This window comes from Haliotis rufescens, unplaced genomic scaffold (assembly GCF_023055435.1).
Source record: "Haliotis rufescens isolate VD_foot unplaced genomic scaffold, xgHalRufe1.0.p SCAF_13, whole genome shotgun sequence".
Taxonomy (NCBI): Eukaryota; Metazoa; Mollusca; class Gastropoda; order Lepetellida; family Haliotidae; genus Haliotis; species Haliotis rufescens.
In genome coordinates, this window is record NW_025963813.1 from 9,624,104 (window position 1) to 9,754,526 (window position 130,423).

General features: G+C 42.6%; 2 protein-coding genes across 9 annotated transcripts; one reads left to right on the forward strand and one right to left on the reverse strand.

Moving 5' to 3' along the window:
* The first annotated feature begins 6,036 nt into the window (after positions 1 to 6,036).
* LOC124115177 (transmembrane protein 163-like) lies at positions 6,037 to 45,766 on the forward strand. Of its 7 annotated transcripts, XM_046476078.2 has the most exons (9): positions 6,037 to 6,227; positions 8,536 to 8,667; positions 38,312 to 38,393; positions 39,683 to 39,808; positions 40,083 to 40,126; positions 41,044 to 41,138; positions 41,838 to 42,046; positions 42,691 to 42,832; positions 45,128 to 45,766. In XM_046476078.2, exons 2-9 carry the CDS (start codon positions 8,644 to 8,646, stop codon positions 45,177 to 45,179), a joined length of 774 nt encoding a protein of 257 aa, XP_046332034.2. In that variant the 5' UTR covers positions 6,037 to 6,227; positions 8,536 to 8,643; the 3' UTR covers positions 45,180 to 45,766. The 7 variants fall into 7 exon arrangements, with proteins under 7 accessions (XP_046332034.2, XP_046332038.2, XP_046332033.2 ...); XM_046476082.2 differs by lacking the exon at positions 8,536 to 8,667 and having other exon boundaries at positions 6,038 to 6,227; XM_046476077.2 differs by lacking the exons at positions 6,037 to 6,227; positions 8,536 to 8,667 and adding an exon at positions 10,239 to 10,347.
* A 2,738-nt stretch (positions 45,767 to 48,504) lies between these two features.
* LOC124115178 (adipolin-like) lies at positions 48,505 to 119,449 on the reverse strand. Of its 2 annotated transcripts, none has more exons than XM_046476084.2 (8): positions 119,017 to 119,449; positions 70,994 to 71,170; positions 68,714 to 68,825; positions 64,626 to 64,666; positions 60,998 to 61,159; positions 51,099 to 51,301; positions 49,968 to 50,046; positions 48,505 to 49,789 (listed from the first exon to the last, which is right to left on the reverse strand). In XM_046476084.2, the coding sequence occupies exons 1-8, from the start codon at positions 119,179 to 119,181 to the stop codon at positions 49,691 to 49,693; spliced, it is 1,038 nt and encodes a 345-aa protein (XP_046332040.1). In that variant the 5' UTR covers positions 119,182 to 119,449; the 3' UTR covers positions 48,505 to 49,690. The 2 variants fall into 2 exon arrangements, with proteins under 2 accessions (XP_046332040.1, XP_046332041.1); XM_046476085.2 differs by having other exon boundaries at positions 48,655 to 49,789; positions 71,048 to 71,170.
* Between the last annotated feature and the right edge of the window lie 10,974 nt (positions 119,450 to 130,423).

Here is a 130,423-nt window from a genome sequence, read left to right on the forward strand (position 1 = left end):
CAGAACCTACATGATATGATAGAAAATGTTGAAACCATAGGTGAGTATGCTTTTCACTTCTATCGTGACGTGTCACATCAATACGTGACATCTCAAAGAGACATGTTAACATTTTGCTCTCAAGTATATGTATCGAGTTTCGTTTGTTGTCTGCTTCGTGAACATAAGGTGAACTAAACTTATTTCATTTACATAATCATACAATTTACAAACAAACGAGACATGGATTTCAACTTTACTATCAACATTATTTTACCTTTAAAATTCTTGTCAGATATGGTATGCGTATATCTAAGTCTTACAGGCTATGTGTAAGTCCAATTTACTGCATCTGAATCTAGCTATCAATGGTTTCAAATACGTTTGGATAAAGATAGATCACTCTCTATATTTGAAAGTATCTTATCATAAATGGGACTGTAAGTATTTAAGAGGCTGTCAATTGATGCATACCTTGTTCGCATTAGATTGTATAAAAGGCTAAGTGTGATATTGCATATATAGTTGGGAATCGTCTCCATTTGGGGCCAAACACACATACCCAAATCTGCCTGCCGTAAAAGGCGACTAACGGGATAGGGTGGTCAGGCTCGCTGACCTGGTTGATGCATGTCATCGTATCCCTAATAGCATGGATCGATGCTCATAATGTCAATCATTGGATTCTGGTCCAGACTCGATTATTTACAGACCGCCGTCATATAAGGAAGATAGCTGGAACATTGCTGAGTGTGGCGTTAAACAACACGCAAACAAACAAACAAAACAATTAAAAAAGAACTACCCAAACGTCAAACTACTGATCATATGAATCATATCATAGTAGCTTCAAGCGAAATGATTTTTTGCTCAGTTTGGTCATAAGATTATTTGATCAGAAAAAAATGCGTTATAATACCACAACATTATTCAATTCAATTCCGAGAATGAGTTGAATTCGTTTGAAATTGATGCATGTATATGACAGTTAGACTTAGAGCGTCTTTAATGGCAGAATAATGACAGTAGCGGGTGACCTCGCCTTGGTAAACACTACCAAGTTGACTGTCGTTCATTTCTCGATAAACGTCAGTATGTCACGGGATTACGTTGTCAATCGAGCGGAGACATACAAAACTACTTCAGGCGGATTCCTCAATGTCTAAAAATAACATTAAAAATCATTTGGGAAAACTGAGAGCGACATCGATTCAGGCTCAATGATGCAGGCTGACATATCATGTATATGTAGGGTCACCGAAGTGAAGCGTCCATTCGAAGCTATAACAGAGAATGTTCGATTTACCGAAAGAAATCTCTGAGCTCCACACTGTCGTGTATTGCTTCGGAAAATCCAGCCGCGCGGACTCAAGCGGTAATCCCCGCCATCAGCAGCAGTCGTATTACTCAAACACACACCCAAAATTCACAGAACGTTAATAGCAATGATCCATTTTCAGCATCAGCTTTCCAACGCAAACTTTACTGGGTGCAACTTTTATTTCAAGCGAATAAGATTGCCGTAGCCGCCATTTTCGGTCGTTTGTAAAACCAAGGGATGTCACTCCAAATGGAATGGTTGGACGGATGTTCGTTATCCATGCATTGTTGTCTTCTCAGTCGCGATTTTGAAAAAACGAAATAATTTTAGAGTAATTGTGCTTAGCGTTGTATTTTGGACAGCACGGCACCGAACAGAACAATAGGCTGCGCATCCTAGAAGATATTACTGGTGAGGTTGTCTACCGTAAGAGGAGGGATCATTGTGAAACTGGTGAGGTTGTCTACCTTTACAGGAGGGATCATTGTGAAACTGGTGAGGTTGTCTACCTTTACAGGAGGGATCATTGTGAAACTGGTGAGGTTGTCTACCTTTACAGGAGGGATCATTGTGATACTGGCGAGGGGGTCAACCTTTACAGGAGGGATCATTGTGAAACTAGTGAGGGGGTTTACCTTTACAGGAGGGATCATTGTGATACTGGCGAGGGGGTCAACCTTTACAGGAGGGATCATTGTGAAACTGGTGAGGTGGGTTACCTTTACAGGAGGGATCATTGTGAAACTGATTAGGGCGTCTACCTTTACAGGAGGGATCATTGTGATACTGGTGAGGGGGCCTACCTTTACAGGAGGGATCATTGTGATACTGGTGAGGGGGTCTACCTTTACAGGAGGGATCATTGTGAAACTGGTGAGGTGGGTTACCTTTACAGGAGGGATCATTGTGATACTGGTGAGGGGGTTTACCTTTACAGGAGGGATCATTGTGAAACTGGTGAGGGGGTCTACCGTTAGAGGAGGGGGGATCATTGTGAAACTGGTGAGGGGGCCTACCTTAAGAGGAGGGATCATTGTGAAACTGGTGAGGTTGTCTACCTTTACAGGAGGGATCATTGTGATACTGGTGAGGGGGCCTACCTTTACAGGAGGGATCATTGTGATACTGGTGAGGAGGTCTACCTTTACAGGAGGGATCATTGTGAAACTGGTGAGGTTGTCTACCTTTACAGGAGGGATCATTGTGAAACTGGTGAGGTTGTCTACCTTTACAGGAGGGATCATTGTGAAACTGGTGAGGTTGTCTACCTTTACAGGAGGGATCATTGTGGAACTGGTGAGGGGGTCTACCTTTACAGGAGGGATCATTGTGAAACTGGTGAGGGGGTCTACCTTTACAGGAGGGATCATTGTGAAACTGGTGAGGTTGTCTACCTTTACAGGAGGGATCATTGTGGAACTGGTGAGGGGGTCTACCTTTACAGGAGGGATCATTGTGAAACTGGTGAGGTTGTCTACCTTTACAGGAGGGATCATTGTGAAACTGGTGAGGTTGTCTACCTTTACAGGAGGGATCATTGTGGAACTGGTGAGGGGGTCTACCTTTACAGGAGGGATCATTGTGAAACTGGTGAGGGGGTCTACCTTTACAGGAGGGATCATTGTGAAACTGTTGAGGGGGTTTACCTTTACAGGAGGGATCATTGTGATACTGGTGAGGGGGTCTACCTTTACAGGAGCGATCATTTTGAAACTGGTGAGGCGGGTTACCTTTACAGGAAGGATCATTGTGAAACTGGTGAGGGGGTTTACCTTTACAGGAGGGATCATTGTGAAACTGGTGAGGGGGTCTAACTTTACAGGAGGGATCATTGTGAAACTGGTGAGGGGGTCTACCTTTACAGGAGGGATCATTGTGAAACTGGTGAGGGGGTCTAACTTTACAGGAGGGATCATTGTGAAACTGGTGAGGGGGTCTAACTTTACATGAGGGATCATTGTGAAACTGGTGAGGTTGTCTACCTTTACAGGAGGGATCACTGTGAAACTGGTGAGGTTGTCTACCTTTACAGGAGGGATCATTGTGAAACTGGTGAGGTTGTCTACCTTTACAGGAGGGATCATTGTGAAACTGGTGAGGGGGTCTACCTTTACAGGAGGGATGATTGTGAAACTGGTGAGGGGGTCTAACTTTGCATGAGGGATCATTGTGAAACTGGTGAGGGGGGTCTAACTTTACATGAGAGATCATTGTGAAACTGGTGAGGTTGTCTACCTTTACAGGAGGGATCACTGTGAAACTGGTGAGGTTGTCTACCTTTACAGGAGGGATCATTGTGAAACTGGTGAGGGGGTCTACCTTTACAGGAGGGATCATTGTGAAACTGGTGAGGGGGTCTAACTTTGCATGAGGGATCATTGTGAAACTGGTGAGGGGGGTCTAACTTTACCGGAGGGATCATTGTGAAACTGGTGAGGGGGTTTACCTTTACAGGAGGGATCATTGTGAAACTGGTGAGGGGGTCTACCTTTACAGGAGAGACGGGAAAGGAATCCTGTCAAAACTGGATGTGCCTCTTTTGGGAGGTTCAAGTCTCATTGTTTGTACATTGTGTAACGCCGCACTCAGCAAAAATCAAGCTGTGTGACGGCGGTCTGTAAAAAATCGAGTGATTGACATGATGTGCATCGATCCACGCAATTGAGATACGTTGGCATGCATCAACTAAGACAGCGAGCCTGACCACCCGATCCCGTTAGTCGCTTCTTACGACGAGCAAAGTCGCCTTTTACGTCATGCATGGGTTGCTGATGACCTATTCTACTCCTGATCTTCGCGAGTATCCGGTCCCTGTGGATGAGGTCAGGGGAAATGGGGGCGACGCGTCCAAGATTATTGCATTTAAATAGCGTGCGGGCGTGCGTGCATGTGTGTGTGTGTGTGTGTGTGTGTGTGTGTGTGTGTGCGGTTGCTTGTACTAGTCCGGATAAATGTAGATGTATTGTGCTAGCCCACTAAGGTTACCATATCGCACTTTAACACAATTTACTCACTACGAGTCCTTGTTTTAGCCCTTAAAGCCGAGCGCCAGGCACGGTAACAACAAGTATCGTCTTTTAACGTCTTTTGGTATGGCGCAGCTGGGGACCTTCCGCCCTTCTGTGGGACACTCTACCATTAGACTACGGATGACGTCGGTACCAGTGGGACTTTCCGGCGGTGAACTGTGCTGGTCGGGATTACGGAAAGGCCGCCATTATATCGCTGGAACATTTACTCTCCATTAACGCAAAAGCACATTGAAGTCAATTCTTGTAAATAAATAACTCAACAGTCATAACTCTACGGCCTGCATATTGATGATTAACACAAGAAATGTAGATATAACGAAATCGGAGACTTCGTTCAGCGGGTATGCTGCTCTTGTTTCAGCAAATCAGGACATTGTTGCCTAATTCTTTTTCCGTTTGTGGAAACGGGATTCTCCGTCATGTGTTATTGCCACTCAACCAAGTAAAAATACAAGCACATATTTCCGTTTATCAAGCAACCGTAGCTAAAATACTAATATCGGGAAACAAAATATGTGACTGAAATCACTCTTGAAACAAAATATTATCACAACAATGGGGTCGTGATGGAGAAGGGCTAATTTTATACAGACAGAATATAATTTTCTGTTACAATTAAATCAAATCATTCACAATGTTGTATGCAAGATCGTACAACATGGTAGAAATATAATGAGCATAGATATAGATAGCGAAATAAACAGCTGGTCTGTGGAAATCAATATATTGTCAGCGGGGCCAGTTTGTGAAATCATATTGATGTTCGACATGGTGTATGTTTGGTGTTTTCGGTTGGATCGCTTGACGTAGCGGTTCACAAAACGTGATTGCGGGAAGCAGCGAGAGAATGACTTCAACAACCCAAATCATCATCACACGATTCAAGGATTTGCATTTCGATGAGCAGAGTTACGTCCCTTAGACGTACCAGAAACTGGTGAATGGTTTTGCTTGATTGTTTCTTATTTTGTTAGCACTAAAAGTTTGTGCTCGTGTGTTTCGCGTAAGTTGGAAACGTCGAAGGCATCTACAAAGTCACCCGCCGTGATATAACGGAAACACTATTGAAAGTGGCGTTATTTCCCTCCCTCAGTCAAGTCAAGAACTACACAGAACACGCACCCCTTAATATGATGTGAGAGTCATTTTGTGATACAGAAGATTTATGAGTACAGTATTTGCCAAGGTTCTCTGTGTGTGTAGAAGTCTTCAAATAACATCAGGCATCATTCCACATAAGGACCCCGTGAAGATTAAGGGGTAGAATAGGTCTTCAGCAACCCATGACTTGCCGTGGTAAGAGGCCACTAAAGGGATCGGATGGTCAGGCTCGTGGACTTGGTTGATGCATGTCATCGTATCAGAACTGCGTAGATCGATGCTCATGATGTAAGTCACTGGATTGTCTGGTCCAGACTCGATTATTTACAGATTGCCGTCAAATAGCTGGAATATTGCTGAGTGCGGCGCTAAACAACAAACAAACAAACAAACATTCTAAAAAAGGAAGCAAATAAGGAGGCAATTAACTTTTTAGAAATACAATACATAATTTAACATTTCAACAGTTGATTGATTCAACGTCAAAACTTCAAGCTATATTTTTCATTGACAATATTAACGATACATGTTTCATTGTGTATCCAATCGAATATGCCGCTGAAGGTATGTTGATGGGACGCAGATGAACACCTATGCTTCGAACACACGACAAACATGGAAGTCAGTAGATCGGACAACTGTTTAGTGTACCACAGGAAAATGTAACACTCAGAAGAAGCTCCACGCTCAATAGCAACGGACATTTTAAGTTGTTGATGCATTTGTGACGGTGATCTCCAGTGAGTGAGTTAAATTTAAAGTCACATCCGAAGGATTTCTGCTATTTTAAGACGGTAAGTGACCAATTGCTAATGCCATCATTCCTATTTATGTTGATGAGAATAGGTTTTTGTCTTAATTGACGGCTTTTCGCAAACTTCCGCGGTAGAATTGGTCTTCAGCAACCCATGCTTGTCCTGAGAGGCGACTAACGGGATCGGATGGTGAGACTCGCTGACTTGGTTGGTGTATCGATAGACTGTCTGGTTCAGGCTCGATAATTTACAGACCGCAGTCATATAGCTGGAATATTGCTGAGTGCTGTATTAAACAACAAACAAATAAACATGCATACACACACTCAAATCATAAGTATTGTATACTGGATACCATATAGATTGTCAAAAACAATCAAACCACTCCTCGATTATTCAAGGTATGACATCTCTTGGCAACAATGATGGACGCATGATGTTATTTAACAATAAAATAAATCCTTCAAGTAATTAAATATTTCTTTAGTTATTGAAATTAAATGTCCAGTGCGTTTAGGAAGCTACTAATATAGCGTTAACATTGATTTCGTTCCCATCATGAAGCAAAATAATCTTCGGGTCTTAGTTTAAAATTTTCATTTTGAAAACATGCACAATTCTTTACTTTTTAATATTTAAAGTTATCTTGCATTTGTTTTAGTGGGTAATGGAGTTAAGAGGAGTTTTCCTCCTAAATATCAAATTTGGCCCTCCCGGGACGACACGCCCGGCCGGATCAGTCCCTTCTGAGGTTAATGGATGCTGACCCGCGATTCCGGGGTAGAATAGGTCTTCAGTAGCCCATGCTTGCCGTAAAAGGCGACTATGCTTGTCCTAAGTGGCGACTAACAGGACCGGGTGGTCAGACTCGCTGACTTGGTTGATGCATATCATCGATTCCAATTGGGTGGATCGATGTCCATGATGTAAATCACTGGATTGTCTGGTCAAGACTAGATTATTTACAGACCACCGTTATATAGCGGGAATATTGCTGAGTGGGGTGCTAAATAACAAACAAACAAAGAAATAATGGATGTGACTGGATACTTTATTTATTATTGCACTGTTACTGTTATATTACCTCTGTTTTTAATTAAACTGTCCAGGGTGTGTGAGTGGGTGCGTAGTTGGTATTGAATAACCTCTGTACCTGATGAATGCGCTGCCAGGTCCGCCCTGCATGGCGCCTCATTACTCGGACATAAGTCATTCAACTTGATTAAACTCTCATAAAGGCTTGCAACACCTGCCACATGACGTATTGGGGCGATCTTGAATTTACAACCTTTTAAAGGTATTTATATAATTACCAACGCATGCTAATTCTGATATATTATAAGAATATCAAATACTTGAAAACTGGAAAAATCGATCCCTTGAAATAAACATGTTCGTGTGTCCCCAGCAATAAACCCCACCAATCCACACAACGTCAATGCACAGTGTCCACACCTGCCACACATTCGGGGTGGCTGCGAGCGTCAACGTGCGTGTGTTTTTTGCCGTGTGTCGGGGAAAGCGTTTTCTGCAGAGCTCGCACCATTTATACCACGTATGTTGTCTTTTGTTGTGGATAAGTGGATCCTTGTTTGGCGATGAGAAAATTATGTTAATCTGCGCTAAAAAGATTCAGTGCTTAAACGTTTCAAGGTAAAGACGAATCGATCAAAGTTATGTTTATGATTTATGTTGCGCGTACAAACGGAGGAGCTTGGGTGATCCATGCAGTCGCGGCCCTTTGTCATGCCAGGATCCGCTGCAATGATCGGTCCTTGTGTTGATTCTTGGTCTGATAGCACTGTCCGTCAACATCCTAAACCTGCATCACTCGGGTTTTCCTCCTACATCAGACTGACACGCCGGAAGATGACTGGAACACTGCTCTATGATGTTCTAAACCCAACTCACTCACTCACCCACTCACTCACGCACTGTTAAACGCAGTGTTAAAAGCTCAAACTTACGCATGAGGGTGGAAACAGGAAACCCGAATGACTGGCGTTCATGTTTATATATAATTACAAGGATTATATATTTTAATGTAAAATGCAAAGTAATCCCTCCGACATGGGAGGGTCCAACTCATAAAAACTGGATTTGTCAAATGAATAGGTTGCTAAGTTACTAATCGTTCATTTTCAGCAGCATACGTATTCTCACTGCGTTTATCTGTGACATTGTAATAGGGAGCAGGTGTTACAAGAACCGTCAGAACGGGTTCAATAAGCACTATATGTTCGTTTCAACTCATTCACGCGACACTCTTTGCGACGGATGACACGATAGATATATAATTTTGTCGTTTGGAACTGTAGCGTACTTTGTGTTTTCTTTTGAACTTCAGCAACGTGACGTCAGCTTACCGTCAAACTGGATATGGACCAATCAAACCGGTGGTCGATAGACCGAAGACTAGCAATCCCTCGCGGGATGCGATGAGACACAATCACACATGCGACAAGTGGCAGTTTCTCTGGTATGAACCCACCCAAATATTCTCAAAGGAGAGGTGGGGAAATAAAAATTGATAATTGGTGGGGTGAAAAGGGGTTTAACGTCACGTTCAGGAGTAAAACACTTGTGTAACGACGTGCGCGTGCGTACGTGGCTTCTTGTAATGATCCGGACCAATACCGATTCAATAGTGCTAGCCTATCGAGATTCCATCCCGAAGTTTAACATTAATATCCAACTTAGACACAGTATACTGACTTTGCGCCAACCAGTCCTTGTTTTATCCCCTCAATGCCGAGGACCAGGCAGGGCAGCAACAAGTACCATCTTTTAACGTCGTTTGGTATCTCGCAAACCGGGAATCGAACAATCGATCTTCCGCTCTGCGGGCAGACACTATCCTCTAGGCCAAGGAAGCGGTCAGTTAGAATGTGTCTCCAGCAGTCTATTGCTTGTCGGAAGAGGCGACTAGAGTGATGTGTGATCAGGCCCGGTCACTTGGTCAACTTCAAGTCATCGGTGTGTCGCGGGACGGTGCTCATGATATCAACCACTGGTTTGTCTGTTTTCTAGACTAAAGTACAGTTGCTGTACTATTTGACCTTGAACAGTCACGCTCAAGCTGACCTTTTTCCGAACATTAAGTGAGTGAGTTTGGTTTAACGCCGCTTTGAACAGTATCCCATCACTGCATGTCAGACTGTGGGAGGGACGTAGGAATTGATACATGTCTTAGACGTACCTCTGTGCCAAGATCTTAGGTAAAAGACGCGTCAAAGGGATGGAACTCTACACAGCAACATGGCCATCAATGCCCCCAATACATTCAAAACATACCCCCATCAGCGGATTGCGTAAAGTCATATTTTACATGTTTCAGAGTAATCACAGCCAAGTTGTATTCAAAATGCAAACTGTACAAATTTGAAAGTTAAATGCATCGTACATCAGTTACTGTCGGAAAGACGGGTATTTGATCATGTTTTTTATACAGGTGTAAATAGCAGATACAGAGATACCACATTTGTTTTGTAGCTGTTTGCAAGGTTTTTTTATATTTTTCGTTTCCATCATGTTGTCCCGCCTCTATGCGATTCCCGACATGGGTACAATGTGTGAAGCCCATTACTGGTGTCCCCCGCCGTGATATTGCTGGAATATTGCTAAAAGCGGCATAAAACCATACTCACTCACTCTTCTCTCTGTGCCATATACGATGACACTCATCCACCAAATCAGCTATCTTGACCACCCGAATTTCGCTAAGTGTAGCGTTAAACAACAAACAAGTTTATAAAACATGTCTCGAGTCTCATTTCTGATTTATTACACATAAATATTGTTAGCAAAATCCCATAATATATACAGACACACGCCCACACAAATATTAAAAAAATTCTCTTGCTTTGTCGGCGAACACATCGTAATTAACAAAAACACACAGCTGTGATGTTAATATCAACACTGTCATGAGTGCAAGCGATTCAAAACACCATATCTGACAGAACATGACAGCGGGACCCATTTCAATTAATATATATTTCAATTGTAAATTTAATACAGGCTAGGTAAATATTGCAGTTTGTTGGTTGTTGTAAGGGTGCGAGTGTGAAACCAACTGGTCATGTTATAACTGCGCATGTCAGTGAATGGTCTTTGGGAGTCTGTCATACAAGGTAAATGTGACGAACACTTGTTAAAGGTAAGATCTCTTGTCAATCCGTGGTTTATATATGTTGCTTGTGAATTGTTTTTCGCCAAATTAAAAATATACTCGCCATATCAGATCAAGTGAAGTCAATTCTGACTATACACACGAGACGGATGTTCGACTTACTTGAGATTCCATAGCGTTTTAAAGGGGTCTGCGGTCCATTGGCGCTAACCTACTGCCTGTAGTTCTAGACATTGCATTTAATAACTTGCGATGAATTTGAATCACAGTTCAATTGTCGAGTACATTTATACATCCATATATCCCTCCACCCTACCCTCGTATTGCGAAATTTATCAATTACCCAATTCTAACATATAATTTCGTCAGAGAAGTGTCATCGATCCCATGGATCCATGCTCATATTAATCACTGGATTGTCTGGTTCAGACTCGATTATTTACAGACCGTCGTCATATAGCTGGAGTACAGCGTTAAACAACAAACCAAACCATATCTGGAAGCACCTAACTGCCATTACTTATAACATGCCTATCTTCATTGTAATGTAGCCATCCATGTAACTTCTCATTGTTACTGATGTTTATATTTTTGACTTAATCAGTGTCAGATCACTTGGATATATAAGTCGGCCCAGCGACGAAAATATGCAAACAAGCAACGCAACATGGTCTCCAACGCATGTGCAGTAAGCCCGTTGCCCGAACAAACATTTCTTGACTGCAGGTTTCGCTGCTCATACGTAACTTCAGTAAGTCGATGTGAAACTATTTCACTGAAGTGTGGAAAGTAAACTCTGCAATACATGCTTACTTACATGATATTTCCCCGACACAATTATCACCGAAATAACACAGACATTGTCACGTGAATGAGAATCTCACAAATAACTAAACATGTAATTAGCTGAGTATCTGGTTATTGCTAAGCTGAAAAGGAGAATCAGTCTTAGTGTAAACCCTAAGTTCTCGAGATAGACCGTCCCATCTCGATTGAGTCGAAACTCTGGGTGGCAAAGATTCCCTGAAGTGTCACGTTTTCTCTCTTCCCTTCTGTGATACTGCTCTCTGTAATGCATATGTCTTTACACTCTATGAAAGAACAGTCTGTGGGTTTATTTAAACATATCTGTCTTATATTCTACACAAACCCCGTACGTTATATACCTGAAGGTGTGAAGTGGTGTCTTCTTGGAGGTCGGAACAACACAAAGTCCTATAATCGTGTTTATGGCAGGTTCAGGGAGTGATTGAGTCGAGTTTAACACCGATTTGGACAGTGTTCCAGTTATATCACGACGTCAGGTTGATGTGGAAGGAAAGCCAGAAGTGATGCAGGTTCAGTCGATAAACAGTAAACAAGCACATGTGATTTCTGACGTATCCGAGCAGAGGTAATTGAAACGGACATAAAATATTCTCAACTCGGTATCCAAATATAAACATGAACAGAACGAATACGCTGAAGTTTGATGGAGGCTAAAATGAAACACACAAGATATGGTTGTTCGAGGTGATGTATTTGATACGGGTATGACAGGCGATATGACGTACATCATATCAATGAGTATCTCACGACGGGAGGTCTACATGACGTCTCAAGGAACATAGAGCTTGCAATTTCACAGCACACAGTAATGAGCAGAGTGAAGCAGGTACTGTCATGATCAGTTGGCTTAGAGATACCAGACATTCTCAGTAGCGACTATGACCACCACTAGCACAAATACACGCCTTAGTCTTCTCTTTACTAGGTGGTCACTAAATGAAAAGATTAAGCAGTAATCAGATATACATTCATTGTCAGCTTCCTGTATGAGAGAAATACTATCAGGCATACAGCAACAACACATCTCTGAACACAAAATTGTTATATTTCGGTGGGATTCGAACCTCTTAATATGTAGTCCGTTACGCTACCACCTGGAGACCACGTGTCAATTTTCCTAGTCGCCATTACCTTGCTTTAGTTGTACAGTTTCATGTTAATATTGTACCAAGTTCTTTGTAAGTCCTGGTGGTATATGTGTTTTGGAAGTGCCGGGGAATTTGATTTGCATATTTGAAGCCTGATAATATGCACTTTATTAAACACGTGAAAAGGTGTTTCAATTCTAAACACGTTTAAAGGTAGAATGTACTTAAATTCTAAACATGTATGGATTATGGGGATGCTGTGTTAAGGTGGTGTTTAAGCTATGAGGCGATAGCTCATTTCATGTGTTTAGACCCTAACGTGTATAGAGGGAACATACCAAAGGTCAAATCCAGTTTTCAAGTGTATACTTTCATTTGCCCGGCAGTTTAGATAAAACAACTGGCGAATATTTCAACCTCATTACAATCAGGTTTCTACTCCGGTACGATACTCCCATTCAGCGACACAGCCAACTGAAGCTGTTGTTTTAGCATACCAACTGAATCACTAACTGAATCCTCATGTGACTGCATGAATTATTCCTTGGACTATAGAGTGTTAATACATGTATGACATCACAACGCCTGAGTCACAGTGTGATGGTGATGCATGTATGTTTCTGCTGTAGTCGACAGTCCACGCCGTTGGGTTCACACGGAAGTGGTCTGTCAGGATGTTATTAGGTGTGAAACGGGGAGTTGACATACATGCTTGACTTGCAATTGTTTTTAATTGACTCCAGGATTTGTAAGAAGATATTTCGTAATCTTCTTTGTAGTGAGTGAGCGAGTATGGTTTTACGCTGCGTTTAGCAATATTCCAGCAATATCACACCAGAAATGGGTACACATTTTACTCATGTCGGGAATCGAACCCGGGTCTTCGGCGTGACGAGCGAACGCTTTCACCACTAGGCTACCCGACCGCCCCTTCTTCTTTGTCACATGTGAGGAAATCAATTATGATATAAATAGTAGAGGTGTGGTCCGAAATACAGGCAGTTGGGCACCAGGAAAGTATAAGGAGTCCCGGATTCTTTGGTCTGAATGACAAGGAATTAAATCGTTTCTCGTGTCCACATTCACTCTGTTATAATTCCTTGTATTGTCAACTTTGTAGAATTGCGTCCCCTTGATGTACCAGAATCCTATGATTCAATTTTCGTATCGTTATGAACCTTGTTTTGTCAGCACCATATTGGCGGCAGCACTTAGGATTTCGCCTGTTAGAGGGTGAGTTGGATTTTATCCCGAAGGCAGCAATATTCACCAATATGACGGCGGGGAGACCAGTTATGGGGGTCACACATTGTCCCTTTGAAAGGAAGCGAACTCGGGCCTTCCGCGTGACGAGCGAACGCGTTAACCACTAGGCTACCCCGCCGCCTCCGTCCTACATCATGATGCTAGGACGTGACATAACTTTCAGTCTACAACCATTTTCTTGAATAATTCTGAAGAAATAATTACAATTCAGTAATTCTATTGACATTATAAAGATTTAATAGCTGATAACTGTCATGTTCATGTGGGACACACGTATCACAATGTCAGACGGGAGCCATTAAAAAGTCACACGCAGCATATATTTAAAATGAAATATTTACACATCTGTCTTTAATTTCCTCCTGCCTTCCCGAATGAAAATAATATTTTCGACATTATCACCATCCATTAATACAGCGCTGTTGTATACATATTGCATAGCCGGATGAAGGGACGTATCACGTTCTGATCCGACTGGCGATATGGAGCTTAATACACCGTGTGTTTCAGTGTCATAAATATATCAATGTATTTGGAAAAAAACCATTGTGTTATGTAGCCTTGGTGAGTTCAGTCGGTTTCTAGAGGATCCTGGCCCCACATCATTCAGACATGGTAACACACTATCAGCCAGATCGGACTGTTTAGCCTCCCGAACCTTGTTAACGTATACGTATTACTGTTATGCTAAAATATATTTTATAACACTTACTCACTGATTCGTCAATGTATCGCCCCTTTGTTAGACACAATTAAAAAAACCAAAACATATCGTTAATTTTCAATATATTTTTAACACATCACGGAGCCATGAACATTACGGGGACCAGGAACATCGGGGAGCCATGAACATTACGGGGACCAGGAACATCACGGGGACCAGGAACATCGCGAAGCCATGAACATTACGGGGACCAGGAACATCACGGGGACCAGGAACATCGCGGAGCCATGAACATTACGGGGACCAGGAACATCACGGGGACCAGGAACATTGCGGAGCCATGAACATTACGGGGACCAGGAACATCACGGGGACCAGGAACATCACAGGGAACAGGAACATCACGGGACCAAGGACACGGAACATTGCGGGGATAAGGAACATCTCACGGACCAGGAACATCATGGAGCCAGGAACAAGGATCATTGCGGGGACCAGGAACATCAAGGGGACCAGGAATGTCATTGGGCCAGGAACACCACGGGGACCTGGAACGTCATGGGGGGCCAGGAACACCACGGGGACAACAGTATTGAAGGGAAAAGATAACTATTCAGAAACATGATTATGAACATCATTGGAATCAGGAACAAGGAACATCACGGGGACCAGGAACATCATGCGGACCAGGAACACCACGGGGACCAGGAACGTCATGGGGGACCAGGAATATCATGGGGACCAGGAACAAGGCACATCACGGGGACCCCGAACATCATGGGGACCAGGAACGTCATGGGGCAAGGAACATCACAGGGATTAGGAACATCGCGTGGACCAGGAACAAGAAACATCGTGAGGGTCAGGAACATCACGGAGCCAGGAACAAGGCACATCACGGGGACCCCGAACATCATGGGGACCAGGAACGTCATGGGGCAAGGAACATCACAGGGATTAGGAACATCGCGTGGACCAGGAACAAGAAACATCGTGAGGGTCAGGAACATCACGGAGCCAGGAACAAGGCACATCACGGGGACCCGGAACATCACGGGAACCAGGAACATCATGGGGGTCAGGAACATCATGGAGCGAGGAACATCACAGGGTCGAGGAACGTCATGGGGGACAAGGAACATCACGGAGACAACAGTATTGAAGTGAAAAGACTTTTCAGAAACATGATTATGTTTCACGTGAACGATAATTTAATTTGGTACTGTAAGAGTTTAAGTAAAAATAGTTTACCAAAATATATATTCAGATTTATGCTCTTCAAAACAAGAAACGCAAGGTCCGCTATTTTTGGCGATAAAAGCCAAAATTAGCGGACCAAGTGGTGCAAAGTGAAGAGGTTTAATGTGTTATAGTGTCACTTTCACATTTCCCGGATCAAAATGACCACAACAAGGACATGCAAACCATTAGTCGGGAAACACGTACGATTCGGAAAAACGCACCCAGTGCATTAACAAAAGGGCTATAAAGCTGCACGTACTGCAGGCGCGGCAGCACTATGAACGGTATTAAAGTGCAGGGGTTTTGATTGCCTGGCATCTACGTCAATCGAACAGTGATAGTTCAACAATATGCCAAGATTAACAGAATGGCAAAGAAACAACGCCATAGGCCGCTTGCAGGCAGGGGAATCCCGATCAGCTGTAGCCAGGGTTTTCAGTGTAGCGCCCAGCACCATATCAAGGCTATGGGACCGGTTTCATGGGTCATCTAAGGTCGGGACGACCAAGAGTAACCACTTCCGCCCAAGATCGCAACATCCGACTGCGTCACCTACCTCAAAGGACGACCATAGCCACCTCAACCGCATCCCAAATACCCGGACTGCGCAGAATCTCCGACCAGACCGCACGAAACCGTTTAAGAGCAGCAGGTCTACGAGCAAGACGTCCTGCTCGACGCGTCATATTGAGTCGACAACATCGTCAACAACGACTGCATTGGTGTCGTCAACACAGGGAATGGTGATGTACTCCAACTGCGTGGGTTTGTCGAAAATAAAGAATGCGCTCACAAAAGGTTAACAACATTCAAGGCCTCATTTAAAGCTTTTAAAACGTTTTAGGTAGACATGTGGAGGATATTTCCAAATTCGACGCATCAGTGACCAATATGATGTCTGATGCAATTCCTTTTTCTGACTTGTACCATATGCTACCTAAATAGATCGGTGGTCGGGCTCGTTGGCGTGCTTGGTTGTAAGAGGTGACTAAATAGATCGGTGGTCAGGCCCGGTGACTTGCTTGGTTGTAAGAGATGACTAAATAGATCGGTGGTCAGACCCGGTGACTTGCTTGGTTGTAAGGGGTGACTAAATAGATCGGTGGTCAGGCCCGGTGACTTGCTTGGTTGTAAGAGGTGACTAAATAGATCGGTGGTCAGGCCCGGTGACTTGCTTGGTTGTAAGAGGTGACTAAATAGATCGGTGGTCAGGCCCGGTGACTTGCTTGGTTGTAAGGGGTGACTAAATAGATCGGTGGTCAGGCCCGGTGACTTGCTTGGTTGTAAGAGGTGACTAAATAGATCGGTGGTCAGGCCCGGTGACTTGCTTGGTTGTAAGAGGTGACTAAATAGATCGGTGGTCAGGCCCGGTGACTTGCTTGGTTGTTAGAGGTGACTAAATAGATCGGTGGTCAGGCCCGGTGACTTGCTTGGTTGTATGGGGTTACTAAATAGATCGTTGGTCAGGCCCGGTGACTTGCTTGGTTGTATGGGGTTACTAAATAGATCGGTGGTCAGGCCCGGTGACTTGCTTGGTTGTAAGAGGTGACTAAATAGATCGGTGGTCGGGCCCGGTGACTTGCTTGGTTGTAAGGGGTGACTAAATAGATCGGTGGTCAGGCCCGGTGATTTGTTTGGTTGTAAGGGGTGACTAAATAGTTCGGTGGTCAGGCCCGGTGACTTGCTTGGTTGTAAGGGGTGACTTAATAGATCTGTGGTCAGACCCAATGACATGCTTGAGTGACTTGGTCATTCATCATATCAATCACTGGTTTGTCGCTTGATCTAGGTCGGAGTCATATAGTTTGAATGTTGTTGAGTGCGACGTTAGACAACACTAAAATGAAAACATCTGAACTCTAGCTGAGAAACATCTCATCTAGTACTTAAATATAAAGAGAGCAAAACACACCTTAAACTTAAAATCATCAAATAACAGAATTTAAGAAAAATAAAGTCCACGATCATGCTTGACTACGTTGAAATATTGCGTTTCACCATAACGTTTGGAAACAATGACAAGCTTATTGCTTTAATTTTATGGCAAAAGACCCGCAGCTGACGTAGATATCGACAATATTCAATATGCAGTGTACAAAAAATATGTTGCTATATTTTGAAGTTGTCTGCATATATAAATTCTCAAAACATAATATAACGTAAAAAATAAATGCGTTTTGGTATAAATGAAACCTAATGACCTGTTTCAGCACTTTTTAACCCTAAATGCCACGCACCTGTAAACATAGGAATTATCTGCATGGTCATTAAGCCGTCGTCATCGACACAGAACACTATATCTCTGTGCTTCCTGCTGCCTTGGTCGAGGAATCGAAATGGTCAGTATGACTTATTACTTATGATCACAATTATTACAATGTGAAGCAAGTGTGTTCATTGCATGTGATTTAGTGGACCAGACTTTTCAATGATCATCGTTCGAATTGAAGTCGGTGAGTAGCCAGCCCGAGACATTTTGTTAATCCGAAATGGCTTATATCTTAGGGCATAATTGGTCGAGAGTAAACAATTTATAGAAAGATAGTGAAATGATATTGTCAGGAGCTATAATAGAAGCAGCAGGTATAGGCGCAGCGGTAGCTGTAAAAGCAGTAGGTATAGGTGCAACAGGAGCTGTACTAGCAGCAGTAGGTATAGGCGCAGCATGAGCTGTAATAGTAGCAGTACGTTTAGGCGCAGCAGCAGCTGTAGTGTGAGGAGAGAAGGATGTGTGGTAGTAGTGGCAGGATTAGCAGCTGTATAGCAGTAGACACAGCTGTAGTGTGAGTGGAGCAGGGTGGGTGATAGAGTGACAAGATTAGCAGCTGTATAGCAGTAGACACAGCTGTAGTGGAGCAGGGTGGGTGATAGAGTGGCAAGATTAGCAGCTGTATAGCAGCAGCAGCTGTAGTGTGAGGAGAGAAGGATGGGTGGTAGTAGTGGCAGGATTAGCAGCTGTATAGCAGTAGACACAGCTGTAGTGTGAGTGGAGCAGGGATGGTGATAGAGAGGCAGGATTAGCAGGTGTATATAGCAGTAGACACAGCTGTAGTGTGAGTGGAGCAGGGTGGGTGATAGAGTGGCAATATAAGCAGCTGTATAGCAGCAGACACAGCTGTAGTGGAGCAGGGGCGGGTGGTAATAGTGGCAGGATTAGCAGCTGTATAGCAGCAGACACAGCTGTAGTGTGAATGGAGCAGGGTGGGTGATAGAGTGGCAAGATTAGCAGCTGTATAGCAGCAGACACAGCTGTAGTGGAGCAGGGTGGGTGATAGAGTGGCAAGATTAGCAGGTGTATAGCAGCAGACACAGCTGTAGTGGAGCAGGGTGGGTGATAGAGTGGCAAGATTAGCAGCTGTATAGCAGCAGACAGCTGAAGTGGAGCAGGGTGGGTGATAGAGTGGCAAGATTAGCAGCTGTATAGCAGCAGACAGCTGTAGTGGAGCAGGGTGGGTGATAGAGAGGCAAGATTAGCAGGTGTATAGCATCAGAAACAGCTGTAGTGTGATTGGAGCAGGGTGGGTGATAGAGTGGCAAGATTAGCAGCTGTACAGCAGCAGACACAGCTGTAGTGGAGCAGGGGCGGGTGGTAATAGTGGCAGGATTAGCAGCTGTATAGCAGCAGACACAGCTGTAGTGTGAATGGAGCAGGGTGGGTGATAGAGTGGCAAGATTAGCAGCTGTACAGCATCAGAAACAGCTGTAGTGGAGCAGGGGCGGGTGATAATAGTGGCAGGATTAGCAGCTGTATAGCAGTAGACACAGCTGTAGCGTGAGTGGTGCACGGTGGGTGATAGTAGCGGCAGGAATAGCAGCTGAAACGCAGCAGACACAGCTGTAGTGGAGCAGGTCTGGATAGTGAGATTTTTATTACACACAAATTGTTTATAAAGAGCAAGCTTTTTATCATCTTGACTGATTTCGGTTCAAATGAAATTGAGACATTCCAGAGGCATGGTGCACTATTAGCAACGTCAAATTTACAGCAACCATGCAGTCGACCATGCAGCTGTCAGATTTTTTACAACGAATGCTTATACATGTAGCTGTGATTGAAACGCTTCAAAAATCGAAGATACGTGGGCTTTTTGTGTATTTAAAAAATATATTAGAAGAACATTCAGTATTTGTTGTTGGAGAAAACGACCAGTCAGTCAGCTGTGACAGATATACAGATATTTTATATTGCATGGTCCACGAATACCACACATAACAGTAGCCGCCATACTGTATTATTATCTATGTTGATGGCTGGGTAGTTTACAGTTTATGTAGGCACGTGAGAACTGAAGACCCTCATCGGGTGAAACTGTGCTTGGGGGTGGGGTTTTGGGTTTTGGGTTTTGGATTTTGGGGTTGGTTGGGGTTGGGGTTGGGCCTGGGGTTGGGGTTGGGGTTGGGGGTTGCGGTTGGCGGTTGGGGTGGGGGTTAGGTTTTGGGTTGAGTTGGGGTTTGGGTTTGGGTTTGGGGTGGGGGTGTTGGGTTGGGGAGTTGGGGTTTGGGTATGGGTTGGGGCTTGGGGGCCCCGTTTGTGTGTAGTAGGCACAGAGTTAGAGGGAACAGAAAGATGGAGAGACAAATTACCATCAGTTACAAAACAAGTTATTATGTATTTGATTTCTTTTATATATTGCAACATGAGTATGCCACTTTATTAACAAAAACAAATGACATCAGATACAAAAATACACAGTCCACAGTTTCAATAAACACATCTTGGACCTGGTCTAGGAGTATAACAGCGCAGGAATCCAAAGTTTCAATCTACACATCTTGGACCTGGTCTAGGAGAATATCAGGGCTGAAGTCCACAGCTTCAATCCACACATCTTGAACCTGGTCTAGGGGCATATCAGGGCAGGAGTCCACAGCTTCATTCTACACATCTTGCATCTGGTCTAGGGGAATATCAGGGCAGGAGTCCACAGCTTCAATCTACACATCTTTGACCTGGTCTAGGAGAATATCAGGGCAGGTGTCCACAGCTTCAATCTACACATCTTGGACCTGGTCTAGGAAAATATCAGGGCAGGAGTCCACAGCGTCAATCTACACATCTTGCATCTGGACTAGGGGAATCTCAGGGCAGGAGTCCACAGCTTCAATCTACACATATTGGACCTGGTCTAGGAGAATATCAGGGCAGGAGTCCACAGCTTCAATCTACACATATTGGACCTGGTCTAGGGGAATATCAGGGCAGGAGTCCACAGCTTCAATCTACACATCTTGGACCTGGTCTAGGAGAATCTCAGGGCAGGAGTCCACAGCTTCAATCCACACATCTTGGACCTGGTCTAGGGGAATATCAGGGCAGGAGTCCACAGCTTCAATCTACACATCTTGGACCTGGTCTAGGAGAATCTCAGGGCAGGAGTCCACAGCTTCAATCCACACATCTTGGACCTGGTCTAGGGGAATATCAGGGCAGGAGTCCACAGCTTCAATCTACACATCTTGGACCTGGTCTAGGAGAATATCAGGGCAGGAGTCCACAGCTTCAATCTACACATCTTGGACCTGGTCTAGGGGCATATCAGGGCAGGAGTCCACAGCTTCAATCCACACATCTCGGACCTGGTCTAGGGGCATATCAGGGCAGGTGTACACAGCTTCAATCTACACATATTGGACCTGGTCTAGGAGAATCTCAGGTCAGGAGTTCACAGCTTCAATAAACACATCTTGGACCTGGTCTAGGAGTATAACAGCGCAGGAATCCAAAGTTTCAATCTACACATCTTGGACCTGGTCTAGGGGAATATCAGGGCTGAAGTCCACAGCTTCAATCCACACATCTTGAACCTGGTCTAGGGGCATATCAGGGCAGGAGTCCACAGCTTCATTCTACACATCTTGCATCTGGTCTAGGGGAATATCAGGGCAGGAGTCCACAGCTTCAATCTACACATCTTTGACCTGGTCTAGGAGAATATCAGGGCAGGTGTCCACAGCTTCAATCTACACATCTTGGACCTGGTCTAGGGGAATATCAGGGCAGGAGTCCACAGCTTCAATCTACACATCTTGGACCTGGTCTAGGAGAATATCAGGGCAGGAGTCCACAGCTTCAATCTACACATCTTGGACCTGGTCTAGGAAAATATCAGGGCAGGAGTCCACAGCGTCAATCTACACATCTTGCATCTGGACTAGGGGAATATCAGGGCAGGAGTCCACAGCTTCAATCTACACATATTGGACCTGGTCTAGGAGAATATCAGGGCAGGAGTCCACAGCTTCAATCTACACACATTGGACCTGGTCTAGGGGAATATCAGGGCAGGAGTCCACAGCTTCAATCTACACATCTTGGACCTGGTCTAGGAGAATCTCAGGGCAGGAGTCCACAGCTTCAATCCACACATCTTGGACCTGGTCTAGGGGAATATCAGGGCAGGAGTCCACAGCTTCAATCTACACATCTTGGACCTGGTCTAGGAGAATCTCAGGGCAGGAGTCCACAGCTTCAATCCACACATCTTGGACCTGGTCTAGGGGAATATCAGGGCAGGAGTCCACAGCTTCAATCTACACATCTTCGACCTGGTCTAGGAGAATATCAGGGCAGGAGTCCACAGCTTCAATCTACACATCTTGGACCTGGTCTAGAGGCATATCAGGGCAGGAGTCCACAGCTTCAATCCACACATCTCGGACCTGGTCTAGGGGCATATCAGGGCAGGTGTACACAGCTTCAATCTACACATATTGGACCTGGTCTAGGAGAATCTCAGGTCAGGAGTTCACAGCTTCAATCCACACATCTTGGACCTGGTCTAGGAGAATATCAGGGCAGGAGTCCACAGCTTCAATCTACACATCTTGGACCTGGTCTAGGGGCATATCAGGGCAGGAGTCCACAGCTTCAATCTACACATCTTCGACCTGGTCTAGGAGAATATCAGGGCAGGAGTGCACAGCTTCAATCTACACATCTTGGACCTGGTCTAGGAAAATATCAGGGCAGGAGTCCACAGCGTCAATCTACACATATTGGACCTGGTCTAGGAGAATATCAGGGCAGGAGATCACAGCTTCAATCTACACATATTGGACCTGGTCTAGGAGAATATCAGGGCAGGAGTCCACAGCTTCAATCCACACATCTCGGACCTGGTCTAGGGGCATATCAGGGCAGGTGTACACAGCTTCAATCTACACATATTGGACCTGGTCTAGGAGAATCTCAGGTCAGGAGTTCACAGCTTCAATCCACACATCTTGGACCTGGTCTAGGAGAATATCAGGGCAGGAGTCCACAGCTTCAATCTACACATCTTGGACCTGGTCTAGGGGCATATCAGGGCAGGAGTCCACAGCTTCAATCTACACATCTTGGACCTGGTCTAGGAGAATCTCAGGGCAGGAGTCCACAGCTTCAATCTAGACATATTGGACCTGGTCTAGGGGCAAAATCAGGGCAGGTGTCCACAGCTTCAATCTACACATCTTGGACCTGGTCTAGGAAAATCTCAGGGCAGGAGTCCACAGCTTCAATCCACACATCTTGGACCTGGTCTAGGGGCATATCAGGGCAGGAGTCCACAGCTTCAATCCACACATCTTGGACCTGGTCTAGGGGCATATCAGGGCAGGTGTCCACAGCTTCAATCTACACATATTGGACCTGTTCCAGGGGCATATCAGGGCAGGAGTCCACAGCTTCAATCTACACATCTTGGACCTGTTCTAGGGGTATACCAGGGCAGGAGTCCACAGCTTTAATCGGCACTTATATACTAAGCAAGAAGAACAGCTTTTTGTCCTTTACACCAAATGGAATAATACGGAAAATCAGGACTGATTGTTCTCTCATTGGCATTTTATATTATAACATCACAACAGTAGATCCTTATAACGCTGGTGTACAACGCTTTTCGGGACCCACCATTTCATATTCAGAGAGGTGGGGGAATGATTAAATTGTGCCCGAAAGTTCGTGAAAGAAATTATTTGGCTGCAGACTTTTGACAAAAATGAAAATGCCTGCTACAAAAAATACATTGCTGCAAGGTGTTTTTGTAAAGAAATTTCAGGCTTAGTTTTTTTAAATTAAAAAAACCCAAACATCTGGTTTTGTAGCTGAACTGTAGCTAAACATTATCTGACCTCGATTCAAAATCCCACCTCTGGTAAAAACAGCTGCGCTAAAGTGAATTTAATACCGAAGCTTGATGTTTTCAATAGAGTGAAAAAGACCCTTTTTGGCCAACTGAAAGTGTTAAATATACGGCTGTGAAATTATTGGACAAGTTTAAATCTCTGACCACGAGAACTAAGAGACAATATATCCATGAGCACGGCCATGACGTAGATGACTTCCCCAGTGGGTATGCCTTTATTACATCATAAAAACAAAATCAGTCAAAGACTTATTCAAGTTCCAATATAAAGAAAAACTGCAACCTGATAACCACAAATAAGCCTTTGGACACGTGACCCGTACCTTTAAACCTGGTGTTGAAGGCACGTGGTTATCACTGTCAGGCTGACTTAACTTTACTCGTGCAGCGTGACTCACATATGCATATCACTTGCAATAGTTCACAATTTATCGGTGTTAACCGTTTGCTTCTGTTTCCGAAATGAGATCGGTTTCAAAGGATATTCTGTTGGAGGTTAGTTTTTCAAATGTACAAATGTTTATATTAACAAAAACACAAAACGGCTGTTGCCAGCTTAAACCATTCGTATCTGACACCTGTCAATCAAAGCGTCAAATATCTCGTGCGTCCTCCGAAACTCATCTCACACCTGTCAATACACGAGGATATGCACTTGTGCACGTAATTTACCGCTACACAATGAAACAATGCCTGCTTTCTTAATTAAAATGAGGTCTATAGAGTTGTGTCACATTAAATGTAGTACTTGTTGTCCCCGAAAATCAATTGTTTCATTGGATATCGTTGTTGGATACAGGTTCGGCCAAACGTGGGGCACGTGAAAGTTATTTCGTGCTTTTAACGGAACTTGATTTTGTTTGAGTTACAGATACAGATACGATAGCCATCTTATCCAGCTTACTCAGCAAATAAGTGTACAGCTTCTCTATGTTGCAGTCAATGTGTAAAATGACTGAAACTTTCACTTCGGCAATTTACAACATGCCAAAATATTTCAGTCATTTTACAGTTATTTTTCCATTTATTATATTTTGATAACAAATTCCAAACATCTTTGTGCTCTATTTCATCACCAAGTGACTGAAAATGATAGAATAAAACGAAAACGAAAGTCAGTCTATATTTTGATTTTTTTGGCGTCTAATCCTAGCATAACTAGTCTTTTATATATATAGGGTTTATTCTCCCTGCAGTCTTTTCTTGTACGACAAACAACGACCACGAACCGTTTGTTTCCTATATGAGATGTCAATATTATGTACAGCCACTTTAAGGATGTGGATAAAATGTACAAGCTTTAAATATGTTAACCCACATTCTGATAATAATGATGATTGCTGTGCAGAGTTGCGTCCCTTGGGACCTATGATCGTGGGTTCGAATCCTGGTTCGCCACGATTATGTTTCTAGGTTTGTCAGCACAATATCCGTGCTCGTGGGTTTCAACGAAGTGGTAAACGTCTGAGACCTGCATCACTTCGGACTTTCCTCCCACATTAAGCTGACACGCCGTGATATGACTGGGATGCTGTTAAAATCGGCGTTAAACCCAACTCACTCAAGTGATTATACAAGTTTGATTAGTCCAAGTCCGACATTATCAGCAAATGACATGAACAATAAATAGACAGATGTGCTCTTTTTGTAGAAGTTATAAGACCAACTTTATGTAGAATCACAACGTTTATTGTACAACAATCAAACTCTGTTTGACAAAGAGTTGTATCATGTATTTACCTATGCAGATTCCCTTTGTTGTTTTAACTGAGTTGTAGGGATATTGGGGTGTAGGGGCATAGGGATGTAGGAGTATTGGGGTGTAGGGGTATTAGGGTATTGGGGTATTGGGGTGTAGGAGTATTGGGGTGTAAGAGTATTGGGATGTAGGGGTATTGGGGTGTAGGAGTATTGAGGTGTAGGGGTATTGGGGTGTAGGGAAATTGGGGTTTAGGAGAATTGGGGTGTAGGGGTATTGGGGTGTAGGGGTATTGGGGTGTAGGAGTATTGGGGTGTAGGGGTATTGGGGTGTAGGGGTATTGGGGTGTAGGGGTATTGGGGAGTAGGGGTATTGGGGTGTAGGAGTATTGGGGTGTAGTGGTATTGGGGTGTAGGAGAATTTGGGTGATGGGGTATTGGGGTGTAGGAGAAATGGGATGTAGGGGTATTGGGGAGTAGGGGTATTGGGGTGTAGGAGTACTGGGGTGTAGGGGTATTGGGGTGTAGGAGAATTGGGGTGTAGGGGTCCTTTGATGTGGATTGCTTCGAAAATTCCAAGAAGCATGTCATATATCTGAATGCCTCTCAAAGAAACTGTTGTAAAATGTCCTAAATAACCCGCGAACTGTCATGGTTGTATTTGCATGAGAACTAATACTCAAACGGGACAAGGTCAATTTGTAGGCCGTCCGCCGCGAGACAATCGTGTGGTAAACTTCGGCTCGGTAGGGGCCAAGTCGTTGCGATCACATGCCCTCAAAGCGAGTTTGCTTTACCTGAGGTATGATTTCAACAGCTCGAGCCAGGAACCAGTCTAACATTTCTTTGCGTACTTTAGTCATAGAATGAAAGATGCGATTTATGTGTTGTCTGGTTTTAAAGGTGCCAGAGATATGATTTCCAAGTTCTAGTATTTTTTCATTTGAATTTTTTTTTGACATATCCGTAATCGGGGATTTGCTACCCTCTGCAACATATTTGTTTAATCATATGTGCGCTAACGAATTCAAATTGTTGTCTAACTATAGGTTCGTCAAACCTAAATAAAAAACAATATATATGAAAACCGGAAATCCTGATTTTGGAATAGTGTCCATAAGTACTGTAAAAACCGGTGTTTACTAAAATAACATATTCATGTAGTACCGAAGGCATTGGTCTGCTACACTGCTTCGTTAATGGGGAAATTGGTTTTCTCGAACGAATTCCCTGGAAAAGGTATCGTCCGGATTACCTAGGTTTGACTGTACCGGATTAACGGGGTTTGATTGTGCCGAATTCACCGGGTTTGACTGTACCGGATTGGATTAACGACGTTGCACTGTACCGGATTAACGATGTGTCCCTTTACCGGATTATCGGGGTTTGATTGTACCGGATAAACTGCGTTGCTCTTTATCGGATTAAGGGGTTCACTGTATCGGATTAACGAGGTTTAACTGTAAAGGGTTAACGAGGTTTATTGTATTGGATTAACGAGGTTTAACTGTAGCGGATTAACGGGGTTAAACTGTACTGGATTAACGAGGTGTACCTGTAGCGGATTATCGAGCTTGCACTGTACCGGATTAACGAGTCATCTTGTCCTTGTCTCGAAAACTGGGGATTGGAATTGATTGATTTTCAGGCTTAAACCTGTATGAACGAGTTACTAGGGGAGAGAGCGCCTTTAATTATACGCGTCCGTCAGGTGTCCCATGAGATGTTTCATTTCTGATGAAACGGTGGAAGTGCGTCCAGGTAGATGTGTTGACAGAGCGTCTCGGTAGGAGGTGTGTTGACAAAGAGCGTCAAGGTAGGAGATGTGTTGACTTTATGTATATTTATATGTAAATAATCACACTTAATATTGACGTAATTGATTAATATTAAGGACTCTCTTTTATTTTACGTGTGATTAAGTTATGATGTAGCAACGTCGAAAACTCATGGTACATACTGGTACTTGGTAAATATTCACGTTGTGATAAATGCCTGTTGACAGATTTGTAGTGATTTTAATGCTGTGTTCACAACCTGCACCATAAAGAGATATGTCAATAGACAGAAATACAGTAAGGGCTTGAGGCTACATTGCAGTGCACTTGCTGCAAATGTTGAGCTGAATAATTTATACACAGCAGATCCTAATTCAGATGACTTGGAATCACAATACAATTTTTGCAACTTTCGGATTCGGATTAGCGAGGTTCAAACAAATGGGGTACAGACTAATGTGATACTGACTAACGGGTTCATACTCACGTGATACTGACTAATGGGGTTCAGACTAACGTGATACTGACTAACAGGGTTCAGACTAACGTGAAACTGACTAACAGGGTTCAGACTAACGTGATACTGACTAACGGGTTCATTCTCACGTGATACTGACTAACAGGGTTCAGACTAACGTGATACTGACTAACAGGGTTCAGACTAACGTGATACTGACTAAACGGGTTCATACTCACGTGATACTGACTAACAGGGTTCAGACTAAAGTGATACTGACTAACGGGGATAAGATTAACGTGAAAATGACTAAGGGCTAAGTTTAAAGTGATGCTGACTAAGGGCTCAGACTAACGTGATACTGACTAACGCGGTTCAGACTAACGTGATACAACGTGATTCTGACTAACGGGGTTCAGACTAACGTGATACTGACTAACGGGGTTCAGACTAACGTGATACTGACTAACGGATCTCAGACTAACGTGATACTGACTAATGGGGTTCAGACTAACGTGATACTGACTAACGGGGTTTAGACTAACGTGATACTGACTAACAGGGTTCAGACTAACATGATACTGACTGAGGGCTCAGACTAACGTGAAACTGACTTACGGGGTTCAGACTAACATGATACTGACTAACGCGGTTCAGCCTAACGTGATACTGACTAACGGGGCTCAGACTAATGTGATACTGACTAACAGGGTTCAGACTAACGTGATACTAAGGGATCAGACTAATGTGATACTGACAAACGGGTTCAGACTAACGTGATACTGACTAACGGGGTTCAGACTAACGTGAAACTGACTAACGGGGTTTAGACTAACGTGATACTGACTAACAGGGTTCAGACTAACGTGATACTGACTAACAGGGTTCAGACTAACGTGAAACTGACTAACGGGGTTTAGACTAATATGATACTGACAAGCGGGGTTCAGACTAACGTGATACTGACTAAGGGCTCAGACTAACGTGATACTGACTAACGTGGTTCAGACTATCGCGATACTGACTAACGGGCTCAGACTAACGTGATACTGACTAAGGGGTCAGACTAACGTGATACCGACTAACGGGGCTCAGACTAACGTGATACTAACTAAGGGCTCAGACTAACGTGAAACTGACTAACGGGGTTCAGACTAACGTGATACTGACTAACGCGGTTCAGACTAACGTGAAACTGACTAACGGGGTTCAGACTAACGTGATACTAAGGGCCCAGACTGACGGGGCTGAAACTAACGTGTTCCAGACGAATATGTTCAGATGATCGGCGTTCAGACATACCATGTTTGATTGACGAGGTTTGGATTAACGGGATTCACCGCTTTCAAACTACCACCAATACAGTAACCATTCTCTTTAGTTCTGTGTGGTCTACATATTACAACACAGTATTGCATTTCCGACCCAGGGCTATACATTTGTAGTTCGTACAATGCAATTATATAGGTGTTACAGAATTCAGTTGAACAGCCACGAATGTAGCATCTCAATATATAGGTTATAGCAAATGGATTGCCGCATAAATAACGCCACACTATGACGACATTGCACAATTTAGAGATGAGTAAACCATATGTTCATTGTCTTCTGGGCGTTTTGTCAATAGTTGATACAGACAAGTTCCATTTCCGTCATATTGCTGGACAGCTGAAAAGAACGACCCAGGTTTATTTACCGCAGCTGTCATTTTCGAGAACACACTTGCCTAACGTAAAAACCACTAGAGTAGCATTAGGTACAACCCAGTTAAATCGAGGTCTGGTCGACTCGATATATCGTCTACTTCGAAGTTAAAGAGAGATTGTGCTACACATTCTGGATCTCAGTTTCAGGTTTCGTCTGGACATTGTGTCATGTGTTAACTGATACAGTGTCTGCGTACTGGGGGTAATACTGATCTGTTAGAGTGATTTATGCATACGACTGGATCAGCTTACGTCACATTACGTCACAGTGCATGACGTCACACATACCGATTTGCGCGTGCTGAGTCCCATTACGTCACAGAACATGACGTCACACACACACACACACACACACACACACCAAGACGACATCACTGCCATGTTGATAGACCGGCTGAGACTCAGGGGCGAGGTGGTACACACACACACACACACACACACACGCACACGCACACGCACTGGCACACCAAGACGACATCACTGTCACTGCCTTGTTGTTAGACCTGCTGAGACGACATAGGGGCGAGGTGTGTACACACACACACACACACACGACATCACTGCCATGTTGTTAGACCGGCTGAGACGACACAGGTGTGAACATTACAAGCAGGCGTGAGCTATAGGGACGCTAGCCCTCACCGGAGGCTGCACTGTCACTTGTTGGATGGACGTGTGCATATTGATCGCTGGCAATTTGCACAACTGGATAGATTTTATGTGAAGATATGAGTTATTATTGAAGACACAATCGAAATCGAGGGTTGGTAGAGCGGAAAGACAGGCCATGCAGTGTGGTACGTAGATTTTAAACGTGTAATTTTCCAACAATTTAAGGTCAAATTCCATACTTTTAAGGTTATAATTGTAGACACAACAACGCGTAAAGGTTATGTTCCCTGTAAGTTATGTGTACGTACATGTTCCTAGAGGAATGTAAACATATTTGTTGCCAGTCCGATATACCAATGCACCTCTGGAAGTTCAGCTGATGTGCCGTTGGAACTTCTTGGTAGACATTACTTAAATGAGGATCCGATATTTACAATGACCGAGTTGTATGTGTGTCATCGTGCCCTACATATAGACCAAGTGACAATTATTATTTAAAGACATTATTATTTCTTATTTGCCCGTTCCCCGTCTACGGAATTACTTTTAAAACTACTACCCATTCGCCATATTGTTCTGTCACACACAATTGGCAAAATTAAAAACATCAACATTATTTGGATTTGGTTACATGAAAAAAACAAATATTTCGCGATTTCAACCCAAACAACGCCGGGATATAACTGGAATACTGTTAAAAGCGGCGTTAAACCCAACTCACCCACCCACCCATCAACCGAAACACAAGTATTGCCACCATCTGTCGCTGGGTCGTTGCTTTACAACAGTCTCGGGACTGAGGTAAAGGGGGAGAGATATATTAAATCCAACATTAATTCAGGCACAAGCACCTTTTGCAGAAATCTAGCTGTGGAATAACAAGGAGGTTTTCACAGTGGGTCGGACCCGTGAAGATCCGAGGTAAAATAGGTCTTCAGCATTTCATGCTTGCCTTAAAAGGCGACTATGCTTGTCGTAAGAGGCGACTAACGGGATCGAGTGGTCAGGTTCGCTGACTTGGTTGATGCATGTCATCGTATCCCAAGTGCGTGGATCGATGCTCCTGATATCAATCACTGGATTGTCTGGTCCAGACTCGATTATTTACAGACCGCCGTCATATAGCTGGAATATGCTGAGTGCGGCGTTAAACAACAAACAAACAAACAGACAAACATCACGGTGGGCCGGGAGAGCTTCGAATTTTTTGTCTTCTCCGCTCGGAGGGGGTCATGTGACCGTCCTTACAATCATGTCCAGTTGGATCAATCAGTCTTATTGACACATAGTAGCCTCTACCCTTTGCAGAGTTGCGTCCCTTGGGCGTTCCAGACACCAGTGAGCGTGGATACGTAATGTGACCTGGTTTCTCACATTCGTGACCATCTTGTGTTATTCCGGGACAAACCGAATAGCGACTCGTGCCCCTCTCGTGGCCATTTTTGCAACCGGGTTCCGTCCTAGCGCAAACGGGCATACCTAAAACAATTGTCAACTCGTTGCGTAATGGTTCACGTATATTCCCCCTTATATTATATATATTTCAGATGCAATTTAAAGCACATCTGGACATGCGGAATTATACAGTATGATTGAACACATTTAACTGTGTCTTGGGTATATTTTTAGATGCAAGACATATGTAAAATCACAATTATTTCTGAGGGATTCTTTGACGAACAACTTGAATTCATACGCGCATTCTGATTGGTTTGTCGTATTTTCGCACATGACATTCATCGATAGGGGGACGAGTCTTCTTGCAGGTTACGGAAAGGGGCGACTCACGGGTTTCTCACTCACAACCCGTTCTCGTGGGTTTCCAAAACAGGAAAATCTAACATCTGCATCACTTCCGGCGTTCCTACAACATCAAACTGCCACGCCGTGATATTATGAAATATTGTTCACAGAGAATAGAACCAAACTCATCACTCACTGTTCTGGGAGGTTTTTTAAAAAAAACTCTATCTTACGTAACAGGAGTTCAGAGTGACTCTGGGATTGACGTTTATCGTTTATAAGTTTGGCCGCCTAACTTTCTGGGTATCACAAATCAAAATATGAAGAGAAAATAACTGCAGAATGTTTAAATTGTTTTAACCGTTGACGGAGACGATCTGAGCGAAGGAGGTGGTGAAAAGACATATCAAAGTCGACCGACCTTTGGTGAATGTGAGCTAAATTGTCCCAATCCTTTTGGAGATAAACATGAGCCGATTTGATGCTCCTATTTATGCACCGCGATAATCCGTGCGATGTATCACACATGAAATAGACTCGAGAACGAACCTTTTGTGCAACTGGGCACGAGCAATCCGTGCAATGTTTGAACCCCCCCCATGAAATCAACACGTGCACGAACAAAAACACGCACTTCTCGCGCAAGCCTTGTCGTTTATCAGACGCAGACGACACAGCCAGCACAAACATGGAGGTTGTTCTTGGGCCCGAAATGATAAAGTTTTACATCAATGAATCTTTAGAATGCACAAGAAAGGTGAGAGCTTTAATTGTCATGTTGATTTTCTAAAGCAGGTGTGTAGGTGCTTGTATCCCCGGGGTTGCATTTATAAGTTACAAATATCAAGTTTTCATTTGTTTGTTGTTTAACGCCGCACTCAGCAAGATTCCTGCTACAGGACGGCGGTCTGTAAATAATCTACGCGATCAACCAAGTCAACGACCCTGATTTATATTATTTACGCTCATAGTTTTTAATTATATAAGATATCTGGTTTTGCAGTAGAGTAACATCTAGTCTCTGAAATGAATATATTTCACACAAAAACAGTTGTTAAATTATAGTTATGAATCTAGACTTGCCAAATATTATAGACTTGCATGGGCTGTATTGGATATATTTGTTTTAGGGTCTGTATGACAGACTAGTTTTGCAGGTGTAGTTGTATTTCCAACAATTAAGTATAGTGAATACCTACATGTGCAATAAAGTAAAATGTTATTAAATAAACACGAAATGCTTTATTACAAAGAGAGATGAACTGGAAAAAACGAAGCCATATACATATTAAATTTTGTGGTGCACATTTAGTGTATCATATATAGAAGGTATTATCTAGAGATTAATATATAGGACACAGGCAGACGCTTTATGTTTATATGTACGTGTAGTGAGACAATACGTTAATTTATATCACAGGGGACATGTTTATGATCTAAAAGAGAGACATATTGTAATATTGTAGGTTTTATTTGACAGGGAGACAATTTTATATAGTTTAGGGCATGTGCTCGAAATTAAGAGGGGATCCTTGTAGACTACTGATTATTCGCTGAAAAGATATTATTAGAACAGAAACAACTCCCTGTAAATTGATGGAGTCTCAGAGAGATGGGAGATCCAGACTTGTTTCATCTAGGGCTATAGCATAACAATGGCAATCATATGGTTTATAGTTTGGGTGGGTGTTGAGGGGTGTGGGGCGGCCCTTGTGGTTTGCACCTATGGTATGTAGAGATCACTATCAGGAAAACTGGATAACCAGAGGTCAATGTCCTAGAATTTGAACCAATCTGAAAGTGATTTCGTATCAATTTTTGACAATTGGGAGCAAAGTAAGTTAAAGGGCTAAGAGAAGTTCGGGTTCATTTTGCCATGTACTTTTTCTGGAATGTGGTGATACGAAGTGTTTGTTGTTTAACGCTGCGCTCAGCAATATTCCAGCTATATGACGGCAGTCTGTAAATAATCGAGTCTGGACCAGACAACCCAGTGATTGACATCATGAGCATCGATCCACGCAAATGGTATAGATGACGTGCATCAACCAAGTCAGCGAGCCTGACCATCCGATCCCGGTTGTCGCCTCTTACGACAAGCATAGTCGCCTTTTACGGCAAGCATCGGTTGCTGAAGACCTATTCTACCCCGGATCTTCACGGGTCTCCTTCCCACTGAACGAACACTTAACCCGGATCGTCACGGGTATTATGCGAAGTGATATCAGTGTTTGCTGTACTCGCGCATAAAGAGCCCACTAGCTACGTAATGCCACCCCGTGTGGAGTACACTACATGGTAGGTCTCAAGTACTCCGGCTTGAAGTTTATATCTGTGTTGCTTAACGCCGCACTCAGCAATATTCCAGCAGTGAGACGGCGCTCTGTAAATAATCGAGTTTGGACCAGACGATCAAGTGATTGACGTCATGATCTTCGCAATTTGGACACGATGAAATGCATCAACCAAGTCATATAGTACTGAGTGTCTGCCTGGATACAGCTTCCGTGATGTAGTGGATAGAGTGTCTGTCCGGAGACCGCCTCCGTGGTGTAGTGGAGAGAGTGTCTACCCGGAGACCGCCTCCGTGGTGTAGTGGATAGAGTGTCTGTCCGGAGACCGCCTCTTCGGTGTAGTGGATAGAGTGTCTACCCGGACACCGCCTCTTCGGTGTAGTGGATAGAGTGTCTACCCGGAGACCGCCTACACGGTGTTGTGGATAGTGTCTGCTCAGAGACCGCCTCCCCGGAGACCGCCTCCCGTGGTGTAGTGGAGAGAGTGTCTACCCGGAAACCGCCTCCGTGGTGTAGTGGATAGAGCGTCTACCCGGAGACCGCCTCCGTGGTGTAGTGGAGAGAGCGTCTGCCCCTCCTTGGTGAAGTGTATAGAGCGTCAGCCCGGAGACGAAAGGTCCATGATTGGCCACGTACGCGTAATACCAGCAAAGGGTAAAACATGGCGCTCGGAATTAAGGGGATAAAACAAAAACTGATCGGCTCGGAATCCATATAATGTGTTTGAGTGGGGTATTCATGTTAAACTGCGGCATGGTATCTCCGTATGCTAGCACCAGCACAATCAGTCACACGCACGCACACACCCGCACGCACGCACACACACACACACACACACACACACGCCCTACAAGTGCAATAATCTTGGTCGCGACGTTAAACTCCATTTCACCTCACCTGTAATTAAGTACATTGTGTTGTATGTGTACGCACCTGCATGTGTTGATGTATACTGACGTCAATAGCTGTAGAGATTGATTTCCTTTATGAATTGTGGGTGCAGGTGGCGTAATTGGCTCTGGATGATAACCGTGATTAAACCTACTGTCTATGACGAGAGCCCCGAGACTGAACTCTGTCACCTAAGATCTAAGATCTTCACTTAACCACCGAGAACTGTATTGATGTCACGTCCTCGGAACCAACATGCCTGCTGTTATTGAGTGGTGTGGTGTGTGGTGTGTGGTGTGTGGTGTGGTGTGGTGTGGTGTGGTGGATGTGGTTCAGTGGTTCAAGCAATGACACCCTGAACTCTGTATGTTTTTGTTTTTTTACCAGAGTGAGTGAATGAGTAAGTATGGTTATTAGGTGTGAAACGGGGAGTTGACATACACGCCCAGTCGTCTAAGGCGCCGCGATTCGCTGTGCAGAGTTGCGTCCCCTGGACACGCCAGAAACCTATGATTGTGGGTTCGAATCCCGGTTCGCCCCGATTATGTTTCTAGGTTTGTCAGCACCATACCCGTGCTCGTGGGTTTCACCGAAGTGGTAAACGTCTAAGACCTGCATCACTTCGGGCTTTCCTCCCACATTAAGCTGACACGCCGTGATATAACTGGAATAATGTTAAAAGCGGCGTTAAACCCAACTCACTCACTCACTCACTCTGAATGTAGTACATGTTATGTTTCAGGCATTATGATAACAGCTCGTCTTCGGCTTACAGTTTACCTTCCATTTAATAAATAGTCATTCATCACTGCCTCACCAGATATAGTCTGTAGAATGACACTCTATCTTCATACAATAGGGGCGGTCGAGAGTGGTTAAACCGTTCGTTCGTCACGCCGAAGACCCGGGTTCAATTCCCGAAATGGGTGCAATGTGTGAAGCCCATTTCTGGTGTCTCCCGCCGTGATATTGCTGAAGCGGCGTAAAATTATTCACTCTTCAACGCAATAAAAACGTGTTTTGCCATGTTCCTGTCTGTGATTTGCCAGTATAATGTTAGGCGGGCGTAGAACCACACGTGCTTTACGAGGAAACTCTTGACTTTAACACTGGCATTGTGTCGTGCTGGCGAGGTAAAGTGGGGTCAATTGAAGCAAGCTGATGTTTCATTTCTGTGTTTTTGTCACATAGTCAATCAAGTTTATTTCGTAATTCAGGACACATGGCCCACAGTACAGTCGTAAGATAATGATATTTTAGGTCACATGTCCAGAGTGTCGATCTCATGTTAAATTAGTTACATAAATATAAAGCTATCAAGCGTAGTACATTAATGTCACAGGATTTAAATAAATTTGCAAAGATCTTACCTTCATAATATTTCACATTCTTTACATGTAGATACTGTATAGGTATATTTAACAATAACCTTTGACAAATAATGTTGACTCAAAAGTTGTGAAGAGATATTCGAAATTTACGCATTGCTCTAACTAATATTTTGTCTCTATACTGTTCCACTATATATAATTTGGGTTGCAGAAGAGATTTTATATTAGTATAACTGCAAAAGCAGGCGACTACAAACTGTGGTTCCATGATTTGAAATATATATCTCTTAAGCGTCTTCTTAAAACATGTTCTTGTCACCAACATCTTGGAATAACCACACACACGCAAAATAGCCATTAAATAATGCCCGATTGACTTTTCAGTTCTCATCTTAGACTTTAAGCATAACATAACTTTAGAAGGGTTATCGACTTGCATTCATTCGCAAAAGCTTAATCCAGTACTTTATTATTTATAAACATACAATGACGTTCAGTTTAACCCAGAATCGATTTGTTTGCTGCAAATTTACCCACTTCAAGAAAACGTTTAAAATAGCAAGTTTGTATCTTTTGCAATTGTATCAGGATAGTTAATACCCCATATTTCCGAACCATACAACAATATATTTTGTGCCAAGTTGAACCACAACACCACTATGTCCCCAAACATTTCTTTCCTCATGTTATGAGGGCTTCACCTATGAAAAAATGACCCATTACATAGGCCAAGTTACGGAGCCATGCATCAGTTCAACTTTTAGCTTAACAAGATATTTTTTTCAAACAAATCCTTCGAGCTAAACAATTATTTGTTGCAGCCTTGAAGAGTATAGAAATTCGAGTCATCGCGTACGTCTGGTTGAAACACGTTAGCATAAAACACAACCTCAAAACTAATATACTTTGTAACATTCTTTGGATTAATTTTGTATGAATGAGTGAGTGACTGAGTTGTGTTTAACGCCGTTTTAACAGTTTTCCAGTCATATCACGGCGTGCCAGCTTAATGTGGGAGGAAAGCCCGAAGTGATGCATGTCTTAGACGCACTGGTATGGTGCTGACAAACCTAGAAACATAATCGGGGCGAACCGGGATTCGAACCCACAATCAAAGGTTTCTGGCGTGCCCAAGGGACGCAACTCTGCACAGAACTTTGTATGAATTAATATTAACATATAAAGGTATGTTGCGTCAATTGTTCTCATCGAAACTTTGTTGAGGAATAATAATCGCGGCTAATGCGCATGACCCAAGCCTAAAGAGAAATAGTTTTTAGGTACCTGCGTCTACATGGACACGCACATCTTCCCGAGGCAAGTGAGTTAACTGACTATAAAAGTCCAGTTTTCACCCTTGCCGAACAAGGCTGGAATTCCTGGGCTCGATCGTAGCGACACCAGTGGCTATTACGAGTTATGTCCCTTTTATGCCTCTCCTATGGACCAATCAGATTCCACCTCTCGTATCACTTCCTTTTATTTCAAACAAAACGGCGGCGCCCAGTCAAGACGATCTGATCGATAATCAAGATCTATATATTGTGACAAAATAAGTCTAAAATCGCGAATTACATCAAATCACGTGAGCACCTTGATTGAAAACATGAAAAGATTTAGAAAATATCTGTTGACAACGAGTTAGCAGTGCACATGCTTTGCAAATCCTGCAATCGACCGAAATCTGCGTGACAGTTTATAAACCAGATTTCGATTTCGTTGCGCGATTTTGTTTGGACTATGCATAGACTCGTTAGGTCAGCCAAAATGTAACTCCATAATACCAGCCTAGTTCGGCAAGGGTGGTAAGTGGACTTTTGTAGTCAGTTAACGCACTTGCCTCGGGAAGATGGGACACGCACAAACAAAAGAGATATCCATCGACTAACTGTGCTGTTTTGAAGTTACGATAACTCAAGTCAAGTCACGGCGGTGAGAATGTGAGTGAGTGAGTTTGGGTTAACGCCACTTTTACCAAAGGGAGTAGCTATTTGGCTCTCAGCAATTTCGGTTTGAGATCAGCATTAAGTAATGTATTGGAGCTCAATTATTTTTAAGTAATAAACAGGTGCTCAATTATATTATTTTAAGTAAATAGAAATAACTAACTTTATCTTCGGACACTTGTCTGCAAGAAACGGTACGTTTTATTTATACCTACAATGGGGGGCATATTTCAATCCAGTGGCGAGCGTACTTCAGGATATACCCACCGTGTTCTATTCTGCAGTGATAATGTGTAATGGTGCACTCTTGTGTTGTTCCAGGCTGACGTTGTCGAACTCCAACCGATGCAGCTAGCATCACCCGCCAGCTCGGCGCGAACACATGGAACATACAGTGAGGAAGGTGAGACATCCGGGTTACAATACGTCTTCAGCAACAGACCGCCGTCATAGAGCAGGGATATTGCTGAATGCGGCGTCAAACAACAGACAAACAAACAATCAAACAAGCTGAACATGCTACATTGTGTAATTACTCACAAAGGTTCTTGTACTAGTATTTAAAAAAAAGAAAAAATTGTCCTGCGTACCTGTACGCAAAGTAATTGGTTTCTGCATATCTTACACAGTGACGCAGCTTATCTGGAGCTGGTTGAAGAGTCAGAATACATGTGACACCTGTAGATCGTTGATGATAGGCTATACCATCCTCATCCACCATCTGCTGGAGTCTATATGGCTTCAGTCGTTGTATCGATTACAAGTAGTCGTGTGTCTTCTACAAATCAATTGTAACTGTGATATAACCATTTTTCTTTGGCTTTGCCCACAAATATTTCCGATTTCATTTATCGACATTTTAAACCACAATAGCAAAGAAGTTGGTACATTTACATTAACAGGGCGATTTTGCTTTGAGATGATGAGGTGGCACTTAAGGTGTCACCAGCAGTTTCCCTTAGGTCGCTTTTATTGTCACGATTCCGATTAAAATTGAGTTTCAATAAAATCAGTTTGTAATAACAATATCCGCACTTGTATGGTGTGAGGATGTATTGCCTTTACCTGGTTTTAACGCAGCCCGCGTGAGGTTCCCAGTAGGGATGTTACAAATTATATCATGTGTTCTGTACTTTTCTAGACCGCCTCCGTGGTCTAATGGTAGAGCGTCCGCCCGGAGAGCGGAAGGTCCGGAGTTCGGTCCCCGGCCGCGTCATACCAAAAGACGTTAAAAGATGGTACTTGTTGTTACCCTGGCGCTCGGCATTAAGGGGCTAAAACAAGGACTGGTCGGCTCGGAGTCAGTATACTGTGTCTGAGTAGGGTATTCATGTTAAACTGCGGCATGGTATCTCAGTGTGCTAGCACTATAAATCGGCATCAGTCCAGACTAGTACAAGCAGCCGAAAACACACACACACACACATACACCTGCATGCACGTCGCTAAATAAGTGCAATAATCTTGGACGCGACGTTAAACTCCATTTCACCTCACCTCACCTGTACTTTTCTTCTCGGAGAATACGAGGACAACCTTATTGTTGTCAATGACTACCGTAATTGATTTCGAAGATTGTGGATTTTAATACTAAGTCTTATCAACTGACGTAATGTCAATAGCAAGATGGTTGCTTGTGTTCTTTTATTGCTTCGTAGCAGAGTTGTATTACCTGTCTCCATCTCTCCACAGATTACCTGACCAAGGACAGCCACCACCGAGTCACCTACAGCACCGCCACCCGACTCCGTGTGGCTGCCATAGCAGTTTCCTGGGCGTCTGTGGTCTTTGCTCTGTCGACGGGCATCGTTGCTATTGGTAGGTGTCTCACTCGTCTCCGTGAAGAGTGAGTTAGTAAACTGTTATTCTCCCTCACGGTCTGATTCCTCCATTTGGTTCTGTTGTGAACACACACATTCTCCCAGGTCACACAGACCCTAATGGACCCAATCTCCTCGAGGTATGTGCCTATTTTAATGAAACAGAAGGAATACACACGTACAGCGATGCAAATAACATTTACAAGAATATTCTTGTCTCTTGTTAACGTTGCTGAAACCATAATATCTCCAAACTTCATCTTCTGTTTCAGTTTTCAGTACTCTCGAAAGGAGCCAATCGCTGTTTGGTTATGGGGTAAGTGGAATGTGATCTATATCTGTGTTTGTATGTCATATTCGAACTCCATTACTCAACGTTTAAACTATTGATATTTAGTATTGATCATTCAGACACAACAGCGCCAACGTAAAACCTTTACTCCTGGCGTTAAATAAAAAAACCCAAACAATTCTCATTATTTTTTCTCATTGATTTATCAGTCTGAATTGTCGCCAAATGATTTTCAGAAGATCGAAGTTAGCTTCTACATTAATCACCTTCACTAAAATGTCTTCCAACTATGTCTGCCACGACAAAGCAGGACACAATACTAATAGTCTATAAATCTATATGTCATACAATGCTAACACCTATATCATAAATCTATATGTCACACAATATTAATACATACAGGTATATTATAAATGTATATGCCATACAATACCGATACCTTTCACAGATCTATATGCCACACAATATTAAAACCGATGTCATAAATCTATATGCCATACCATATTTATGCCTGTATCATAAGTGTATTATACCATACAATATTTATACCTATATCATAAATCTATATGCCATATAATATTTATACCTATATAATAAATCTATATGCCATACAATATTAATACCTATGTTATAAATCTACATGCCATACCATTTTTATACCTATATTATAAGTGTATTATGCAACACAATATTTATACCTATAGCATAAATCTACATGCCATACAATATTTATATCTATAGCATAAATCTATATGCTATACAATATTTATACCTTTATCAAACGTCTATATACCAACACATTATATATGTGATGAGACAGTAAACAGAAGTTGGTGGTTATAAGATAAGATGGCTGCAACTACTGTCTGGCTGAAAATGACACGCGATCTTGTCGGTTTTGTTCATATTGATTAAACATCAATGTTGTTTGCATTGTCCAGTTGGACGCTATTTTGGACGGGATCTCGTCCATGGTCGTCCTGTGGAGATTTTACGGTAGTGACCGATCCGTATACTCAGCTAAACGGGAACGAATGTAAGTATAGCCTACAGATGTATCTTTTCATGGAGCCTTGTCCAAGTCTTCTGAGGCACCGTTATTCCGTGTCGATTTAGTCCCTTAGTCCAGCCAGGATCTGATGGTCATGGGTTCGATGGCAAGATTCGCCCAGATTATGACCCTTGGTTTGTCCGCACCATTCCTTGACAGAATAGTCCCGGTGGTACAGGATGCTCGGATAGTACTTGGAACATAATCGTCATCTTAGGGTTTTGCTGAACTGTTTTACGGAAGTGTTTTTTCTGAACTATTTTTTCTGAACTGTTTTCTGAAGTGTTCTACGGAGGTGTTTTACGGAAGTGTTTTTCTGAACTGTTTTACGGAAGTGTTTTTCTGAACTGTTTTCTGAACTGTTTTACAGAAGTCTTTTACGAAAGTGTTTTTCTAAAGTGGTCTACGGAGGTGTTTTTCTGAAGTGTTTTTCTGAACTGTTCTCTCAAGTGTTTTACGGAAGTGTTTAACGGAAGTGTTTTTCTGAAGTGGGTTACGGAGGTGTTTTACGATTAGCGTGACTGTCACGATGGACTTTCATTCGACGTTCTGGACTATTGTTGTGACAGCCATTGTTAAAAGTGACGTTCAACCAAACACCACTCACTCTGTCAGTGACACACTTGATTGTGTACATCAGGAACCTCTCCCACAAAATAATCCCGTTTCTTGTTTCTCTTCCAGTGCCTGTATCGTCATATCGCTGCTGTTTCTGGTAGCAGCCACGTGTTTGGTCGGCAAATCTGCCAACGCTCTTGCTATGGAAGTGAAGGAGACAGGCAGCGACATCTTGTATGGGCTGGCGATATGTAACGCCCTCGTCTCTCTCGCCCTTGCCATCACCAAGGTCATCCTTGGCTATAAACTGGAAAGCAAAGCTTTAATAACCGACAGTAAGCAATTGGAGAATAGCAAAAAATTTAGAATGTTTTGCTAGATGTGTACATGCATCATTACTGTTTTGTATGTAGTCATTGTAAAAGACGTTCATGTACATTTAGTATATATGTCCGTATGATGTTTTGTTTGTTTGTTTGTTTGTTGTTTAACGCTGCACTCAGCAATATTCTAGCTATATGACGGCGGTCTGTAAATAATCGCGGCTGGACCAGACAATTCAGTGATTGAAATCATAAGCATCAATCCACACAATTGGTATACGATGACAATCATCAACCAAGTCCCGTTTGTCGCTTCTTACGACAAGCATAGTCGCCTTTTACGACAAGCATGGGTTGCTGGAGACCTATTCTATCCGGTCCCGTACAATGTAATGTTTAACTTACATTTAGTCTGGTCATACATTTTGTATATTCCATCTCCGGGTTCCAGGGGCGGTGGGGTAGCCTGGTGGTTAAAGTGCTCGTCAAGCCGAAGCTTCGGGTTCGATTCTCCAAAGGATACAATGTATGAAGCCCATTTCTGGTGCCCCCGTCATATTGCTGGAATATTGCTGAAATGCGGCGTACAATCATATTCACTCACCATGTGATTCAATGACCTGTTCATTTGATTACAAACAATTGTTCGTTTGCAGGCGTGATAACCTTCACGGGCTCTGCTGTGAGTTTCGGCACTCTGTGCAGCCTATTGGCGACGGAGAAGAGTGACGACTTTTGGTACCTGGATCCCGTTGTCGGAATGCTGTGCGGAGCGTTCCTGTTGGCGTGGGGAATCAAGTAAGTGTAGACGTTTGTCCACATAGGATGACAGTGGTGAAATAAAGCTGAAGGGGTTGTTGTCGGCACGGGTACAACAGGTATGTACCCCATGTATCTCGTTGTGCAGAAATGAACCCTAACCAAAATCGGAATACAGAACAAAACCCTAGGAAGAAAAGAGACTTCCGGTATGGAATGTCCGCGATGCCCAGCATGCACTCGTAACCAGCAAGGCGAACCGAACTACTACATGAACCGGTTTCGGTTTGAGTAATATGGACTCATCCGCCGTTTTGGGAACAGAGCACCGTTCTGTATTCTGATTTTGGTTAAGGTACATTTTTCTGTACACCGAAGTACCTCGGGTACATCTCGCCCACATTTAATATTTACGCCATGGAAGTTGGTTTCCTGGCACCAACTGAATAAATGGTTTGAAATTTATAAATAGACTCTCAAAAGCGTACCGTCAGTGATTCAAATGCTCCATCCTTTTGTCAGGAAGGGGCACGCTAACGGGATCGGGTGGTCAGGCTCGGTGATGCATGTCATCGTATCCAAATTGCGTAGATCGATGGTCATGATATCAATTACTGGATTGTCCGGTCCAGACTCGATTATTTACAGACAGCCGTCATGTAGCTGGATTATATTAAATAACAAACAATAAGCTAAACGAACGAGCACTTCACCTTCAGTGTCCAGTCCGATGAGACACAACTCTAAAGACTGCCTTAGAATGGGGCATCTGTTTAAGTGTGTCAGGTATTATTGCTGCTCAAACACGCCAATTGCCACGTCTATAGGCCTATATACATACCCGTGTTGTTACATAAACAAATTAATATCAACAATAAGGCCACATGCCACGGATGACATGTATATCCGAGGCAATTTAGGCCACACCCTTTTTCTACTTGTTTTACGGAGTTTTGACATGACAAAACAAACCCCAAACAATTCAATATATTTTAGTTTAGTTATGAAAAAAATCCAGCGGTTTTGTGTGGGGGAAGAGACTGTTGTCAATTCAAACCTGTTGTTAACTGTTGTGCACCTAAACATCAATTTCAGGAACAACAAACTTAATTTCAACTCCCATGTTTAATTTTTGTCAACTTCAGTGGGTCCTTGTTCAGACAATATTGTTTGGTGTAATATGCTATCAGCTTTTCGGCGGGATAAGAATAGAGCAAATGCCGATTTGTTCCCCCTTCTTTAACACAATGTACAGTTGGCGGGTCAATAACGCAAGGAATCAAATGTATACCTGCGTGGATTACTGAATAGGTCCATTGACGTCATCCAGGTGGCAAGAGCTCACCAAATCGAGTTGGTTGTATTCGAGCGACATCAGGGGCGGTCGGGTAGCCTAGTGGTTAAAGCGTTGGCTCGTCACGCCGAAGACCCGGGTTCAATTCCCGACATGGGTACAATGTGTGAAGCCCATTTCTAGTGTCCCCCGCCGTGATATTGCTGGAATATTGCTAAAAGCGCCGTAAAATCAAACTCACTCACTCGTAACGGGTATAATCCACAGAGGGTTACATGAGGATTGGCTGGCTACAATGTGCGACCTGGTTGATTGTGTATCATCAAACACGGCGGCATTGACAGTTATTCAACGGCGTTAGTCAACCAGTAGTTTGCCTGATTGAAACAACAACTTAAAACTTGAAAACCTGTTAGCATAAACATTGCGGATATAGGTCGGGGTGATCCTCTTTGTACATATTAAAGTAATAAAACAAACAGTTTTATCTCAGGGCCTTTATCAATATTTATATATTTTTCGAATACTCGACAGTTAGCACATAAAGCATAGAAGCATATTCGACAGGACATCGGCTTCACATAAGACTCTGCCGACATCTGGCCTATGCAAACTATCATTGACTTGCATGGGTTTTGTTTTCTGACAAGTCAGGTCGGGTCTGCTCGTCAAGTAGCAATTCTAAGATGGGGCGTGTTTGTAGGAACGTGAAAGTGAATCTATCAGTTTTATCTAAGGGCCCTTATCAATATATATATGTATGTGTGGGAGGAAAGCTCGAAGTGATGCAGGTCTCAGACGTTTACCACGAGCACGGGTATGGCGCTGACAAACCTAGAAACATAATCGGGGCGAACCGGGATTCGAACCCACGCCCTGTCATACAACGTTCTGGACATGTACGTCATTTTCGCATGGGTTTTGTTTTCTCAGGTCGGGTTTGCCCGTCAAGAGCAATTCTAAGATGGGGCGTGTTAGGAGGAAAGTGAAAATAAATCATTTATAAATGTGTCTCATTTTGGTGTGGTCTGTTTTCACAGGTTGTTAACGGAGATGGTTTGCTGCTACAGAGGGGCTGCTGTTGAATCTTGACGCAGTCGGAAATATGTTCTAGGTCCATGCAAATTTCGGATATTTAGCTACATACAAGTCGCAACAGTGGACACGTGCAGTCAGCACAAATCGGTGGAAATGTCAAGATATTTATTTTTTCCCATTCACGGAGTATAGTATGCAGAATGTATTTAGTGAAGACATCTTATATTTATGTAAAATCAAAGTCGACATACAATCCACTCAGGTATACAATAATACCGTATATCAGTCAGTCAGGCGTCACGTTGTGTCGGAAGTACTGTCTGTCCGACGCAGTGACGCCATTATATTCAGAGCTGACTGAGATTAGGTATGCCAACACACAGTGAATGGGGCGTTTGGCTTTTCGTGTCAAACAACATATTTATAGCATCTATATGAAAACAGTTGACATTTCACAATTCCGCCGGAAAGCTCCTATTTATTCTCGTTCTTTAGATTCTTCTGTCGAGATTCACAAGTAACGTCATAAACATAAAATGGTTCCAGCCCGAAATATTAGCCCTCTAGCTCCCATCATGTGTTTCAGGATTCCGGGTAAGAACTGATCCCCATCAACGGCCGTATGGGTGGGGTGGGGTGGGGTGGGGTGGGGTGTGGTGTGGTGTGGGAGGATCAGGCTCGGTTACCTGGGTGATTGCGTGTCATCGCACCCAGCAGCGTGGTTCGTCGTTCATAGATTGTCTTGTCCATGCTCGATTTTTTTACAGGCCGCCGTTATATAGCTGGAATATTGCTGAGTGCAGCGTATATCAACAAACAAAATAACTGAAGTTGGTGTTAGCTATTTACTGACTTGTTGACATCTGTTTGAATTGGCGTTAACCAAAATTCACTGTAACCGAAACAGGGACTAAAGCGGCGCCAAATTCACTCACGCATCATTTTTGTGTTATGTTTCAATATGCTTTTTTTCAGAAAGGAAAAACAAAAATATGAAACAAAACGCACAAATATCAGAAAAGTAGGTGGCACCAGCTGCAGTAATGGAACTGAAGTACATCTATTGAAGCATTGAAGTAATATACAGGGCGTTACGTATGCTTCGTAGTGGATGTTGAAGGGGAGATTCTCTGATCATATTAATAAAACAGCATTGGCAATATCTGCACGCCCATATCTATGTGTCTATGAAAATGTTACTCGAACCGTAACGAAATAAAGCTTTTACAAGGCCTACCATTAGCGTGTGGTATAAAAGTGTATGGACGCTGAATTGTTTGTATTATATCAATACATTGTCGCTGTTCGATAACCATTGTTGTATTAAAACATACTATTGTTCTATTGTTCCAATCAAGTATATATTATCAAAGTTGATATCAATAAATGTGATACGTATGTTGTCAGCTTATGTTATTGTATTTATAAATCCTAGGTGGGTATACTTCAGTGCATGTACAGCTGTGTCCGGAGGTTGTGAGTTTTCAGCGGTCTCCGTGTGTATCAACGTGATGTTACGGACCGCGGGCATTTAACCTGAATTGGTATAATTAATAATTTCATCTGGGTTTGTACGAGAAGGCCCATATCTACTATTACTCGAGCGTGTTCCAGACACGTGCAGTTAGTACAAAACCGTGCATATCTACCATTACTCGAGCGTGTTCCAGACACGTGCAGTTAGTACAAAACCGTCCATATCTACCATTACTCGAGCGTGTTCCAGACACATGCAGTCAGTACAAAACCGTCCATATCTACCATTACTCGAGCGTGTTCCAGGCACGTGCAGTTAGTACAAAATCGTCCATATCTACCATTACTCCAGCGTGTTCGAGGCACGTGCAGTTAGTACAAAACCGTCCATATCTACCATTACTCGACCGTGTTCTAGACACGTGCAGTTAGTACAAAACCGTCCATATCTACCATTACTCGAGCGTGTTCCAGGCACGTGCAGTTAGTACAAAACCGTCCATATCTACCATTACTCGAGCGTGTTCCAGACACGTGCAGTTAGTACAAAACCGTCCATATCTACTATGACTCGAGCGTGTTCCAGGCACATGCAGTCAGTACAAAATCGTCCATATCTACCATTACTCGAGCGTGTTCTAGACACGTGCAGTTAGTACAAAACCGTCCATATCTACCATTACTCGAGCGTGTTCCAGGCACGTGCAGTTAGTACAAAACCGTCCATATCTACCATTACTTGAGCGTGTTCCAGGCACATGCAGTTAGTACAAAACCGTCCATATCTACTATGACTCGAGCGTGTTCGAGGCACGTGCAGTTAGTACAATATCGTCCATATCTACCATTACTCGAGCGTGTTCTAGACACGTGCAGTTAGTACAAAACCGTCCATATCTACCATTACTCGAGCGTGTTCCAGGCACGTGCAGTTAGTACAAAACCGTCCATATCTACCATTACTTGAGCGTGTTCCAGGCACATGCAGTTAGTACAAAACCGCCCATATCTACCATTACTCGAGCGTGTTCCAGGCACGTGCAGTTAGTACAAAACCGTCCATATCTACCATTACTCGAGCGTGTTCCAGGCACGTGCAGTTAGTACAAAACCGTCCATATCTACCATTACTCGAGCGTGTTCCAGGCACGTGCAGTCAGTACAAAACCGTCCATATCTACCATTACTCGACCGTGTTCCAGTGCGCGTACGGGCAGGGTACGGCCACAATTCGCTGTGAAGAGTGCGTCCTATTTAATTATGATCCTAGATCGAATTCCAGATTTGTTCGATTCTTGGTTTTGAGAGCTATTCATGTCCTGATGGGATTCACCATATTGATCTATGCCGTACATCTGCATAACTCGCCTCGCATCATGCTGACTCGCCATGGTATAACTGAAATACTTTACAAAGCGGCCTTAAACCTAACTCACTCAGTGAGATACTCGAAAAATACTTCCTCACACGAAAATTCCGACGATGCCAAGACACCACGTCATAATGAAGGTGAGGACAGGATCAGTATTTAGTTTGATAATTCATTTGTTCAAAATGAAGCTCATGTCGTGATAAACAGTCTAGGGGAGATCACTCTTCTAACTTTTCTTTGACGGTAAAATTAAGCATTAAAAATTAAATTAAAATTAAGTACAATCACTGGTAATATTTCAGAAAACATGAAAATACCTCTTCCAGATTCAACCCTATCACGATGCTTGGTGTGCCTGCACCATAACGCTTCGAACCTGCATGACTTCTGGCTTTCCCCCCAAATTAAGCCAACAAAGTGGCGTCAGGCCCCACTCGCTCTCTTATGTCGGGGGCGGTGGGGTAGCCTTGTGGTTAAAGCGTTTGCTCGTCACGCCGAAGGCCCAGATTCGATTCCCTATATGGGTACAATGTGTGCAGCCCTTTTTCTGCTGGATATTACCGGAATGCCAATTTCTAAAAACGGCGTAAAACTATACTTACTCATTCACTTTGTCGCTGTCAGCGACCCCAGGGTTAAAGAGTTTAGGGTAGGCGATCTCTTTAAGTTATTAAAAACAAAACAACGCAAAGCACGGTAATTCCTATGACAATAAATAGTTTTATACAATCACTAAAGAAGGTCATAAATCACGTGTTCATGCATTCTATTAACCGATGACTCAGAGTACAGAAATATATAAACGTCACATGGAGTCGGGACATTGAAGTAGTCCGAAACTTCAGATCCCGTAACTGGCGTTCTTTAAAAACTTAATTTCACGAACTTTGTGTTTTTTGATAGTGTCACGGACGCATATTACTTCCTGTTCACTGTCAACTCTACTTTGCGGATTTATCAAGGAATACTATCACGAAGGAATACCATTATAGTCGCCATAGAAACGTGGCCTGAAGCTTCGGGCTACTGATGTAAGGCAGATGAAAGTAGATACATCGGTGATGTCAAAATGTCGCTATATACGTAGAACTGAATATTCACAACACCTGGCTTATAAGTCATTGTTCACATAGGCAACAGTCCTCGTGCCTAGCTTTGCGTCATGATTTGGTGTCGAACCGTGAACCTAAACAACTTGACTGCCCGACACACATCAACAAGGGTTCGTCGATTTCAACCAGGGGAGTTCCACACGTTCGTTTGTGATTGTTAAGAACTTGATATGTATTCTTTAAATTCATTCTTCTTTAACTTCACGGTCAATCTGAATTCAAAACACCCATCAAGAATCACCATGACCTTTTCTGGCAGTTCATGTCCATATGTGATCAACCTTCAAGTCACCTGTTTTGTCATGTGATCAGTAACCATCAAGGTGTTCTTTCTCGCCTTCACACAACATGGACTAGCTCAACAATATACAGACAAAACAATCGTAACCTGGTCGGAGGCCATGTTGTATATCACCAGCAGCCGGAAAGAGCAGCAAAGGTCGATCACGTGACAATCCTTTCACAACCTTTGGGGAACCGCGATACGAGGTAAATGCAGCAGTGTTAAACGACGTGCCAAGTCACGTGATCTTGAAATTGTTTCTGCTCAGATTCATGACAAAATGTCAAAGAGGTAGTGACGTCACATGTCCCGGCATGCACTGCTAAACGCCGAAGAGAATCCCAGTAAAGTCTGATCCGTTCTGTATCCTGACAACGATACCGGAAGAGTTATCCATGTAGACTGATGCATACTGCCCGGCCTGAAACGAGAACGAGGCTGTAATTTAAACCGGCGCTGACAAATCTGAGGAGAGTTCATTCTTTAAAAAAAGAGACATAACTGATAGGTACAAATGAAGTATCAAATGCGTGCTATTTACTCGGCTTTTGGCCAAGAAAATTTACTTTGACCTTGACCTTTATATTCCAATGACTGACCTTTAGTTCCAACAGTCCACTGACGCTGGTTGTGAAGAGCTTGCTGTTGGTCTCGAGACCCGTTACGTACTCGAGGGACCTGAAATGATTAAACAGCAACAGTAACAACAGCGGGGGCACACCCGCAACAGCGTCGACACATATAGTTCCTTACAAGTTAAACACTTTCAGGTGGCCCAGTGGCAAAGGCGCCGCAAACCGTTGTTTAGATTTGCCTCCCTTAACCGGGGGTCCGCTGATGGCCGTTTCAAATCCTAGATTCGTTCTCATTATGGTCCTGGATTTGCCAGCACCAGTTTCTGGGTTTCACAAAACGGTAAATAGTTAAGACCTTGAGCACGTCTCTCCCCAAATCGATCTGGCACACAATGACATAACTGAGATAATGTTCAAAGTGGCGTCACTCACTGTAACTGCCAGAGGCACGGGTGGCCCAGTCGTCTAAGGCGCCGCAATTGGTTGTGCAGTGTTGCGTCCGTTGGACGCACCAGAAACGTATGATCCTGGTTCGCCCCGATTCTGTATGTTGGTTTATCAGCACCATGCCCGTGCTGGTGTGTTTCACGAAAGTGGGGCAAGTCTGAGACCTGCATCACTTCGGGCTTTCCTCCCACATTAAGCTGACACGCCGCTATATAACTGAAATACTGTTAAAACGGCCTCAAACCAAACTCACTCTGATGGTTGGATTCCAAAGTACGTGTACAATCGCCCCCAGAGTCCCCCCCCAGTACCGCCCAGTCAACTCGGAGTCAGTATGCTGTCTGTGCGTGGGGCATTCACGTTAAAATGTAGTATTGTATCTCAGTCCGGACAAGTACAAGTACGCAAACACACCAACGCACGTCGTAATACAAGCGCAATTATCTGTAGTGCGACGTTAAACCATATTTCACCTCACCTAATTTCAAGGAAATGATTTTAAGAACGCTTCTCTCCCCAATCATGAACATCGATCCACGCAATTGGGATACGATGACATGCATCAACCAAGTCAGCGAGCTTGACCATCCCATCCGTTAGTCGCCTCTTACGACAAGCTTAGTCGCCTTTAACGGCATGCATGGGTTGCTGAAGACCTATTTTAACAGTAATGAAAGTACGATGATTTTCAGATGTGATTCTACTTACGTGTTTTTCTGGCACAATGAGTCTATGCAGACTTGGACCTTGATGTTGTCCCGCTTCCTCAAACGTTTGCTGCCTCGACCCTTCTTCTTGATTTGAATATGCAAATTAGCAGCAAAGTGGTAGACCCCATCACGTGGTGCCACAAAGCGGCCGTCTCGGGCGTTGAAGACATCCCCTCTGTGGAAAGCCCCGCCACCAAACGGCTGAAAGCATATGAATAAATAAACTAATATAAAACAAAATGTATTGACTTACGTATCGCAGACATAACGCAACAAAAATACATTCGGGAACAATTCTATTTGTTTACGTCATTGCAACGCAAAACACTCGGTGTTTTAAGGAAATCAAGGTTCGTGACGTTATGTTCATGTCCGAACTGGGGTACAAGTGAGTATAGTTTTACGCCGCTTTCAGAAATATCCCGGCGGGGACACAAGAAAAGGGCTTCACACATTATACCCATGTGGATGATCGAAACCGGGCTCTCGGCGTGACGAGCGAACACTTTAACCACTAGGCTACCCCACCACGCTAATACTGTCTATCATTATGTAAGCAATATGCCACGCAAGAGTAGTGATCTCTCCACACACCACCCTTAGAAACATGCTGTCCCGAAAAGATCCGTTTGTTTGTCCTGAGGGGCGACTGTGCTTGAAGCGAGAGGAAACTAACGGGATCGGTTGGTCAGACTCGCTGACTTGGTTGATGCATGTCATCTTTACCCAATGGCGTAGATCGATGCTCATGACTTCAAGCACTGGATTGTCAGGTTCAGACTCGATGATTTTCGGATCGCCGTCATATGGCTGGAATAATGCTGAGTGCGGCGTTAAAAGTTTGCATTTTATATTTGTGTGATGATTTCACTTGTGGACCATTCTAACCATGAAGACCGCCTCCGTGGTCAAGTGGTATAGCGTCCGCCCGGAGAGCGGAAGATCCGGGGTTCGATCCCTGGCCGCGTCATACCAAAAGACGTTAAAAGATGGTACTTGTTGTTACCCTGTCTGGCGCTCGGCATTAAGGGGTTAAAACAAGGACTAGTCGGCTCGGAGTCAGTATACTGTGTCTGAGTGGGGTATTCATGTTAAACTGCCGTATAGTATCTCAGTGTGCTAGCACTATAAATTGGCATCAGTTCGGCCTAGTTCAAGCAGCCACACAAACACACACACACACGTGCATACACGTCGCTATATAAGTACAATAATCTTGGACGCGGCGTTAAACCCAATTTCACCTCACCTTCTTACCCTGTGTCGAGACGAGTTCTGAGGGTGATATGTTATTGGAATAATTCGCTTGATCTACTTTTAGCCCACAACTGTATTTGGTGAGCTGTTTTGTTTAACACTCGCACTGACCGAGGTAGTAATGTTAATTTGGGTACAAGCATTTGTTTCTAATATTCACTCAAACTTCGATAATGTTCAACTCTTTGCCTCGAGCATCTTCATAGTCACGAGAGACCAACAGGGGGCGGGTGATGACCTAGAGACTGAGACGGAGGAAGATGCTGTGAAACCAGAGTAGTCCGTAAAAAAACGGCTTGACAACGGTATAAGGATCTATACCGAATCGTCGCTTTTTACAGTATTAAAGAAGTTGTTATCCATAAAATTGTGTCTACCTTGTCATCCGTCAACTTCTAAGTAATGCCTATCAAACAAAATTTAGTCCGTAAACCCAACATGTTCTGACGCAGACAAGTTTTCAAAAATGGTAGTGGTCAAGTGGTTGCAAATTCATTTTATATCATTTTATTATTGAACCAATTTATTTTTTCACAAATTTACCCAGCCATAGAATACTGTTTACAAACTGGAATGAGTGCTGGTTATATAGACAAAAAACTGTTCTTTCAATTTTTCATTACTTAAAAAAACATACTTGGTATAGTTTCTTCTGCCCCTCAGTGACAGGTGACACCATCGCTTGTTTCAATCAAGGAACGATGTAATAAGACCTCGTGTCAAACCGGCCGTTCACACATGTAGTCACACATTCCCGCATACCTACATATTTATCTATTTAACTTATATTACCCGGTTAGCGAGTACGATTCAGCAAGGTCTAGAGCTGACGTAATACTGTTGAACTTCCACTCACATATTACATGCGAGCTAATATTTGTTTAGCACGTTTGGATTGTATACAAACATGCAGCGCAACCTTTCGTCGGTCAGTGTTCTATTTTCGAGCACACACGAGCTTCCCGTTAACGACAGCGTGTCTCTCATAAGGAAGGGTGCTTTACCAACCACTGGTTTCAATTTACCGTATTTTAAACTCTCCTTAAACCAGCATGGCTGCCCCTCCCTGCTTGCGATGTTGAAACACCTGCTTTATGACGGATTTTTACCTTTAACGAACGCTTCCTGGTTTGCACGTGCAGTGGGAGATAACTCGTCACGGGGTTGAAATTGAAAACCGCTAATGACATACTGCGCAGCTTACACTAATGACTGGTTTTATTAATGAAAAGCCATTTTTTGCTATTTATTGAAGATTTTTTCACATCCCCAAGTGCTGCAAAATTGTAAATGCAGCGTTCGTCACATGTAAGTGAATTGAAGAGGTGTTTTACTATATGTCCAGGTTTCGTTCATTGATAATTATGTAGTAATTCCTTCTCTGCGGACGTTTTGAAACATATGTGAAAAACACTTATGCTTATCAGAGATGGTTTAAAATGTGAGAAGCCAGGGCCGACCTATTTCTGTCTGGCCATTGACATCGTCATGTGCACTTAAACATAATCGTCAACTTCGGCTCTAACGAATATACAGCCATCTCGAAGTCAGTTACATGCAAGAAACAATAAAGCGTCGTGATATCGCTAGTGGCATGGGTATCCAAGTGGTCCAAAGCGCAACCACTTGCTGTGAAGAGTTGTGTACCCTAGTCGAGCCAGGATCCACTTATCTTAGTTCGAAAGTCAGATTCACCCCGGCTATGACCCTTGGCCCGTCGGCACCATACCCACACATTGACATGGTCAACGTCTTAGACCGCGCCCATCTGACTGCCCCTTGCCGCACATAGAGTTGAACACGTGACATACATTAGAACTGCCCCCAACAACGTACCCCGGTTCGTAAAACAGTGTACCCCGGTTCGTATTACAACGTACCCCGGTTCGTATTACAACGTACCCCGGTTCGTAAAACAGTGCACCCCGGTTCGTAAAACAGTGCACCCCGGTTCGTAAAACAGTGTATCCCGGTTCGTAAAACAGTGCACCCCGGTTCGTAAAACAGTGTACCCCGGTTCGTATTACAACGTACCCCGGTTCGTAAAACAGTGCACCCCGGTTCGTAAAACAGTGTACCCCGGTTCGTAAAACAGTGCACCCCGGTTCGTAAAACAGTGTACCCCGGTTCGTAAAACAGTGTACCCCGGTTCGTAAAACAGTGTATCCCGGTTCGTAATACAACGTACCCCGGTTCGTAAAACAGTGTACCCCGGTTCGTAAAACAGTGTATCCCGGTTCGTAATACAACGTACCCCGGTTCGTAAAACAGTGTACCCCGGTTCGTAAAACAGTGTATCCCGGTTCGTAATACAACGTACCCCGGTTCGTAAAACAGTGTACCCCGGTTCGTAAAACAGTGCACCCCGGTTCGTAAAACAGTGTATCCCGGTTCGTAAAACAGTGTATCCCGGTTCGTAAAACAGTGTACCCCGGTTCGTAAAACAGTGTATCCCGGTCCGTATAACAGTGTACCCCGGTTCGTAAAACAGTGTACCCCGGTTCGTAAAACAGTGTACCCCGGTTCGTAAAACAGTGTACCCCGGTTCGTAAAACAGTGTATCCCGGTTCGTAAAACAGTGTACCCCGGTTCGTAAAACAGTGTATCCCGGTTCGTAATACAACGTTCCCCGGTTCGTAATACAACGTACCTCGGTCCGTATAACAGCGTATCCCGGTCCGTATAACAGCGTATCCCGGTTCGTAATACAACGTACCCCGGTTCGTATTACAACGTACCCCGGTTGGTAAAACAGCGTACCCCGTTACGTAAATCGTATTGTTCATAACATCAATCGGTAGCCTGTCTGGTCCAGATTCAATTATTTAGGGTCCACGTCATGTTGTTGTCATACATCATTCTCGGCACTTAACGGAAGCGTTCTTAAAATCGCACAGAAGCATCGAATAATGCCAATTAAAACAGCCATGATGTCTTACGGGGACAGGGTGGCCTGAACTCAAAATCCTCTCAGCTCCCCTCGCGGTTCCGACTTGTCTGGTGTGTCAATGATCGTTATTTTCTTCAAACTTTATTTTTCTATATGAAAAGAAGCTTTGAAAGGTCTGTCATAAGTCAAGACACAACTGTTGGCGGTATTCCAATTCGGAACCAAACAATATGGGAGAGACACATGCACGAACTAACACTCACTGATCTTTGCTTCATTCATCTCAAACACACACTCTGCACTAATCTATCCTTCGTCCAGGTCAAACACACTCTCAACACTTATCAATCCTTCATACTTCTCAAACACACTCTCTGCCCTAATTGATCCTTCATTCATCTCAAATACAGTCTCTACCCTAATCAATCCTTCATTCATCTGAAACATACACTCACTACACTAATCAATCCTTTATACACCTTAAACACACCCACTATGCTAATCAATCCTTTATACATCTCAAACACACTCTCTACAACGATCAATCCTGCATACATCTCAAACACACTCTCTACACCGATCAATCCTTTATACAGTTTAAACACACTCTCTACACTAATCAATCCTTTATACTGTTTAAACACACTCTCTACACTAATCAATCCTTTATACAGTTTAAACACACTCTCTACCCTAATCAATCCTTTATACAGTTTAAACACACTCTCTACCCTAATCAATCCTTTATACAGTTTAAACCCACTCTCTACCCTAATCAATCCTTTATACAGTTTAAACACACTCTCTACACTAATCAATCCTTTATACATTTTAAACACACTCTCTAAACTAATCAATCCTTTATACATTTTAAACACACTCTCTACCCTTATCAATCCTTTATACATTTTAAACACACTCTCTACACTAATCAATCCGTCATACATCTCAAACACTCACGACACTAATCAATCCTTCATACATCTCAAACACACTCACGACACTAATAAATCCTTCGTCCATGGGTAACACACTCAATACACTAAAGAATCCTTCATTCATCTCAAACATACACACTCAACACGTGCACTAATCGATCTTTCATCCATCTCAGGCACACTCACTACACTAAAGAATCCTTCATTCATCTCAAGCACACTCACTACACTAAAGAATTATTCATTTGCAGCCCTCTAAATCAATCATTCACAGCCCCCTCAATCATTCATTCATACACCATCAATCAATCATCCAGTCACAAATCTCTGTCATTAATTCACAACCCTCTCAATCATTCAGTCACAATCCCCTCAATCATTAATTTTACAACCTCAATCATTCATTCACAAGACTCCCAATTATTCATTTACAACCCCCTCAATCATTCATTCATAACTCCCTCAATCAATCATTCATTCACAACCCCTAAATCAGTAATTTACAACCCCTCAATCAGTAATGTACAATCCCCCAATCATTCATTTTAAACCACCTTAATCATTCATTCACAACCCCCATGTTCAGTAATTTACAAACTCCTCAATCATTCATTCACAATCCCCTAAATTATGAATTTACAACCCCTCAATCATTCATTTACAACGCCCTCAATCAGTAATTTACAACCTCCTGAATCACTTTCTCAACCCCCTCAATCATTCATTGACAACCTCCTCAATCATTCATTCACAGCCCCCTCAATCATTCATTCACAACCCCCTCTATTATTCATTCACAACCCCCTCAATCATTCATTCACAACCCCCTCATTCAGTAATCTATAACCCCCCCCCGTTCAGTAATCTACAACCCCCTCAATCATTCATTCACAACCCCCTCAATCATTCATTCACAACCCCCTTATTCAGTAATCTACAACTCCCTCGTTCAGTAATCTACAACCCCCTCAATCATTCATTTACAACCCCTCAATCACTAATTCACAACCCCCTCAATCAATCATTCACAACCCCCTCAATCACTCATTCACAACCCCCTTAATCAATCATTCACAGCCCCCTCAATCATTCATTTACAACCCCCTCAATCATTCATTCACAGCCCCCTCAATCAATCATTCACCCCGTGCTTTGGTCTAGTGTCTCAGACAATGATGCAGGTAAATCACGTGGTTCAATTACACATTCACTCACATATTCATTCACTCGATTGTTGACGTGTCCATGCATCGTGGTTCCATGGCAACTGTCTGTCGATATGTTCATCAACCATCTACCGCCCTTTGTCTAAATTGACAGTCATACATTGCAAAATGGTGCTTAAACTATTATTTTGTCGTTAATCAATCCAGTGATTTCTCCAACATCCGCATTAGATTTGTTTATGTATTACATCAACATTTCAAAGGCCAACGTTGGTATCAAGTTGAGAAGGGTTGCCTCGGGCACAAGGATAGTTCTATCAAACTCTCCGCTAGCCATGGCTCTTATCACCCCCATGTGTGAATTACCAGTGTTTTATTGGGCCCTCCACATCCGACAGCCCTCGTGGCTGGTACATGTTCAAGGGCTATGTGGAGAGGGGCTACTGCTGCCTGATTTATAAGCCCTCTGTGTAATCCATGTATCTGGCGCAGTTGTTGATCTGTTACGATTGAGAAGAGAAACCTGCTAAGCTTCAGGCGGAGTGATTATTTGCAAACTAACGCAGACATCGCTAAAATGGATAGCGCTTCTAAAAGTACGCTTCACCAAAGTTGTCGATCCAATCCTGATCCGTTCCCAGAGGTCCGGATCACCATTTGACACAACCGTCGCGCGTCACGTGCTACCGATCCTGAGCGGAAGTAGCTGTAGACACGCGCAGATCGTGAACCAGCAGATTGGACTGGATTTTATAGACACTTAAGGTTGTAAATCTTCGTCAGTGTGCGATTCGTGTCACAGAGGCGAGATGTTCCGATTAACAGTGTGGCAACTCGACCGCACTCACATGCTTTACAAATACACAGTGTAGCATGGCAATGCCAAAATAATCTACTTTTACAACGATTGTTCCAGTTTTGCAAACAAGTATGGCGCCACTGACTTAATTTCTGAAAGTTTCTACTTCGTTTGAGAACTATATTTATCAACAAGAGCAAACACTTAATGCACTGCACTGAACACGAGGAAAGTGTGAACTCTCAACGACATAAACTTTATTGTCAAATCGTTGTGCCTTTATTTTCTTTTAATACTGACAGTGAATTTAAACCAAGACCACAGACGTTGTGAAAAGCAGTCTCGCTGCTGGCACATACACCGGCGCCGCGTAGGAATCAGGGGAAGTTCTCGAAGCGCCAAATTCAAGTGAATTACAAGAAGCAAAGCGCTTTTGACGTAGACACTCTATCCAATTATATTTACTGAACAAAAGTTCCTGTGACATTGGATAAAATTTAAAGCAAAGTTATGTTTTTTTACTAAATCTGAAACAAATTCGGTTTGCAACAGATAAAAGACTCCTGTAGTGAGTGAGTGAGTGAGTGAGTGAGTGAGTTTACGCCGCTTTTAGCAATATCCCAGCAATATCACGGCGGGGGACACCAGAAATGGGCTTCACACAATGTACCCATGTCGGGAATCGAACCCGGGTCTCTGGCGTGACGAGCGAACGCTTTAACCACTAGGCTACCCGACCGCCCCAAAAGACTCCTGTAAGTGTTCAAATGGTTTAATTTGCCATACTGACTTCAGAAAATGCATGATTTCATAAGAAAACCATGAACATGTCAAAATGTCAATTTACAAATCAATAACGTGTGTGTCCACCTCTGGTTGCGATGCAAGCAACACATCTTCGTCTCATGGAATGGGCCAGGCGTCGCACAAAGTCCTGTGGGAAATTTGTCCATATCTGCTGGAGCATGTTTCGAAGTTCCTGGAGTGTCTGTGGAACACGTGGTTGACGTCGAAGGCGCCGATCCATCTCATCCCACATGTGCTCGATTGGTGAGAGATCAGGGGAGCGAGCTGGCCAGGGGATGACATTCACGTTGTTTTGTTGAAAAGAATCCTGAACAAGTCGAGCAATATGAGGACGGGCGTTGTCATGTTGAAAGGTAATACCTGGGCCATGACGACGCAAAAACGGTAGACCAACAGGGCCGATAATCTCGTCGCGGTAGCGCTGTCCATTGAGATTTCCCTCTACCACTATGAAAGGGTCCTCTGTCTTGCTGTAATCCCACCCCATACCTTACGCTGCCGCCCCCGAACCGATCTTCTTCCATAACACAATGATTGACGTAACGTTCACCTCGACGTCAGTACACTCGAATCCGTCCATCGCTGTAGATGAGGTGAAAACGAGACTCGTCAGAGAGTAGAACTTGTCCCCACTGCATGGCCGTCCAGCGTAGACGCTGTCTGCACCACTGTAGGCGTGCTTGACGGTGGTTTCCTGCCCAAATGGTACGTCTGGTGGGTCTTCTGGCGCATCTGAGGCGACGACGTACGGTTTGTGAAGATATTCGTCGAAGGCTAGGTATACTTCTTGCGGTGACTGTTGCTGGCTGGATCGATTTCGTAGGTGTGTTGTTCGAATCCAGTTGTCAAATATTGGTTACGCGTCGCCTGCCACTTCGAGGATGGTCTCTGACTGCATTCGTCTGTTGCCAACGTTGCCTTAAACACCAAATGGTGTTTCTGTGGACGTTAAATTGTCTTGCAACATCACGTTGACTCGATCCTGCTTCAAGCACAACAATGGCTCGCAGACGCTCATTTTCGGACGGGCGTGGCATTTCGTAATGTTGAATAATTGCGTAATTTTGTTGTTTTTCTTGGTGTTGTTGTCAGCACGATGCTAAACAATGCATATGGAATCCCGTTAACGCACATGTTTTTATATCCATTCTTGGGTAGTGAAATGCATGGGGCTTGCATAAAAGTCAACTTTTGCATGGAATGCATGCTTTTCTGTGCGTTTTTGTGACCTTGAATCCACATATGTACTACAATATTGAAAACCAAACTTTACTTGTTTGAAAAATCCACTACAATATTGGTGTCACAGGAACTATTTTATTTATAATTATTATCATTAATAATAATATTTATTTTGATATTATTATTATTTACTGTTGAAATGGGTGTATTGTTAAGATGCAAGTCTTGTCATGTGGCCAGTGGAATATGATACGACGGTAGTATGATGACGTAACACTAAGCACGGGCTTCACACATTTAGTCCATTTGAAGAATCGAAGCCCTGGTGAGTGAGTGAGTGATAAGGTTTGACGGCACCTTTAGAAATAGTACAGCGACTTCACAGGAAAGACTCCAGAGCTGGGATGCACTTGTTGCAACCATGTGGGGAATGAAACCCGGGCTTTCGGTGTGACGAACCAACACTTGAATTACTTCGCTCCCCCATTTCGGACCCTGGGAGGGGATCAAACCTTACAATTTTTTATAATGTATAACTCAAATCAATCGTAAGCTGGCTGTAAATGAAACAAAGATCTTTGATATTTGTCTTGGACAAACACCTGTGATCCTCCGACCACTTATTGGGATAAGTTAGGCATCACCTGTATTATATACTCACCAACTGGTCTCGTGAGGTAATTTCCTGCATTCACAAAACATAACCAGAAACGGACTGTACACATTGTTCCCATTTGGGGAATCAAACCCGTTCGTGACGGGGGAACGCCTTAGCCACGAGGTTACCCCACCTCTAGCCCATCCTTAAGACAATTTTGGCCATGGACATTTTCTAGAATCTAGATAAGAAAGAGTCACCTGGTGAAAATTTTTCAGCTCCATAAAAGTCCTCCGAGCAACGATGATGTTACTGCGCAGGCGCATGTGGAATGCCACTGTGACCCGTGGTACGAGCAGCACCTCATCCACTTCCGGTGGTAATACGTAACTTCCGTTCAGGAGGGAACTGCAGGCTTCGCACTGCAACAAACAAAACAATGTGATGGTTTCACTGAACGTCAATGTTTAACATATACCAGAGAATCAAGACAGATGCATACGATCAGCTACAATTTACATTTCTCTCCTGTCTAATATTGTGATGTTGTTAGAGTTAGTGAGAGCTGTGTTTAACGCCGCTTTTAACAGTATTCCAGTCATATCACGGCGTGTCAGCTTTATGTGGGAGGAAAGCCCCAAGTGATGCAGGTCTTAGACGTTTACCACTTCGGTGAAACCCACGAACACGGGTATGGTGCTGACAAACCTAGAAACATAATCGGGGCGAACCGGGATTCGAACCCACATTCATAGGTTTCTGTCGTGCTCAAGGGACGCAACTCTGCACTAGGCACCCGTACCCCCTGATGTTGTTGGAATATTGCTGAAGACGTCTTACAACCTATTCACTCACTCACGCCCCCCTAAAGTCAGTGCACAACAGCTCAGTTATGTTTTATGAATATTGGAGTATTGTAGAGTGTCTGCGCGAAAAACTCCTGCGTTGGTTAGTGGGTAGAGTGTCTGCCCGGACTGCCTCCGTGGTGTAGTGGATAGAGCGCGCGTGTGTGTGTGTGTGTGTGTGTGTGTGTGTGTGTGTGTGCTTGTACTAATCCGGGCTGATGCCGATTTATAGTGCTAGCCCACCCAGATATCATGCTGCAGTGTAACATGAATACCCCACTCAAACACAGTATGCTGACTCCGAGCCGAAAGTCCTTGTTTAGCCCCTTAATGCCGAGCGCCCTGCAGGGTAACAACAAGTACCATATTTAATGTCTACCACTTGACCACGACGGCGGTCCATCTCTTAATGAAAGACATCTACCCTTAATGAGACATATCATCCCTTTAGGAAACCTTTCATCCCTTTATGAAACTTAGCATCCCTTTATGAAACTTATCATCCCTTTATGAAACACAGTGTTTACTATTAACATACAATGCCATTTAGAAAGTGGTCAAATGTAACAAATGTTATATTTTGGATAACACTTTCTCAGTAAAGTACGCATTCTCGTACTTTTTGGGGTTGAGTCCCGTATTGTAGTTTGCGTATTGTTTCGTAAATGAAAGAAATAGTTACAGTCCATCTCGTTCAAGAATCCCTTCTGTTTCATGTTTGCCTCGAGCTCCATGATAAAGTTTTATCTGCAAGTTGTGCGTTGAGAACAAGAAGCGATAATCGCTTTATTACACAATTACTAAGACAACAATCTCTCGTCTTAATAACCCATAATTAACAAGTGTTAAATCCCCGTGTTTCATGTCGCCGACACATCTGTGGATACATTTGCATATATAGGCATCCCAATATGAGCGCCAAAACATTGGCGACAGTTTGGCGCCAATTTGAACACAGCCATTCTAGGATGCTGGTCATTCCATCACCTCATCCCTGCAACTGAGATCTTTATGACTCTTTGATCAAAGCCGTGGCATTCATAGGCCTTATGATAAGAAATATGAAAAGCGTGTTAATTTGGTCCATGCTTGTTCTTGAGGCAACCCCATGTCCCAAAGAGCGGATAAGCACCGATCGATAATTAGACAACGTTCGATATCTTTGTTCGGGGGGGGGGGACTTTGATTGATTATATGATACCAGGGTTACCTCTCGCTGGAGTTATGGTTGTGAATATTGCCCGCCCGAGTCACTCCCTATACAGCAGGGTTGGCCGATAGGGGATTGGGTATTAGCATATGACACTACATCAAACCAGTTGTAATTAGTGAGGCGGCCTTGGCTTCAAGGGTCGTAAACACGACGTGCCGTTTCATGACTTTCCACCAGTGCGGGTTTTCAGACTGATATTTTTGTATTTCGTATGTCAAAGATAAATGCTAAGATTGTTACTGTATCTACTTCGGTAATCTCCCATGTGCAGAATTCCTGATGCATCAATAGTGTGCCTTATCAGGGTTACGACATTCAAGGCTTATCTAAGCTTTCAAAAAGTTTTATGTTCGCCATGTGGAGAATATTTCCAAATGTAACGCGGCAACTAAACTGACTACGGTGACTAGACTGAATACTGCAGGAGAGACTACGGCAACTAGAGTGACTACGGCAACTAGAGCGACGACCTCAACTAAACTGACTACGGTAACTAGAGTGACTACGGCAACTAAAGTGACTACGGCAACTAGAGTGACTACGGCAACTAGAGCGACGACCTCAACTAAACTGACTACGGTAACTAGAGTGATTATGGCAACTAGAGTGACTACGGCAATCAGAGCGACGACCTCAACTAAACTGACTACGGTAACTAGAGTGATTATGGCAACTAGAGTGACTACGGCAATCAGAGCGACGACCTCAACTAAACTGACTACGGTAACTAAAGCGACTACGACAACTAGAGTGACTACGGTAACTTGAGCGACGACCTCAACTAAACTGACTACGGTAACTAGAGTGAATACGGCAACTAGAGTGACTACGGCAACTGCAGTGACTACGTGGACTAGAGTGACTACGACAACTGCAGTGACTACTGTAACTAGAGTGACTACGACAACTACAGTGACTAGAGTGACTACGACAACTATAGTGACTAGAGTGACTAGGTCAACTGCAGTGACTACAAGAACTATAGTGACTACGGTAACTAGAGTGACTACGACAACTACAGTGACTAGAGTGACTACGACAACTATAGTGACTAGAGTGACTAGGTCAACTGCAGTGACTACAAGAACTATAGTGACTACGGTAACTAGAGTGAGTACGACAACTGCAGTGACTACGGTAACTAGAGTGACTACGACAACTACAGTGACTACGACAACTACAGTGACTAGAGTGACTACGACAACTACAGTGACTAGAGTGACTAGGTCAACTACAGTGACTACAAGAACTATAGTGACTACGGTAACTAGAGTGAATACGGCAACTAATCTCGCTCCTTCATCAACGAATCTGGCACCACCTCGGTGGTTGCAATAAATTGGCTCCGAAAACTTACATCAGTGGATGCATGTAGAAAATGCTTTTCGAGATATTAATTAACCAGAAAACGTCTTTGGAGTTCTCGGGTACTCTCGCACTGTCAGCCATAGCGTGATTACGGCCGACATTTCACGTGACCCTTTAAGAAGGTTATCATGGCGCGTGTTCCACACAGAAAGCACGTGGAATGGCGGCGGTGACGCGCAAAGTAGGTATAGAATGGGAACAGTTTCGGAGAGAAAAATCCTCGGGAATTTATGTGTTTCTCAATGGTTTTGTTGGTTACAAATGTACCTTCGTGGCGAAGTAAATGACTTTTGAACAGTCCAACATATTTTCAGAATGGTGATTAAATAAGTTACTATGACATCAACAGTGGATGTTTCATTGATTTACTAACTGCCCTCTATATAACGCCCTTGCTTGTCCACCCACTTTTGTGGCATCCCATTTCCTCCTTACAACGAGGATTGACCGTGAAATACTTACTCTCTCTGTTAATAATTCTTCTGCTCTCTTTTCCGCAGCCTCTGTAAACATGAACATCATTATCTTATAAGCACGAGAAAGTAGAAATATGCAAATATTACAAACAAGAAACGCCACGTGATGGAGAGTACCTTGGAGTATCCGGCGTGCCCGGAGGAGGAGTCTGTGCTGTCGTGTGCCAGTATCCTCATGGATACCGGGGCTGTTCGCAACGGGTAATATCATTATAGAGGGTTCGAATTTACATCCACAACGGCCAGCCCTCACTGGCTTGAGTGAGTGAGTGAGTGAGTGAGTGATTGAATGAATGATTTAACGCCACTCATTCATTTTATTCGGGTATGATATAGTGTGTGAGTGAGTATGGTTTTTCGCCGCTTTTAACAATATTCCGGCAATATCACGGCTGGGGACACCAGAAATGGGCTTCACAAATTGTACCCATGTCAAGGATCTAAGCCGGGTCTTCGGCGTGACGAGCGAACGCTTTAACCACAAGGCTACCCGACCGCCCCACCTATGACATAGCGGGGGACACCTTGAGCGGGCTTTACTTCGTAACTATGTGGAGAATCGAACAGTTTTCGGTGTGGCGAGCGAAGGCTTTAACAACTGGGCTATCACACTGCCGCTTGTGCACGGGCATACCATGCATGGCACGTGAGCTTTCGTCGCGCATGACTGATTACATCATCTCTCGAAATTTCATGACTGTTATAAATATTGGGACCAAACAATAATCAAATATATTAGGGTGTGCTTAACATTTTTCTTTGTGTATATTTTAGTCCGATACGATACCTCTATCCCCAGGTCAAGATCTTAGCACACCTCCATCGGCGGTCGAATCAGGAGGACCACTCGCGAAACCAATATAATCGAGGAAATCTGAGCACGAAAATATAATGCCGCGCTATAATTTAGATGTGCATATTCTATATAATTGTCGTTTGTGAACAACATGACATCTATACCCAAACGTGTTTCTTTGGCGGGCATATTGTATTCTGTGTCGGTTTTCTTGGCAGAGATCGATATTTTGATTCGCGGCGGTTTTTTGAAAACTGACATTGGGAGGTCAAAGTTCGCTCAGGTTTCACCTGGCGCGACCTAATATGGCGATGTTCTCAGATCTTTAGGGATACAGACTCTTCTCGGGAGTAAAATATCTGATCTCCAGGAGATTGTGTTCTTTGTGTTTTCATTTGACTGGCTCAGATCAAAATCCAAAAGTATCCAGTATGTGCAAATATAATATTTCAACTGAAACTTTTTTCATTTGAATAATTTTTACAACACAATGATTATTTTAATTGTTGTTGAACGCCGCATTCAGCAGTGTTCCAGATGTACGACTGTGTGTAAACAAGTCTCGGCCAGACAATTCAGTGATGGATAAATGTGAAGATCCGGGGTAGAAAAGGTCTTCAGCAACCCATGCTAGCCTCCCCTCGTGAGGATCCGGGGTAGAATATGTCTTCAGCAACCCATGCTTGCTGTAACAGGCGACTATTCTTGTCGTAAGGGGCGTCAAACGGGATCGGGTGGTGAGGCTCGCGGATATTGGTTGATGCATCAAATCGTATCCCAATTGTGGGGATCGATGCTCATGATGTCAATCACTTGATTACCTGATCCAGACTCGATTATTTACAGACCGCCGTCATATAGCTGGAATATTGCTGAGTGCGACGTTAAACAACAACAAACAAACAAACAAAAAATAAAATGGGCAACGATCCCTGCCACCTGGAAAATGTCCGATTACGCGCAATCAATTAAGTCACCGAGCCTGACCACCCGATACATCCAGTCGCCTCTTACGACAATCATATGTTCCGGGGACCAAAGTTAACACGGATTAACGCGAAAAACGCGAAAGATATTTTTCGAGGAGTCGTGCAGTTTAATCGTTTATAAAAATGGTTTAATGTTTAGAATTGTTTGCTCCACAACGAATCGATCATTCGAGGAACATCGACCTTTGTACGGCTCTTGTCCATCTCAAGACCTCAAACATTCCTCCTCATAATACTATTGTGGCTGAGGCTCAGTGGCCAAGTTGCTGGTTAAGTAAACACGATTATTGGACGCAATATTGCACTTATATAGCGACGTGCATGTACGTGTGTGTGTGGCTGCTTGTACTAGTCGGACTGATGCCGATTAATAGTGCTAGCTCACTGATATACCATGCCGCAGTTTAACATGAATACCCCACTCAGACACAGTATACTGACTCCGAGCCGACCAGTCCTTGTTTTAGCCCCTTAATGCCGAGCGCCAGACAGGGTAACAACAAGTACCTTCTTTTAACGTCTTGTGGTATGACGCGGTCGGGGATCGAGCCCCGGACCTTCCGCTCTCCGGGGGACGCTCTACTACTAGACCACGGAGGCGGTCCCGACTCTTATGAGAAATATGGAGCGGTAAGATATAGTATTGACCACTCTACTTACATCGTTGGGGACAACATGACGTAAGGTCAGCGTCACCATACAAACGTCAAGTGTCCGGTCACGTTGTTTTGTTTCCAAGACCTTACCGACTAAACAACCACTGACCATTGAAACACTCCGTTTCCGGACTTAAATCCGAGATCAAATATTGTAGTTACCAGAAACGAGTCGTGTGCAAAACAAACATTTTAGCGGTATGCAGAACGACAAACCATTATTGGTGGACTTCTGAACTGGTCCTTTGGATGGAATTGTCTACGAATGAATCGTTCAAGTGGACTGTGGACCTCTTGTCAGTAGGAGGAGGGTTAAGACATATGTGCGACCATTAGTTTGCCTGTCTAGGCACCACAAGGGGTACACTTCCGCAACAATCACAGCAAATACTGTAACAGTCGTTGGCAAATATTGGTATATCGGCGTCTTTACAGTTTGTAATCCTTCGCAGGTCGATGGCAATTAAGAAAGACATAAACAGGTACTATGTTATCAAAGCGATATCGGCAGAGGGGACAAGCCGTGATCTGCAAACACAGCTGGTTGCCGTTGTAACAGTGGCCATTGATGTGATATGACGTCACACTTTTGTTGAAGACAAAATGAGGAAGGTCTCCAGCGGACGAAACGAACGAGTTTTGTCTGTTTCCCTCTTTTTGTTTCAAACACAGTTAAAAATATACCTCAAAACACTTTTGTCAATATTTATCACATTGTTATTGATATTTGTTATATTTTTAAAGAACATCATTCAAAACTGTTGTATTTTTGTTTGCAAGTTATGTTGTACCTTTTGTTGACGTTTAAATGGGCTGTTTCATATTAAATAATGATTTTAGCAATATGTGGGTAAGTTTATTCTCCATTTAGGAATAATAATGTACCAAAGAGAGAGGAAAATGAGACCCCATTGGCATTAAAACGGCATCAAGCTACCGGTCTTGGCAAGTGTTTGGTGTGTCGTATACGAATCTTTGATGACATACAGTCCATCTTTGCGTTATGATTGGTGTTCACCAACTTATGTGATCACACTTTTGTCTGCCTTTGTGTTACGGTGACATTATGAAGGGAAAATACCGACAATGACTTTGAAAACTTCGATCTAAACTGTCAGGTTGGGTATTGGCTTAACAACACATTGGTAAAGATGGTCATTTTACCGGACACGTGTCCCTAGGCATGCCAGAAACCATAGGTCATGGGTTCGAATCCAAGAATCGCCCTGTTTATGTTTCTAGGTTTAACAGCACCATACTCACGCGCGGGTATATCGCCAAAGTGGTCAACGTCTGAGACCTGCACCACTTCGGGCGTTAGTCCTACCATGTACTCCCGCCGTGATATACTAGTAACTGAAATCATGTTCAAAGCGGCGTTAAACTAAACTCACTCACTAACTTAAGGATCACATACAGCTATCCAATGATTGTACACAATCATTTCAAATACAGCGAAACTCTGTTTATATGGACTGTTATTTCTAGTCATTGCGTCCACATGAACATAACCACCATAACTCGGTACTCGCAATTCAAACCGGTTAAATATTCCATAACTTGGTAGATCAGGACTTTTCCACTGAAAAGGACATCGTCTATATTAGCGAGGTGTCCCTGTAACACTACTCACCTTTCACCATTGTTCTGAACTCTGCCAGCATCTCCTCCTTGGTGATGACCGCCCCGGGGGGACCTGCGGGACCCTGGGGGCCAGGCGGGCCGGGGGGACCTATGGGGCCGTGCTGGAAGAAACACGGGGATGACACACAGGTGTATCACGTAATCAGAAACTACCTGACATTGTCAGTGAGGTAAACGAAAGTATTTTACAGTAGTATAATATTTTAAGTCGACACGAAAGATTAGCTTGAAAACTTGAATGTTTGTGAAATAAATTCAGCTGAGTTATGTGTGTGTGTGTGTGTTTGGTGTCGGGTGGGTGGTTGTCTACTGGTTCAGGAGTGTGTGTGTGTGGGTGTGTGTGGACGAGTTGGGTTGGGGTGGTTGTGTACTGGTTCTGGAGTGGGTGGTGGGTGGGGTTGACCCTTTAATGCATACTATTGTCTGCTAATTAATGTCAACAAAGTGATATCACCATGTTTAGGGACAATATGAGCAGGCGCAGGTACAATATCAACATGATGAGGGACAATATCAACATGGGCAGTGACACTATCAACATAGGCAGGGACAATATCAACATGGGTAGGGGCAATATCACCATGGGTAGGGACAATATCAACATGGGCAGGGACAATATCAACATGGGCAGGGACACTATCAACATGGGCAGGGACAATATCAACATGGACAGGGACACTATCAACATGGGCAGGGACAATATCAACATGGGCAGGGACAAGATCAACATGGGCAGGGACAATATCAATATGGGTAGGGACAATATCAACATGATTAGTGACAATATATCATCATTAGGGACAATTTCACCATTGGTAGGGACAATATCAACATGGGCAAGGACAATATCAACATGGGTAGGGGCAATATCAACATGATTAGGGGCAATATATTTGTTTGTTGTTTAACGCCGCACTCAGCAATATTCCAGCTATATGACAGCGGTCTGTAAATAATCAGGTCAAAAAATTCGAAGCTCTCCCGGCCCACCGTGATGTTTGTCTGTTTGTTTCTTTGTTGTTTGTTGACGGCGGTCTGTAAATAATCGAGTCTGGACCAGACAATCCAGTAATTGACACCATGAGCATCGTTTCACGCAATTGGGATCGATGACATGCATCAACCAAGTCAGCGAGTCTGACCACCCGAACCCGTTAGTCGCCTTTTACGACAAGCCTTATTCTTCCCCGGATCTTCACGGGTGGCAATATATCGTCATGAGGGACAATATCAACATGATTAGGGACAATATGAACATGGGCAGGGAGAAAATCAACATAATTAGGGACAACATCAATATTGGTAGGGGCAATATTAACGTGATTAGGGACAATATCACAACGATTAGGGACAATATCAAAATAGACAGGGACAATATTAACATGATTAAGGACAATATATCGTAATGAGGGACAATATCACCACGATAAGCAGACAACATCATCATGGGTAGGGACAATATCAACATTTGTAGGATCAATATCAACATGGACAGGGACAATATCAACATGGGCAGGGACACTATCAACATGGGCAGGCACAATATCAATATGGGTAGGGACAATATCAACATGATTAGTGACAATATATCATCATTAGGGACAATATTACCATGGGTGGGGACAATATCAACATGGGCAAGGACAATATCAACATGGGTAGGGACAATATTAACATGATGAGGGGCAATATCAACATGGGCAGGGACAATATCAACATGGGTAGGGGCAATATCAACATGATCAGGGGAAATATATTTGTTTGTTTGTTGTTTAACGCCGCACTCAGCAATATTCCAGCTATATGACGGCGGTCTGTAAATAATCAGGTCTGGACCAGACAATCCAGTGATTGACACCATGAGCATCGTTCCCCTCAAATGAGATCGATGACATGCATCATCCAAGTCAGCGAGTCTGACCACCCGATCCCGTTAGTCGCCTTTTACGACAAGCATGGGTTGCTGAAGAGTTATTCTTCCCCGGATCTTCACGGGTGGCAATATATCGACATGAGCGACAATATCACCACGATTAGCGGACAAGATCAACATAGGGCTTAGGCAATGTTGCCAATGGTAAGAATACGCTACCAGAGATTTTGCCTACAAGGGGGAGTGACGCAATCAGGGTGATGCAGTGGTGTGTGTGTGTGTGTGTGTGTGTGTGAGTAATGTGACACAGGACATGCTAGTTTAGTTTCGCTTGTTTCCCAGTAACAAAGAATTAAGAAAGTTGAGAGAAAAAGAATTGTCGCCGGACACACTCACTTGGGCCTTCGGCTCAGAGGAACGCAAAAGGGAGCCTTGGCTTGTCTTTCTTACCAATGTTTTTCTTTTTTTCTTCCGTTTATTCTTTGACATTTTCCTATTGTTTATCCTGTCTGAATGGCGGACGAATTCTAACCAGCTGCCTTTGGGGTCAAGCGGGGGTCGCGTTCGTATTTCCTAAAACAGAAGGCAATGGTTGAAAAATACCCATGATAACGGTAACAGATTGATCGAAAACCATCAACAAAATAAACCCAATGTCATCACCATAATCACTGTCAACGTATGATGAGAATGAAGCTAAATCTCACGACACGCCGAAGACCGGGTTCGATTTTCTACACGGGTACAGCATGAAGTCTACTTCCGGTGTCCCCTGTCGTGATATTGAGGGAATATTGTTAAAACGGCAACCATTCACGGCAGCCCATAGTATGTAATCATGTCCATGCCAGGCCTCTAAGGCGTATCAGTTCACTGTGAGTTGCGTCCCTTTCGTGTGCCGGAATCTAAGATCGTGGGTTCGAATCTCGGATCGCCCTCATTGTGTTTCTAGATTGCCAGCACCAATCCCGCGCTCGTTGGTTGAACCAAAGTGGTAAAGGTCTAAGAGCCGCACCCATGATATTCCGCGATGTAACTGAAATACTGTACAAGGTGGCGTTAAACTCACTCACTCACTCCTTTGAAAGGAAACAATCACAGCTTAGGATTATGTCAGGATAGAGGCGCTGAGCCGAATATGTTCCATCAGCCCCGCAATGCCTTCATATCAGATCGCACAATTTCGTGGTCACGGCGTTAAAAGGAGCCGAAATGTTTTCAGGGCATCTATCCTAAACTTAAACTTTGCCTTAGCTATCACACACTCATTAACAGTAAAAAAACATCTTGAGGGGATTGCTTTTTAACAACATTGGTGTTAAGCGTTGCTTCTTCGGAAACAGCACATTTGATGGCTGCTGTAACTTGTCTTCGTTCGTATTTTCAGATCAGAACAAACCAAGAGCATAATATTCCGCATTTTTACACTTTTGGACACTCTTCAAACGAGAATGATATAAGTCGGGCAGTATAAAAAATGCTGACAGAAACATTTCAAGCATTCTCGGATTTAAAAACAATGTGGCCTTAGTGACGTCACACCGTCTCACCGCGTCACATGTCGTCGGCTGACATTTTATCAAGTGGCAAAGCTGGTTACGAAGCGCCAAACAGTCGATGTAGTTTCTTTACAGTGTTGTTTCAAAGCAAATAAGTCGTTTCGCCATTAAATAACCTTTACGGCGAGACGGACTATGGAAGGTGGAGGAGACAATTAAGTACACCCTTTCACGGAACGAGCTCTTCTCGCGATCTACCGCAGTGCCCGAGACCTACAGCGGTGATCTCTCCTCACAGACTGAAGATCGACTCAGGAACGGTCATTCGCAACTCTTTACCTATGTCTACACATGAGCAGACGCAAATCGTGAGAGGAGCTTGTGTTTTATACAGACTGTTCCCATCAACAAGCAATCTATTGAAAATGACTTCCGCGTTTCATCAAAAACACGACCTCTTGACTTTTGGAGAGATTGTGTTATAAACGTCGGATGATATATTTACCACTGCTTTCGCCATTCTGAGAAATAACCCCAACATCACAGAAATTCATCATTGTGCTTACGTACTTGAGACCTTGGACCCGTTTGGGTCGTAACAAAAGACGATTAAGTTTTTTAAAGTAATTTTACACCAAAGTATAACATTTGGTAATTCTTAAATCCAAATAAAACTAAACGGTGGGCGTATCCTATTTTCATTTCATATTCCACGAGGGCAACGTGCGCACTGAATATACAGTGTATAGGAAAGAAAATACATTTATTGGAATATTTGTTGTAAGAAGGTAGATTAGGCGTATGGTCACAGTCCTTGGGTGAGCTACGCCTGATCCTAATTGCTATATTTAAACGAAAAATAGGTAAACATCATTATGCGGAGTATTACAACCATATGAAAAAGTAGTACCACACTTGTACGCAATTCCGCGTAGTACTGTAACTCCTGGTAACCTAGACGACCAGCAAATGGAAGATCTGAGAGAATTTTATTGATGTGAAATAAACAAAGCCAGCGTTATCAACTGCGGGTCGGGCTAGGACAGGGTCACGCCTGATAATGAGATAAATATGATTCTGTTCCGAGGAATCTGTGAGAAAACGTTCGTGTGATAATATTTGTTGGAACGAACAGCGGGTTGTATTTAAATACACATTTCGGGGTATCGCTAATATAGGCACCGGGCGGCGGGCTGGCCCAGTTGTTGAGGTGGTCGCTCCGAGTTTAAACCGTGTGCGTCATATCCGCCGGTTTGAGATAACAGTGTTATCATACAGGTGGGTGTGACATAACCGACTTTATCATATTAACTGGTTATTGAGATAGCAGTGTTATCACACAAGTTGGTGTGAGGTATTTGAGTTTATCACATAAACGGGTTTGAGGTAAATGAGTTTATTACATAAGCAGGTTTGATATAACCGTGTTTAGTACATAAGCAGGTTTGATATAACCGAGTTTATTACATAAGCGGGTTTGATATAACTGAGTTTATTAAATAAGCGGGTTTGATATACCTGAGTTTATCATATAAGCGGGTTTGATACAACTGAGTTTATTATATAAGCGGGTTTGATATAACTGAGTTTTTCATATATGCGGGTTTGAGATGACAGTTTATCATATAAACGGGTTTGATATAACCGAGGTTATTACATAAGCGGATTAGATACAACTGAGTTTATTTTATAAGCGGGTTTGATACAACTGAGTTTATTATATAAGCAGGTTTGATACAACTGAGTTTATTATATAAGCAGGTTTGATATACCTGATTTTATAGTTTAAGCGGGTTTGCTTTAACTGAGTTAATTATACAGGCGGCTGTTCTCACATAAGCGAGTGTTCTCATATATAAGTGCCAGATAAGTGACCAGATAATATCCGGATTCGCCCCGGTTATGTTTCTAGGTTTGTCAGCACCATACCCGTGCTCGTGGGTTTCACAAAAGTAGGAAACGTCTGAGACCTGCATCACTTCGGGCTTTCCTCCCACATTAAGCTGACACGCCGTGATATTACCGAACTACTTTTCAAAGGGCGTTAAACCCAACTCACTCACTCATTCGACCAGTTAAAACAATTCGGCATGCACAAGTAACGCTTCTGTTTAAATCTACACGTTGAAATAACAATTTACCTTGAAGAAATCACGTTACCCAATCCCCGACAGATGATGCTCGCTGCTCAAGGAATATATTATTCTGTGGCAGACATCTTTAGTACGAAGTCTCATTTCGTCAACATCCACCGGGAACAGATTGTGTTTATATCATAATATTGGACAAATTAGACGCAGAGTCCAGCTATGGTGCTAATTCATTGCACAGCGAATACAATCTGCTTTTGTCAACAAACAGGTTGTTGAAAGCCGACTTGGAGGCCGGTGGGGCACCGGGTCTGGATGCCACGTGCGCCGGCCCAGGGAGAGGGTCAGGGGAGAGAGGCAGAGGAGAGAGGCAGAGGGAGAGGCAGAGGGAGAATCGCAGAGTGAAGAAAGTTTGGAAACGTACAGCGAACTTGTAATATCTATTCCTTCCCATTGAAACATGGCTGATTTTATTGCGCTCGATTATTTCAAAGTAAGACGTTAGACCAATTAAATAACATTGGATGAAAACGAGTAGTCTGTATACCAGCTAGTGTTTCGCTCAAAGTGAGAAAGGAGTTTATTGTCGCCTTTTAGCAATATTCTAACCTTATAACTGTGGGTAACAAAATAAATGGGGTTCACACCTCAGTGGTTATTTAGTGGTATGAGACGTACCTTCTCCATTCTAACCCCAGCCCTCCCAAACACTCTAACCCTAGCACCACATCACCACTAACTCCACCACCACATCACCACCACTCCCCCCACCACCACATCACCATTAACTCCACCACCACATCAGCACTAACCTCACCACCACATCACCCCACCACTACATCACCACTAACCCCATCTACACATCACCACTAACCCCACCACCACATCACCACTAACCCCACCACCACATCACCACTAACCCCACCACCACATCACCGCTAACTCCACCACCACCACATCACCACCATCTCCACCACCACATCACCACAAAGCCCCCCCCCCCCCCTACACACAAATACCCCCCACCACATCACCAGTAACCCCACCACCAGTAACTCCACCACCACTCACCCCACCACCACATCACCACTCACCCCACCACCACATCACATCACCAGTAACCCCACCACCACTCACCCCACCACCACATCACCACTAACCCCACCACCACATCACCACTAATTCCACCACCACATCACCACTAAAACAACACTACCACTAACTCCACCACCACATCACCCCACCACCACATCACCACCAACTCCACCACCACATCACCACTAACGCCACCACCACATCACCACTAAAACCACATTACCACTAACCCCCCACCACATCACCACTAACTCCACCACCGCGTCACCACTAACGCCACCACCACATCACCACTAAAACCACATTACCACCACATCACAAATACCCCCCCCCCCCCCCCCCCCCCCCACCACCACATCACCAGTAACCCCACCACCAGTAACTCCACCACCACTCACCCCACCACCACATCACCACTCACCCCACCACCACATCACATCACCAGTAACCCCACTACCACTCACACCACCACCACATCACGACTAACCCCACCACCACATCACCACTATTCCCACCACCACCACCACATCACCATTAACCCCACCACCACATCACCACTAGCCCCACCACCACATCACCACTAACTCCACCACCACGTAACCACTAACCCCACTACCACATCACCACTAACCCCACCACCACATTACCACCGCCACATCACCACTAACCCCATCACCACTAGCTCCACCACAACATCACCACTTACCCTAGCACCACTTCACCACTAACCCCCCACCACATCACCACTCACCCCACCACCACATCACCACTAAAACCACATTACCACTAACCCCACCACCACATTACCACTAACCCCACCACCACATCACCACTAACCCCAACACCACATCACCACTAATTCCACCACCACATCACCACTAAAACAACACTACCACTAACTCCACCACCACATCACCCCACCACCACATCACCACTAACTCCACCACCACATCACCACTAACGCCACCACCACATCACCACTAACCCCACCACCACATCACCACTAACTCCACCACCGCGTCACCACTAACGCCACCACCACATCACCACTAAAACCACATTACAACTAACCCCACCACCACGTCACCACTAACTCCACTACCACATCACCACTTACCCCACCACCACATCCCCACTAACCTCACCATCACATCGCAACTAACCCCACCACCACATCGCAACTAACCTCACCACAACATCACCTCTACCTCCATCACCGCCGTGATATTGCTGGAATATTGCTAAAAGCGGCGTAAAACCATACTCACTCACTCCATCACCACATCACCACTAACCCCCCCCCCCCACCACATCACCACTAGTCCCACCACCACATCACCACTAACTCCACCACCACACCACAACACCACCTCTACCTCCATCACCACATCACCACCTACCCCATTACCAAATCACCACTAACTCAACCACCACATCACCACTTAATCCATCACCACATCACCATCGCCACAATACCACTTACCCAACCACCACATCACCACAATCCCCTTCACCACACCACCACATCACCACCACAAAATCAGCACCACCAAATCACCACCACAACATCAGCACCACCAAATCACCACCACCACATCACCAATAACGTCACCACCACAAGGCCAGCCCAACAAGCCCCTTCGAACCAAACCTACATGAAGCCATATTCCCGACCACCCACACCCACACAAACAACCCCCCACCCTCCTATCCCCACATATCCACACCCACACAAACAACCCCCCACCCTCCTATCCCCACATATCCACACCCACACAAACAACCCCCCACCCTCCTATCCCAACATATCCACACCCACACAAACAACCCCCCACCCTCCTATCCCCACATATCCACACCCACACAAACAACCCCCCACCCTCCTATCCCCACATATCCACACCCACACAAACCCGTAACCTCCTTCACAAACCCCCCCCCCCCCCCCCCCCCCCCCCCCGCCTGCCTGGTCCCCCACCTCGGGAAATCACTTCGTATGGAATCCTAATTGTAACATTCCAAGAATACACGGTAAGTGCTATAAAGTAGATATATATTCTTGCAGGAACAAGAAGTATCAAGCACTTAGGCACTACAAATATATACTTTGAAAAATTTGTTTATAAATAAATCTTTACATTTATGACTCAATTGTAATAATATCAACTTGTTATCGTCGCTGTATGAAATAATGTCGATGCGACGTTAAATTTGTAACTCACTAAAATATATATAAAGCGATTAATTACCAAAATATTTTCTCTACCCGATCGTGTGTATTTTCATGAAGTCCTTTGTCAGAATAAAATATTTTCTGACCGCTACAACTCTGACCCCCCCCCCCCCCCCCCCCCCCCCACCATAACAGTGGTAAATAAACAAACCACTTCTACCCAGCATGCCATGAGCGTACCGTGATGCCAGAGTCAAAATGGCGTCATTAACATTATACAACTTGTCACGTGATATTGGTAAAGTACGGCTACTCAACTTGTCAGGATTAAAATAATACATTTGTTTCTCACTGCGTGAACCTTGGTTGAAAACTGTATATCCGGAAGAACGCTGTTTGAATTACTCAGTTGTGCACCGTATACCCCCAGCGGAAGCTAAACTTGGAGTGAGGGTGGCCGAGGGATAGTGTCAAAAGCAATTTTTATGTTTTTTTAATTGGGGTGAGTTAATTTAGTTGAACGCCGTTTTGAATTTTTGTAACACAATTGCGTTTCAGGGCGTTCCAGCTTCAGAAGAGACAAAAAGACGTCACAAAATCAGTAAATGCGCTATCGTGTCACTGGATTTTCTGGTCCATCGATTACTTCATTGTCTGGTTTGTTTACAGGCCGCCGTGGCGTCAGGAAACAAACATTTACGCTTTTATGCAAATTGTGTGAATGGCGGGTGCTACCGGTTGGGCAGGACATGCTTCCCTTCTCACGAGTACCTGGTGTCATCACTGATTTTCAGTGGTCCATTCATATCATTTTCACATCTTTATTGCCATTTACGCCAAACTGAGTCTGTTTCGGCGGATAATGAAGACTGGTTCTTCTCCTGCTCTGACGTTATATAATTACCACGTTGGTGACGCCCACGAGTACGGTATGGTACTATAACCCCAGAAACGTCATCTGGGCGAGCCGAGATTCAAACCCACGATCGGCATCGTTTGTCTCGAACTACGCACAACTTGACACATACAAATATTCCAGGGTCCCCAGGCATCGAGTGATAATGAGGTTTCAATGACAAATATATGTGGGCTAATATGTTATATAGATTTAACAAATGTTATATAATGTGCTGAAATTGCATTGTATAACAGCTGCTTTGATATAACGGGGGCTTCAAGGCTGAAGACAACAGAATTGGCTTGGCACATTGAAACCTAGTAGAGACTCAAACCCAGGCCTTCGGGTGATTCCTTCGCTGCCCCATCGCCCATTATTAACTGTTTTAAGTAAATATCAGTAATATTGTACTGTTTTCATGCAACAGCTTAAAGGTTGAAAATTAATTTCAAAACGTTAGGTTTAACCTAACTATATGCGTGTGCAATTAGCGCTGAACTTCCATTCGGAAGTCTATATTTGTGTGTAAAGAGTTCGACTTTCCTACAATAACAGCGCTAATACGTACCCCATCGCCATGTGTGTATGAGTGTTAGCTGAGGGCGATGTACGACGCCCCCGCCACACGCTGGAAGAATGCTTATACAGACTGAAGGAGTATCAATCAATATGATACCTGCCACATTCTTCAAATGACACCACATATACACAAAAACAAATTTAGAAAGTATACAGTTCACCAAACCCCATGATCAACGACACAGCTATGCCTCTGTCTGTTTAGTTGTTGAATTACAATGGAGCGTCTCTATCTTTTTCTCCAAGTTAGAAAAACCTTGGAATTTGGAGGTAACGGCAGCTATGAAAGGGTTTAATATCAACATTTAGGATAATTTTGAACTTGGCATAAACATTATTTCGACATTACGAGTTTGCGTTTTTGTTTTGTTAGACGAATTTTAATGTTCTGAATAGCCCATAATGTTCTCGGTGACTATAGGCGCTCTCAAGTAGTTAGTGTCTTCGCTCTTAACGAACGAATTCCGGGTTCGAATCTACTCATGGATACAAAATGAAACTCATCCTTGGTTACTCCTCTTGGGGTCACAAGAAGCGACTAAGATAGTTCGGACGGCCACACTGTTCCGTGTGGCCATATTCTGGCAGGGGATGCTTGGTATGAAATGAAACTACGTCCACACGGATTAAAATAAACTACCTGGCAAAAGAAAGTATGCGTCTATGTTTGAAGGTGGTTAAATACGACACCATGGTAACTCGATGGGGGTGTTTTTGATACGGGTGCCATTGTAATGTTTTGGACCTTAGCTTTGTAGTTTTCAACGCAGTAACGTTTGATAACGGTTGTAACTGTTTTGGCCAAATCCAATTTTCAGGTGTATACTCCCTTCTGTCCGGCAGTTTACATCATTGTAGATGGAAATACGTCCTAAAAGACAAATGAACACAAATGTAATACGTCAATACAAAGGAAATGCCTTTACTGTTGAAAACACGAGAAAGGGATGGACATATGTCTACAGATGGAAATACGACCATGCTTGTAAGAGGCGACTTACGGGATCGGGTGGTCAGGCTCGCTGACTTGGTTGATGCATGTCATCGTATCCCAATCTCGTAGATCGATGCTCATGATGTCAACCACTGCATTGTCTGGGCCAGACTCGATTATTTACAGAAAATTGCTGAGTGTGGCGTTAAACAACAAACAAACAAAATAGGGTAATGCAGATGGAAATATGTCTGTTGATGGAGATATGTCTGTTGATGGAAATATGTCTGTTGATGGAAATATGTCTGTAGATGGAAATATGTCTGTAGATGAAAATATGTCTGTTGATGGAAATATGTCTGTAGTTGGAAATATGTCTGAAGATGAAAATATGTCTGAAGCTGAAAATATGTCTGAAGCTGAAAATATGTCTACACAGATGGAAATACTTCGGATGAAAATGTACTTACTTAAAGTATATCATTTGCGAGGACAATTGAGCTTTATACCGTTAAAGGTAACTGGCGGACTGTTTTCTGTTCTGTACGGTCGTAGTTTGGATGGGAAGTCATACTGGTTTACTCTGACCAGCGACCTGTGGGTTGGTTGGTTTGTTGTTTAACGCCGCGCTCAGCAATATTCCAGCTATATGACGGCGGTCTGTAAATAATCGTGTCTGGACCAGACAATCCAGTGATTAATATCATGAACATCGATCCACGCAATTGGCATCGATGAAATGCATCAACCAAGTCAGCGAGTCTGACCACCCGATTCGGTCTGACAAGACTCGATTGTTCACAGACCGCCATCATATAGCTAGAATATTGCTGAGTGCGGCGTTAAATAACAAAAAGAACAAACACTCTGGCCCGCGTGGTTACTCCGCTCCCCCTCTACAGTCCCCCGAGCCCCTCTCGAGTTGTGATACACGATCTCAGAAGCACCACCAGATCACGCCGTACGTTCGTACAGATGCTTGGTGGCACCTCGAACGCCGCGTTATAAATCAATAAAGCGGTGGACACGCATCCATATGGAATCGCTCAAGAGGGGCACGTGTGGCGGAGTTATGTCCCTTAGCTGCCAGGATTCGCTGATTGTGGGTTGGGATCCTGGTGATTGACGATAATGATCGAAGAGATTACAAATCAAATACAGATTGATCTCGTAAAGTCGAAGACCCTTGGACCATGATATATTTATCGTGGTTTTTTAACTGTAATTCAAAACAAGAGGAGAGTCGATATCAAACCATAGAGTCGATACGTGTTTAAATACCGATTTAGTGGAGTTCTTCTTAACAGGAGCTTGCTTTTTGAGTGAGTGAGTGAGTGAGTGAGTTTATAACTATGATGAAAACAACGAGCATGGGTATGGTGCTGACAAACCTAGAAATATAATCAAGCCCACGACCACAGGTTTCTGTCACGCAACTCTACTAACTGATGAACAGCATTACCATCATTGACACGACCAGATTTCAGTATTATACAGAATACTGTTATTGTCAACACCAATGCTGGTAATTGTCTCAACCGTCGGGACACGTGTCGCTGCGGGGGGTCCCAGCTCCTAAAGTGTTAAAGCTGTTGGTGATCAGTGGTCGTACCTCTGATAATAAATCTCAATATTTGAGGATTATGTCTTCCGATCCTTACACTGACACATACTTTCACCAGGGGGTAATCGCAATCTCGGCCACCTTGCCATCCCCACGATTCAGGTGTTGTTTTTTCTAGGCTCACAACCAACTTGAGACATGGCTGCCGTGGGGTATCCCACTGTCCATCACGCCCAGGTACATGCAGGAGTCACACTTGGGTCGGCAACGCCCCTGTCTCCCTTAGGCACCGACCATTTGACAATAATTTGTTCCCGAAAAACTGTAGCTCACCTGGATATGTCATCCACAGTTTAACATGTTAACAAAGACAGACACTTAAAAAATGTTACTGTCAGTATTGATATTGAAAGAATCATAATATCGTGAAGAACGATGTGTAGAACCCCACTACTAACTACACATATACCTAGAATTCAGCTTGCAGTATGGTCGAAATACATAGGTGAAACAAAGGTCAAAATTTAAAAAATCGCACCCCCCCCAAAAAAACAACAACAACAACAACAAACCCAACAACATGAAGCATATATGATTAACGTCACTACCAACAACACATGTACCAAATTTTATTTGAATTAATTTCCGAGTAATAAATTTAATAACAAATATCTAGGCGCCAAGACCACGTGGCATTGCTCACTTCCGTCTTGGTCAGTGTCATCCAGCCATTTTGAGACTAGGACATAATGAGACGGAGGGTTAGGTATATATTGGACTTGTAACGTTGTTGAAGTACTATTTTCATGACTGACACAATTGTGAACTTAAGTCAGCCAGTGTAAAACAATTTTTTTTATTTTGCTCTATTTACCTGTCAAAAACCTTTTTTTGTTTTGTGTAAATAAACTTAAAATGCCACATTCTTTGTTATATTTCTTCTGTATTCTTTATTGTATTTGTTTGGTACTTATTTTGCAAATTGTATTCAGCAGATGTTAACAGGGAACACAGGCTGACCATGAAACGAGCCTTTATTAAAGTGTTGCAACATTTACTAAAAGCTTAATAAATATACTATTGCAGTGATGAGTAAATCGTCCAGCCTCCGACAGGCCACCTACTTGTCTCAATAGTAAACATTTTTTAACTGTTTTAGTAAAGTCTACAGACATATTGGTGTCTGAGTGAAATTCAATAAGTAAACTTTACGAACTATTTCTGTCAGTGCAAAGTGGTCAACGTCTGAAACCTGCATTACTTCGGATCTTCCTCCCACATGAGGCTGACATACCGTGATATAACAGGAATATTGTTAACGCGGCGTTAAACCAAGCGCAGACTCCGTCACTCACTCCCCAGTCAGGTGAAAAATAAATAAATAAAAATGTTGTTCGCTGGACATAGTGGCTGATTGTATGTCGCCATTCCCTACTGTGGGCCGTTGCTCATACTATCGACCACTGGTTTACATGGCCGGGTCAGACTACGTCATCAGTATCCAATGATTGTCGTGTGATGCGAGTAAAGAGGTCACGTGGTCAGCACGGTGTCTTGGCTGATGTCAACATCCTCCGTGGATCGGTGATCATGTTTTCAGCCGCATGTTTGTCGGATATCACATGCTGACGTGATATGGAATAGTATAGACAACGCTATTATACACCAACAACTGGCTCAGTGAAAAGTTGTCCTAATTAATGATGATGATGATGATGAAAATGATGATGTTGATGGTGATGATGACGATGATGGTGATGTTGATGATGACGATGACGATGGCGACGACGACGACGACGACGATGATGATGATGATGACGACGATGATAAGCCACTTAAGAATCAAAACTCATTGTACACCTTCCGACACGTACAAACACTTGAAGGTGGATTGTTTAACGCTGGGAGCCACCTACCCCAACTTCCAGAACACAAGCCAATACGTTGTAAACAGTCGTCTTAACAACATACACACAGTCAGGCAAATCTCTTTCTCTGTTTTCACTCCCTCGGTGATTTAATCTCGCACTTGTGCAACAGATCCCGTTGTTGGCGATAAATCGCGCGAGAGAGCCTCGTTATCGGTCATCCGATGCCGGTTGGTGATCCGACGCGCATGTTAGACTCTCTGTAATTACGTCAAATTGAATAATTGGCGTCGTCTTGGTTTGGGTGTTTTTCTTAACACATTGTTACGATGACATGATAAGGGCACTAAAGCCATGTAATTAACAAATTCAAAGTGTTAGTGGGGAGATGCGTAGTTCTGATGTAATATGCCGCAGCACAACTTGATCGTTGTGTATGAGATTACGCAGGTCTAAAACATGTTGTTAAAATATGTACAGATAGTATGATGTCTAGACATACTGGACCATGCCGCTTAGTAGGGTAGTATGTAAATTAGTACTTTTGTTGTTTCTGTATCTGCGTACTAGGTGTTCCACTGATTAGACGCCTGCTCTACACGACCACAAGCAATCTGCGTTGTCTGAAGTTGTCATTAGCGTATTTTCCACGAAATATATTTGCCAATAAAGGGGTCTACTCTCCTTGAGCTGCTGTCCATTTTCTGGTGTGTGGATGTGTGTGGGTGTGTGGGTTAGGGGTGTGTGGATGGGTGTGGGTTAGGGTGTGGGTGTGGGTGTGGGTGTGGGTTAGGGTTAGGGTGTGGGTGTGGGTATGAGGGGTATGGGTGTGGGTGTGTGGGTAAGGGGTGTGCGGGTAAGGGGTGTGGGTTTGGGTGGGTGGGTGGTGTATGTGTGTGTTGGTGTGGGGGTAAGGGGTGTTGGTGTGGGTGGGTGGATGGGTGGTGTATGTGTGTGTGGGTGTGGGAGAAAGGGGTGTGGGCGTTGGTGTGGGGGTAAGGGGTGTGGGTGTAGGTTTCGGTGTAGCTTTTATAAGCTTGAGCTAACTTCCTAAAATTCATCGTGTACGATCTTCATGAAAAGAGAACCAACCAACCGAATTATAACTCAGAAGGTAACACTTCAGCGCAAGAACATGACTATAGAGAATCAGACTTATGATCGAAGTGTTTTCACACCCAATTTGAACAATAACTGCGGTTTTATGACCATTTAATCACACTAATTTCGGAACTTAGTTTTGCCTATTTGCAAATCGGTACGAGATGAGGGTCTGCACCCGATAAGCGATAATATATTGTTTCTAGAGGTACGGTGGGGCCAATACGTGGTGACCTCTCTTCAGTGGAACCTCATAAATCCAACATTTCAGATTAAAAACAAAGTGCTTTGCAATTTTTGTACATATAGTGTAGGAAACACGCTAGTCCAGACGAGTGATAAACCAGTCAGTCCTACCTGGAGATTTGTAAAACGTTTATCTTAACGAATGGAGACCTGAGAAAAAACGCCCGATGGTCAACATCTTCACTAATGTGAATCAATACCATATCATTTTCGTACGTGAAGGTTTTGTGGTCCTTTAACAAGACATAGTTACAGACAATTGACATATATATTTCACACATCTACCCAGAGGAAGTCCCTCCTTCTTAACTGTAGTTAAAGGGGGACTAGACTCCGACCAGCTGGCAGTCCCCGCATATGTCACCCCCTCCTTCACCAACTGTAGTTAAAGGGGGACTAGACTCCGACCAACTGGCAGTCCCCGCATATGTCACCCCCTCCTTCACCAACTGTAGTTAAAGGGGGACTAGACTCCGACCAACTGGCAGTCCCCGCATATGTCACCCCCTCCTTCACCAACTGTAGTTAAAGGGGGACTAGACTCCGACCAACTGGCAGTCCCCGCATATGTCACCCCCTCCTTCACCAACTGTAGTTAAAGGGGGACTAGACTCCGACCAACTAGCAGTCCCCGCATATGTCACCCCCTCCTTCACCAACTGTAGTTAAAGGGGGACTAGACTCCGACCAACTGGCAGTCCCCGCATATGTCACCCCCTCCTTCACCAACTGTAGTTAAAGGGGGACTAGACTCCGACCAACTGGCAGTCCCCGCATATGTCACCCCCTCCTTCACCAACTGTAGTTAAAGGGGGACTAGACTCCGACCAACTGGCAGTCCCCGCATATGTCACCCCCTCCTTCACCAACTGTAGTTAAAGGGGGACTAGACTCCGACCAACTGGCAGTCCCCGCATATGTCACCCCCTCCTTCGCCAACTGTAGTTAAAGGGGGACTAGACTCCGACCAACTGGCAGTCCCCGCATATGTCACCCTCTCCTTCGCCAACTGTAGTTAAAGGGGGACTAGACTCCGACCAACTGGCAGTCCCCGCATATGTCACCCCCTCCTTCGCCAACTGTAGTTAAGGGGGACTAGACTCCGACCAACTGGCAGTCCCCGCATATGTCACCCCCTCCTTCACGAACTGTAGTTAAAGGGGGACCAGACTCCGACCAACTGGCAGTCCCAGAACATTTGATTATATTGCATGTCACTCAAATCCACTCAAAGGAAGGATAGGACCCTTCATGGTCCAATGGAGATTTTAAAGTTGCGAAAACTTTATGAAATATTGGCATAAAAACTGTCTGACATGATGAAAATACTGATAGCTGCACTTTCCGACATAATGCGTATTTCGCACACGGTTGCAAGTATTCATTTTGCGCATGCCTCACTGTATTCATTATGCCCATGTCTGACTGTATTCATTATGCGCATGTCCGATTGTATTCATTATGCGCATGTCAGATTGTATTCATTATGCGTATGTCTGACTGTATTCATTATGCGCATGTCTGACTGTATTCATTATGCGTATCTCTGACTGTATTCATTATGCGCATGTCTGACTGTATTCATTATGCGCATGTCTGATTGTATTCATTATGCGCATGTCTGACTGTATTCATTATGCGCATGTCTGACTGTATTCATTATGCGCATGTCTGAATGTATTCATTATGCGCATGTCTGACTGTATTCATTATGCGCATGTCTGAATGTATTCATATTAATGCGTGACTATGTTGTTCAGATGAAGCATATGATACTACTTTATATTGTATGCTATTATGGGATCCAACATCTGTTAACCTTCAAATCAGATGCTAAAACGCAGGATTTCTATATGATTATTAGTGGGTCGGTTATCTGAGAATGGCTAGTGAGGTGAACATTCTGTTTAAACAATAACGTATTTCATTTAATCGTATTTGCGAAGTTTCTACATCGAGATGGTTCTGCCAAAACGGCCATAGCTACAATTGGCCGAAATTTGAAGTTGTTGTGATTCCCTTTGCAACCATGAGACACGGCGTTAACAGAGTGAGTGAGTGAGTGAGTGGGTGAGTGAGTGAGTGAGTGAGTCAGTGAGTGGGAATTGTTTAACCCGTTTAAGTAATATTCCACCAGCAATATCACGGCGGGTGACACCAGAAATGGGCTTCACACATTGTACCCATGTCGGTAATCGAACCCAGGTCTTCAGCGTGGAGAGCGAATGCTTTAACCACAAGGCTACCGCACCGCCCGGCGTTATTTAGACATGCATGTAGTTTGCATATCGTTTACAGTATATCCCACCATCCCACCCATCCCCGACATCTTAACATTTCCCAAAGATCCTGAAAACAATATTTAACACAGGCGGAATAGGACCCGTCTATTCTGTGAGTGGCTCGCACGCCATGATATTCTTAGCCTGTGAATGTCAACATTCTGCCATAAGGTAGAACTGATAGGAGATATTCACCTCGTTGATTCTCGCGAGAAGGAGTGTCCTGGCGGCAATTTGCACTAATAAGCCCCGGGCACAGTTCGCACGTGCGTTACAGTCGTCACCCGGAGGATGCCGGGAACTATTGCCCAACTTCCGTGCTATGCTGGTTTCAAACAGTGAGAGTTATCTGAACGAAACCCGCTCTCGAGGCTTGAGAGATAGATTGATCTATCGAGGAATCTCCCCTTCTATTAGCCTCTCTGTGTGTTGTAGAGATTAGGATCTCCATCTTGAGAGATTTGGATGCAGCGCATCCTTGAATCTGCCTGAATCCAATATGCACTCCCACAAAAGTAGGACTATATTATATGTTTAGTTATAACTCCGTTGTTTCGGATGTATCGAATTCCTTGTTGTGTCGAACTCACAGTCCGGACTCGACAAACTCTCAATAACTTTAGCCATATTTTTTTAACCCTGATGTGTCGAACTGGACTCAATTTATAATTCCAAGAGTAAAAAAAGATTTAAACGTACCCGATAAGTGGAACCCAAAATGTCTGCAAAATTAAGCACAAGTTGGAATTTGTATCAAGGATACTGGCCTAATCATGATACGGTGTGAAACATGGAAGACAGTCAACTGTTGATTGGCCTGAGTAGAGTCGTCTAAGGCGCTGCGAGTCATTGTGGTAAACGTCTGAGACCTGCATCACTTCGGGCTTTCCTCCCACATTAAGCTGACGTGCCGTGATATAACTGGAATACTGTTCAAAACGGCGTCAAACCAAACTCACCAACTCGCTAAATTAGAACAGAGTTACTGAATGGAACACACGGTGAGACTTAAATGACAAAGAGAAAGTTTGTTTACGTTCATTGAAACTTCATGAACTTTGTATTATATCATTTAGGTCGATATAAATATTTTGTCACACCACTCTATTATGGTATAGTTAGGATGTAAACACTTGGCGCATTGAATGACTGCAAGACTCACTCATTACGTTTTTAAAACACCTCGCCTTTGATCTGAACATTAAAACTTGGTGTTTCTCTAAATTTTAATGGACAACATTCCGTTCCTCTCGATGCATGTACCTTGGTTCAGTTCAGTCCAAGTCGGAACCAGATAGTCCACATGTGACATTTCAGTACTACTTTAAAACCTGTGAGGTCCACATGTGATGCAAAGTAAATACTATATGCAGTTTAAGCCCGTATTCCATATTTAATATCCATATTGAAATCACATAGTCCAGATCTAGTTTGAAGCATAGAATCCATATTCATTTTAAAACGTTTTATTGGCCGGGCAGGCGGCACAACAGCATTGTCAAACTGACCGCTGGTTGACCTAAGATACAGTGAACCCTTCTCAACGCGATTGATACTCTTCTCAACATGATAGACACCCTTCTCAACGTGATAGATACTCTTCTATACGCGATTGATACTCTTCTCAACGCCATAGACACACTTCTTAACGCAATAGATATTCTTCTCAACGCGATAGATACCCTTCTCAACGTGATAGATACCCTTCTCAACGCGATAGATACCCTTCTCAACGTGATAGATACCCTTCTCAACGCGATAGATACTCTTTTCAACGTGATAGATACTCTTCTTTACGCGATTGATACTCTTCTCAACGCGATAGACACACTTCTTTACGCAATATATATTCTTCTCAACGCGATAGATACCCTTCTCAACGCGATAGATACCCTTCTCAACGTGATAGATACCCTTCTCAACGTGATAGATACTCTTCGCTTGAGTGCTATTCCGGAAGTTTACAGATCATTCGAGCATCTAAATATAATAACTTCCTCACCACTGCTTACATTAGATAGTGCTACAACCCTGACAACTAATGTTTGTCCAAATATAATGCAATGAACTTCTATTGAATCTCAACAGAAATAATGTAATACAGTTGCAATAAATGTTTAAAAATACATTACACTGCCATGTAACACCCAGCAGAGAACACTGACATAGTGTATAATATCTGACAATATAAAAAGCCCCGCAAATGATGGGTTGACTAGAAATTGGATGAAATGAGAAGACGAAAAGACACTTTGAAAAGAAAGGCATGCGAGACTGAAGTGTCAATTCTAAATTTCCAGTAAACGATTTAGTCAAAATCATCAAGTCGAGAAATTGAACACATCTGCCATGTCGTACCAATTTCACAAATGACAGTTTTTATTACACTCCGTGAAAATTGCAACAGTAACTTCATTAACTTCATCGACTTCTTTTCTTATAATTTAGAGCTGTGTCTCCATAACGAGACGGCCGTTAACGCATCGCGTCACATCGCGCATTGACCAATCAATGCGATTCTCCTTACCGTAAACTGACTCTTTCATGATGGCGACATGCCGTCTGTCAATCTAATGCCGCGAAGCGTGACTGTAAAGTGATGTATCCGATCGACTAAATGCCTTTGTGGAATTAATTAGAGGATGTTGCTTGCTAGAAAATTGATCTCCTGATTTCTTTAGAACCTGATCGACAATACAAAAACAGGCAAAGTAGAAATCAGACTTCTAACATGTACGCGACAAGACACGTCTCGTGGCTGCTTTGGACGACAAAATGTGTTTCGCAGAAACGTATTTCAACCACCCTGATTTTGATCGATATATCATTGACTTATAGATTGAGAAATATGTTTTCTTGAACGCTTAAAAGTTGTTGCCAAAAATAGCCAAGGCAAACCTGACATTGAAAAGAGTGTATGTGTAGCGGAACAAAAATAGCCCTAAAAATCCACACTGTACATGTGGTAAACATAGTCCTTGCTTTAGGCATGATCTATTGATAGCGGGTCTCCCACTCAAGTACATGGACATTCTTTAAGTGATCGAAATATTGGAGTCCCACATCTAACATAGATATTCGCTAAATTATCGCTAAGCTTCAGTTTCCAATATTGTAGAATAACGCCCTTTGTGGTATTTTGAGGTCTGTCTTTGTCATTTTCTAAAATGGTAGACCATTGAGGAGTTGCGAAATGTTCCATTCTGAGTGAAAGTTTAAGAAGGACACGGAGGGGCCCAGCAACGTTATAGGCTCCACACAATGCGGGAATCGAACCCGGGACATTTTGACCTCTCATCCCTCCTTATTCAAGAAGGAACGAAGTGGCAATAATGTTGCAATGATAAAATAGGTGTGTTGTCAATAACATTAGATCCCACTTAAATAAATTTACAAAACCACAATAGACACAACAGGTCATAATTCCTGACTGCAACACCGGGAAAGAAAACTACTCCTTCAGGGTTCAGAGCGTATCAGTTTGATTCATAAACACATGCTTATGATATAGTCGAAATCGTAAATCGACTCTGCTTTAGGCTGAGATTTCTTATGAATCTGGGAAGGGGTTTATCGGTTTTGTTCATTAAACATTACACAGTGTGTAGTTGTTTCTTTACAGACGTTTTCTGGGTGACTTAAACGGAAATACCTGGAAAGAAATTCAAATTTGTTGCGCGAACATGGAGGTAACACAACCAGCAGATGTATGGTACATATCTACCCACACTGTCACCCACACATTCCGAGACCGTATCACCTCACACAGGCAAATGTTGCACATTTTTGGCGTATCTAAATCCGCAAACGGCGTGAATTGGCTGCCAAATTGGCCTCTTCACGTCAAATCTTCGGCGATAAATCCGCCGTGGTTAATGACAAAGTGGCGGCTATGAAGGCGATATTTCCCGCCTTCTTCAATCCACGTCGTCTGCTGCGTTATCAGCACGCGCTATATGTCAGACGACAATATAGGCGCCTTTTCTCCGTCAAATTTGGCCCAAGTGCCTGGATTAAAGTGGTATTACCACACGACAATAGCGATAGATACTGTAGAATTAGCTCAATAGGGACAGGTTGTAAATTTCTCAGTTCGAGTAAACACAGATAGAGGTTAAACTCCCTGGATTTACATTGTTTACAGGGTATTATTAAACACTATCGGACCAGTGGACTGTGTTCATATCTATCACAGGCCACAGCGTCAGAGCGAAATAAGCAAATGTTCATGTTTGATCATAACGTTTGAAGCGTATGTCAGGGAGAAAAATCCGTTGCTTTTTCAAAATGCTGTTTTATAGATTGTATTATTTCATGAAATGCCCCAAGAGCAAGACTCCATCATGTATTGTTCCTTTTTTCGAAATAGGCATCTGCTCACCCAGCAGTAAATGGGTACCAGGTAGCATGAGGTGGCAATGTTATCGTAAAAGGACAAGATCAGGTTTGTTGGCTTGGATACGTCTGAGGCAGTATACTAGCCTATTCCAAGGAATGTTATTATTGTCATTCTCCATATTCTGAGTCGAACCATGGATGGACCCCTGAGTATTAACCACAACCATTATTATTTACAGAATAAAAATAAAAATAACAGAATAAAATTAATAATGCAGCAAAGAGGGTTTGGGTGATCCTGGCACAGTCAGGCTGGTTAGGCTCATCATCAGCTTAGGGCCCTTGCCCCCTCTACACGCAGCCCAGACAGCGAATGGGACTTCTCCCACGAAGCGCTGCCTAGTCAAACCCGCATGGCGAAGACGGTAATAAAATGATCGAGCCAGCCCATCATATCGCTTAAGATAATGTGTCAGTGCCAAAGCGTGGCATCCACTCACAATGTGTTGGACAGTCTCATAAAAATTCATTACATAATCTACATTTCATATTCACATTTTGATGCAAAATCACAAAATTGACGATTTCGAGTGGGAAGTGACTGGTCCTGAGCAGCAAACAGAAAGCCTTCTGTTTCACTTTTCAGGCCGGTCGACTTCATCCAAGCGGAGGACTCTGCAGGATTGCTGATCTTACATAAACTCGATGCAGTGGGCGTTCAGATGAAAATCTGAGTCTGGGCCGATTTGATTTGGCACTTCGCTTGAATATGTGAGTCAGTGAGTGAGTGAGTGAGGTTTTCCGCCGATTTTAACATTATTCCAGCTATACCACGGAGGAGAAAAACAGAAACAGGCTTCATACAGCGTGACCCTGTGGGACACAAACCCGAGATTCCGACGCGGGAACACTTACCCACTGAGCTACCTCCACAACGAGGATCTGACATCAATCAAACTGTGTTTGTCATGTCTAACTTCAACGGGGCTGTTCTGGAGTGAGTGAGTGAGTGAGTGAGTTTGAGTTTACGCCGTTTTTAGCAATAATCCAGCAATATCACGGCGGGGGACACCAGAAATGGGCTTCACACATTGTACCAATGTCGGGAATCAAACCCAGGTCTTCGGCGAGACGAGCGAACGCTTTCACCACTAGGCTACCCGACCGCCTGGCTGTTCTGGGGGATAGAGCGGAAGGTCGGTGGCTCGTTCCATGGCAGCGTCATCCCAAAAGACACGCACGCACGCACGCACGCACGCACGCACACACGCTCGCACGCACGCACAATCTCATATTGGATTAGTAATAAACATAGTTATCTACAGCTATGGCTGGTCACATTTTGCATCCATCTTGAAATTATTCCAGCCATTGATACGATTCATGTTGAAATACTTTGCTCCAATTGGCAATCTTATAAATGTGATCGTGAAATATTCTATTTCTATTCTATGTGCATTCGTCAAGAGGTAGTATTTGCTTTTTGCAGATAGCTTTTTTTCTTCTTTTCTATAACCATCCATCGCATTTCCTGTAGCATATTTTAAATGTTTTCAAATGCTACACAAATCGGAACAACTAAAATTTGAAGGAATAAAGAAAACAATTGTCGCGTTACTATAGTATGGAATCCTATAAGGGACAAAATCCACAATGCGACAATGTCCCTTGTAGGGTTCCGCACTGGGCCTTCCGTACTATCGTGAAAGGGTATGCTTTTACACAACGTTTATAACAATTGTCCAGCAACATCACGGCGGGGGACACCAGAATTTGGCTTCACACAATTTACCCATAGGGGAACCGACCATGAAGGCTGTAACCACAAAGCTATCTCACTGGCCCTGATACTGTGACTCATATCCTTCTCCGTGTATCTAAATCATCTTCAAGTGAAACAAAAGTAAGTATTTTTTGGAAAGGACGTTAAAAAATATAAAAAAACCACCCGTTTAATGTTGAAATAAATTTTTGTGTAAAAAATCAAACGAAGATCAGCTTTGATCTTGTTTATCACCCAGCATTAGTCAAACGCTGCAGCTATGGGGACACGAGGTGTTTTGTTTATTGGGTATATGAGTGATAAACCTCGACGGCGGTGAATGATAAAGTGGCGTGGGTGGGGCCCTATAGGGCACACACAGCTAGTCAGGGGGAATGTGTGGCCTATCTCCCCCGAGAGGATTAACGTTCTTAGAGTTGACATCGTTGTTGTGTTTGTACTTCCGAATGTTACACAAGATCCACGATACGTAATCACGTCAATGTCCGTCTAGGTGTGTTATCTAAATATATTGTTCATAGCCGTTCAAATGTACACACATGAATAATTGTCTGTTGCATGTATTGTAATTTTAAATTGGTCCTGACAACAAAGTGTAATTTAAAACATTTTGTTACGAAAAATGTTCCAATTTTGTGAATAATATATGTAATTGTATGTATTTCTCATGTACAACCAAATATGTTTATAAGACTATGAACAAGAAAATATGTATATATCTTTTGTGCTGAAATATAAGTGAGTGAGTGAGTATGGTTTTACGCCGCTTTAGCAATATTCCAGCAATATTACGGCGGGGGACACCAGAAATGGGCTTCACAAATTGTACCCATGTCGGGAATCGAACCCAGGTCTTCGGCGTGACGAGACGCTGTAACCACTACGCTACCCAACCGCCCCTATTGAAATATGAACTTAAAACAATAATGTATTCGTAATCAAAAATAAAGTGATACAAGCGTGACGCTATAATAAACCAATAGCCTATTTCGTCCACCATATACATGTTTTAACAATTAAAAATAAAAATGACGACTTTCATTGTCGGAAATATTGAAGCCATTAATAGCAGCGCGAAAATAGTAAACAGCTTAGGAAGTATGAAAATAAGGTACGTAATCACAAATGCGACATATAGAACAATCCAGACAGAAATAATGAGAAATCATCCAAATGTTAAACAAATGTAAAATCTGCTTCAAATTAACAGTAAAGAAACCGTTACGTATATGCTTTAAGAAACGACTCATTAAACAAGCAGGCCATATTTCGTTGTGTAATGCTCGTCTATAACGTGATACCCACTGAGAGGAACATATAATTACAATTGGTGTAAACAAAAACATGCACACGATTAGATAAATTACTCGTTTCTTCAAACACTCAAATTTACTTTGGGCCAACCTATTAAGAAGGAGGCATGTACACTTTCTCAAATATGAAGAGACATATTTTCGAAATTGTTAACCATCAGAGGGTGTAACAGCAAATTTGTAACTTTGGGTTGTGATTTATGAAACGTGTAAAGATGACGTCATTGTGTGTTTTTATGACGAGTTTCCTAATGAAGTGCATATGTTCATCACAGGATTACCTTTGCTCATAACACTGCCTATTAAAGGTAGCCCCGTGTGTTAATAACATAATGAACATGGCGGATAGGACCACTGGGTTGCTGCAAAAACTGTAAAGATGTAATTGGGCTTGAAGTTTACGAATGAAATGTTTATGTAACAGAATATTATTTATCGCAAAATAGACGAAGCTTTATTGGTGTCTGTGCCGATATGTGCGTTGTTTTAATTCAGAAAACAACGGGGAAAACTAAGAGCAGATTCACGAATACATTAAATACAAACTAGGACATGTAATTATGATTACTACCACTGGCAAGAGCACAACTGCATTATTTTGTAATAAAGGACTTGCATTGGCGGATCAAAAGTTATAAGTACTTTGTTTGATCTCTTATATTGCCCAATAATAATGTCTGCCGAAAGAAATACAGTGGCTGTCTGCCGGAAGAAGCACTATTAGCGTGTAACAACATTGGTAACACGACAGAGGTAACACTGTCTATGTTGGCGTATTATAAATGCGTGTGATATCATAGGCTACACTGTCTGATAAGACACCAGTTAATGTTACCAGAATCTACCTGCATGTAACTCCAGTGTAGCTTTATCTTACTGGACGCCACAAAATCTTGCTGGTGTTTAGCATTATTCATAACAGTATCCAAGTAGACGCCAAATCATGTGACCAGTAATTGACAAGTAGGATTGTGATAGGTGTCCAATTTCATTGATAATCAGAGCTCCAGATAAGCTGCGTATCTGCGTGAAATACGCATCAAAAATGCAGAAATACACAGTAAAATATAATCCAAGCGTATCAAATACGCAACGAACATTACAGATACGCTACAAAAATAAAACTTGTGTGTATCATCAAAATATTGTGAAGTAACCCTGCGTATTCGATAAGCAAATCCACAACTTATTTTGAAATTATAAACGGGCATTCCGTCAACCTTGCCAAACTCCACGATGACAGTTACATCATGATCATTTGCCATCACACTTTCTTGTGGAAGTATCGTGGTATTTTTGAGTCCTATAAAGCTCTCGAACCCACACGACACCAGTTTGCAGGGAACTAGATGAAAAGTGTTTTTTAAATATTTAACTTAAATACCCACATGTGTAAAAACTAGTGGGTAAAAGAAATTTGAATACGCAGATAGAATTACTGATACCCAATGATTTTAAAATGCATGGGTAAAATACCCACAACACCAAAAGCTTATCTGGAGCTCTGAATAATACAACATTTTACTGCCCAAATAAGATTGTTACTGGTGTGTGACTTCATTGATAATCCCAAATTTATTACGCATATACGATTATTACTGGTGTGTAATGTAATCGGCAATATGATCCAGGTAATATGATCCAGGTAATATGATCCTGGTAATATGATCCAGGTAATATGATCTAGGTAATATGATCCAGGTAATATGAACTGGATAATATGATCCAGATAATATGAGCTGGGTAATATGAGTCAGGTAATATGAACTGAGGAATATGATCCAGGTAATATGACCCAGGTAATATGAACTGGGTAATATGATCCAGGTAATATGAACTGGGTAATATGATCCAGGTAATATGAACTGAATAATATGATCCAGGTAATATGAACTGGGTAATATGATCCAGGTAATATGATCTAGGTAATATGCTCCAGGTAATATGAGCTGGGTAATATGCGCCAGGTCATATGAACTGGGTAATATAATCCAGGTAATATGATCCAGGTAATTTGATCTAGGTAATATGATCCTAGTAATATGATCAAGGTAATATGAACTGGGTAGTATGAGCCAGGTAATATGATCCTGGTAATATGATCCAGGAAATGTGATCCTGGTAATATGATCCTGGTAATGTGATCCTGATAATATGATCCAGGTAATATGACCCTGGTAATATGACCATGGTAATGTGATCCAGGTAATATGATCCAGGTAATATGATCCTGATAATATGATCCTGGTAATATGATCAGAAAATGTTACCTTGTTGCACTATATAGCAGCCATCATGAGTTTTATTGCTTTGTCTATCCTCCTCATTTTTTATTGTTTTTTTTAAAAATTTGTACAAAAATGTAAGATAATATTTTATGGCGGAACTATGCGAGCGGGAATAGTTTCTGAATATCAAATTCCCCGTCGCGGCGTTGCGCTTATTGCCAACATACTGCACCCCTGCAGGTAGTAATGGTATTTAAACAGGGATCCTCCATGAAATTAAATAACTGCATTCTATAAAAGAAGAAATATGTTATGAATAGAATATCCATGTTGGATATGGCCGGTTATAGCCAGCCCCGTGCGGCGTTACTGCGTCGTGTTCCTGCAATGTGGATAGTTTGTGATACAGTAACTAATAACGGGGCCGCAAGAATGTGCTTCAAATAACATAACATTTAAACCAATCAAAAAAGCGTCAAGGTCAGGTGCACAAATGGTTATCGGGTTTATAAAAGTGTAGTTTAATTAAACGCGTGTTCCATGTATATGGAACCTGGGCTCTCGCTATGCGAGGATGGACGAAGTACACGCTTGTCTTGCGGCTTCTGTGGAGATGACGTGATCGGCCCACAATGATACTACACGTGCTGTGCCGGCCCCAGGTGGAAATACCGATTCAATATAATAGAGAGCAATATCGGGATTTCATAATGTATGTAACATATGTACCATCAAAACAGAAAACTATATTTTTCTTTTTCGTCGAATATAAAACACGAAGACGGACTGAATTATTTGCCTCCTTTGAATTCTAAACAGCAATTGTTAGTAATGGAAGTCTGGGTGTGCGAATACTAGCTACTTAATATTGAATCAATGTCTTCTTTTAAACATACGGAGGCGATTATTCATTATTCGTTTGATTCCATATTAAAGCGGATGTGATGCACAATTTTATATAAAAAATAAGACACAAGGTATGACATAAAACTTGTATTTAATCAGAGATATTGACGAGTCATAAATGTCCTTTTCTCACTTTAAAGAATGGCTTTGTTATAACAATGATATGCAAATATTGATAACGTTAATAACAATCATCATCATCATCATCATCATCATCATCACCCCAACCTCCATAAATTAACTCCTTTGGTGTGTCAAGAGGATGGGACTCAGTGAAAATCTATTTCAAGAATTGTCTTACTTTTTCAACTTTCAAGTTAGTTTCGTGAAATTTTGCAAAATTTAAACCATGTCTTTACTACGTCGCTAAGCCAAGAACAAGCATCGACAGCATCGCCTTGAATGCTCTCTATTATATCTGCATGCCCCTCGGTCAACGTGCTCGGTGTTGCCAAACAGGACAGCGTGGAACTCCGCAGCGGGCACGTCGTTCTTGTGGACACACCAATTTTCATGGTTGCGTTGTTGCGCGCCCGGTATTTATTTTCGTGGGGAGACAATTTGTTAAGATACCTAAACGAATGGTGGTAATCTTTATGGTGCTTCCGTGACAAACATAACTTTCGTCATGTCCTGTTTCAAAACTCCCCCCAACTACTCCCGTCTATGGCTGTTTGATATGATAATGTTGTTGCGCATGGTGACAAACCAAGTCTAATGGAATCGTGCCCAGCTTTTGTAAAGGATTTCCGCCATGTCCTGGTGATGTGTGAGTGAGTGAGTGTGTTTTGAGTTAACGCCGCTTGGTGTGGGAGGAAAGTCATAAGTAGTGCAGGTCTGGGACGTTTACCATTTTTATGAAACCACCAACACGGTAATACTGATAAAAAACCTCGAAACATAAACAGGGCGAACCGGGATTCGAACCCACGATCCTAGGTTTCTGGTACTCCTGCGAGACTGGTACTGAGGTCACGGGAAGTTCTGGAAGTATTTTAAACACATTGGTGTTAGAGTTTTGGAATTCCCCTTCACAGGCCTCGGGGCAGATGCGTTCTTCAGCTATTTTTCTAGTTTTCTAAAAGTACCTTTCGACAAGTGGCTATTGTATCAACTGAAAAAAACTACATCCTGAAAACTAGGTGGGGTTTAACGTCGCGTTCAAGATTATTACACTTATATATCGACGTGCATGCACGTGCGCTTGTGTTAGTGTTAGTGTGTTTGTGTTAGTGTTAGTTTTCTATCCACTATACATCGGAGCCAATCTCCTGGCACTCTACCCACTACACCACGGAGGCGGTCTCCGGAAAGACACTCTATCCACTACACCACGGAGGCGGTCTCTGGGCAGATAATCTATCCACTTCACCACGGAGGCGGTCTCCGGGCAGACGCTCTATCCACTACACCACGGTGGCGGTCTCCGGGCAGATAATCTATCAACTACACCACGGTAGCGGTCTCCGGGCAGTCAATCTATCCACTACACCACGGAGGCGGTTTCCGGGCAGATAATCTATCAACTACACCACGGTGGCGGTCTCCGGGCAGTCAATCTATCAACTACACCACGGTGGCGGTCTCCGGGCAGACACTCTATCCACTACACCACGGAGGCGGTCTCCGGGCCGACACTCTCTCCACTACACCACGGAGGCGGTCTCCTGGCTGACACCCTATCCACTACACCACGGAGGCGGTCTCCTGGCAGACACTCTATTCTCCGCACACCACGGAGGCGCCCACCGGACAGACGCTCTATCCTCTACACCACGGAGGAGCAACCCCCCCCCCCCCCCCCCCCCCGGAACAAATACCCTGTGGTACACTGACGGATATATAAGTCAAGTTATGGTCGGTTTATGTCGTATTATTAAATTATAAGGTCATATGAGGCGTACAGTCCAAACGTTGGTCAAAATGACCTCGGAAGACGCGGATATTACACATGTGACAAGTATAAATCCGTCGCTTAAAATATCGTCATGCTCAGGGTAAACATGTATAGCCCTCTAAGTACTACAGATATTAATGTGAAGAGAATACGTTACGTTAATATAAATTCTATATTTGACACTGTCACCTGACATTTTAGAATGTTCAACTACAATTTACTAAAAGGCCTTATGACCTAAGATATTGATTTAATTGAGCTCCTTTATATATGATATTTCACATGCTTTGCGTTAATGAGACAGGTGTTTTCGTCTGGTGAATTGACGGTTCAGTAAAATAATATTGTTGTTAAAATTAGATACACAAAGACTTCAATACAGTTTAAAATGGTTGCTTTGTAATTGACGTCTAAACCCCTACTGCAGTACACACAACTCCCTTATCAAGCTTGATATGCAGTTTAAAGGAGACGAGTGGTAATATTTCTCCTTCTAAACACTATAGCTTGACACGTGTACTTTTGACATAATTTTCTGTATAGATACACTGCCTCTTCAGAGACAAATACACTCTGCCTGTGACGTGAGTTTTTACTTCAGATCACATGAGAATTTGCGTGAGTTGAAGGTTTCGAGAACGGCCGCCGGTGTGGCGGGGACATACAACTGGAACCAACTGGAACCAACTGGAACTTATAGAAAACCAAAGTCCATGAGAAAGTGCCGAAAAAAACCTTCTCTCCTGTGTATCTGGCATTTATTTATCAATCTTTCTGGCGACTAGAATGTCATAAAATACTTTCTCAACCGGAGTTTGGAAAAAGAAAAAGCTTTGTTGAGTCGTGTGAAAAGTGTGATGCCAATTGCAGATACGTGTTTCTTATTTTCACCAGGGCCTTGTTCCTAAAGCCATCTTAACGCATGACTCAGGTAACTACGAGGGTTAACAGACTGCCATAGCAGTGAACGAGGCCCCGTTCTCTAATACAAATTGAAGGGAGCTTTTATCACACACTTGTCAAACGCTTTTCGCAGGGATATTGACAGATGCATGTCTCGAACTCGTTTCAACTAAGGGCACGCTTTTTTCTTGTTTTTCATCATCGATCGACCTACACCAAAACTTTGTTTCATTTTATGAATTCCGATTCCGATATTAGAATAATTTTCCATTTCCAATTTGTACTTTTTGATGTAGCCAGTTCTGGCGACCAGATTTTACCAAATCAGGAGCTTCTGTTTATCATTGTTGTCATGGATAATAATAATAATAATAATAATAATAATAATAATAATAATAATAATAATTTCTATTTCCATTTTTGTTTGTTACAAAAGTGACAAGAAACAATATTCCATAAATGTGGCCTCATGCATATTGTATCTGCAAGATTCAGAGAGTATTCTGTTTGTAGTTGCCAAGAAAGTTTGTCATTATCAGGAAAAACCCTTCACAGTGACATGGGCCTTGTCGGGCTAGACCTTTGTATCAGGCCATCTGTTGGAACAATGACGTACTTTTATCCGATTTGTAATTGTGAATCGTCAAGCGTGTTTGAAGTGTTCATAACGCATTCAGGATGCCAAATGCATTCATGCATTCTTTGATGCATAGAAATACTTGTTGAAACACGAGCACCTGGAACCTATAACGATACAATCCGATTGGTCAGTCTGCTGGTTGTGAATCGACGTGTACAATTACAAGTCCCCCTTTGTAAATCCCCAAACGAATAATATTAGCACAGTTTAAACAGTTATAGTCAGAGGGGGAGTGGATTGTGTTCACTGTAGCTGGTATAGACAGAAAAGTGCTGTTTTCAAAGTTATGTGTAAAAGAATAAATGAATAAAATCTTTGTGTTGTTTTTGGTACATTTAACTTCGTCTTCTACTGTCGTTGACAATACAATGACAGATTGATATGGTTTACCCTATGTAGTGTGTCAGAAATGATTTATGTTGACATCAAGCACTTTTATATTTAATTTATTCATATTTTTATCAACCAATGCATCTATTTACATGAAACATTTGTTTTGTGTCTCAATTAATAGTTGGGTGACATTTTTAAAATTAAAAATCTGTCCCTTGTCACTACCTTTCTATTTCTGCGCATACATCTTTACAAAATACCTTGCAAAAAGTGTTTGGTTTATTGTTAATTATGTAAAATGGTCGATTTGAGTGTTAATCTAACAATGTTTTAAATGCATCCTGAACTCTCACACCGCGCTTCACCAAGGGGCATGGGTCGCCCAGTACAGTGAGGCATCGGCAGAGTTGTCTTTTAGGCGTGCCAGAAACTGCAGTTCGAATCCCGGTTCGCTCCGAATATGTGTTTGTGATCATCATCATCACCATCACCATCACCATCACCATCATCATCATCAAACTCGTCCCCAAAATCACGTATAATAATAAATACACAATATGGTAGAAATATTATCGTCTTCATCGTCGTCATCATCATCAACCTTATGATAATCGTCATCACCGTCATTATCACATCACCGAAGGCAGGTAATCGGTCGTGGGGAATCTGTACTATCAGCAGCCCGGTAAGTGGAAGGGTGTTTATGAGATACTTGTCTTCTCATTGGCAGTCCTGCCATTCCTGCCATTACCCTATCTGCCTCCTCCTTAGCTTCTCCTCCAGTTCCTAGCCGTGGAAAGTCCTTCTGGAAACTCTACCTCGTTTGATCATGACCACGCTTAGCCTCCTCAGACACAAGCCATAAACCACCAACCAAATACGACCCATCACTCGTCAGAAGCATACCGTTAAATGCTCGTTAAAACTACACTCCGCCAGTCAGTGCTCCACTATTTGAGAAAGATTTCCAAAATTACAAGTTATACAAACCCATTGCGTTTAATTCGATAGTCTAATAGGGTATTTGGCTGACATTAAACGTCCGTTGATTTAGACGTTAGTTTCGTATTTTACAAAATGGCGGAGTCGGGTTTCAGTGATTGGTGACGGGATTACAACCATAGACGTTTGTGTCGAGTTTTACTATTGGATGATGGTAATTGTAGAATGACATTTGCCCTGCGTCAAACATCTACACATAGTACTTTGACATGGGGAAGACGACGTTTTAATGCCCAACAATAGCGTCAAAGTAGTGTTTGTGTTCTTAAAGGTTTAGACACAATTGATGCATCCGTTTATAAGGAGGCACGTACCCGTATCTGAAACGGACACATTTGGCATCTGACGCATGCTCATGTGATATGCGTGTCGGGCAGATATGAACGTTTTATCTCAGGGAGGCGTAAAACGTCCCCTTGAAGGACTCTCTCTCTCTCTCTCTCTCTCTCTCTCTCTCTCTCTCTTTCTCTCATGCACCAAATATTTGATATGCATACATTTGAAAACACAATGCAAAATTAGGATAAGTTGACATGTTGATACTGTGATATTCAGCATCAGTAGGATTAAAACGGGTGGTCTAGTGGTTTATGACGTCTCTAAGGCGTGTTAGGATTCATATGTTCGAATCCAAGAAACTTGATCTAGGCGAACCGGGATTCGAACCCACAACAAAAGGTTAAGGTTTCTGGCACGTCTGAAGGCCAAATCAGCGCAACGAATTGCAGCGACTTAGACGACTCGGACAACCCATTGCGGGTTAGAAATGGTTCCCCTTGTCCGAGGCTTGTAAGAGACGATTAAATGGATCGAGTTGTCATGCTCTGTCTTGGCCGGTCGCGTGTCATTGTGCGCCGATAGCATAAATCGTCGCGACTGTTTTGAGTCAGTCACTGCTTCGCTTGTCCCGAGCTATTTACAGCTTGAAATTATCTTTATATTATTTGCTAGCACAATGCGAGTTCAATCTACATGCAGAACGAACGGAGAAACAGCTGATGAAGAAGGGAGGAAAGTTCGCAACTGAGTGAGTTGGGCTTCGCGACGCTTTCAGCATTATCAGGGACGCCAGAAATTGGCTTCACACATTGTACCCACGTGGGGAATCGAACCCGGAGCTTCACCGCTCCTAGGTGAAGAAGAAGAAACCAAAGTAGAATAAAAGTTACCCATTCATGATCATAGGAATATTACAGTCTCGTGTCATTAACATTTCACAAATGACGACTTCAAACATATTTTGTGGCTACTTTATCCAGATGTAAATGAGCTAAGCTTCACCGAAAGCAACCCCGCATCTTCAACATAATAGCGCATATGATGAATGGGAAGGACCACCTGGGTTGTGAAGAGCACTGGGTTAAGTATCGGAGACTTCTAACCAGCCGGGTTTCAAGGGGGCTTGACATAACACCACGGTGGGGGGAGACTCGCCCCGACTCCATGTGAAGGGGGCAGCAGTGTTATCGGGAGGGGACAGAGCTTAGCCATAGACATGTACAGCGATAGACCCTTATCATCGTACAGACATGCTAAATAAAACATGAAAATTGAGCCGATCGGTGGAGATTAGTTAGGCGACTGAGTGCCCACCCGACTTCCAAACTGGCGACAAAGCACACGATTGAATTAGCTCTTTACTCGGGTTTAGCCCCGTGTAAAATCTCTTCATGGATTAGAGAATCTCTACACCACCAGTCGGTATCCCTCGGCAACTTTTCTCTCCATTTTTTGCGCTTCACTCAGTCAAATCAATGGAGTCAAGAACATCTCAACTGGGAGACACGTCTGCCATATTGAACATGCATGCACGTCCGCTGCACGCGCAGAAAGCACGGGTCTTTCATGCATGGACTGCACGTGCACATGCTGAATGGACGTGGCGCTAATTACACAAGCTTCACGACTGCAATGTCTTCAAGTATTATAAACCCGGCGCCAGAAGTTTTGGGAGTTAAAATAGGGACAAAAGTGAGCTCGCACTAGCGTTAGTTAATGACACGGGAGAAGGGACCGGATGATGAAATGCGTGAACAACTATTGAAATGTAACGGAGCAACAGACGACAGCTTCATTATCTCCGACAGCCGATATAGGGGAGCTCAACAAAGGTAGACAAACCCTCTTCACCCAACACGGTATAAAGTTCATCTGGCCATGAAGCTTTTCACGAGCTTTAGTCTATGTAGGGTCCTTGACGGTTTCTCGTTCGTAGAAAATAAGAGAGCCTTTGCTATAGTCCCAACTCTGATGTCTAGTGGGGAGCAAGTGAATGTTTGGAAACGAAGAGATTAACCCGAGCCATGACTGTTATGTTAATACCCTGCCTCTAGACTTGGGCCACCCGTACAGTGGCTTTACGTCGTCACAGGAGATCGTCGTGGGGTACTTTTCGTTACATGTATATTTTTCGTAGTTGTAAACGATGTTTGCGGCTGGCTGTAGGGAATATTAACCTTTTGGCTTTCTCATGTTCAAATCACAATTCGCTTCCTGTTTTGAACAGATATTCCGATTCAAGTTCTGTAGCTCACATAAAGACACATTCATTTACAACCGGGGAAGATAAACCCCAGCTGTATATTCAGTATAAAAAGGAGATTTCTGTTCTATTTAAATGAAATGACAAACCACGTATACATTTGGGTACAAAGTGACGTACATATATTGAAATGTAAAACTCGAAATCGATTATCTAATATGTGTTAGAACCGCTCCATCGCAATACTTACTTGCTACCATCCGGATTGAGATATAATTTTCCTGTACCAACTAACACAGTACTTGCGACCATCCGGAGTAAGATATAATTTTCCTCTACCCACTAACACACTACTTGCGACCATCCGGAGTGAGATATAATTTCCCTGTACCTACTTACACAGTACTTGCGACCATCCGGAGTGAGATATAATTTTCCTGTACCTACTAACACAGTACTTGCGACCATCCGGATTAAGATATAATTTTCCTGTACCCACTAACACAGTACTTGCGACCATCCGGAGTGAGATATAATTTTCCTGTACCTACTAACACAGTACTTGCGACCATCCGGAGTGAGATATAATATTCCTGTACCTACTAACACAGTACTTGCGACCGTCTGGAGGAACGCAGTGTTCTTGTACCAACTGACACAGTACTCACCACAGTACCTCTTACCAACATCCCAAAATATATCGGTGGTATCTTTTTGGAAAATAAGATGATTGTCAGAGAGATGTTGCCACAGACAGATGATTGTCACAGATTGACGGTTGTCATAGACAGATGGTTGTTACAGACTGACGGTTGTCACAGACGTATGGTTGTCACAGACAGATGTTGTCACAGACTGACGTTTGTCACCAACCCAAGTATGAATCACCAACCCAAGTATGAATCACCAACCCAAGTATGAATCACCAACCACAGTATGAATCCCCAACCCAAGTATGAATCACCAACCCAAGTATGATTTACACACTAAGTATGAATCACCAACCCAAGTATGAATCGCCAACCCAAGCATGAATCACCAACCCAAGTATGAATCACCAACCTACGTATGAATCACCAACCCAAGTATGAATCACCAACCCAAGTATGAATCACAAACCCAAGTATGAATCACCAACCCAAGTATGTATCCCCAACCCAAGTATGAATCCCCAACCCAAGTATGAATCACCAACCCAAGTATGAATCACCAATCCAAGTATGTTTCACCAACCCAAGTATGAATCGCCAACCCAAGAATGAATCACCAACCCACGTATGAATCACCAACCCAAGTATGAATCACCAACCCAAGTATGAATAACCAACCCAAGTATGAATCACCAACCCAAGTATGAATCCCCAACCAAATTATGAATCCCCAACCCAAGTATGAATCACCAACCCACGTATGAATCACCAACACAAGTATGAATCACCAACCCACGTATGAATCAACAAACCAAGTATGATCCACCAACCCACGTATGAATCCCCAACCAAAGTATGAATCACCAACCCAAGTATGAATCACAAACCCAAGTATGAATCACCAACCCAAGTATGAATCACCAACCCACGTATGAATCACCAACCCAAGTATGAATCACCAACCAAAGTCTGTATCCCAAACCCAAGTATGAATCACCAACCCAAGTATGAATCACAAACCCACGTATGAATCACAAACCCAAGTTTAAAAAAACAACCCAAAGTATGAATCACCAACCCAAGTATGAATCACCAACCCAAGTATGAATCACCAACCCAAGTATGAATTACACACTAAGTATGAATCAACAACCCAAGTATGATCCACCAACCCACGTATGAATCACCAACCCAAGTATGAATCACCTACTCACGTATGAATCGCCAACCCAAGTATGAATCGCCAACCCAAGTATGAATCACCAACCCACGTATGAATCACCAACCCAAGTATGAATCACCAACCCAAGTATGTATCCCCAACCCAAGTATGAATCACCAACCCAAGTATGAATCCCCAACCCAAGTATGAATCACCAACCCAAGTATGTATCACCAACCCAAGTTTAAAAAAACAACCCACGAATGAATCAACAACCCAAGTATGATCCACCAACCCACGTATGAATCACTAACCCACGTATGAATCACCAACCCAAGTATGAATCACAAACCCAAGTATGAATCCCTAACCCAAGTATGAATCACCAACCCAAGTATGAATCGCCAACCCAAGTATGAATCACCAACCCAAGTATGAATCACCAACCCAAGTATGAATCACCAACCCAAGTATGAATCACCAACCCAAGTATGATTTACACACTAAGTATAAATCACCAACCCAAGTATGAATCACCAACCCAAGTATGAATCACCAACCCACGTATGAATCACCAACCCAAGTATGAATCACCAACCCAAGTATGAATCACAAACCCAAGTATGAATCACCAACCCAAGTATGAATCACCAACCCAGTATGAATCACCAACCCAAGTATTAATCACCAACCCAATTATGAATCACCAACCCAAGTATGAATCACCAACCCAGTATGAATCACCAACCCACGTATGAATCACCAACCCAAGTATGAATCACCAACCCAAGTATGAATCACCAACCCAAGTATGAATCACCAACCAACGTATGAATCACCAACCTAGGTATGAATCACCAACCCAAGTATGAATCACCAACCCACGTATGAATCACCAACCCACGTATGAATCACCAACCCAAGTATGAATCACCAACCCAAGTATGAATCACCAACCCAAGTATGAATCACCAACCCAAGTATGAATCCGCAACCCAAGTATGAATCCCCAACCCAAGTATGAATCACCAACCCAAGTATGAATCACCAACCCACGTATGAATCACCAACCCACGTATGAATCACCAACCCGAGTAAGAATCACCAACCCAAGTATGAATCGCCAACCCACGAATGAATCAACAACCCAAGTATGATCCACCAACCCACGTATGAATCACTAACCCACGTATGAATCACCAACCCACGTATGAATCACCAACCCAAGTATGAATCACCAACCCAAGTATGAATCACCAACCCAAGTATGAATCACCAACCCAAGTATGAATCGCGAACCCACGTATGAATCACCAACCCAAGTATGAATCACCAACCCAAGCGAGAATCACCAACCCAAGTATGAATCCCCAACCAAAGTATGAATCAACAACCCAAGTATGATCCACCAACCCAAGTATGAATCAACAACCCAAGTATGAATCACCAACCTAAGTATTAATCACCAACCCAAGAATGAATCACCAATCCAAGTAAGAATCACCAACCCAAGTATGAATCCCCAACCAAAGTATGAATCACCAACCCAAGTTTAAATCAAAACCCAAATATGAATCACCAATCCAAGTATGAATCACCAATCCAAGTATGTATCACCAACCCAAGTTTAAATCAAAACCCAAATTTGTATCACCAACTCAAGTTTGTATCACCAATCCAAGTATGAATCACCGACCCAAGTAGCATTCACCATCCCACGTAGTATCCATTAATCCAAGTATGACCCATCAATCAAAGTATGAACCACCAACCCAAGTATGATCCACCAACCAAAGTATGACCCATCAACCAAAGTATGACCCACGAACCAAAGTATGATCCATCAACCCAAGTATGACCCATTAATCAAAGTATGACCCACCAACCCAAGTATGATCCATCAACCCAAGTATGACCCATCAATCAAAGTATGACCCACCAACCCAAGTATGATCCACCAACCCAAGTATGATCCACCAACCAAAGTATGACCCATCAACCAAAGTATGACCCACCAACCCAAGTATGATCCATCAACCCAAGTCTGACCCATCAATCAAAGTATGACCCACCAACCCAAGTATGATCCACCAACCCAAGTATGACCCATTAATCAAAGTATGACCCACCAACCCAAGTATGATCCATCAACCCAAGTATGACCCATCAATCAAAGTATGACCCACCAACCCAAGTATGATCCACCAACCCAAGTACGATCCACCAACCAAAGTATGACCCATCAACCAAAGTATGACCCACCAACCCAAGTATGATCCATCAACCCAAGTCTGACCCAACAATCAAAGTATGACCCATCAACCAAAATATGACCTACCAACCCAAGTATGACCAACCAACCAAAGTGTGACCCACCAACCAAAGTGTGATCCTCCATAAAGAAACAAATCACTGTCAATTCCCGATAGAGTTTTTGCGATCAATCCGAAATTCGCTGCTGACATAAAACAGAATTATATTTGATACAACTACATTTGACCCGTGAAGACCTGGGGTAGAATAGGTCTTCAGGAACCCATGCTTGCCGTAAAAGGCGACTATGCTTGTCGTAGGAGGCGACTAACGGGATCGGGTGGTCAGGCTCGGTGACTTGCTTGATGCATGTCATCGATCCCAATTATGTGGATCAATGCTCGTGATACTAATCACTGGATTGTCTGGTCCAAACCGCCGTCATATAGCTGGAATATTTCTGAGTGCGGCGTTAAACAACAAAGCAACCAACCAACTACAACTACATTTGGATTTAAATTGTCTACATTTGGGTATATTTGACTAATATTTCACTATAATATTTCACCAATATCACAAGAGACAAAGAATAGGCTTTCAATTGCAACATCGCACCCATGTTCGGAATCAAAACATTGTCATAGGCAGGGCGAGCGAACGCTTTACCCACAGCCTTATCGTATGCAGGAATGTTTAACGTTTGGGTATCATGACGTCACACGGTCCTTTATTTGTCAACTGATAGACCGAAGGATCGCTCTATCATTAGTGAGATATACACAATTATCTTTCAATTGACTACAGACAGACAACCGAGAGGCAATCTTTATCCAAATCTTATCACGCTCTTTATCCGACAATTGTCTTGTTGATGAGGTTAAACGTACAGGATGACATCACCTTGGAGAATGGCATCCATGAAATCCGGGTTATGTGTACGCGCTGGGCGTGTATAGGGTTAACACAACGCAGCACGTGCAGATGAGAGCAATGCGCATGACAATAAATAGCATACACATATGTGTATTCAGTGCAGATTTTTGTTTATAATTCCAGTATCCGCCCGTCCGCATTAATTCTCGATCCGCACTTTACATCTGCCCAACAGATCGATGAGCCTCCATTGCCCGCCGGAGTATGAGAAGCCTCACAAAATTATACTTAATTGTTCTCATTACCTTCCAGTGTTCCATCAGATGCCAAGTGGAGGAAGTTAAACTGGAGTTATCATCTTGAAAATGAAATTGAAAAGTGCATATGACTTGCACATGGCACTGACTAGATATTGCCAATTTGTCTGATCGTTTCAGAGGAATAATGACCGTTTCCAAGTACTAGGGGTAAGCTGAATTGAGACGACTAGTCATAAGGAAGCGCCACATGCAGGAGTAAAAACATACACGATGGTATACGCGTAAACACCTCAGTGTATACATATGGATGAGGGTAAAAAACACAACTGTTTAATGGAGAAAATGTGTATTTGCTATAATGCTCTCCGGGAATTTCGCCATACAAGCTGTTAATTAATCGAGGTGAAAATTCGTATCGGTTCTACTTAGACAGTTTATGTAAGTCAACATTCTTACAAAAATCCTGTATACAGGTTTAAATAGTTTGAAGTAGTTTTTAAGTGGTTCGTTATTAATCTTGAAAAAGGGTATGAACCTATTTCACATCAGGGAGCATCCATTTTATTTTATTTTACTCAATTAATTTTTTTCTAGGTTTATCCAACAGACTATTTATTTCCTGAGCACCAACAAACAATCTATTCATTTTCACTACTGAGACCAAAATATTGACAATTAGGAATATGACACAAAATAAACTATTCATTTTTACACCACTGCTAACAAATTATTCATTTTTGCACCACTGCTAACAAACTATTAATTTTTGCACCACTGCTAACAAACTATTCATTTTTACACTACTGATAACAAACTATTAATTTCGGGCACATTTCTGAACAAACTATTCCTTCACTGAAATCGAGTGGATGCTCCCTTATACAGTTTGTTGCTATGAAGTTTAATACAAAATCAAATGCTAACCTTAGGTAACATTGAAACAGTTGTCTCTCTTTTTACACACGATATATTATATCAAATACATAATTGAGGAAAATATTTGCATGAAATACACAATTGAGGCCAAAAGTTTTATTAAATACGTAATATGAGGCCAATAACGTTATTAAATACAAAATAAAGTAGAAGAATATTTTAAAAACAAATTATTATTTTTCAGAATCTTGACACGTAAGAAAATGATTTTTTAGGATCCTATTAATGTCTTTATGACGATGGTCGTGTGCTGACATTGGTGGTTCAACACGCCTGGGAAACAAGGTGAACGTCATTTGGTGAGAACATTCTCGCCTGTGAATGCTAACTATTTGATCCCGGCAGCATACCTGCGAGAGCAGCACACAACCCATGTGTTGATAAACTGCTCCCTAATTTAAAATACATGTACTTACAGCGATGTTTTCGTATCTACTCAACACGGGGCGAGATAATCGTGGCAAGTCAATACCAAGTGAGACACGTTCGTCTCGAGCTGCTGTATTTGAAACAGTTGTGTGAGAAGTAGCATACATGCACTTGTAATGAGAAACATGTCCATTAAAATATACATTTAAATTTTCGAATATAGTAGAGTGAGCAGAAAGAACTGTTTGTAACATTATCCACCTTCTGTGCGAACTATTAGAAAACTATCGGGCACGTACTCTCATTAAGGCAAACCCTTTGATAAAATCAAGCTAACAACTTTGATTAACCTTGTTAACCGATTCGATGGAAACCAATTTGATCCAAACCCATTAAACCTTTGTGGAAACCCACTAATCTCTTTGTGGAAACCCACTAACCACTTTGTTGAAACAAACTAATCTCTTTGTGGAAAGCCATTAATCTCTTTGTGGAAACCCACTAATCCCTTTGTGGAAACCCACTAATCTCTGTGGAAACCCATTAATCGCTTTGAGGAAACCCACAAATATTTTGTGGAAACCTCACAATGCTTCGAGGAACCCACTACTCCCTTTGTGGGAACCCATTACTCTCTTTGTGATGTTGTGTTTATTGTTTGACGCCGCAATCAGCAATATTCCAGCTATATGACGGCGGTCTGTAAATAATCAGGTCTGGATCAGACAATCCAGTGATTGACATCATGAGCATCAATCCACACAATTGGTATACGATGACATGCATCAACTAAGCCAGCCAGCCTGACCACTCGATCCCGTTAGTCGCCTCTTACGACAAGCATAGTCACCTTTTACGGCAAGCCAGGGTCGCTGAAGACCTATTCTCCCCGGATCCCTCTCTTTGTGAAACCCCATTAATCAATGGGTGGAAACCCGAGGATCTGAACGAGGAATCCTATTTGCTCTATGAATCTGTCAAATAACACCACTAATGTCAACCTTTCTGAAAACGTAGCATGTTTGCCTCTGTTACATGACAAAGATTGGTTTTCATCAAAAGGGTTAATGTGTTTTCAATCAATTGGCTAATGAATTTTCACCAAAGGGGATCGATGCATTCATGTGAGGGGTTAACGTATTTTATCACATGGGTTAACGTTTTTGAAGAAGGATTCACACGTTTTCATCAAGTGGTTTCATTTGTTTGATCGAAGAGACTAGTGGGTTCCCACAAAAGAGATTAATGGTTAAATAAGGTTACTCAATGGGGTTAACTGATTTCTTTAAAGGATTTGCGTTGATCCCCCCAGAGGGGTTGATATCGTATTACAAAATATAATCCAATATGAAAGTTAAATAGTTGTCATTATATCTGTTACCGAGTTGTTTCATTAAGGGTGGAGTGAGTGTGAGTGAGTGAGTTCGGTTTAACGCCGCTTTTAACAGTATTCCAGTTATATCAAGGCGTGTCAGCTTGATGTGGGAGGAAAGCCCGAAGTGATGCAGGTCTCTGACGTTTACCACTTTGGTGAAACCCACGAGCACGGGTATGGTGCTGACAAACCTAGAAACATAATCGGGCGAACCGGGATTCGAACCCACAATCCTAGGTTTCTGGCGTGCCCAAGGGACGTAACTCTGCACAGCGAATCGCGGCGCCTTAGACGACTGGGCCACCCTTGCCCTCAAATGGGCGTTCATACTCGGATGCCACGTGAAGTATATAGTTGATCATGGGTAGTTTCTAGGTAAAGGTTGCATCCCAGAGTCATCCTGGTTATATTTCTCAGTTTGTCAGCACCTGACGCGAACCCAGACCTGCATGACCTTGGGTTTCTGGCTCGCTGTGATATGAGTGAGTGAGTGAGTGAGTATGGTTTTACGCCGCTTTTAGCAATATTCCAGCAATATCACGGCGGGGTACACCAGAAATTGGCTTCACACATTGTACCCATGTCGGGAATCGAACCCGGATCTTCGGCGTGGCGAGCTAACGCTTTAACCACAAGGCTACCCGACCGCCCCCGCTGTGATATGACTGAAATACTGTTTAAAGCAGTGTCAACCTCAACTCACTCACTTCTGAAGATACATGTTGTAAATAATGCTTCGTTAAACAAATGGAAACACAGATGCCCTGGTTCCGTCCCTCTCAACTTAGCATTAAAACTGAAATATTCACAGGAAAGAACACTTCATGTGGGCTTGAAGGAATATTGCTACAGAGGCTGGACCTCCCTGTCTGTAGGACAAATGAATTCGTACAGCACGTCAAAGAAGCTTTCTGGACCATTATCCTCATGTTTAAAATACAAACTCTCCTTACACGATGGTAACAAGGTCTACACGATGGTAACAAGGTCTACACGATGGTAACAAGGTCTACACGATGGTAACAAGGTCTACCCGATGGTAACTAGGTCTACACGATTGTAACTCTGTATTCACGACGGTAACTAAGTCTACACGATGGTAACTAGGTCTACACGATGGTAACTAGGTCTACACGATGGTAACTAGATCTACACGATGGTAACAAGGGTACACGATGGTAACTAAGTCTACACGATGGTAACTAGGTCTACACGATGGTAACTAGATCTACACGATGGTAACTAGGTCTACACGATTGTAACTCGGTATTCACGATGGTAACTAAGTCTACACGATGGTAACTAGGTCTACACGGTGGTAACTAGGTCTACACGATGGTAACCAGGTCTCAGTCTTAACGTTATTAAGAATGACGTCTCTGTACATATTTCATATGGTGTTTTTAAATGGTGTTCAATGATTTATATTCTTATGCACAAGAACAGGCTGTAAACACATACATGCGTATTCGCAACTGATATTTTATATGCATTGTCTTCAAATTGATGTACAAGATGACAGTGCTTTTGTTCTGTAAAGAGAAGAGGCTTATTTGTTCGAATGGGAATACAGCGTTATTCCCTATTCCTCTGATCAGGTTTCATCTGTGGCAATCATATCGTTAAAAAAATGTTCATCTATATCAAATAGTATTAATAACTTTATCATCGCAAACTGGCTTCAACAGGAGATATCGCCTGGGTGAGATCAAGCTAGAAGATATTAAATTGCATCACGATGCCTTGCATACCATTGTGACGTATTCGGTTTATATGACGTCATACTTCAAATGGCATCACTCATCCATCTGCCACAGAAGCTGAAGGGCATTCTAGACATTGGTTATTATTGTTAACGAACCGAAAAGGTTGGATGAAAGATTTGAGATGATAAATAATCTATTTCGTGTCTTTTTTATATCACATATATTAACACTCGTTAAAACAGTTGTGTGTTGATGTATGTAACATCAAAAGACGTGAAAATGAGATGCTCTAAGTACGTAAGCATGAAGTGTTACATGAAGTGCGTCAGGCAATAAATACTTGCGGGTGCTACCGGTAGGGCAGGACATGCTTACTCTTTTCGCGAACGCCTGGTGTCATCACTGACTTTCAAATCCATTCCTAATATTTAATCAGCTATTTGCCCTTTACGCCAAGTGGAATCTGTTTCGGCAGAAAATCTAGGCTGGATATTCTCTTGCATTGACAATTTATACATGCCAATGTGTTGTCCTTGATTTCATGTGAGTCTTTGTCATGTAATTATATGATGTTAATTAATCTTTATGGATATCATTCATAACGTATAGAGGGTCATAGTTACATCTTACTTGAAGCAAATATATATACACATGTTGACTTTGAATAGCCTTGGTCATGTTCACACTCTGAGTGTACAACATTTATACATATTGTCTCAGACGTTCGATGGATGAAAGGCATATCTGACTTGAAGCATTTGATTACATAGACATGTTCATCTTATTGACTTCATCTCGTTGTTATTTTCAGGGGCACCAGTAGTATCCGTTAATTATCAAAAGATGACCATTTGTATTTAAATCAGCATGGCTTCCACCCAATCTATTTTGTATGTGATGTTCTAACTTTATATGACTGAAAGTACATTTATCAAACTGAAAAACCCCATTATACCCACCTGCACAATACAATCAGTCCCGACAAATGACAGGGGCCATATCCGATAACATTGCATCAACATGTTGCCGATGAGATAAGAGCTGGGTCACATTGCTTCATACACAATCACCCATGTCCATGTACAAAGAGCATTATTCTCCACCTCATCTCCATACAGCCATTGCCCTTTGTTTGCAATTAGTTTCTTGAATAACGGACACACCTCAAATCTCAGAAACCTACCTGATCGATTCTTCCAACATTGGCACATTTGGTGTCAAATACCTTTGTTTTGATTGTTTTAAACTTTGCAAATTAAGGGGATACGAATTCTGAAAGGGACGGTCTTATTTGGAATAAGTGAAAAAGATAAACAAAACTTATAATAACAAACATAAAGACTTAAAAACAAAGGATAAACTTTGTGAATGTCGTGTACATAACTCATCGTGAAACCTCGTCACATCGATGTCCTCGAGGCCATCGCATCACGTCGACATATCCGTAGTTCGATACGATTAGTGTGTGGATAATAACAGGCTTATTCGTGAACCAAAAGGTTCCATCATTTTAAATATGTGTCGAGTTGATGGAGTTTCAGTTAATAGCGCTTCCCTGCACACATTGCTCCACTTGGTGTATGGAGCCACATTCATAGCCACATATCCTTATAAGTACTTACTCTGATCTGGTTGATATTGGCTGGTTTACAACTGTGTTCAAGTATTGAAGGATCTATTTCCAGGTTGCATTCCTTACATAGTCTTCCCGGACATTCTTTCTAACCACGTGACCTAATATAAATATCAATATGAAGACGATGCATCTCAAATAACATTTGTCTTTCAATTTGATGGTAAGATATTTAGGTAAGCAGTAAGCATCTCCATAGGCATCAACTGAAATTTCTGCTCGGATTGTCAAAACAAGGTAATTTGGCCAAGAAGTTTAACGTACGTTTGAGGTATATCGATGATCTGATATCGTTCTATAACCTTCAAATAGCCAATTCCCTTCCACTGATTTACCCACCTGAACTAGAAATATAGGAGATTAGTGAGACCACCTTATCTATTTCATATTTAGATCTATGCAGAAACATTGGGAGTGACAGAACACTCTCCACAAGACTGTATGACAAGAGGGATGACTTTCCAATAGTACACTTTTCCTTCATGTCGAGCAATATTCCAGCAGCTCCAGCCTTTCGTACTTACATTTCACAACTTTTGTGATACAATAGAGCATGCTTTTTTTACCATGATTTCAAAAAGCGTCATACGAACAATTTCGGTGAACAATTTGCTTGCATTTGCATGTGTTTGTGACGGCCACGTTCACCTTTGCGCGAACATCAGGTATTTGATGGTGATTCATAAACACATGCTCGTGATAAAGTCGGAATCGCACACTCGTCTCTTGTGAATATATAAAGAGCTTTGTCCCTTTTATTAAAAATGAATTACATCAATAAAAACATAAAATGAAATCTTATAAATTAACGGCATGTTCAGATATAACCTTTCAATCTATTGATACGGAACACTTAAACACAGCATGAGTTATGTTTCTTCAGTACCTGTTGAGGCCAAATTATAACCCCTTCATGTCATAAACGAATACATGCCTTTGACACATGCCGAAACAAATCTTAGTCATAGAAAACCACGTCAGAAAATATATATGTGTATATCAACTGCTTAAATATGCTCATTCAGGTCGTTGGGTTCTAGATTATCAGCCCCTGCCGTGCATATTCTTATTTATTTAAGCTCGTTCCAAGGTCCCCAGATGGAAGTTCTAATCTTTATGTGTTCACCTATCAAATGATCCCATATCAAAAGAAACCTATAAAAGAATCTCTCTATCTCAGCTTCAGAGAATTCAAGATTCATGAGATTTTGAGTTCATCACCAAATGCTAATAATCTCATCATGCATTGGTACTTAATCTGTGCTGGGCCCCTTGTCGTAATTACTAATTTGCTCATATCAAAGAAACATGATCAAGCCATAACTCCATAAACATTGTATCTACTGCTGAGCAAGTGTGCATGTCCATATGCTCCACTGCAAGTAGTCGCGTTCTGTTTATACGGACTGGTGCGATGGTGAAATTGAACATAGCGCGAGACTGATCATGAACAGGCCCTCTTGGCAATAGTCACCTATCTTATTAGCACTTTGTGAAACGTAACTCAACTCAACAAATCTAACCCCCCAAAAGGTTCAGATTCATCCGTCGTAGGTATGTGTGGACGTGTTCTTCACTAAGCAGGCAGAATCGTCACACTTTTGCCTGGATTGTGAGCTGTCTATTTTATCAAGGTTCCGTTGTATACAGATCCATAAACGATAGAAAAGCATTGTGGGTTTTTGTATTACTATAATTTAAAAAAGAAAACACTCTAATTAAATCATAAATTATGAATTGACCCTTACGGGAGTGTAGACGAAAAGTCCATTATACAAGACACACAAAAAGAACAAAACAAAGTCGTTCGACAGGTCATGGGTCTGCGAACTTGATTTAACAATGTTTTGTTAAATATTACAGTGGCATACATGCTCGTTGCTGTTTCCTCAGAATCTAGTATATAACATGAGTCGTGTTACACCGGTTTTGCTGAAATGACAGACACAGGCTTTCGACTCTGTTTATTTCAAATATATTTCAGATATATCTGACAAATATATAACACACTACATATATATTGTTCAATACATGTACGTTCGTTGAAATTCATATGCAAGTGGATTATCCATTTTAAAAGTCTATATATGAATGTTCACTTTTGAGTCATGTCGGTGGCTTGAATGTAAATATAGTGACTGTGTAATTATTGAAATGCTTGTAGCAAACTGCAGGACAGAAGAAAGCATACACTTTCAAATTAGATTTGACCAGAAAATGACAAACGTAATCAAAACAGTCGCCGAGACTCCAAACTCCAAAACGCCAACTATGTAACATGTATTAGATACATCACTATCGTATAACAATTTTCACACATAATGCATATGTATTATAATTCTATAATTGATTAGTATAATATGATGTTTTGATACTTCAATGTGTGTAGCACGTCATCAACATGCACGGGGACACCGTAGTGAGGCAGCATGGCGATGTTGTTGATGTAGTTACGGCGGCTATCATTGACGGTCACTTGAGAACATCGGACCACCGGCAACAACATGCAATATGCATGGGTGAGATTTGTTACGTTTCTCTATATTATCATATTATCATGATCAAATTTACAAATTCATGAATCCTTCATGAATCGTTCATTAAAAATATAGGGATACCATTTCACATATTGGTTTGCTACAAATGCATTGCGATATAACCAGACTTTCCATATTTATCTCATAACCTTATGTTTCATATTTATTTATGTTCATAACACAATAACTATTTACTTTCGGTTTGACATGGTGTACTTCTATATACAAAATGCATGAAATTTTATTATTATCATGTTCCGCCGATATTCGTAAAGAATGTCTTGGATTTATGTTTGTAGCTATTGTCTCTATTCTTATTACCCAATGAAAAAACTTTAAATCGTTTAAGGGAAATGACAATCAATTAAACAAACAATAAACATATACCACATGAAATAAGGCAAAGAAACCTGCTTCAGTTGATGACAAATTTACCGCAAGTCCTGTGAAGAAAACGTGATTTAGCAACAAAGATGTATGAATATAATCAGTTAAATACTTTAAGACTTACCTCGTCTCCATTTGTGCTGAGATTAGGAAAATCTTCTGGATCATATTCGTCTGCCCTGTCGGACACGAGGTAATCGTTCCGGAACGCCGTTCCTCTCCCCGTGCCCGCTACCCCCACCCCCACACAGACACATACCCCCGCCAAGAGGGGAAACACATTCAACATAGTTAACTAAATCTCTGTCCCACTTAAAAATCCTTTCCTTAAATTTCAATCTTTCACAAAGTCTTCAATTTCCTTCATTTCTCGTCTGCTCGCTTTCGTAGCTTCCATTTTGCTTAAAGTGTCGTCTGCTCTTATTGAGATATAACTACGCGCCCTTTGATGTGCTTTGAAGTAAGCTAATCCTATATCCCTCCACCAAGTCACTACCTGCGCACAAAACACTACACCGCGCCGATTCCATGAAGCCAAGCACTGAATGAGCCGGACCAGCGCGTTGGGCTACATGTAAACGCACTGTCACGTGACCACCGCTCGAGATTTGAGCTTCAGTACGGACGGGGAACGGGAAAGCTTCAATTAATTGCGATCTCTAATCGGGAAAGTAAAAGTAACAAATCCTAACTATGGATGCTAGATGCAGCTACTGTTGAAGTGTCCCCTTTCAGGGTTGGGGGCGATTAAGCACGGAGTGTACTCTAAACTAGGGGGACTTGGCTCTGCCCTGAACACTTAGACAGCCACTGTCTTGTAAATCCCTTCAAACGACCCTTCTCTTTTGATTCCTATTTTATATCGTGTCTCGAATGGCACAGATTTGGAGAAAAGATAAAGAGGGGGGACGTTTTGGCTTAAATTAAACTCCCCAAGACTGATACTGTCTGTTGTAACTGACTGTGTAAACATGTTCACATATGTATAGGCTGAAAGAGTCTGCTCGGCTGTGGGCAAGATTAATTCATGACTGTCGGGGACAGCTGAATTGAGAGTTTACTAGATCGATATAGCATACTGGCTGTTGGTACCTGGAATAGGGGATGTGAATGGATACTAACAGTGGTTTATGATACAACTAATTAGTAGTAGTAGTAGTAGTAGTAGTAGTAGTAGTAGGGAGTAGGTGAGTGAGTGAGTATGGTTTTACGCCGCTTCTAGCAATATTCCAGCAATATCACGGCGGGGGACACCAGTAATGGGCTTCACACATTGTGCCCACGTCGGAAATCGAACCCGGGTCTTCGGCGTGACGAGCGAACGCTTTAACCACTAGGCTACCCGACCGCCCCCAGTAGTAGTAGTAGTAGTAGTAGTAGTAGTAGTAGTAGTCAATTGATATTGTGGATAGTGCAGGTAATGAAATGATGGATACTGCAGATAGTGGATAATGCAGAAGAAGGCAATTGAATAGTGGATAGTTCGTGTCACAGGTAATGGAATAGTGAATTATGTGGGTGTTAGATATTGCAGATAGTGAATAATGCGGGAAGATAAAAAAGTGGAGTTTTTACGTACTTCTCGCTGAGTGACACCTTGTGTTTGGAGAATTAAACATAATTTAGTTCACGTGACTACTGGGCAATAATATAGTGGATTATGTGCGTATTAGACATTGCAGATAGTGGATAACGTGCGTAAATGTGACAGTGGATAACGTGTGCGGAAGGTAAGGAAAATAGTGAATAATGCGGGAATAAGGTAAGGCAAATAGTGAATAATGCATACTGCAGGTAAGGAAGATAGTGGATAACATGGGTGTTAGTAAATGAAGATAGTGGTAATGTAGACAGTAGATGTGAAAATAGTGGATGATGCAAGTTCAAAGTAACAAGGGCTGTTGGAAACGTGTAGATCGAATGTAATCAAGATAGTGGAAAAAATGGGTTGTAGGTGATGAAGATAGTCCATTATGCCGGTAACAGATATTGAAGATGGTTTATTATGCGGTCGGGGGAAGATATAATTGATAGTGCTGGCAGTAGGTGATGAAGATAGTGGATATTGCGGGTTGTATCCCTAAATGGTAAAATATTGCTTAACACAGAATCAGTAAATTGGCAGATGTTGGTGGCGAAAGAAAGAGTACAACTTTGAAACGTCATAACCCTAGATAAAACAGATATTCAGGTTACGATAATGAGTTGAAAGTTGTGTCAAGCATGTGTGTGATAAAGGGAAAGTTTTGTTAAGTAGAGAGTACTATAAAGAAGGTTTTGTTAAGCATGTGTGTGATATAGAGAACGTTTTGTTTAGCATATGTGTGACATAGAGAACGTTTTGTTAAGCATGTTTGTGATATAGGGAAAGTTTTGTTAAGCATATGTGTGATATAGAGAACGTTTTGTTAAGCATGCGTGTGATATTTGTAACGTTTGGTCAAGCATGTTTGTGATATAGGGAAAGTTTTGCCAAGTATGTGTGTGATGTAGAGAACATTTTGTTAAGCATGTGTGTGATAAAGGGAACGTTTTGTCAAGCATGTGTGTGATAGAGAGAAAGTTTTGTCAAGCATGTGTGTGATAAAGGGAACGTTTTGTCAAGCATGTGTGTGATATAGGGACGTTTTTGTTAAGCATGTGTGTGATATAGAGAACGCTATGTTAAGCATGTGTGTGTATAGGGACGTTTTTGATAAGCATGTGTGTGATATAGAGAACGCTTTGTTAAGCATGTGTGTGAAATAGGGAAAGTTTTGTGTAGCATATGTGTGATATAGGGAATGTTTTGTCAAGCATGTGTGTGATATAGGGAAAGTTTTGTCAAGCATCTGTGTGATGTAGAGAACGTTTTTTTAAGCATGTATGTGATATAGGGAAAGTTTTGTTAAGCATGTATGTGACATATACATATATTATGAACTTCACTGCCCTTAACCGGCACTCAAAGAATACTTCATTTTAAATATGACAGATGTCATGTGATTGCAAATTCATTTCTTAAACCCATCTTCGTTGAACCGATTGATAGTTAAAAAGACATAATCAGATTTAAGAACAGTTCTTTTCATTTTCAATCACATAAAAAACAAACTCATTATACTTTCTGTTGTTTCTTTCACTTTTAGACTATCACGTGATTTTCTTTTGTATGTCCTGCTAATTACGAAAAGGAAAAACAAATATACCTCACGATTACACCAACAACGTCAGTTGTCAGAAATATGGGGACTACAAGGTAATTACACATAAATTAATTAATATAATTGTGATGAATGATAATATAATTGAGCTGAATGAATTTTGTTCAAAAATGATCCCAACATGATAAAAACTGCCTTGAAAATAGTTATAATCATTTATTTGTTTCAACTGCCCTTTTTCTGATGCACATTTCATTGTGAGCGGCTGGAGACAATGCTACAGGATTGAAAGAATTGCCAATACGTAGATAATAAGCAAATAAATTACGTAGCAGATTGTTTTGTAAAGAATCAGGCAGCGTATACATTACATCTACAATCATTATTAACTCGAACTTCTTTACCTCGTTATGACGTTTAAGACGATGTAACTAAGCGTCCCGTCAACGTCTGCAACGGCGCTAGGCAGTGATAACGACACTAGCCTTGAACTAGGAGTAACTCGATGCAGTTCTCCAGGAGTTCGGATTAATGAGGTTATGTTGTACATGCTTGTAGCGACACCGAGATGCTGAACTCGCCTTCACAATAACACACTCGAGTCAATGACTGCACACTGGCGCTGTCACACAATTTTACCCCGTTTAAACGTCTCTTAAAGTTCAAGTTTACGGTCGGTTTAGAGGAGTTATTTAGAGGGCACATGAAAGACGGCTGGTACTTGTATATACTGTCACACATCGCTGTTGTGTGTCGCCTGACATGGGAAGCTTTTCACCCGGGGTACTTAGCGTCTGGCAAGTATATTGTGTTGCTAGAAGTGTAAGTGTAGCGTCAGGCTAATATATTGTGTTGCTAGCAGTGTAGGCGTAGCGTCTGGCAAGTATATTGTGTTGCTAGAAGTGTAGGTGTAGCGTTAGGCTAATATATTGTGTTGCTTGCAGTGTAAGTGTAGCGTCAGGCTAATATATTGTGTTGCTAGCAGTGTAGGTGTAGCGTCAGGCTAATATATTGTGTTGCTAGAAGTGTAGGTGTAGCGTTAGGCTAATATATTGTGTTGCTTGCAGTGTAGGTGTAGCGTAAGGCTAATATATTGTGTTGCTAGAAGTGTAGGTGTAGCGTTAGGCTAATATATTGTGTTGCTAGAAGTGTAGGTGTAGCGTCTGGCAAGTATATTGTGTTGCTAGCAGTGTAAGTGTAGCGTCAGGCAAATATATTGTGTTGCTAGCAGTGTAGGTGTAGCGTCAGGCTCATATATTGTGTTGCTAGCAGTGTAGGTGTAGCGTCAGGCTAATATATTGTGTTGCTTGCAGTGTAAGTGTAGCGTCAGGCTAATATATTGTGTTGCTAGCAGTGTAAGTGTAGTGTCAGGCAAATATATTGTGTTGCTAGAAGTGTAGGTGTAGCGTTAGGCTAATATATTTTGTTGCTTGCAGTGTAGGTGTAGCGTCAGGCTAATATATTGTGTTGCTAGCAGTGTAGGTGTAGCGTTAGGCTAATATATTGTGTTGCTAGAAGTGTAGGTGTAGCGTCTGGCAAGTATATTGTGTTGCTAGCAGTGTAGGCGTAGCGTCAGGCTAATATATTGTGTTGCTTGCAGTGTAAGTGTAGCGTCAGGCTAATATATTGTGTTGCTAGCAGTGTAAGTGTAGCGTCAGGCTAATATATTGTGTTGCTAGAAGTGTAGGTGTAGCGTCTGGCAAATATATTGTGTTGCTAGAAGTGTAGGTGTAGCGTCTGGCAAGTATATTGTGTTGCTAGAAGTGTAGGCGTAGCGTCAGGCTAATATATTGTGTTGCTTGCAGTGTAAGTGTAGCGTCAGGCTAATATATTGTGTTGCTAGAAGTGTAAGTGTAGCGTCAGGCTAATATATTGTGTTGCTAGCAGTGTAAGTGTAGCGTCAGGCTTATATATTGTGTTGCTAGCAGTGTAGGTGTAGCGTCTGGCAAGTATATTGTGTTGTTAGCAGTGTAAGTGTAGCGTCAGGCTAATATATTGTGTTGCTAGAAGTGTAGGTGTAGCGTTAGGCTAATATATTGTGTTGCTAGCAGTGTAAGTGTAGCGTCAGGCAAATATATTGTGTTGCTAGAAGTGTAGGTGTAGCGTTAGGCTAATATATTTTGTTGCTTGCAGTGTAGGTGTAGCGTCAGGCTAATATATTGTGATGCTAGCAGTGTAGGCGTAGCGTCAGGCTAATATATTGTTTTGCTAGCAGTGTAGGTGTAGCGTCAGGCTAATATATTGTGTTGCTAGCAGTGTAGGTGTAGCGTCGGGCAAATATATTGTGTTGCTAGCAGTGTAGGTGTAGCGTCAGGCTAATATATTGAGTTGCTAGCAGTGTAGGTGTAGCGTCAGGCTAATATATTGTGTTGCTAGCAGTGTAGGTGTAGCGTCAGGCAAATATATTGTGTTGCTAGCAGTGTAGGCGTAGCGTCAAGATTAAATATATTGTGTTGCGTGCAACACATCTGTATTGTCAAGCTTGTCACGTGGAGTTGCGTGCAGCATTGCTTTATTGTCAAGCTTGTTACACTGTATTGCGTGCAACTGTTGCCTTACGCTTATAAAGTGTGTACTATGCTGAGTACGGAACATATGATCTGATGTCCAGTACATGGTCGGTCCATTATTTGAACAAATATTGCGTTTGTGTTTGTCTCAGTGATTTCATTATTTATCAGAAACCGCCTTAAAAACATTGTAAGCATATAACGGACAAGACTGTACTGCACTGAAGGTAGAGAAAGATCGTATGGTCAGGTGGTTCGCGGCTGTGACCCGGAATAGTTGCAGCCCAGAACAGAACGCACTGACTTGACAGAGTGTTCGGTGGCCAAGACAAACAGCGAGCGTATAAACACATTATAGATGTACCGGGAAGACGCATACCCAAATGGCATATGCTTGACATGGGCTCTGAATAATGTCACGATGTCAGATCATCGGCCTTGGGAGTCATTCTTACGGTACGAAGCGACACTGCGCTATGTGACGTGAGAACGCAGGGCACGACAACGTGGTCAATAACGTGAGCAAGAGTGAACGACGGCAGGATTTGCTAACACTCAGTCAGCCACACATGAAAGCAGCTCACCCTTCAAGTCGTAGTCATACTCGCAGGTGCCGAGTTGCGCCCCTTGGTTATCAGGATTCGCTCGTGGTTGGATCTCTTCACAAATTCGCGCCGATTTTGATCTTTGGCCGGTGACCACCTGTTTAGGTTAGTGGTCAGTATCTACATGTATGGCCTGCGTAGGTTAGTGATTAGTATCTTCATGTATGACCCGCGTAGGTTAGTGGTCAGTATCGTCATGTATGACCTGCGTAGGGTAGTGGTTAGTATCTACATGTATGACCTGCGTAGGTTAGTGGTCAGTATCTACATGTATGACATGCGTAGGTTAGTGGTCAGTATCTACATGTATGACCTGCGTAGGGTAGTGGTCAGTATCTACATGTATGACCTGCGTAGGTTAGTGATTAGTATCTTCATGTATGACCTGCGTAGGGTAGTGGTTAGTATCTTCATGTATGACCTGCGAAGGGTAGTGGTCAGTATCTACATGTATGACCTGCGTAGGGTAGTGGTTAGTATCTACATGTATGACCTGCGTAGGTTAGTGGTCAGTATCTACATGTATGACATGCGTAGGTTAGTGGTCAGTATCTACATGTATGACCTGCGTAGGGTAGTGGTCAGTATCTACATGTATGACCTGCGTAGGGTAGTGGTTAGTATCTACATGTATGACCTGCGTAGGGTAGTGGTCAGTATCTACATGTATGACCTGCGTAGGGTAGTGGTCAGTATCTACATGTACGACCTGCGTAGGTTAGTGGTCAGTATCTACATGTATGACCTGCGTAGGGTAGTGGTTAGTATCTACATGTATGACCTGCGTAGGGTAGTGGTTAGTATCTACATGTATGACCTGCGTAGGGTAGTGGTTAGTATCTACATGTATGACCTGCGTAGGTTAGTGGTTAGTATCTTCATGTATGACCTGCGTAGGGTAGTGGTTAGTATCTACATGTATGACCTGCGTAGGGTAGTGGTTAGTATCTACATGTATGACCTGCGTAGGTTAGTGGTTAGTATCTACATGTATGACCTGCGTAGGGTAGTGGTTAGTATCTACATGTATGACCTGCGTAGGTTAGTGGTCAGTATCTACATGTATGACATGCGTAGGTTAGTGGTTAGTATCTACATGTATGACCTGCGTAGGTTAGTGGTCAGTATCTACATGTATGACCTGCGTAGGGTAGTGGTCAGTATCTACATGTATGACCTGCGTAGGGTAGTGGTCAGTATCTACATGTACGACCTGCGTAGGTTAGTGGTCAGTATCTACATGTATGACCTGCGTAGGGTAGTGGTTAGTATCTACATGTATGACCTGCGTAGGGTAGTGGTTAGTATCTACATGTATGACCTGCGTAGGTTAGTGGTTAGTATCTACATGTATGACCTGCGTAGGGTTGTGGTTAGTATCTACATGTATGACCTGCGTAGGTTAGTGGTCAGTATCTACATGTATGACATGCGTAGGGTAGTGGTCAGTATCTACATGTATGACCTGCGTAGGGTAGTGGTTAGTATCTACATGTATGACCTGCGTAGGGTAGTGGTCAGTATCTACATGTATGACCTGCGTAGGGTAGTGGTTAGTATCTACATGTATGACATGCGTAGGGTAGTGGTCAGTATCTACATGTACGACCTGCGTAGGTTAGTGGTCAGTATCTACATGTATGACATGCGTAGGGTAGTGGTCAGTATCTACATGTATGACCTGCGTAGGGTAGTGGTTAGTATCTTCATGTATGACCTGCGTAGGGTAGTGGTCAGTATCTACATGTATGACCTGCGTAGGGTAGTGGTCAGTATCTACATGTACGACCTGCGTAGGTTAGTGGTCAGTATCTACATGTATGACCTGCGTAGGGTAGTGGTTAGTATCTACATGTATGACCTGCGTAGGGTAGTGGTTAGTATCTACATGTATGACCTGCGTAGGTTAGTGGTTAGTATCTACATGTATGACCTGCGTAGGGTTGTGGTTAGTATCTACATGTATGACCTGCGTAGGTTAGTGGTCAGTATCTACATGTATGACATGCGTAGGGTAGTGGTCAGTATCTACATGTATGACCTGCGTAGGGTAGTGGTTAGTATCTTCATGTATGACCTGCGTAGGGTAGTGGTTAGTATCTTCATGTATGACCTGCGTAGGGTAGTGGTCAGTATCTACATGTATGACATGCGTAGGGTAGTGATTAGTATCTACATGTATGACCTGCGTAGGGTAGTGGTTAGTATCTTCATGTATGACCTGCGTAGGGTAGTGGTTAGTATCTACATGTATGACCTGCGTAGGGTAGTGGTTAGTATCTACATGTATGACCTGCGTAGGTTAGTGGTTAGTATCTACATGTATGACCTGCGTAGGGTAGTGGTTAGTATCTACATGTATGACCTGCGTAGGTTAGTGGTTAGTATCTACATGTATGACCTGCGTAGGTTAGTGGTTAGTATCTTCATGTATGACATGCGTAGGGTAGTGGTTAGTATCTACATGTATGACATGCGTAGGGTAGTGGTTAGTATCTACATGTATGACCTGCGTAGGTTAGTGGTCAGTATCTACATGTATGACCTGCGAAGGGTAGTGGTTAGTATCTACATGTATGACATGCGTAGGGTAGTGGTCAGTATCTACATGTATGACCTGCGTAGGTTAGTGGTTAGTATCTACATGTATGACATGCGTAGGGTAGTGGTCAGTATCTACATGTATGACCTGCGTAGGGTAGTGGTTAGTATCTACATGTATGACCTGCGTAGGGTAGTGGTTAGTATCTACATGTATGACCTGCGTAGGGTAGTGGTCAGTATCTACATGTATGACCTGCGTAGGTTAGTGGTTAGTATCTACATGTATGACCTGCGTAGGGTAGTGGTCAGTATCTACATGTATGACCTGCGTAGGGTAGTGGTTAGTATCTACATGTATGACCTGCGTAGGGTAGTGGTCAGTATCTACATGTATGACCTGCGTAGGTTAGTGGTTAGTATCTACATGTATGACCTGCGTAGGGTAGTGGTCAGTATCTACATGTATGACCTGCGTAGGGTAGTGGTTAGTATCTACATGTATGACCTGCGTAGGGTAGTGGTCAGTATCTAGATGTATGACATGCGTAGGGTAGTGGTCAGTATCTACATGTATGACATGCGTAGGTTAGTGGTCAGCATCTACATGTATGCTTCCAGAATTAACATTGTGGGCTTGTGGAATTAATACTGTATGCTTGTCGAATCAACATGGTATGCTTGTCGAATTGACACGGTATGCTTACAGAATGAACACCGTATGCTTGCAGCATTAACACCGTATGCTTGAAGAATTTTAAACGTATGCTTGCAGAATTAACACCGTATGCTTGCGGAATTAACACAGTATACATGATGAATTAACACCGTATGCTTGCGAATTAACACCGAATGCTTGCGAATTTAAACCGCATGCTTGCGGAATTAACACCGTATGTTTGAAGAATTTTAAACGTATACTTGCAGAATTAACACCGTGTACATGAGTAGTTAACACAGTATGCTTGTGAATTTAAACCGTATGCTTGTGGAACTAACAGCGTATGTTTGCAGAATTAACTTTGTATGCTTATTGAATTAACATCGTACGCTTGTGGAATGTACACTGTATACTCGCGGAATTAACTGCGCTCAAACAGCGTTACAGCGTCAATCGTACAGCGTTAAATACTCAAACATACCACTTTAATTTCGCCAACTCACGGTGACTGTGGTGAAGAGGTAAATAGTTGTACATGTACCTAATACTAACAGGCGATGTCTTATTTCAGCCACAGTTGTAGTAACTTTACAAACAGCATGAAGATTTCAGTCCAGTTTGATTTTGAGTTTCATTGATTTGTTTTACAGATTGACCAAATTCAATTATTCTTTCTTCTTAACTTGAATTATTAAATATGTAAAGTTCAAAGTAATGTCACACGAATAAGCATGGCCACCCAGCAAATTTAACATTGACATTTGTGTTAATATTTCTGGTTTCATAATGGAGGTAATAGAATAGAAATTTATTAAATAACGAACAACAGAGTGTTGAAATGATAACCGACCAAATGACACCTTATGTAGAGATGAACACCTTTAGTCCAAACCCCGTTAGTCAGGAATTTCTGTTTTCCGGACAATTGGGAAAGACAATGTAAAATCGTAAGCTTGTTGATCTGGAACGGTATTTTCGCTCTTCATGGCATTGATACTGGGGTCGGTAAACAAGTTGGAGACGTTAAATTAAAACAACGCCACAACGAATAAATATGTGGAACGAGTAATGACTCTTGATTTGATTTAGTCTTTGTTTTTGTCTTGTGTCTCTCACTGTTTGTGAAAGAACTAAACATGCATCATCTTTTTGTCGCTTGATTAATAGAGAGATTGCTTGCGGAGATACTCCTGTGAGATAACGTTCATCATCAAAGTACTGGGAAAAAAAGTTTTAATCTATTTAATACGTTTTTATCTAATTAAGATAAATATCTTTTAAACACACTCCGAAGATTTATGCGTTAAATGTAGGCGAGAACGTTTAAACATGCTCTTTCTTAACGAGTTTAATTTATTGTAGAGGCAGGAATTGGTAGACGTGGTTGTTTTAGATATACAACGGTTAACCTTGAATACAAAGAAAGATGGAACCAGCACAAAGCAAGTTATTTTGGAAATAAAAGCGACTCAAACCATTTTCATATTCATAAGAAATCCCTGCTCAAAGCATCGTGTGATTCCGACTATATCATAAGCATGTGTTCATGCAACACTATCAAATAATGATCATATTAGATGTTCGTTAAAAGGTGAACGAATCCTACCCCACCGGTAGCACCCATCACAAACACGTGCAAAGGCAAGTCAATTGTTCACCTGAAAAAACAACAACACGGAAACGTATATTGTACAAGTTAAAATAGGGAATTGCATCGGACATCATTTTTGTCACTGATGCGTCAAATTTGGAAATGTCCTCCAAAAGTCTACCATAAAACGTTTTGAAAGCTTTACTGAGGCCTTGAATGTTGTAACCCTGATCAAACAACTTTTGAGTTAGTGTCGTATGACATTTTTCGAAATTTTCGGAGAGAGAACATTCTCGATTGTACCTCAAAAGTTGTGAAATGTAGACATGAAAGGCTGGAGCTGCTGGAATATTGCTGGAACTATTGGAAAGTTGAAGTCACACCTCTTTGATATACTGGACATAAGCTAACCTTGGATACAGCGGACATGGATATTCTGGACATAGACTAACCCTGGATACAACGGACATGAATAAACAG

What these genes read in the sequence shown, in the direction of transcription:
- LOC124115177 (XM_046476076.2), top strand. Translation starts at nt 32,217, where the DNA reads ATGGAGGTTGTTCTTGGGCCCGAAATGATAAAGTTTTACATCAATGAA. An exon ending in GACGGGCATCGTTGCTATTG is followed by an intron (nt 39,809 to 40,082) that starts GTAGGTGTCTCA and finishes CTTCTGTTTCAG; the next exon opens with TTTTCAGTACTCTCGAAAGG. An exon ending in CTGTTGGCGTGGGGAATCAA is followed by an intron (nt 42,833 to 45,127) that starts GTAAGTGTAGAC and finishes CTGTTTTCACAG; the next exon opens with GTTGTTAACGGAGATGGTTT.
- LOC124115178 (XM_046476084.2), bottom strand. Translation starts at nt 119,181, where the DNA reads ATGTTGAATGTGTTTCCCCTCTTGGCGGGGGTATGTGTCTGTGTGGGG. An exon ending in GTTCAGAACAATGGTGAAAG is followed by an intron (nt 64,667 to 68,713) that starts GTGAGTAGTGTT and finishes TCATGTTTACAG; the next exon opens with AGGCTGCGGAAAAGAGAGCA. An exon ending in GTGGACTGTTGGAACTAAAG is followed by an intron (nt 49,790 to 49,967) that starts GTCAGTCATTGG and finishes TTCTCGTTTCAG; the next exon opens with GCCGGGCAGTATGCATCAGT.